This window comes from Lampetra fluviatilis, chromosome 24, assembly GCF_964198595.1.
Source record: "Lampetra fluviatilis chromosome 24, kcLamFluv1.1, whole genome shotgun sequence".
NCBI classification, from domain to species: domain Eukaryota; kingdom Metazoa; phylum Chordata; class Hyperoartia; order Petromyzontiformes; family Petromyzontidae; genus Lampetra; species Lampetra fluviatilis.
In genome coordinates, this window is record NC_136298.1 from 6,618,089 (window position 1) to 6,762,267 (window position 144,179).

At 47.8% G+C, this 144,179-nt stretch overlaps 2 protein-coding genes across 5 annotated transcripts; both read left to right on the forward strand.

Moving 5' to 3' along the window:
* The first annotated feature begins 22,208 nt into the window (after positions 1 to 22,208).
* On the forward strand, positions 22,209 to 64,152 carry LOC144941097 (beta-1,4-galactosyltransferase 2-like). Of its 4 annotated transcripts, none has more exons than XM_078867576.1 (7): positions 22,209 to 22,802; positions 40,181 to 40,416; positions 44,227 to 44,304; positions 44,489 to 44,676; positions 45,198 to 45,320; positions 58,940 to 59,075; positions 61,719 to 64,152. In XM_078867576.1, exons 1-7 carry the CDS (start codon positions 22,499 to 22,501, stop codon positions 61,905 to 61,907), a joined length of 1,254 nt encoding a protein of 417 aa, XP_078723702.1. In that variant the 5' UTR covers positions 22,209 to 22,498; the 3' UTR covers positions 61,908 to 64,152. The 4 variants fall into 4 exon arrangements, with proteins under 4 accessions (XP_078723702.1, XP_078723704.1, XP_078723703.1 ...); XM_078867578.1 differs by having other exon boundaries at positions 58,940 to 59,044; positions 61,719 to 61,885; XM_078867577.1 differs by lacking the exon at positions 44,227 to 44,304.
* Positions 64,153 to 81,939: 17,787 nt separating this feature from the next.
* LOC144941047 (beta-1,4-galactosyltransferase 2-like) lies at positions 81,940 to 97,595 on the forward strand. The gene is made up of 7 exons (XM_078867471.1): positions 81,940 to 82,000; positions 85,849 to 86,193; positions 88,317 to 88,555; positions 89,494 to 89,681; positions 94,057 to 94,179; positions 95,924 to 96,028; positions 97,418 to 97,595. The coding sequence occupies exons 1-7, from the start codon at positions 81,940 to 81,942 to the stop codon at positions 97,593 to 97,595; spliced, it is 1,239 nt and encodes a 412-aa protein (XP_078723597.1).
* The last annotated feature ends 46,584 nt before the right edge of the window (positions 97,596 to 144,179 follow it).

Consider the following 144,179-nt stretch of genomic DNA (forward strand, 5'->3'; position numbering starts at 1 on the left):
ATTATCATGTATTCAGCCTGCTTACCCTTTGCTGTCCGAGAGTTGGTTACTGTGCACCAGTCCAATTAACCTGACCGTTATTAATGTTGCAATAAGTAGACCCAGTAGCGATGAGGATGTGTTGAGTGATTTGCAATACGTTAACATATTATATACAGTACACCTTCCATTTAGTATCAGCTGGGATTTGCAAAGAGTGTGTGTGGGGGGTCCCATTGTTGAGAGTATTTGTTTGTGGTAAATTATTCACAGGCATAAAGACGTCAGGCATTGTCAACAATAATACGAATTACTTGACATTTAAATGAAAGCACGCTCGTGTCCAAGCAGTAGTGCATTGTATATACTTTTTTTACTAATTATGCTTTGTTGTTGAAATGCCAAGTACTTATAATTAGGGGCGAAAGATAGCCTGCACCAATAAAACGGGTATCCAACTCAGTTCTGTAATTATACATAGTACCGCCACCAACGAGATACCACAATTATATTCAGCTCTTACTTGTCAGAGGCAGTGACCCCAAAGGAGGAATGAAATCTGCAATGACTTTGTTTTACTATGTTTCATATGACCTCATAGAAGTTTTTTTCACTTAGACTACTTGGCGTTTGGGAGTGAACACGTGTTTTACCACCTGGAAGAGCATGTGTATAAATCTTTTATGATGGGGCTTTATTGATATTTGTCCACTACAAATAACGTGAGCTGTCGGGAAGATGAATCACTTGTGCTTTGTTATCACAACCCTAGAGACGTGCAGGTTTGTGCATAGAGTGTAAAAATCTGTTAAAACTGCTAATATTGTTATTCTATAATAGTAAATGTACGAAGCCATTTATATCGGTGTGAAGTTCTTCTTACATTTTTGTCGGGCTTTAAAATTACTTGTGTAACCCACCCATGACGTAACCTTTCAACCTGGTGTGTATTTTTAAATGAATGCCGGAATAATCTGTTTCCTCACCTGTTGTATGTATATGTAAATGTCTCTATTCAAATCAGGTACTGGTTGACATTGCCATCTTAGATAGGTAAAATCCCTGAAGCTTTTTCGATTTAAAGCTTTCGTGACTGCAGGGATTCATCTTCTTGGTTCTTTCGGTAAAGTCACGTAGAATTGAAATAATAAAATTATAAAAATAAAACATAATAAAATAATTCTCACGACGTTTCGGCCACAACGCAAGTAGCCGTTCTCAGGTGGAGAACAGGTCTGTCAGACTGTCTCCTCGACAGACCTGTTCTCCACCTGAGGACGGCTACTACGTGACTTTACCGAAAGAACCAAGAAGATGAATCCCTGAAGCTGTATGACTTTGGGTTACTGGCATTCATGTGTTTCACCGCAATTTGCATGCCTTCAACCGATCCACACTGGATCAAGTATCCAAATTAGTTACAGTACATGCAACTGAATCGCTTACATGTGGATGCCTTTGAAACCAGTTGCAATAAGTTGCACAACCAGTTTCTCGAAGTACATTAGTCTACTTTGAGTATACTTTAAAGCAATCTGCTCACTGATTTGTTTCAAAGTTTTCCATCATGTGAGCATTGACGAACTGTGCTTGGTTAAAATCCTGAATGTCCTGTTTAACTTTACACGCTGCGAAACTTCTCACTCGGATGTGGATAAAGCAGCTGCGGGCCGATTTGGTTTCGCAGATGATCACCGAGGTGTGGACGCGGCTTGGTGCTCACACCAGAGCCAATTCACACGTGGCACAATTTACGAAGTTCCCAGCAGCGCGTCTTAACACGTGTGGGCATATTTAATAGTCTTAGGGGGCTTTGTCATCCACTGTGGGAATGTGCCCGTTGCCATAGCGATGTAGCGCTAAACATTCAAAAACGTAGAGTGGCGAGGAAAAACGTGCACCCAAGAGCTTAAACCACTTTTGCGTGTGTGGCCCATTTCCAATGCAAATCTTAAACGAAATTTAACTGAAAGAATGTCTTGATTTGAAGCTTTCGTGACAGCAGGAATCCATACTCTTTGGTTCTTTCGGTAAAGTCACGTAGGTGTTATTTTTATTTTGTTAAATTTTTCTACCTCTGTGACTTTACCGAAAGAACTAAAGAGTATGAAAGAATGTGTTTAGCGATTGGGTATTTGACCATGCACAGTCTGCACGGGCGCCCAGACGCGTATAGATTCGGTTCTGTTCCTCAGTAAAAACTCAAAGAGGGGCGGGCGGGGGAGTTGTAATGGTCTGGGTCTAATTGTCACCTTTACAAAATTACTACGAGTAATTAGTTAAAGCTGATTAGGTACAATCTATTATATGGCCCTAATTGATGCAGAGTTGTGCGTTCATTTTTATTTTTGTAAAGCGTAGAGCACCCGCAAGCGGTTGGCGATGTTCACTGCACAAAGGGTCGGGTTACATAGTGGAGGGTTCATTGTGCATGTATTATTCATGCACAAATTGCAGGACGCACACTCGAGCTTGGCGCCTTCGTTTCGGCAGTCACAGGGTCAGGAAATCAAGACTTTGACGCGTTGCAGGCTCCTTCTGCAAACGCATTCGCAGCGATATTCCACCACGCAGTTTTTTTTGTTTGCGAGATTCTGCACAGGGTTGGCCGAGTTCAAACCCTAATTCACGCATGGGGTGAGAAAAAGAAATCGCTCCCACCGGCGCCAGTCGCGATCAATTTGCGGCCACAGTACATACGGTTGGCCAGAGCGCCCCACATCGGTTAGATAAAAAAAACTTTCGTCATTTATTTTCGGGGGGGGGGGGGGCTCTCGTAGCTTGGCGGTCTCTGTAAAGTTGTACAGTACCCCCCCCCAACCCCCTTCTCGTAAGACCTGGATTACCACCCGAGTTGGCAAACGTTTAGCAGTACCGATTTCTTTAGACCTCCAGTGGTTCTCTTTGCACGTCAGGCACGGTTATAGCTCTTCAAAAACAACGACAAAGCTTTTCCACCTCGTGTTGTACGACCCGGAGACCTTTGTCGTGCTCCAATGAAGCCCTGTCCAGCTTCGCAACCCCGACGCAAATTTCCACACATCCATTGTCCCTCCTCTCTCTGAAAGCGATGACTACAAGTCATGTTTCACCTCCTGGTCTATCAGCAACCTGGAAAATATTAAATGAAAAATGAATCTTGAGTAAGAAGAGTATTCGACTCCAGAGAGTTTTACTTCGAAACTGGGTCAACTGTCCTGTCATGTGCCGCCACACTGCCGTACGGTCTCCACCAAGCAGTGCCTTGTGTGTCAACAGTATTTTTACACTGGGGCAAGTGTTTTTTTTCATAGTACAATAAAATTACAGCTGTGTTACAATATTCACCGCGGCAACTGTCTGTGTCATTTAATGATGGACGCAGATAACGTATCATTCATTTCGAAATAAATGCACCTTTGTGTGGTTATTCCAGGGTTTTTTTCTTTATTTATATTATTATTCACGTGTGACGATAGTAGTTGGCCGTACATTTTCATATATTCACTTGCACCATTTAGTTGAGTTATAGGTAACCTATGGCTTGCGGTGCGTTTAATTTCGTATGGTGCACGGCCACATGAGATCTCCCACTCCTGAACGGCCCCCAAACCAAATACAGAAAAAGCTCTGTTATCCGACATTTCAACATCCGGAATGCTTTATTAACCGGCATCTCTCTCAGGCGGCGATAAAATCCCCCTTCACGTATCCGGACTAAAATCCGACAGCAATCAGTAATCTTGCCGTGCGCATTATCACAGATCTGTTGTTGACACGATCTTTCAGGATTCTGCCGAGCGGTGGCGCTAGTGGAAGTCTGTACATACTCTAAACGGGCACCATTGTGCAAAGCCGTGAGCCGAAAGGTTAATCCGTGAGACTTTACAGGCAGAGAGTATGTATTCACGACCAGGGGTGTGCACAGCACAAACCCGCCGAGAAGGATATTTGCATGACTACTCTTTCCACTTTTCATTCATTGCTCCCACGCAGAATGCTGACTTTTAAACTTCAGGTACCCTATTCATGTAAATCACAAACCGAAGGAAACATGAGATTTAGCTACCCAAAACGCAGTTCCTTTCACGATCAGTCATCATTGACATGAATACAGCTGCTGGTGGGGGTGGCAAAAACCTGGCCACTTTAGCAAATAAGAACCCAGTCTACGATGACATGACGCAAGACTGACAATTCCACATGTCCATCTATCACCGTTAACCATGCCATTGTTATCCATGGTGAAACAATGAATGTGCAATCTCATCTGACCTGTCACGGAATGGCTGTATTACTACTCTGAGGATGACGGCATCAACGAAGCGTGGGCTTTCAATTAAATGCCAAAGCTTCAACTCCGAACAATTATGACTACTGTTGTGAATCTGGAGTGGAAGCATCGGGTACATACCTCACCGCACTGGATAACATTCAACGTAAATCAGTCGGGGCAATTTCTGGCCCAGCGCTCACCGATTCAATCCAGCCACGCTGACCGGATGCCCGTCGCCACCTCATCACTTCTCTTGCGACACCCACGGCTCCTGGCTCGTTAACTTTCACTAATTTCATGACTCATCCACCGCGCCGACCGCTTCATTCTCATCCGTACTACGCTCAACCCACCAGCCACAATTGCGAGTCAAACAGCTTCTCGTTTCGGCTTCTTTCCCTCGCGCTGACTGGCTCGACTGGAATTCCTTCCCCCTCGTCTCCAATTCGCAAGCTGTTGTTTCACTTCGCTCAGTCCAAGAAGCGTGTCAGCTCAACTTTGACAGTGCTGCTTGTTGCTGTTCGCTTGACGCTTTGAGCCTGTGCTCAGGAAATGTTATTAAAAGAACAATAAATATTCGGGATAGCATATATATACAATAATGACGCGAGCGCAGGGCTCTTATGACGCACATTCAGTTTGCGGTGACTCCGGTGGTGATAGAAAAAGGAATTGAATTCGTAACCTGTATCATTTTGTTCGGTGTATTATTTGGAATTATTTTTGCATGTGAAGCTGTAGACCTTGAGGTGGGCCATCAATTCAGTGCTGCACACATGTATCCGATGTTGGGGCCTAAAGGCATCGGTTCGGGTGATCAGACATACACAAGCAGCATCGTCTGCGTCACGCTAAAATAAACAAACGGCCTAGTCACGTGGCCACACTTGCCATTCGAGTTGACTTTGTGCCAGTGATTGATATTTTCCGCTGTCGTCCGCTGTGCCTTGCTTCATCTGCGGCAACGCATCGCTTGGCAACATTTCCTATGGGCTACGCAGAGTCGTTTATATCATACATTTACAGACAATATAGATCTCACGACAGTTCATTGTACATGGACAATGCATCAATTTGATAGATTGATGATCTTACGCTCATGATACACTGCACAAATGTGTGGTGCGTGGGTGACCATTTACACGTGTAGTGACATCGAGGATGTCACTGTATGGTGCCGGCCCAAGAGGGCCGTGGCGTGCGATGTCCCTACATCGCGGACAGCACCGGGTCGGTTGTTGTGTGAGGCCGGCTCGAGCACAGCACGGCGTGCTATGCACCGTCATCGCGTACACCCCATAGGCGGGTGTAGTTCCAGCGCTGGCGGAGCTTGGTGAGCGTTGGGATAGCGCGGGCACCACGCATAGCGTGTAGGCACGTGATCCGGAGTGTCCACAGAGAGGGCCCCAGGTGGGGGGCTAGGGGGCGAGCACGTGTCCAGGGAGAGCGCTCGAGAGGGATCGAGAGGGAGCTAGAACGCTCGAGAAGGCGGGCGGGGCCGAGGGCGGAGCGGCCCCGACCCGGGAGGATATAAGGTGAGAGGGACCGGGGTCGCTTCGTTCTACTGCTGGAAGCTCCACGTCTACAAGCTGGAAGTTTTACGTCCTACGAGGCATCAACACATGGTCTGGGACCCGAGTGAGGGTCTGACCCTTCGTAGCTGTAACTGCTACGTATAGAGAGTAGTTAGCTGGGTGCTCACCACCCTAGGCTGTATCTGGTGAAGGGCAGTTACCCCTTTGGGTTAACGGGTTGATGTTACAATAAAAGTGTTGCTTCTAAAGAACAACGTCTGCGACTCAGTTGGACTCACTACACAAGGAATGCAAATTATGAGCAAATGCTATGCAAATATGACATCTAGGCTAACGAATTCAAAACAGAACAAACACGTGAGAAGCAATACAAACAAGACATTGCAAATGAGACAAACAATGCACTGTTTCAATGGAATCACAAGCCGATTTGTCACAATTGAATTTCTATGGAATTAACACAAGTACAGCAGGAGAATGTTGTGGACAATGTGGAATAAATAAAAGCTGGAGATGTAACAAGTTAAGTTGTGTCTATTATATTGTTTTACGTTGTATTTTCTCCAATTGAATCACGATTGTGCTGACGGCATCATGTCAGTTCAAAAGCCCTTTGTGTTAGAGAATGGTCCTTGGAAGCGGATATCACGGACATACTTCTGAGATCTCTGCTCGGGACTGGGTCCGCACCGTTGAGGTGATCACTTTCCCTCCCAACCAGCCACATGAGAGTAAAACAAACATTTTTTTGTTGGAATTTGGGAAAACTAAGTGCCATCCCAGTGTCTTTTTGCCTAATTGTGATTGTGCTATCGGTAACGTATGATGATATAAAAAAAACTCAGATTGTTTTTTCACTAAATGACATGACATCAATGATGGAGTCTTTTATTTGTCTGCAGTCATAAACTCACGACGCTCAATTGAACCTTATGGCGGGACCCCGGGGTCCCATAAGGCCCCGGCACTCGCATAAACTGTGTTGCGATGTCATTTTATGTCTGTTGAAGGCGAACGATACGGCAATCTTCCATCGACGAACTCTACACGATGCGCTAATCAAAGTTTTGTTCACAAAGTTTTGTTCAATTTTGGCAACGACGGGTGCTTGGTGAAGAGCCAGAGGATTAATAACAGGTGGCTGAAAATGATACCCAGGATCTTGGAGATACCAGCTCAGCACTCTGACCATGTAACCACGCTTCCGCTTCTAGCAATATTATTCTTATTCGAGTAATGTGGTGGCAGGGGCTGTGTAACCCAGCACTTTGGAGAAACGTTTGCCATGTCATGTGCAGATGTGTTCAGTAAATGATGGTGGGTATTTTTGAGTATTAACTTAACATGCAAGTTTACACATCTAACATTATTCTGTGGTTTTTGGGAGATAGACAGATAAACCTGTTCCATTACCCAAACATCAACAATTAACATCAAGCAGCTATTTTGCTGGATGTAAATGGGAAGGCGAGGGCTTTCCCACACTTCCAAATAGTACGGTTGGCTACGTATTGCACGAAATAAGTTCAACATACAGTACATAGCGCTTGTATTTCGCAGACGTCTGTCTTAAAACAATTCCCGCTCCCTGTAGAGAATGCTGGTGAATTACAATTATAGAGCACTACACACTTTTGGTAATGCTGCCATAGGGTATAATGTTTGGCACACTGGTTGGCACACTAGACTTTCAATCCAGAGGCTCCCAGTTCGATTATATTAGATCTCCCAGAAAGGCAGTTGAAACGATGGTAGAAGTTCCTTAACCCCCCCCCACCACCACTATCCACCCTGTCCCTTCCAAAGGTCATTGTAGAAGAGTAAGCCAAAATACCCTCTCATAGGAGACCTCTAGAGTTTCCTTCTGGTGGAGGCCCTTCCACAAGCAATGGTGTGAGCAAGACATTGCGGAGCCGCACCTTTGTGGTGGGGGGAGGGGGGGTTATTCCGTTGTAATGTGCACTCATGCCCACTTTATTGAGGGCGATATCGACACAGAAAATAAAGATTAGTTGATTACGTAATAATGTGAGGCTGCTACACAGTGTGGCGGAGCTGCTGTTAGAAGTTCTGTGGGTTTTTTTTTCTCTCTGAGGATATTTACTGTAGGTGTGCTGTGTCATGATTGCATCACATATAACGTACGATCCGTTTCTAAAAGAAGCAGTGGCTTCCTTTATCTTCGTGATGACAATGTGCAACTGACGCAAACTTTAATACACTGTCAATAGTAACTTCAATAATGTAGTTGCCACACAGCTGGTACATTTCACTTTACAGCTGATACACTTGACATTACAGCTTATTAGAGAAATCCGAACTGTAAATAGAAGGATTATGGTGACAATGCGATATAATGCGCATTACCAACATATACTTTTGGACTTAGGGAGTTTGAAACTTTTCTTTTGTGGGTGCAAACACGTTTTAGTAATCTTATTATATTCGATACGCTATTTACAATACTTTCTGGGAATTATACACTGAAACATCAAACAGTAGAAATACATGTGTAGTTACATAAATGGGGTCTCTATGGCGGTTAGCGCCTGCTACCGTCACAAGAGTGAAGCTGTTGGTCTTGGGCCTCTTTCGGGCACCCGAGTGGGTATGCCATGAAAACAGGCCCTAGAGGGCTTAGTTCTGGTGATATTGAGAGAGAGATCGAATGAGGACATGACAGTCTGGGTGACCCTGAGAGGGCACGTGACCGGTTGAGGTGGCAAGAGGGGCCCAAAAGGGGGAGAGAGCGAACATGATGTAGGGGCCAGAGTCTTCGGGAAGGATCAGGAAGGGTGCGTGGCTAAGGGCGGAGCCCAGCCACGGCCGATAAAGGCCGGGTCCCGAGCCCCGATCAGGGCTGTTCTCTGGAATCAACCCTCGGCGCTACGTCTCTCCCATCTTCGGTCTTCGCCTGGCATCGTGGGTCAGTCAGAATATTACTGACTGAACCGATGATGTAGTTGCCCCGTTGTGGCTTAGTTAATACTTCAAGTGGCTATCACCTATGTTGTTATTCCGTACGTTTATGTTGTTACCCGGTTGGGGTGTTGAAATAAACGTGTTGCCTCCAAGTCAAGTGTGTGCCTCCGTGAATAACACTACACATGGGCTAGATATATATGCTAGTTTCTTTGCAGAGAAAATAATAGTATTACTTCTTGACTTAATCTATATTTACACGTTCTCAGTTTTGTCTGTTATGGTTCATTTGTATACATATTTAAAGCCTTTAAATCGCTCACTCTTCAGGAGGGTCTGAGCAGACAATACACCTCCTTTAAATATTCCTCTCTCCGCATATAAAAAATCAAGTGCAGTCTATTTTTTTTACACTTCCCATCGGGCACACGACCGCCTGGTATCATTTTTTTAGGCAGCATTGGCTTAATCCAAGCAAACGCTGGATCTGTTCCAACATTGTCTCATTCGGCTTGCTTAAACCAATGTTGGTAAACTACCAGATGTTTATAAGCAGAGGTGGGACAAAGTCATTGTTATGCAAGTCCAAGTCGAGTCGCAAGTCATCAAATTCATGACTCGAGTCTGACTCGAGTCCAAGTCACATGACTCGAGTCCACATCTCATAGGTGGGACAAAGTCATTGTTATGCAAGTCCAAGTCGAGTCGCAAGTCATCAAATTCATGACTCGAGTCTGACTCGAGTCCAAGTCACATGACTCGAGTCCACACCTCTGTTTATAAGCCATCACCCTCTCCAGTGTTTGCCATTGCAAACATGCTCTACGTGACTAAAATAAGTCTTATGAATCGGTGAAGCTTTGCTGGACGTGGGACATTATACATAGAAAGGGCATGATATATTTATTATTGCATGAGAGTGGCCAAGATGTTCAATGCACAGTGCATGCACCTTTTGGAACTGATGTCATCTTTGCGTTAAGATCAAACCAGGCAAGCCACCGGAGTGAAGATCCCCCACGAACTCCGAGCACTGCAGTTTTAAAATCGCTACCGCAGCTCCGTTCGTACCAAAGAACCGAGCACCCACAAATCGCGTCATCTGCTCTGCGAATTTCCAAATGCAGTACAAAGTTAAATACCAGACCGTCACGTATACGCATTGACCACTTACCTGACCACACAGTGTGGTATTTGTTTATGACATAATGGTAATTTATTTATAGAAATCCTAAATTTAAAAAATAAGAATAGATTTTACCCTTTCTCGCAATACAACAGGTGTTAAGATTTTCCAACACCAAATGGAAACATTTTACAAAAAACCATGTCTGCATTAACCACACGTGCTTGTGGTGATCATGGAAAAAAATGCTCGAGTAATATATGCATTGTCTTGGAAACGGGTTGGTCTACACCATATACAGCCTTCTTTAGGGCCTAGTCTCACCAGTGTCAGACCAGCGAACGCCAAAAGGCGAACAGAATTAGAATATTTTCACAAAAAGTAATGTGTGTGTTCAACATGACATGCCTTCACTTACTTCTAATGTAAACTAAAAATAATTATTCATTTTTACCAGGTAAGGCTACCTGGTCACAAATGATAACGAAGCAGCTTATCACGTGTAAATTGATAGCAACAGCCACATTCTCGAAACGCACGTTGATTCTAAATGTGGAGGGAAAACTGGAGGACCCGTAAAAAAAAATCCACGCGACCACGGGGAGAGCATGAAAACTTCAAATATACAGGAGGCGTCAGCGTCGGGATCGAAATCACCACCTACATACCAAGCGAGGTAGTTAACGTCTCGCCACCGTGGCGCAGAATCAATAATTTCCCCGTGTTTAAACAAGTGTCTTGCTTTAGTTGTGTCCGTTAACCTATTTGTGCATAACCATAATCTTTGAAATGCGTTCACAACTACGGCCATTTCGCCTGTTTATATCTCTGTCTCCAGCGAGTCTGACATGCAATATTGTACTGCATAGTCTGTAATGCGACGATGCATTCCTAGATGACCTTCTGGGCTTAATGGTTCGGCGTTGAAATGATAAAACCGGTCTCAAATATAAACGATATGTTGTACAACCAGATCGCTCTCCACATCGCGTGACTCAGTCACCACCTGAGGCTGCTTTCTCCACACATCTGAGAGAGTTACTGCACAATGGGAAATGAAACGGCGCGTTCAGGATTGTAACATTTAATTGTAGGTTACAAAGCGCACGCTATGAAAGGAAAACAAAACTACTTCGCTGTCTCTCTGGTCTGTAAGTAACCGGTCCCACAACTGCTGGCAACTGATTGCAGCGACGTCCATAAATAAGGAAATTAGTTGATTGCAAGCAAAGGTGTGCAACTGATTGGTGTGAACCTGGGTTAATTCACCAACCAACTGTTGCGAACACGCGGATTAAATACAAAGCACATTTCGAATCACAAATCTGTATATGCCCCAAAGACATCTCGTACTATTGGGCAGCAGTTGCCAAATAATTCCCTGTGATTTCCATTTCTTTAATATTTAACTCAGCAGTTTATTTCATGTTATCGGCAATGATCAATCCACTGCTGGATGAAGGTTTTTCCAGTGATTGCCATCTCGCACCTGAACACGAGCTTATTTTCGTGGCAGAAAGTGCTTATAGTCCATGTGCCTTACATTGGATGAGTCTGGGACAGAATTTCGAAATATTATGATTATATTTGGTGCTATGACCAATATACACTATGAACAAATTAAACTGTGTTGGTAAATGTGTAATGACATGATAACACCTGCTGGCTGGGAAAGGAAAGCACTGGTACGGGCAACACTAAGACGACATACAATCTGAAAGGGAGAGGTATCTGGGGAAAAAGTAATAGGCGCTGTTGGCCGAGATGCTCCGGGAACCTGCTCGAAGGTTCCACAATAGGGCATGGCCGGAGGTGGAGCCTAGCCGCGCCTGGGAAGATATAAGCGCGGGTGGACCGGGGCTCGGGGTTCGTGTGTGGATTCTTGGGTCCGGACTGCATCGCTGCTCGCCGTCATCTCTCTCCGTTGTCCGGCCACGTGTAAGATCTCCTGTGGGGTTTCCATCCCATCCTCGTCACGCCGTCAACCAGCGGCGTAGGCGAGTGAAGGCGGTAGGACTACGCCGAGTGATCGCCTGTGTGTCGCTAGTAGAGACGTTAAAATCTAAGTGTTGTACTTAGAATAAGACGAATAAGGTGGCCTGTGTTATGCCCGTGTGAGAAATAAAAGAAGATGTACCCTCTACATGACGTGTCACAGAAGTCGCTCATTACTTTGGAGTCAGAAGTGGTTGGAAAAAAAAATAACTTGTGTTAAACAGCGAAGAAAACAATAAGTTCAAACATCAGAAGAAACGGAACCCACCTGTGGCGTCTTCCGATGACAATGAAAATGCGACCCAAGACCTCCTGCCGACCCCGGGAACCATGGTCCCAGTTATTGAAGCCACGGCGGTGGAGTTGGCTGCGCCGGAGGCGGTGGATCCAGATGCAGCATCTCCGCACCAGCAGCCCAAAGACGGCTGGAAGAAGGTGTCGGAGCAGCTAAACCTGTTGCAGGCGGTTGTCGTTCAGCCAGTATCACTCGTCACGGAGACTATGGTGGCGGGGCGCTCAGCGCTGACATCGCTGGGGAGGAACGACCAGGAGTCCGGAGTTGACATCCTGGCGAGAGCGTCCACAAGCGCGACGGCCACCATTACACGTGGAGAGGAGGATGCGCAGCCGGACGCCGCCATTTCGGGCGGCACGGGAGAGGCACGGACGGAGTCCGCCATTTTACGAAGCAAGCGTAATTCGCAAGATGTGGCACCCGCCACTAGGAACGTGGAGAGTGGAAGCGATCATACTCGCATATTACCATCAGTACATAGGACGGAAGAGGAGGCGCTGATCGCTCTACCGACTGTTTTGGACGACGATGCTCTTGCTGTCTTCAGAGCTATTCCTACTGCTAAAAAAGCAAAAAGGTGCTTCTGCTTAGATGGCGGACGTGTACGAGCCGCCTTCCAACACGTGCAGGAAATTTCTTCAGCGTAGGCGAGGGGAGGCCGAGACGCCTACCGCAGCGCGCTGTTGGCGTTGGCGGGAGTAGCTTACCCTGGGGTGAATCTGGAGGCCCTCGACTCGCTCATCATGGAAAGAATGTTGGGACTGGCTAGAGAAATTGGTGTGGTCTTCCCTGTGTGTGACGAAGACATACAGACATCCCGGTGGGCTGCCAGGTGTCTTCAGGCCCACGAGAATCTGCAGCCATCAACTCAAATGGCGGCGTGGACAGGGGACCCCGGCCGAGATGGGGAGCTGAAGGGGTGGTCGCCACGGAAAGTCGTGGTGATTCTGCCTGATGATGCGACTTCGGAGGAGGATGTCGCTGCTGTGCTCCCGGCATGGAACCAGAGAAGAGGGGACACTGCGAGGCGTCAGTGGAGCTGGAGACCGCATCAGCAGGAAGATTGGGTGCGGTCAACCGGGGCACTTCGCGCGAGGATGCCAGAACCGTCCTCGGATACCGACCACAACTTCGGCGCCCGCTGTTCCTCCGATGGCTCAATCTCAACCCCAACAGGCAAGACGAGACACATCAGATACCCGGACCATTTTGCAATCTCAGACATTTAATGATTCAGGGTTCATCCACACTCAGCATGACACACACATTGACACTGGGCAACTAAATCTGGTTATGCATGGGTGGTCTAGCTTGGGGACGCAGTGGAGGAAATTGGCGCGTTGGGTGATCGCAGCGGCTGCGGGTTACTCGGCGATATCTGGCTCTATTCAGGGTATTGAGGTACGTGTCTTGGTAGATACGGGAGCCTCGGCCACCATTATTTCCGATGTTATTTTTCAATTGTTGTCGATTTCTGCTCGGCAAGTATGACCAGTCTTTAATACTTGTGTTGTGGCGAATGGTAAGAGCATGGGCATCGTTGGAGAGGTGGATGCCCGCATCGAAATTCGCGAGGTCGCTGTGGTCGGGCCCGTACTAATCTAAAAAACGCTGGCAGTATCCTGCCTTTTGGGTACCGATTTTCTAAATTGGATGCCTATTTAAAATCCTGGTTGATCAGGGTTGTGTGGAAATGCCGTCGGGTCGCCAATTTTTTTTTGCCATCTTCGCATGTGCGCACGACAGCGTATGTCACGGTCCAAGCTCTTGTTAGGGACTCAGTGGAGATCCCGCCGGGCTCACAGATGCTTGTACCATTACGCTATCACAAAGAGTTGAGAAATGTTGATCCAATGGCTGGAGTCCTTCTGACTCCGTCGAATATGGCCACTTGTGGATTGGCGCTAGTTGGCACACAGACGGTCCTTCGCCCCGACCAAGCTCCGTTCTTACAAGTACTTAACGTGGTCCGGGTACGGTTGCGGTGTTTAGGCGGGTTCGGTATTGGCTCACGCCATGATCGCATTTTGTGAAAATGATGCCGTTGCGTCGGGAAGTGTGGTTGGTGCAGTAGAGCAAACTGAATTCATGAACGGGATGTGGGCAGAAGCGCTGTGTCAGGAGAATTTGCAGTTGTCTTCGGAGCAGTGACGTGATTTGTGATTGCTCCTGTGCAAGTTCTTCGACGTGTTCAGCAAAAGTGAATTTGATATTGGTCGTACCTCCCTGTTGCAACATCGTATCGACATAGGGGAGGCCTGCCCTATTCATCAGAACTCGTACCGATTGAGTCTAGTAGAAAAGGAACGTGTGCAACGGGCGGTCGACGACATGTTGACCGCCGATATTATTTCTCCATCTACTAGCCCTTGGGGAGCGCCCGTCGTGCTTGTTAAGAAAAAAGATGGCAGTCTTAGGTTTTGTGTTGACTTCCGTAAGTTGAACAAGGTTTCCGTGGCCTTGTCCGTTGCATGCTTTTTTTCTACTCTCGACTTGTCATCAGCAGTTGATGACAGCGGTTGTGTGAGCAAGAAATTGCAGGGCTGCACCTGCACCTTTTACAAAATACTTTGTGTGGTTCCATCATAATGTGAGGCTGTTACACCGTGTGGTCGTGCTGCTGTTATACGTTCGGTGGGGAGGGAGTGTGTTCTGACGATATGTCTCGGCCTCGCTGTGCGCTGCGTTGCACCGCTAGCTGAGTAGTTAACCTCGCGTCCAATAAACCCTCGGAGCCAGGATGAACGTCCGACTCCAAATGTCATTTATTGAGTTTAACGAGGTAAAACTGGTAAGAAAACAGCACAGATACAGCATATGTTAATACCTGGAAACACCAACACAATGAATGAACACCACAGCATCATAACATTGTCTTAGATAACATGTTTTTAAACAATAGATCCTGGATAGACCAGGCCCCTACATTACCACTGAATAACTATACAAGAGCATAAGCTGCTGTGTTACATAAAGGCACATCGTGTATTCATCACACTGCACCCCAAATGTACAGTATTACACATAACACTAAATTGTGGATGAGATATTTTGTCATCCTTGCTCTCAGGATCGCAATATAGTTACTTGGGTACAAGTTTGACTCGACTTATTAAATTACAAGTAACATTCACAATAAGGCCTCGTATTTATCATAACAATTTAACAGCATTATAAAGGCATTTACATAATTATAACGGTCATTCTAACATTATAGCAGCATTGCCAATATTATAAGAACATAAAAGAACTTACAGACAATGCTTCTTAAAGTCCCACAATGAACAATTGCGGCTGGCTTCACTGGGACGCGATGTGTGCCGCCATCTTGAATAATGTGTGTAATGGTCGACGCCCGCGTGGTTGAGCAGGAATCTTAAATCGCAACTTCCTGGTCACGTGACCAAAATTAGCATCAAAAACAGGAAATTCCTGTGTACATACGCCCCCCCAATCTGCCGTGAGGCAAAACCCCTGCCGTGAAACACGATATTTGCTGGACATGCACTGTGTCATGATAGAACCTCATTGGAACATCCTGAAACTGAAGTTATTACAAACATAATATCTTTCAAAAATAAGCAGTGGTTTAATATTAGACAATGTTAGCCACTCTCATCATCTCTGTGAGGACACTGTGTAAACATATTTCAACTTTAAAACATTTTCACACTTAACTTGGATAAGTTCCCGTACATTTTGTACATTTGACATTACAAATAAATAAATCAGAAAAGTACATGGGGCATAACTATGGTGACAGTGAGCTATAATAACAACAACCGCCATTCGCCACTAAGTGGCGGTGACGTCACCACGACGCTTGTGCCAGGCCATTACCAAACATGCAAACGGGGCTTATGGAGTTTGAAACTTTTATTTTGTGGGTCGTAACAAATGTTGGCAAGCTTATCGTACGTGATACAGTATGCTATTTCCAATATTTATAGAGAATTATGCGCTGCAACATCAAACAGTAGAAATACGTGGGCTATACATATTGGTTTCTTTACAGAGCAAATAATATGTGTAAGTCATTAATTAATTATTATATTTACGCATGGTCTCAGCTTTGTTTCCAATACTTCATTCGTCTATATTTTAAAGGCTTTCAATCGCTCTGCCAAGGACATCCGACGAGCGCGGTTGGCTACCTACGATGCGAAAGAAGTTCAACGTACATTCGTACAAGCAGGTTAGCAGGTTTCTGAGCCTATTTGAGGAACCGAAGCGGACATTATGCTGCGCCCCCGCCACCTCGGTTTGCATCATTTAAATTGATGAACGCCTCTTGAAATGAGAGAAGAGATTCAGACAAGAGATAGCGATGTAGCACGATGGGAGACGTATAAAAAAAATGTAGAGGTGCAGTAGTGGGACGCGAGAAGAGAGATAGATATACACAGGAGACAGAAATATAGTGAAATGAGAGAGATGTTGACAAAGATGCTACATTTCAAGCAACAAAATATGTGAAAACAGCACTCAGCCTTTGTGCAAGATACACAATACAGATGGAGTGAGACTGGTCAAGTCAGCTGCAGAGAAGATGGAGATGAGCCACATTCATTAGCATTTACGCTGATTTATTTTCGTGTGAATTTGATGTTTTTTTTGTTCAATGCATGTGTAATGACGACTTGACACACTTCTCTTGAGATGGCACTTCATTGAAGACACGTTCACTTGACATCCGGAGGAGATCCCACCGCAACAGCCCCGAGTCTCCCACGAATCTTCCTTATATGTCAACACAAGGCCACGCCCCCCTTCTCGATCATTCTCGCTGACTCTGGACGCTCGCGCCACCGGCAGACTCCACCATCCTCTTCCATCACCTGACCACGCTCCCTTCTCGAACATTCCCGTAGCCACCAGTCCCTTCGCACTCAAAACTGATACCCATGTCATTACCTCCCGTGGCCACTAGTCCCCTCAGACCACATGCAGGCTCGATTGTCATTACACATGGAAGCCTTCGAATGGTTTCCACATTAAGCGTCCCATCGTGTTTATTTAAAGCTATGCTGGTGAACTGCCAGATGTCTAATAATAAACAACACTTATCAGGCACTTTTCTACAAGGTACTCACTACACAGTGCAAAGTTGCCGTACATCGTTGGCCAAGGGGAGGAACAACGGAGACAGTATCGGCGCTAATTTAGAGAACCGCTGTTGTTTCGGAATCACGAGCAACAGCGAGGCCAGGCGGAAGGTAACAATAAAGCGGATCGATACGCGAATTGATCTTTAGAGCTCTCGCTACTGGAGGCCCATTCCACCAGCAGTGGTGTGATGAAGACATTGCAGGGCTGCACCTTTACAATTAACCTGATGTCAAACTCGTGTTGAGCATCCTGGGTGGCATGGCCAATGTTGTGTCGCTCCAAAACAAGATGTGTGTGTGTTTAACACGTAGGCTTTCGCGACCAATATTATTCATAATATAGGTTTTTTGTGTCAGATCGCGTTATTTATAAATGTGTCATAACCCTCCACCACCCGACACGGCCAAACAGTAAAAAATGTGTCACGTTTTTCAAAGGACAAAATAATTCACTTTTTTAGCCCACCGGTGTGCTGAAGAGAGAACCAACAGCATTTTAAAATTTGAGTACGACGTTTCGCTGATAATTACAATCAGCTTCATCGGGCAAGAATGCTGAAGCTCTCCTGTTGCTTCCGGTCTTAATAGAGCAGCATCAGGGTGACGTCATCATTTAATTCAATTCAATCTGGTGCAATGATTCGAGGCAGAGAGGGGGAGGATAATGTAATTATATAGATTGGTAATCATTCAATTGTTATTTATTGGTATTTGTTTCCCTTATAAGGAATTCAGATTCACATCATCACCCAGCTCAGAAATCATCCCTTATTAAAACACTCATACATCGGGCTAAACAGTGTCAGATGGTGAGAGTCTAGTGAGAGAGATGAAACATGTTAAAGAAGCACTAAGACAGAATGGCTACAATAATGCTCAAATTAATAGAGCACTGAAGGCCAAATCACGAACGCAAAGCAACACTGCTGAAAGCAACAAGATTGTTCAAACAATCAAAATACCATACATCTCAGGAGTAACTGACAAATTAGCACGGGTTTTGCAAAAGCAAAACATTAAAGTAAGATTTGGTACAGTGCACAAAATTCAAAAACTGGTATCTGGCACTAAAGACGAATTGCCTAAATTATCAACAGAAGGTGTATATCAGGTTCATTGTTTATGTGGCAAATGCTATATTGGACAGACGGGACGTAACATCAGCGTAAGATTAAAAGAACACTAAAGAAACATTAAATTATCTCAAACACTACTGTCAGCAGTGGCAGAGCATGCTTGTCAACAAAGACAGTCAATTGATTTTGATAACGTTGAAGTGGTATGTAAAACTAATTATTACTGGCCAAGACTAATTAGAGAATCCATTGAAATTGAAAGAAACAGAAATAACTTCAATCGCTCTGACAGCTACAGGCTTAGTGCGGCCTGGAAGCGTATTATTAAATAAATACAATTACAATTCCTTATAAGGGAAACAAATACCAATGAATAACAATTGAATGATTACCAATCTATATAATTACAATACCCTCCCCCTCTCTGCCTGGAATCACTGCACCAGATTGAATTGAATGATGAGGTCACCCTGATGCTGCTCTATTTAAGACCGGAAGCAATAGGAGAGCTTAACCATTCTTGCCCGATGAAGCTGATTGTAATTATCATCGAAACGTCGTACTCAAATTTTAAAATGCTGTTGATTCTCTCTTCAGCACACCGGTGGGCTAAAGAAGTTAATTATTTTGTCCTTTGAAAAACGTGACACATTTTTTACTGTTTGGCCGTGTCGGGTGGTGGAGGGTTACGACACATTTATAAATAACGCGATCTGACCCAAAAACCTAGATGATGAATATCTGTGTGTGTTTAGGTTGTGCCTCAATCAATCAATCACACTTCATTTGACGTGGTAATATCGCCCTCAATAAAGTCGGCACCAGCGCACAAATACATCGCAGTGCCCGCCTTTTTGTCCGTGTACATTCTGGTTCCACTGAAAGTTGTTTGCAAAAAAATAACTGTAAACAGGTGATGTACTTTCATCTAGCGAGCAACGTCGTTAAACCCAAACTAAGTGCAATCCTTACCTCGGCAAAAAACACAAGGGGCAAACGTTATAAATGTTGTTTCAAATGTATCCCGAGAAAATGATGCTGCAAAGGTCAACGAGTGAATGCGGCGACGCGGGTGCAGTTGATCCCCGGGCCACGGCTCACTGACTCGACACGTTGCCAAAGCGCATGTTTACCAGGTGTGGCAAAATACTTAACACCCCACCCCCCTCTCCATAACGAACAGGACGTGGCGAGGCGAACATTGTTGTCGTTGTTGCAATTCTACACGTGATTTCACCTCCCGACGTGTTGATGGAGTGGTGAGTGCATTTCTCTATTCTTGTGCATGATGGCAGCGATATGTTCAGGAGCTAAATGTGAGTGTATGTACTGTTGAACTTCTTTCGCACCGTACGTAGCCAACCGTACTAATCAGAGGTGCCAATGTCGTGGCCTGCTCGCCACGAGAGGGCTTCAGCAGAGAGAGTACGTGTTGTTCTGTTATTCCTCCGTTGAAGGAGCGCATGCTACAGCGGGTTACTTCTTTGGTCCAAAGTTTGGGTTGCATGGTCACAGGTCGCGCTTTGGCTTGTGTCCTTAACTTTCCATTTTTGAAGGAGATGTCTGCAGCGGCCTGTTGATGTTTTGGTGCGGTTGATGGTCACACAGGTTTCGATTTAAAGCTTTCGTGACTACAGGGATTCATATTCTTTGTTCGTTCGGTAAAGTCACGTCGAAGGGAATAAATAAAATAAAATAAAAAATCATAATAAAATAAAATTCTCACGACGTTTCGGCCACAACGCAAGCAGCCGTCCTCGGGTGAAGAACAGAGCTGTCGGAAAGACAGCTGTTTTATTTTTATTATTTTATTATTTCCCTTTACCGAAAGAACCAAGAATATGGGTCACACAAGTGTCTCTCGATGAATGTCCAAGCCAGGAGGTGCGAAGTGTTTATTCTGGACTGAGTTTGACTCCCGGTCATGTCTTACTTGAATGACGACTGATGTCTGAAATCGGTCCTGACATGTCCCCCCACCTCCACCCTCTTCACCAACTCACATTGACAAACGTTGTGAAGTATGGCCAAATAACCCCCCACGACTGATACGGCGTGGGGAGACTTTCATCCAGCAGTAGATTGACCAAGGACTGATAAATAATCATCACTATATAATGTATATTGCGGGCAACTCAAACAAATGACCTGCGATATTTTTACGTCAACATTTTACGTAAACAAAAATATATAATCCTTGTAAAATTTCCCCATTTATTAACAATTAACTAAATTGCACCACTTCCATTGCCCCCAATTCTGCCTTTAAAAAATGCTATACAGTATGTATTGAAAGATAACACATACAGCCAGGGGCGGTGGCGCAGTGGTTAACGCACCACGCAATGACACGATAACTAACCACGGCTAGCATCGATGGCGAGTGATGAACCAGTCCTGAGTTCCCTGCTCCACCTTCACCAAACCTCACTGACTGGCGTTGGGAAGTATGATCAAACCTCCCTCCAGCAGTGGTTAAACAAATAACTGTGAATTATCTATATTCCTTTTTTGCCAGTATCCAGATGATGTAAACAAGAATAAGCTCTTTACCCTTTCAAGGTGTAGGCTAATCACTTTCAAGGACAATCCATGCATAATGAAAGCCTGTTTGTTTGCATGGTTTACAAGCATGTGTGTGGTTAATGTAGATTTTGATGACTTGTGACAGACGTCTGCTTGGTGTTTGAACATATTATCGCATGTATTATTTCCGGAAAGGGTGAAGCTTATGTTTTTTTTACCGACTCTATTAACTGTTTAATCACGCATGTGCAGAGGGAGCGGTCCTGAATCCGTCCACTTCACTGTCCAGCACTGGCCAGAGTGGAGAAGTATGGTACAACAAACAATCGTGACCGACATGGCATGGGGACGATATCATCTCGCAATGGATTCACAATGGGCTGCAATAAAAAAAATCACAAATAATAATGTACATCTTTGGTCAATCCGCTGCTTGATCAAAGCCTCTCCAAGCTACGTCGGCCATCGGAGTTTCTAACCATACTTCATCACGCTGGTCAACACGAGTTAGTGATTGGTGGAGGGGGGGACACGCATAGATCATAAACCCCTTAGCACTGACGTTCACCCGCGTTTATATCGCACTTAGCAAACCATTGCGCCACCGGTTCCACATCAATTATTAAGTGCTGTACAGTTCGTACGTATTATTTATTTAGCTAGCGATTATAAAATAATAATGTGACCTGGATACTTTCTCAAGATGGAACATCTCGTTTGCAAAGGAAGGGATGTCCGGTGCAGCATATTAATAGGACGATAAACAGTTTTAAACACATGCGTAAATATATAAATGTGTCGTTAAAACTCGCCACCACCCGACACAGCCAACTAGTAAGGGTTGTCACGTAAACAGAACGTGATAATTCGTCACTAGTCCAGCGATGTGCTGTACTCCTATGAAATGGCCTCAGACGATACACCTGAGACCATTTCATAGCATTACTTAATTAACATCCTCGGGGCAATGGCGTAGTGACTACATTATCAGCTCAGAGGGTGTGACAATCAGTCAGACGTGGGGGCCCAATGTTTGATTTGCGCCCTTTACGGAAGCCAAAAGTCGCTGCTGCTCTAACGAAATGAAAACAAAACGTGAAACGTGAATTGAAAGCGATCAACATACATATGCGCTCACTCTCCTGAGCTAAACGTTCTAACGAATATACCGCTCCATACGGATGGAGACCCTCTTCCGTGGTGACACCACACCCTCGCCGTTGGATGCATTCCACAGATACGTGTCGCTCACGACACCTGGACACCTCCCACCATCTGTATGCGCGTCGGACTCTCTCCGCATTATGGAACACCATCAGTCCCCACCCCTATAAACCCCTCCCCCACCGCCCCACACACACTTTGTGAAGAAATAACGCACAAAGGTGGGAACCGCGCAAGCAGCGGTGTCTGTCGAGAGGTTCTTTCTGAGTTGCAGCGCCGATCAATCCCCACAGTTTGTCGTCAGATGTCACCTCCGTGACTTTAATCCGCCGTTTTGCCTCTTCCTACCGTAATAGATTACAAATTATTTTGTGCAGCGAGCGAGCTTGCCAGCCAGCCAGCCGCAGCGGTTACTAATTACTCGTTAACCCAACGTAGAAAGAGAGCATCATCGGCATCAGCAGCAGCATCAAGAGGAAGGGATCAATCGGAGCGGGTGACGCAAAAACGTCTTGAGATGTCGTTGTCAAAACCGCTGGAGACCGTGTGCGTGTCGCTGGTGATCCTGTGCTCGGTCCACTTCTTCGTGGTCTTGGTCGTGTACTCCGAGGTACCCGCGAAGGCCATTTCGTTCCTGCGCCAAAGAAATCTGACGGACCGATTGGACGCCGACGCCGTGTGGCCCCCTCCGCCGATGAGGAAGACGCACCGGGCGGACCTCGCAAGCGCCACGCTCGGGGTGCAGGAGAACGTCGACGTTTCGGGCCAGAGTCCTCCCCGGGAACCCACGGAGCCGTGTTCCGACGACCCCGCAGGCCTTGGTGAGTAACATCCCGCCCGGCTCGATAACGACAAAAGCAGTAATCATATTTACTTCTCCGACTCCTCTTCGCTTGTTAACTATACTCGTAACGACCTACAACGATATTGTAACAATACTTTACTCGCGTTTATATTGCGCCCATGAAGTTCATGGGTGGAAAAAAACCCGATTTTTCCAGCGGCAGGCATCGTTTTTTTTTAGAGCCAATTAAACCGTATTTCTCCCAATCTCAGATGACCGGGTTTAATATAAAAAGACAATTAAACCCGATTGTAAAAAAACAGACTGTGCCACCCTTGATGAGGTTACAATGCGTCTGTGAACTTTACCTCGTCTTGGACGAGGTGAGAGGGGCACACAAAAGATAAGTACACGATACGGTACGACGCAGTCATTGGTAAAACTGTAATCAAATGTTGAACGCTAAACAATGAGTTATAATAACACGATGTGCTCGCCTGTGTGTGTTTGACGCGTTATGATAAAGCTCGGTGTGGTTATTATTGAAGCAACGTTTTTTACTCAACTTTAGAGCATTTCTACGGGGAGGAGGGGCTGAGTGGATATTGTTAGTGCGGATGGCTCTGTATCATACACGGGAGAGTGCAATCATATTTATACGCGATTTCTCCCTGTTTATTTTATTTTGGGGGGGGGGGCTATCTATAAATGGACCGCCGTATATAACATCCACGCAAATCCTCCTTTGAATCTCGGTGGTACGAGACCTCACCACGGTGAAAAGACCCCCACGCGTACAGCACAATCCTAGTCCGCCATGATCGATTCACTGCTGGATGAAGGACCTCCCCCAAGCCGTCATTTCGCACGCGAGCTGATTTAATCGCTTCCTGTGGGTGACCTCTAAGACGCGTTCCGTACCTTGGCTGTCACTACCTCATTATCATTCACCATTGGCCATATTTTCTTCTAGCAGCGTCATTTTCTCAAGTTAATATTTAACTTAACATGTTTTTGTCTGTCATTTCTACACGCGGTTAATAAAGGGAATACAATCAAATACCCCCCCCCCCATAACCTTGAACAGACTACGACGATCACTCATGCCAGCAACGGAGCATGAGGAAGTGATTGTACACAGCATTATAATATGCATTTACGGCCGAGTCGACTTAGGGGAAGCCCAGAACCGCTTCCGATATTCGTCATCGCTGCTGGACGTGAGCGGCAATGGAACGCGAGTCGCTGCGACATGATATGATATCTCAATATCAACTTCTTGGTTCTTTCGGTAAAGTCACGTAGAAGGGAAGTAATAAAATAGTAAAAATAAAACATAATAAAACAATTCTCACGACGTTTCGGCCACAACGCAAACAGCCGTCCTCGGGTGAAAACCAGATCTGTCGAGGCGACAGCGTCTGAATGAAACAGCACACGTGCTGTTTCATTCAGACATACTTCCCTTCTACGTGACTTTACCGAAAGAACCAAGAAGATGAATCCCTGCAGTCACGAAAGCTTTAAATCGAAAAATATCTCAATATCAAGTTTCCCAAATGTTTGTAATTGTATTTTACAATTGTATTGTCTTGCATTCCCCCCCCCCCCTCATGTAATCCCAGCCAGAATAAGGATGACTTAAGTCCTTCAATTGTAATTCACTAAACACGATCCTGCCACGCGTATTTATAATCACTGCAGTTTATCGTGCCGATTATTGACTTGCTATCAAGTTACACCGAGTAAATCACACAATGACGTGCCACAATAGCGACGTCATGATTAGACGTGCATTAGAGACTTCGAGAGGCGCAACTTTGGCGAACTGTTAACGCCTCGCCTGGTATGGAGGATGCGGTGGGTTCGATCCCGACCCTGACGCCTGCTGTATATTTGGAGTTTGTGTGCCACTCTCTTGCCCCGCGGTCGCGTGCATTTTTCTCCGGGTCCTCAGGGTTTTCCCCTCCACGTTTAGAATCAACATCACGCGTTTCGATTATTTGTCTGCTATACATTTCCACGTGATAATCCACTTCGTTGAGCTATCATTTGTGGCCAGATCGCTTCTGAAAAAGTGCTATATAGCTCGGTGGGCCTGATCAGCTAAATAAGAGTTTCGTTTGTAGTTTAGTGAAATAACTTTGAGGAAAATGGCAGTTATTTATTAATTAAATTTTAAGTACCTAGTTGTACCTGTTTGCAACGTCAATTATTGTTGGGGGGGGAGTCCTCAACATTCCATCCATTGCCAACCCCCATGCTAATACCCCCCCCCCCATGCTAACTGAACTACAGCCGTTTGGCCGAGGGCCAGGAGTTGGTTTGACAAGGCAACGTAAGTGAAAAACAACCTCCCTTTGTGCGTATTCAAGTCAAGCGTAGGGGGCAACTTTCAATTTACTAAGTAAGCAGCCACAGGTGAGTAAGAACTTTGTGTGCACTTGTGGATTTTGACGACAGGAGGATTTAAGAATTCGTTAAACAGTTTGACTGGAGAGTTCCAGAGCGCATTTATTATATTACTGTTTTATATCGTTTCTGAGGTATACATTGTATATACATATCGTCCTTGCACTTATATATTACATGTAATAAGAATTGCCGTATTTTCCACTGTAGACCCAACCTGAACATTTCTCGGCCTCGGTCTATCAAAACTCCGCAGTGTACTGCAATGAAATTCAACACAATCTCAACACAGATCTTTATACACATCAATTCATGCTATTCGAACACCTATATATTCATAGCAGCGTTGCCAAGTCTCATGAGAAAAAAACTAGTGGCACTGCCTTTCAAAACAAGCTTAAAATAAGCCGAACAACCCATTTTTAAGAGATAATAGATAATGTATTTATCCAGCAAAGCTACGCTGAGACATAAGACTCGTTTTAATGAGGGTCCTGCCAATTAATGATGAGTGTTCAAACAAATGGGAAGAAAACCGGAGGAACTGCGGAGAAACCCCACGCGTGCAAGGGAGCAACACTATCCCCAGGGTATGGCACCTTGACGTGCACGGGAAGGGAGTTACACCACATTTTTGTGATCCACCAACACTCACTGCCTCAACAACGCTGGATTCCTCCAGGCGTGTGCATAGCCAACCACGGCTGGGCTTGAGAGAGGGTGGAATGTGAAGGTGTTTATAATAACGAAATAAAAATAATATTTTTTTTACTGTTGTAGTTTTGCTGCCTACAACATTAAGTTGCACGCAAAATATTTGTAAAATAAATGTGTGTGTAATTAGGTTCATTTTAAAAGAGGCCATCCTCATGCTCTCCACCCTCCCGTGGCCCCTGTTGCCTCAATGGGGCACAGATTGCAGAACATGTCGGACGTGGAACGTAGGATGTTTTATTTAATTGGACACGCCAGAAAATTCACAACTCGTGGGTGTTTTCTGATATGAATGGCGGAGTTATGTATTTATCCAGCCAGTCCTCGACTTACAAATGCACGAATTACGAACACCCGTACTTATAAAACAGCTTCCATGGAAACAAATAGTAATACATTTTATTTAAAAAATCGAACTCGCACTTGTTCAGATGAGCGAACCCTCCCCCCCCCCCCCTTTTTCGTTGAACCGTAACACGTTTCACAACACTGACCGTATGGGCATTTAAATGTAGTGCATTATTGTGTTCCGACTTACAAACCGTTCGACTTACAAACGAACGTAAGCCGAGAACTACCCGTATGTTTTGAACTTCTTTCGCACCGTACGTAGCCAACCATGTCAGTCGGAGAGTGTGGATACGAGGATTCTCAATCTCTTAATTACGTGCATAATTAATTAACACCTGTCAATTGCCTAAACCGGTCCTACAACCATTATTATCACCTGTAACACAAAAAGATTCCAAATAAAACGACCTCCAAATAAAACGACCTCCAACTAAAACGAACCCCCGCAAAAAAACCCATGTAAGCTACTTCTAAAAAAGTTTTATTCCGCTTTTATAAAGCGGGCTTGGCAAAACTGGTGCCAATTGTCGGAGTTACGGAATATCTGGCTCAAACACCCCAGGCATTTGGCCACTCGACATTTGATTGACTAACACAGATGTACTACTGTGCTTTATATACACAGTGCTGTTTTTATGCCTATGGTTGGTGCGGGTCTTTTTTTACGTGGGCACTCAGGACCAGTTCAGAAATTATTTGGCACAAACTCAGGCCACCAGGCTCATAGTCCGAGTGTGCCAAGGCTAAGCACTGTGGCAGGACAATAAATTGCAATACTATCTTATGTAAAGTCGTGTAGAATGCTTGGAGCGCGGTTCGGCAACCTGCGACTTTGGAGAAGCATGCGGCTTTTTAAGGACAACTACTTTTATTAAGGACCCCACCGTCTCCTATTCCCGTGCTTTGCGGCTCTTGAAATATCGAGTTGCTTTACCGAATCCGACAAAATGGCTGCTCTTGTTATTTTATTTGCCGACTCCCTGGCCTCGGGTGTCTGCAATAAGTACACGATATAATATGTCATCTTTGACTGGCAGTCAAAATAATGCATTGCCAAAAATGCAATAAACGCAATTATCGAATGAATGTAAGCGTTACGCAAGCATCTGCCCCATCGGGAATTATTGTCAGGCGTAGTGTCCTTTTATACTGTGAAAAACATCCGGAAGTTAAAGAGATCATCATTCTGACTCTTCAGAAAAGTAAGGGTGCTTGGCCACGACACGTTGCGAGAAGGGATTATGGCCTATTGCCGAGACATGCGACGAGGAGATGGAGTGATGAGAATTCGGCTTGTGTGCAGGTGCTCGGTGGATCATTACAGCGCAGAATCGTGAGAGATGGTGACGGCTTTTGGAGGCCTTCATCCAGCAGTGGATAGATCATGACCGATGCTGTTGCTGAAAAAGCACCCTCGGACATATAACTCATGCTAAAAAAATGTGTTGAAAATAGTCGACCGGTTATTGTGAATTAATTTGCTATTATATTTTTTTTACTTTTAAGGCAGTGTCATTGGCAAATGTAATTTATTTGTGCTGATTTTGATTTTAAGGGTGGTAAAACAAATACTTGCTCCCGACAAGTGCATCGCTTGTATTGTAATTCGGCCACAACCTCGGGTGAGCAAGTGCAGTAATAATTCAGGTTTTTCCAGCCCATATGAAATTGTGCCACCTCAACCAGCATTAGAACAGGACTATTAAATAAAAAATACATGGTTTGTCAGCAAACAGGGATGTTGTTTGTGATATTTGTTGTAAGGCATTCTGAAAACATAATGTGCCTAATATTAGTCCACCTGAATTCTTCCACCACTCAGACCTGTAGCATTTTTATACTCCATAACCAGTTTACGATTCTCTCTCAACCTCTTCACCCGTGGGTAACATCTATGTGGACTCAGAAAGCGATCACTGTACAAATATAACCCATAATGAACAGGGGGCGATGGTAATTGTCCACATTTATGTATTACGAAGAAGCACGCTCGCCTGAAAAATCACCGGTGTTTTTTTCTTTGAAGGTAGTGTTATTGGCGAATGAGAGTTTTTCATTATTCTCATTGCGATTCATCATCATCATCAGCCATGATGAATACACTGCTTGAGGACGGCCTCCCAAAGCCATTGCATCTCACGATTCCGCGATGAAAAAATCCACCGAGTTACCTACACGCAAGCCAAGTTCATCGCTCAATCTCCCAAGATCATGTACATTTCTTGACAGTTTGAAACACATTAAACTGGTGTACGTTCTCCAATCCATGTCTCTCTACGTAATTCCAAGCGTGCATCTCCATGCTTCTTGGCACACTTAGTTTACAGTTAACATGGTAAATATGTATTATCATAATCATAATCAAACATTGGCTATCCAGTGCAGAATAAAGGCCTCTCCATGCTCTGTTCGCCATTGGTTTTGCTTGACTATACTTCACCATGCAGGTCGTGCAGGTTTGTGATGAAGTTGCACAGAACCGGTTAGGATATCCCTCAACTTAGGCTCGGAATCAAACGTTTTTGTTTTCTGTAATGAGCTAAATGCCAAGTCATAATCAGCTGATTAATCCACTGCTGGATGAAGGACTCCCCAAGCCACCACCATGTCTCCCTATCCTGCCATACAACAATCCACCTAGTGCACCTGCCCAGGAGCTAATTTCAACACTCCACCTCCTTTGTAGATGTGCTATACTGAATGTTAATTGGACACAGGTTCAAATAATTATTTTTCCTTCGTATGGTATTGTCATAGCTGCTGGTGACAATCTAAATGTGGTTCTTTTTTGCCGCATTACTCTTATACAGACCGCATTCAATTGTGTGGCTTGCTTTTTGTACTTCTGTAATGTGAGGATATATCCGGCTCACTGACGTACTTCTGTTGGTAATATACCACACACAGTGCAATGCTGTACACCACAGGAACAAACGGATTAAAGCATACTCGTGCCTTATTTGTTACAAAGAGGACTACACCCTATGAAACAGTGTGCATTCAGCAGCTTTCCCCCTCTTTCCTCCTGATGACGGTCGCTTGTGTTGTGATATCGTTTTTTGTTTATTTTATATTTAATATTCTTATTAATTTGTACCTATCTACGTGATTTTCCCGAAAAACCCAAAGAAAATATAGCCCTTTATCAGAAAGCGACCTGGCCAGCAAATGATAGCTCAACGAAGAGACTTATCATTACGTGGACATTTATAGTAGCCAAATACTCTAAAATGTGTGTGTTTATTCTAAATGTGGAGGGGAAAAATCGGTGGACACGGACAAAAACTTCAGGTGACCAATGGTGAAAGAGACGTGCAAACTCCAAATATTCAGGTGTCAAGGTCAGGATGGAACTCAAGGCCTCCTGTTTACCAAGGCAGTTAACATCTCGCCACCGTGGCGCCCTTGCCATCGATTTCAGCAAGGGCTGACATCGATGGCAATGTTGGCAATGGGCCGGTATGTTAGACATGGGTAGCCGGCAGGGCTGGTTCAGATATCGATGGCGAGTGATGTCTGAACCGGCCCTGCTGACACCCATCTCCTTCACCAAGCCGCATTGACCAGCGTGATGATGCATGGTCAAACAACTGCCATCACCGAAACGTTCGTGGAGGCTTTCATCCAGCAGTGGATTGATAAAAGGCTGTGCTTGATTATTGTTCATCCACATCCACTAAATACACTCTTCACGAGACGGAGTAATCGGAGAACATGTACAATAAACTGCGAACACACAGAGTAGTAGACTTTCGTTGAATAACATTTAATAGCAATTTAAAAGTGGCTCTTTTAGAAGGTTGACTACACACCTCAAGGACATTAGGAGCGGTACCATTGACAGGAAATCCAGGCTTGTGATGTGAAAATGAAAGAAAAAAAATGTCTAAACATTATCCAGGCTTGTGTGTAATACAGTACGTGTCAGGCGGTGAGGCAGTCTTTATTGAGGTTAGGTTTTTTTGCTGCTGACAAACACGTTTTCTCAAAGAACGACAGCCCCACGGCAAACGCAGGAGGCAACAGGCCCTTCCCTATAATCCTACCGCTCTAATTCGGCACAAGGAATGCTGCCGTGGCGGTGTTGTAGTGGCCAACAAATTTGACTAGCATTCCAGCTGTCGCTGGTTCCATCTCCCGGTTTCTTTAACCCGTACAGAACAAGGGGGAACGTACAAACTCGACACAGGCGCATGGGTCTGAAATCGAACCTAAGCTCTACTACATTATGCATGCGCATTATGCGAGCCGATTGATCGTGTCCTTCCTGTTAATTGTGTGTGTGGTAATCCCTATTGAAGTATGGTGGCCTGTATAGGCATGCATTTAAACAATGTATTATTTTATGATTCGCTTCAACGCAGCACTATCCGAACAGTTACAATTATTTGTATTCCTTTCAATTTCGATAGATTCTCTAATTAGTCTTGGCCAGTCGTAACTAGTTTTGCACAGAACTTCAACATTATCAAAATTAATTGTGTCCTTTTTGGCACGCGTGTTCTGCTACTTTTGACAGTTTGGAAGTATCTAATATTTATTTGGTCTTCTTTTAGTCTCGTGCTGATCATTCGTCCTGTTTGCCCAACATGGCATTTGTCACAAGTGTACATGCAATGGACAGGAAGGACAAGATCAATGGTCTCGCATAATGTGCGTTGACTCATTAATCCCCCCCCCCCACGCTTTGCGCAAGAAGAGCACACAAGTGTGGTCACCACATCTACGCCTCTATATATAAAGAACGAAACAGGTGGACTTCTCTACAAATCGGGCTGTCGCCTGATGAAGCTAGTTGTAAATACTGGCAAAACGTTGTGCTCCGATTGTAAATGTTATGGATTGGCTCTCCAACACATTGGTGTGCTGTACTCGTGACGAATTGGCACGTTCTATTTACGTGACAACCCTTACTAGTTGGATGTGTCAGGTGGTGGCGGGTTTAACGACACATATTTACGCGATCTAACCCAAAAAAACCCTCTTATGGATGATATTGGTCGCGAAAGCCCACGTGTTAAACCAATCTCAAGATGATTGACCACCCTAGTTCAGTAAAGTCATGGCCCTGGGCCAGAAGTGGAAATTCCACATTCAAATGGCAAGGATAATTTCTCATAGGTTAACCACTGTTTATTGTTTCCATCCATGAAGGGGTACTCATTTTATGAACCCCAGAGAATGATGTGCTGAATCGACTGAACTCGCACGCCTCTATTTGTGACTTGAGGACCACCACGCTGTCTGACTGCAAAATGGATATCCATCAACATTTACTCTGTCATGGCTTGGGCAGAGGCCTTCATCCATCAGTGGAATGATCATGGCTGGTGATGAGTATTTATGATAGGCACAATGTATGGAGCAATAATGCAATAGTCAGTGCCTTGTGCTCTGAACCCAGAATACGGGAAAATCTTTAAAATGCATTCATAAATGATTCATCTTTATGTTACCTGGAGTGTTTGTAAAAGGTCATGCTTGTTTACTTCACGTTTATTTAATAACAAGTACATTGTCAAAGAACAACGGTTAGCAGCTTCCACATTCTGTAAAAACAACTTTTATCTCACCCCTCAGCATTACAATGCAAATGTAAGTCGATTGAAATAGAATTAGGTTTGATACTGGTGACAATTACTGTATTCAGTAATCAACTACTTTATTGTGATTAATTACTCGTGCCTTTGAAGGCGAAAAACTCCCTTTGAGCAACACCCAATATGAAGCGGCTGATGACGCCGATGATATCACCATTTGACTCTGGGAAATCAGCTTTTTGGGACTGGTGCAATTAGTTACCGCTTTGTGGGGAATTAAACAGTGGTTGTCCTATGGATAGACTCAACCTCGTCATAGGAATGTGGAATCTCCACCACTGGCTCAGAACTGTAACAAGATATGAGCACTGCCTTCAATGCTCATTTGAATAGGAAATCACTTAGGCTTGTTGTTATAGCAACCGATCTGAATGAAATCTGATCGTGTTGTGGTTCACATTGGATTATAAGGTGTGTTTTGCCAATGAGTGATTGCCCTTGGGCACATCCTGTATTTGGATCTCCCACACACACACACTGGTAAACACAAAATAACAATTGCGGGTCATTGTGGAGAATAAAAGTAACATGCCATCATCAGCAGGACAAATGCCTCTTTCACAAATCTGCCTTTCCACATACAAATGTACATTTACACACAGCCTTCTGGTACGGTACTTTTCAACTTCAGTGTATCATCAGCAGAGTCAGATGCTAATTATTGTTTTGTGTCACGTATTATATGAGGGTGCCACAGTGGCGATGTTAACTATTTTGCCTGGTATACAGGAGGTCGTGGGTTCAATCGCGACGCTGACGCCCGTATATTTGAAGTTCGCATGTTTTCCCCATGGTCGCGTGGATTTTTCTCCACGTCCCCTGGTTTTTCCCCTCCACATTTAGAATGAACATGCGTTTTTAAATGTTTAGCTGCTATAAATTTCCACACAATAAGCCACTTCGTTGAGCGATCGATTGTGGCCAGGTCGCTTCTCAAAAAGAGCTATATAGCTCAGTGGGTCTTTTCTGGTAAAATGTAAATAGTTTCGTTCATATAGTTTTACATCACAAGCACCCATATTTAACAGAGAGGAAGGCTTCCTTGTCTTGTGATATCTGTTAGGTTACCAGCACCAGTTCCAGCAAGCCGTGGGACGAGGACTTGACCACATTTGGCCGCCTCTTCTCCTTTGGCTTTTAATTCGCCTTTGTTTAAACTGAATCCATTCGTTATTTTTGTTGCCGATGAAACACTGAATGTTGAAACCAGTTGATGGTTTTCTTGTAATTGAACCCAAATGTTCTTGGATCTTTCGGTAAAGTCACGTAGAAGGTACACAACACAAGCAGCCGTCCTCGGGTCACCTGAGGATGGTTGCAGGTCACCTGAGGACGGCTGCTTGTGTTGTGGCCGAAACGTCGTGAGAATTTAATTGTTTTATTTTTATTATTTTATTATTTCCCTTTTACGTGACTTTAAGGAAAGATTCAAGAATATGAATCCCTGCAGTCACGAAAGCCTTAAATCGAAATTGAACTGAAATGCTGCTGAACAAGTTCACTCCCATAAGGTTGTGTGGCTGATCAGATACAGACAGTCCCTGGGTTATGGAAGGGTTGCGTTCCCATGAACGATCTGTAGCCCAAATTTTCCATGTCGGAAACTGAACAATTTTACCCAAAAATCAAGAAATTCCATTTACCGTAATTCTGGTGAAGCTCGAGTGAGACGTAAGACGGCTGCCCGCCTTACACCTCCTCGCTCCGCGGTATTCATCCACAACCTTTCCGCACTGCACTACTTGTACTTAACGTAACTAATGCAAACATTTCCGCGTATTTTTTTTTTTACATGATTTATAGGGAGCATTTCCGTAAAATCGGATTTCCATAAGTCGGGTCTTCCACAACCCGTTGACTGTATATATAAAAAGAAATGTTTTTACGTGGAACAACATATTTTGGAAGGTGTATTATTTGCTTACTTATATTTGTTACTGAAGTAAAAGTTCGGTACAATCGACCATTGCAGTTTGAGAGGATTCTCAGCTGCAAGCAACAGGAATTTTACGTAATGTTAACTCCATGTAGTGTAAAACGAACTTAATTTGTATTCTCACAACACTCGTTCTCCTTGGAGCTAATCGGATTTCTAGTTTCTACAAAAAAAAGGAATGCATTCCAATGCAGCAATTGCACAAACAAAACCAATGACCTCGTCATTTTGAAGTGGTTCACACAGTGCCATATGAAATTACCAAATTCCTCGCAGCTGCTCACGCCATGGCCGATTTGATATGCTAAGGGTCCAACTTCACCTTAACCCGCATTGACCAGCATGATGAAGTATGCTCAAACCATTGGGAGAGGCTTTCACTATGTATCAGATTGACAACGTGTTTTATTTTTATTACATGTTTAAACCCATTTAATCACATAGGTCACAATAGTGAGCGTAAAAAACTTTTTCAGTTATAAGGCTCTAAAATATTTATTGACTTATGTATCAATGCATTTTCAGCAAATATTGAAATAATAAAGGGTCTCAATGAAATATGTGCAGTGTCACATGTTTAGTGTAAATTGTCACATAATCAGAGCTGTTTACTGCCTGGGTGCACCATGAGAAGAGGATGGCTGCATCAAAGCTCCCAAACAAAAGGTTACTAAAGTATGTTAACATAAAGATAGGACAAATATTTTTGGTACACATCATTTTTAAGGTGTCTAGTATTGATATATGTGTAGTGCTTGAGACACGCGTCACGCGCTGGGTCGGTATGCGTGCACGTGGCGGACAGTGAGGGCAAACGAGGACACAGGGCGCTGATTGGCTAACCGTTGTTGTTGTACAAATTAAGGTGGTGTGATAGTTAAGGGGGCCGCAGGTGGCCGGGGGTAATTGAGGACGCAGGACGTTGATTGGACGAGAGGGGTTGTTGTCTGAGATTGGCGCCGGCGTGTCTGGAATAACAATGCCACGTGGCACCGAGGGCTGGGGGCGAATGGCGTCGCGGGGGATGACCTAATTAATTAGGGGTAATTGGTTCGGGGATGAAGGGTGAGATGGTGGAGTGAAACGGGAGTTGGTGCCTGGGACGAGAGACGAACGGATGGAGAGACGGAGCAGCGGATAGTGAGTACAGCATAGGGTAGCAGTGGATAGAGAGATTACAGCATAGGGTAGCAGTGGATAGAGAGTGCAGCATAGGGTAGTAGCGGAGTAACGGAAACATCAATGGAGAGAGAGACGACGGAGTGAGATGACGGAGAGTTACGACGGAGTGGGACGACGGAGTTGATAAAGAGCAGCCGAGCTGGAGAGAGAGAAAGAGAGTGGAGAGGAGAGTCGCCGGAGGAGCAAAGGGGAGCGAGCGAGGCCAGCGGAGCGCAGCGAGCGAGCGGAGGAACATTGAATGATGTTGCCGGAGAGTTGTGGGTTGGAGTGTACGGAGGAACATTGAGCAGTGTTGACGGGTGAAATGTGGAACTATATAATTAAATAACTATCCGAGGAAAGACAAGAAGCTGTTGTGTCGGTACGAGCACTACATATGAATTTGCAATTACCATATTTTCCCACATATAGCCCTCATACGCATATAATCCGCAGACGCATATACCCCGCAAAAATAGCGTTTTGTGTAAAACAAATTTCAGATAGCCCGCACCTCCATATACCCCGCATGCATTCATATATTTAACGTCGTTACCGAGCTTAATTCCATCATATTAATACGAAATTTACATTTGTAATACATTCCACTATCAATTGTTAACATTCAAATCATAACGTGCACAAAGAAAACAAACTAACCGGAAACGAGTGAACTTAAAACATTAAATAAGTAACAAAGTACATATCCAATAAATAAGTAACACATAACTGGTAGATAAGTACAGTTTTAGCACTGGTAGATTGCGCACGGCGCAGACAATAGCGGCACTACGGTAACGCCATTGCCTCACCCCCCCACCTCTCTCCTTCCAGCTCTCCCGTCGCCGGTAAACTGTGCGCACTTCAAACATTGTTGTTTAATTGTACAAACAATTCATTTCAAACGTGATAATATGTGCAATTTTAGTGTGAGTGGTTTATTCAGCAGTGCTTTAGTCAAAGGTAAGTATTACATAGTGGATAGTCCTACCATGAAAAAATTGAACGAGTTATGACATGTCACACGTGTAAACATTTTTTGGGATAGCCCGCACCTCCATATACACCGCAGGGGCTTGTTTTGTTTGTAAAAAGTGGTATACCCCGCGGGTTATATGCGGAAAAATACGGTACTCAAATTTGTTCAGTGTTGTCATAGAATGAGTAAACATGTTGACGACAACAATAGTGACCGGTGGGATAACACAGTGCATCTAGGTATACAACAACAACCGCCATTCGTCACTAAGTAGCGGTGATGTCACCACGACGCTAGTGCCAGGCTATGTGCACCTTGAGGCCACGTAAAGTGTCGAACGCCCGCTGGCAGGTCACGGGGCAGACCCAGGTGCCATGGGTCGACTGACTGTGCCAATTTGCTGTGCTTTAGGCACCTGGCGCTCTAGGTATACACATACTTATACACATACATAGTTCTTGTTCTACCTAACTTTCTACTGTTCTTTTAGTTTCACTTGAGTCAAGTTCTGGATATGTTGGCTCTAGATGACCGCCCAGACAAGGCATGCAACATTGCAGTTATCCCTCAAAATTAGAAAGATGCTGTCCTCAGTGATTGTGATAGCGATGGGTCAGATATGGACTATGAGGGGGAGACAGGCCATTTGCCAGCCAATCTGTTGAATGCATATGCTGAACTTATGTAAACAAATCATGACAGGAACAACGTTATCAGTGATGATGACCTACCCCTCACCCCCCACTCCCCCACCCCCCTCCACTGTTGATAATAAAGAGCCAAGGGCCTCTATAAGCCATATTGGGCAGCCAGAAGAGCCAAGGGCAAAGCTGCAGTTGGTCAAAAATAAAGATCGAGTGTTCAAACGATCGAAGAGGCCTGCCACCGCTGTGATTCCAAACCACATAGTATACAGCCCAAATGCTGCAGAATGTGTAAAACAAAGCTGCCCCAACCCAATGGATGTTTTCTTACTAATGTATCCACCCATCCGAAGAGAGATCACCATTGAAATGTCCAACCTCTACAACCACCCAGACCAAGGACAAGCAACTGTATCTGAGTATGGATGAGCTCCTTACATTATATGGCATCATTATCACATCTGGGTACAGCTTTATTCCAAGAAGACATGTACTGGTCACTTGACAGTGATGTACACGATAATAGCATTTCAGATGCAATGGCGGAGAAATCGCTTTGATGAAATAATGGCCTCAGTTCATGTGGTTAACAACACAAAGTTCACTGACGACCCGTTTTTTTAAGGCTAGGCTATTCTTCTCCGAGCTCAATCAGTCATACAAAGTCATTCCATTTCAGGAATGGCTGTCAGTGGATGAGATCATGATCTGATACTATGGCTGACATGGATGTAAGCAATTCATAAGAGGTAAACCAATCCGTTTTGGTTACAAGCTATGGAACCTTGCCTCATCCAGTGGTTACATGTATCACATTGAGCCATATGGTGGATCCCACACTTTCCTCCCTGAGACTGGGTTGGGTCAGGGACCCAGTGTCGTTCTCGGTCTTGCAGAACAATCTCAGGTGCCTCAAGGTTGCAAGTTCCTTAATGACAACCTCTCCAGTTCGCCTGCACTCCTTGATGAAATGACGATAAGAAGATATGGGAGCTCTGGAACGATGAGGAAAAATCGTATTTTTGACGTTTTATTATTCAAACCACAGAAGGACTTCATGAAGTTACCTCGGGGAACCTTTTGAGGTTCTGACCCAAGGAGACAAGTTGCTGGTTCGTTGGAAAGACAATAACATTGTCACAGTGGCAAACAAACAAGGAGGAGAAATACAGTGAGACCCCTCTGTCAAGAGATGGAACAAGGAGCGACGTGCCTTTGACAAAGTCCCACAACCAAAATGCATCAACCGATACAATGAGCACATTGCTGATGTTGACCTTCACGACCTACAGGTTTCAATATACCATATCTCGATCAGGTCTAAGAAGTGGTGGTGGCCCATCTTTGCATGGTCACTCAACAGTGCACTCGTAAACAGCCATTTCCTTTCACAGAGACGTTATGGGAGGGACCATCGACCTGCTCACCTTCTCATGGATAGTGGCACAGTCTCTTATGCAAATGTTTGGGACGAAACCACTGAGCCAGTGATCTGCCACTGTTGACGATTGGGCAAGATATGACAGCTTCCCACAGGCCAATTAACACGATGCACCGGTTCCAGAGATGTCGTCATTGTGACAAACGCATACCTATGCATGTGAGAAATGCAAAGCGCCACTGCACATTGAGTGCTTCAAGATATACCATGGACAGTAGCAAAGGAGATAATTGAATGTTACACGGCTGAAAAATCCAATGGAAGAAAAATAGAAAAGTCAATAAAGGGTGAGGAGAAGCAGTACAACGGACTCTATGAAGAAAAGAAAAGTCGATGAAAAAGGGAAAAAGACAATCAAAATGACTGAAATGTTTTTGGAAAAGGTCAATTGATTCAAGACATACTGTATGAGAGTAGGTCTGACTGATCGTGGTTCAAAATAGTGATGGACAAACTAATCGTGCACTTGGTTCTAAAGCCTACTGCCAGTGACAGAGTTAAATGTGTTAATAACTGGGCTGGGATATATAATAATTTTGATGACTGGATAGGAGAAATTTGTTAATTCAGTATACATCACGTTATTCCACCGGTCACAATTGTGACCGACCATAAAACACACTTTTTCCACATACTTTTCCATAAAAATTTCAAAAAATAATGATTGATTATTTCAAAGGGTTACTATTGACGCATGATTTAGATATTTTCATGTCTGGGAAAAATTCGGGATTGAATGGGTTAAAGCTCTGAAGTCTCCTGCTCTTCGCGTGCAGTGAGGATTCCCACAGTCTAATGCTAGCGAAGTGAAATTTCGCACAAATCTAGTACCAGTAAATATCTCCACAGCACCTCGTAACGTAGCCATGTAATGATTCGCCCTCCCTTGGCGATTTAATTTAGTTGCAATTCAATTCAAGATTGTATTCTTTTATTCGTCTCATTTCACCTAATTTATTTGGAGTTTTATCCTTTTTACTTCTCTCATTTGCTTAAGTGTTACCCCGTGAGTTGAAATGTTAACCCTGCAATTATTTACTCATCCTTTGGTCATGGTAGGGCCTCCACTGATCCCCTCTAAAAAAATCTAACATTAGCTTGAAAAAATAAACATTTACATATCAATTACATTCTTGTGCGCGTGATATTTGGCTATGCACAATTCATGCAAATGATATGCAAATCTTCTTGGTTCTTTCGGTAAAGTCGCGTAGAAGGGAAAGAACCAAGAAGATTTGCATATCATTTGCATCAATTGTGCATAGCCAAATATCACGCGCACAAGAATGTAATTTCATTGGTGGATAATTTTTATAATTTTTAAATATAATTTCACCCTTTGACATTCCACTTCTAGGGTTGTTTGACCATGCTGCAGTGCACCGAGGAAGACCAAACATGGTAACTGTCTGCACAGTGAATGTATACCCATTAAGATTGGTGGGAGGTGGAAGGCAAAGATGTTACACCCTCACACCAGGATTTAGTAACTGAGACACAACATTTCAACTGCTTTAGAGAGCGAATATTTTTGTCTGCTTTCGAGGGTGACTTGAAAATTCCAAAGGCTAAAATGTGACCGTAATTCCACCGCTTGTTGTCGAACACACTGAGACTGTGACAAAATTTTCAAAAATTCAGACTAAATTAACATTGAATGCCCCCTTCAGAACCATGCCAGCCTGGGACCATTGTTTTCCAAGTTGAGTCGGGCCCAAACTGTAAAACTGGCCTCATCAGAAGGGGGCAAGGGACAGCGTCAATTATTTCTATAACGTTTTACCAGTCGATTGTGTAAATCAGCCATTCCACATTCATTGCACGCGACGTCAGCAGAAACCTAGCACCTCCTGAGCGGCACGGAGCTAGCTTGGCATGGCCCCGCCGCGCGGCTCTGTTGTACAGTGGAAAAGCAGTATCAGTCTCATAACGAGCTAGCTGAGTGTGACCTGCTTAACACATATTACATTATCATGATAACACAGCTGATGTATAGATTTTGAAGGCGTGTAAATTTGAGAAAGGAAACAAGATAAAAAAAATATATTTTTCCTGTTTCCAATCCACTGTGTAGTCGTTTTCATAATCGATTACTGGTTCTCAAAGTCAGGAAGCGGTCATTGGTTTCAGTGGAATTTTAGTAATGAATGCACTGTTTGTCACACGCATTTATGCAGTGGGGCCCCTTCTGGTGGAATTCAACATTCCCGTGACCTTGGAGGAGACAAAGACCATGAACCCAAAGGTGCAAGAAGGTGGCCGGTTCCGTCCCGCAAATTGCGTCTCCAAACAGAAGGTGGCCATCATCATCCCCTTCCGGCACCGGGATGAGCACCTCAAGTACTGGCTCTACTACCTGCACCCGATACTCCAGCGGCAGACCATCGAGTATGGCATCTACGTCATCAACCAGGTAGGAACGGCACACCACCCACATCCGTGGCTGCCTCCTGGTTAAACAACGCAGGAATTTTAGCCGCAAAGTAAATGGGCGGCCGTCCAATTTCAAAGTGGATGTTAAACGTACCGTGGCGTTATATATACAAAAAAGAGGAAACCACACATGCTGGTGTCACGGTCAGTGTCTGGAAAGTTCCCCCGCAAGGTGCCTAATCACACGCACGGCGATCGTCGCGACCCCCCTCTCTCCTGCGAAGCAACTGCGGACTGCATCAGTGAAACAAGGTGCCTTCGTGGTGGCCTCGGACAGTAGAAGTTTGGGTGTGTTCACGATTACATTTTTTAAAATAGATAAAGTAAAATAATAAATAAACACTGAAATCACTAAATACATAATAAACGCACCGATCTATTGAACTATATACATACGAATAAAATATTTTTATTTATTTATGGAAGTTTATTTAATACTGTACATTATAATGTGTAATATGTTTAATATAAGTTGTTCATAATAAAGGTTTTTGGGTTAGATCGCGTTATTATCAATGTGTCGCAACCCTCCACCACCCGACATCGCTAATCAGTAAAAAATGTGTCACGTTGACAAAGACAAATAGTTCACTACTTTAGCCCACCGGTGTGTTGAAGAGTGGATCCATAAGATTTACAATTTGAGTACGCCATTTCGCTGAAAATTACATCCAGCTTCTTCGGGCGATTTTCCAGAATAGTGGAGCCATCCACCTGCTTCCGGTCTTAAATAGTGCAGGATGATGTCATCATTGTTGAATCCCATCATGATTCGAGATCAGGGGTGGGGGTGTATGCAATTATGTAATAGATAATTTTATTATTATTTAGATTTGAACATCATAAAATGCGTATTTTTTCGTTCAAAACCACTTGAATCCGACATATCTCAAAAAGAATAATATAGAACAATGGTTTTCGTTTAATTTTAGTTGCCGTTTAATGCTGATCCAAGAAAAAAAGCAATCTTGTATTTTGAACGGTTTCTGAATGACACACAAACATGTTTATGGGGCGTTTAAAATCTAGATTTGGGGACCTTAAAATAAAAAATGTTGGATTTTCAGATTTTTCCTGAAAGCTACCGATGTACCAAATTTCATCTTTCTACCTTGTCGGGAGGTACCCGAGAGGCTTTCGAGACATACATGTTTAGGTCTTTATTGAAATACATAAAAGCACGTTCCGTGAATGTGTATCCTGCACATGTGCGAAATGCTTGTTAGAGCAGTATCCATTATCCAAGACCCAAAACCCATTACTGGGTAACTAAGGTTACCCATGCAAACTCAGTGACCAATCTTAATGTACTATCATTTAGTAAAATAACAGGGAGTAAATGATATTCTAAAAATAACTTCTGCATTGCCCTTTTCCATAATATAAAGATATCAGTAAAAAATGTGCATTTTAAAGATGTTTGTGTTTTCAGATTTTTTTAGAGTGCAGTGCACAGACGACTGCATTACTGCTCTGTAATTGATTATATTAATCATCAGCCCTGCTCAATCCACTGCAGGATGAAGGCCTCCCAAATGCCCCACCATCTCTCGCGAGCCCACGATATAAATTATCCATGTAGCACCTGCCCCATCGCTCCATATCCCCGGTGGATGTATGCTCGAGTGCATTCCACGCCTTGACTGCCACTATAATTATTCTTGACCATCGGCCATCTAACTAAAACTTTTTTTTTTACCAGGTAAGGCCCACTGAGCTATGTAGGTCATTTTCAGATGCGACCTGGCCATAAATGATTATTCAACGAAGGGGCATATCACCTGGAAATGTATTTCAGCCAAACACAGTACTCGAAACATCATGTCTTCTAGCCACCACGTGTCCTGCCTAATCCCACTAACTTTTCTGACCATTTTAAAGTATGTTATTGGCATGTGTGTGTGTTCTCTAATCCATGCGTTCACATTCCGGTCCCACAATGTAATTCAAAGCATGCACCCGACCGTTTTCTTCTTTGAGCATTTCATTTTTTGTTGTAATAACAACTAATTAATGCACACCATGATCCTAATATTAAGTCTTGACAATTCGTAGAAGCCTCTCGAGCATAGGCGGAGTTTGACTTCTATATTTGGGGGGGGTTCGCTTTGTCCCTCACGTTATGAATGGCGGGTGCATATAATTAATTTATTTTTGTTAATCTTGATTGTAAACTCCTGAAAATAAATTAATAAAGGTGCCCAGTTTGGGCGGGGCATTGACCCCCACGAGACTCTCATGTTCGGGAGCAAGTTACACGTTCATTAAGTCTGACCTTGTTGTTACAGTGCCACCTGCTGCTTACAAAGCGAGTTTTACCAAATATCCCCTCAATTGATTTCTTAATGTCTATTGAAAACAAGTAGTACACTTCCACTGATTTAATATGCATCAAATCATGCATATTTTTTTTATTGCCCACTGAATGGCAAATTGCCTGGGATTTAAATGGGGTTCTCAATTATTGTGAATTGGTTATCTCAGTCGCCAATAATTGCACAGAGAAGGTTTTGTTCAATTTGAGCTTACGGCAATGTGGAATGATATGGTTTGCGGTTGATTGCTACGCAATGACCAACTCAAAAGCAGGCCATAGAAGAATGTCCTCCCCCTGCCCAATGTGGATTAGTGGGAATTGAAGGGACCCTGAGATGTGGTTCTATGATGCCATTCTCCACAGGCCATTCTCTCACAGGGGATAAAAGGTGATTAACATTGATCTCCGTTAGGCTTCTGTGCATTTCCTTGTCTCATAACATAGAAATTACCCCCCCTCAATCATTGTAAGCTGAGTTTGTTTTATAAGGTCCCTCTGATGAGTTTCAACAGCACGTCTGTGTACACTGGCGATCAATGTCGATTACGGCTAGTGGGTGACAGGTGGGGGCTCTTAAGTACTGTAGTCGTGTACTATCCACCCCAACCACGTGTCTCGTGGAGGCCTGTATGTCGACCTGCTGAGTGTGAGAATACATATTGTGGCATTTTACAGATATTCAAAATAAATGTGTTCCCGTCGATCTGGAGGCCCCTCGTCTCTTCAAATCGAGCGTGCAACAAATAATAGTCTGTTATAGTTCATTATTATTCCACTGCTAGGGGGTTGTTTGACCATACTTCACCACGGAGGTCAATGCGGGTTGGTAATTGGCAGGGGCCTCTGACCAGTTTAGATTTCCACTCGCCACTGATGTTAGCTGTGGCCGGGAATCAGACTCCGGTTCCCGAATTCATAACACCATGAGTCAACCACTACATGTCACTACTGTCCCAAATGCTAATGGAGTAAAAAAAAAAATTCTGGACTCGAATCACACGGTTTGAAGCCTAGCATGTAGAAGATGCCAGATTTTTTATGAGAGCTACTCAGGGTGTGCATATTCCAAGCTACAATCATCTACTCATTGTACTAAAGTGGAGGATGAGCCAAACAGAACAAGCAGGTCCCTTGCTGAATGAATCGTGAGACTCAGTGAGGCATCCCTGTGTATGAACTGGACATGCGTGTAATTATAATTGTTAACATTCGGAGCAGTCAGTGCTGTAGCATTGAGGCTGGTGAGCCGAGTTTGATTCATGACCAAAGCAAACGTCGGTGACCAGTGTGGTTATACATGGGTAAACCACCCATTAACTGACAGTGTGGGAAGTGATTGACTGACAAAGGGGGGATGGACAATATTAGCATTTTCTATCATCAATGTCACTTTGTGGGCAGAAGATGGCAGCACATCAATTCCATTGTTATATTATTCTTTGCTTCCCACAACCACAAATCCACACTGACTAGGTCGATGATGCATTATCAGATAAGCCCCATGACCGACACGGCGTGGGGAAGCGCTCACCAAGCAGTGGAGTGACTAAGGTCTGTAAAACGTTATTGCAAATTATTTCATGGTCGTTAATATGAATGTCGGCGCGTAGTTAACGTGCATTTCTCACGGTCACACACACGCTACGTTCGGGTGATCAACTAAACACTCGCTTTGGCATAACCTATTACCTCCTAATGTCTGGCAAACTGGACCATGCGCATGCGGTGGCTGCAGTTTGGAGAGGGGGTGTTCAACCGAGCCAAGCTCATGAACATCGGCTACGTGGAGGCCCTCAAGGACGCCCCCTACGACTGTTTCATCTTCAGCGACGTCGACCTGGTGCCCATGGACGACCGCAACCTCTACCGCTGCTACGACAATCCCCGGCACTTCTCCGTCGCCATGGACAAGTTCGGATTCCAGTAAGGGTCAACACCAGCCATGTAGTGTCGGGAGGGGGAAGGGGCTGAAGGGGGATAAGCCCACCCTGATGAAGGCCCAACTAGTCTAAATTGCTCTTCATCATCGTCGTCATTATCAACCATGGTCAGTCCACTGCTGGTTGAAGGCTTTCCCCAAACCGTCACCACCACTTGGGATCCCGCGATGCAAAAATCCAACTTCGCATCCCCTCGCACAAACCGATGTAATCGCTCAATTTTATTGGCGGACGTCCTCTTGGATGCGTTCCATTCCTTGGCTGCCACTCCGTTATTGTTCCTGACAATTGGCCATCATTTGTGTACAGGTCCTCATGTGTATAATTGCACGCAATGTTGTGTACGTCTTGTCAACATTGCAGGTGCATAGGCTTACCAAAGCATGTATGTGAACACCCACACCAAACAATTTATTACTAAGATTCTATATCAAGTGTAAAAGTAGCGAACCGAAGAATGCCGCAACATTTTTTTATCGCATTCGTGCCAATGTTTATTTTCAGCCTCCCGTACAACTCGTACTTTGGCGGAGTGTCGGGCCTCTCCAAGGCTCAGTTTGAGAAGATAAACGGCTTCCCCAACAACTACTGGGGCTGGGGCGGCGAAGACGATGACATCTATACCAGGTGAGAAGCCGGGCGGCCGAGCTGCAAGAATGCCCCTTGGTGCTGCCCTGGCTGCCCTGCATTGTCGTTGTTGATTCCGGTCCCTGGTGGTCTTGTCCCAGGTCATGCCCTGGTGGTTTTGTCCCGGGTCATGCCCATGGTGTTGCTCACTCTGCTTCTCTTCCGTGTTTCCCTGCCCCTGACTCGGGAGTGCTGATAAAACACAAACAAAAAACGTCCACCAGGCATGAACTTGTCAGAAAAAGTAATGCAATAATACGTTAAAAGCAATGTATTGTTATGTGAAACACCTTTGTGCATTATAATAAACGGACAAGAAGCCCCCTTCCAATATCTGCCACTCCATTATTTTTTTCTTACATTACCCACCAGCAACATGACCTTCTGGGAGTCATTTTTGTCAGCGGCTTTGGTGTCATACAAGAAAACCCTGGACTAATTTTAACATTCATTATCTAAAGAGCTTTCTTGAACCATCGCTGATGTACTGCCATGGTTGACTGCGTAAGGTGCAAAATAGGTTCAACATACGTATAGGCAAGGACCCTCTCTTTTCAATATGGGTCCTAGTTCAACGCAAAACTATATAATACATCACACAAAATAACCATGAGCATTATTGTGGGGAATTATGAATGACAAAATAAGTAAAAGTACAAAAGCTTGTGGAATTGAGTACATCCATTTAATTTGTGACAAATGGCATGTGGAGTTGTACGTAATAAGCTGTTCATATTTTTTGGTGTTGAAATGAAGGAACGCGATTATCTGGTTCCCCTGTACGGACACATTCATGTCAATAGTAGCAAGGCTGGGTTCTGATGTGTACTGAAAATTTGTGGCTAGCAGACCTTGGCATTAGAATTTAGCGACTGAAGGTATTGCCACGAAAGAATGCAACTGTAAATTATAGTGAGGGGCGACAGTGCATTATTACATCAATGAATGTGCAGAGGACATCCTTGGTGAGGAATATGGTTCTGTTTATTTCTTTTTTTTCTTACGCAATCGTCACTGCAGCTCTTGTAGAGTTCACCTTTGACGTCCACATATCAAAATAATTGTTCTTCCACAGCAAAAATATTAACAAAACCTGAGACCTATCTATATCTCCATAGCAATGGCATTGACCTGTTGGTAAAACAGTCCATTAAACTTGAGCATTCCACGATTAAGACTGGCCAAACAAATCGGCGAGTGGCTGTAAGTACGTTTGCTCAACGATCCTATTGACAGTTGTTACTCAAAGTATTTAATCTGCATAATCCTTTGAGATGGGACGGCTCTTTTTCAGTGGGGTCCCAAGTCCTTAAAGCTTGCAAGACCGTCTCTGTGGAGTTGTCTTAAAAGGGAAAATATAAAATAGGCAATGTTTTGGGAAATGTCCCAGAACACCACCTGTTGTGTATTTTATTTTACTTTTTTTAAGGCCACAGTGTTTTAAAAAAAATGTGTGTTTTTGGTTTTTCTGTTTGTGCACCACTGCCAACTCAACATCGCCAAATTATTCGAGCCAAACTAAGCATAATTTTGTCATGTCCGTTGTGATTTGCGCACTAGTACCGACAATCATATTCGCATGCGGATGCAGCACACGATTGGTTTCAAACAATATGCACAAATGCGTAAATTGTAGTTTCATAAAAATAAGTATTACGCATTGCGTACATCACGTTAGTGTACATAATCTATGTAATTGATGTCATACATGAGACTAATGTACATAATGTATCTAATGCATTATGCATATTGGGCGAATGTCCACGGCTTGGGCCTTATTATGTACATTAGCTTAACTTTAGCCTGATGAACACATACCTGTCAACCCCTTATCAGTGCCTACTTTATGACAGACCAATTCAGACCTCATTGGCCACACCGTGCCCTTATAAATCTCAACGTTTATCCCACAAAGCCCTATTGAAACGGCTGTACGCCGTATTAACCTAAACATTTCCCAGGACAAGAATACGGGTAAACCGTATGGGTTGACAGGTATGTGAACATAAGGACCAAGCTGTGGATGCCAGCCATTTTGTACATGTGCAAAAATACATCCACTTTTCCTGAAGAAGTGCATTGTGGTCCTCTTGTGTTATAAGGTTTTACATCCCACGCTGTTATTTTGTTATCTTGGGGTTTTTTTTAATCACCATCTATAGTTTTGATGTGTGAGTAGGTTTTATTATGAATCCAGGCAGCATTGCAACTTAGGGCTGCATGACTCATGGCGAAAAGATAGCTGAAATATGAGCTGTGGAAAATGACCACGCGAGCTCAATAGAATGTCTGGGGGATGGGGGGTTATGTGAATTTGAGGAAGTGGGTACATTTTGCTTATCTGCCACCGTGCAAAAACACATGCAGTTATTATTACGGTATTATTTATTGTAGATGTGGTAAGAGACAGGAATGACAAGAACCACCTATGTTTACAGCAGCTAAAGCAGAGTTTTTAAACACACTCAGGACTGGTACTTGCACTGTTGCACATAAGCTCAGTGATAAACGACATAGATTGTAACAACAATACTGTAAATAGGGCATAATGAATAGCGGTCACATTGTAAACTGTCCTGTGTAACCTTCACAGGCTGTTGGGGCAAGTGCTGTTAGCGAGTAGTGCCTATGAAGGCCGGCATGGCACACAAGGGGGTGGGTGGCTCGCACCACGACCGGCCACCTTTAACTCCCCAGTGGTGATGTTTGCACGCCACACCAGGTAATCATTTGAGGCTGAGTTGACCTAGGGCAGGGGTCTGCAACCTTTAAGACATAAAGAGCCACTTGGACCCGTTTCCGAAGGAAAAAATAAACTGGGAGCCGCAAAACCATTGCAACATTTAAAACAAATATAACACTGCATATATTGTTTCTTACCTTATTGCTATATACAGGATCGTGCAGTCAGCTGTCAATCTGAATAAAAAAAGGACTTTTTCACTTAACAATGTAAAATATATTTTTGCAAATTAATAGCTCAATTACCTGGTTAATGGGATTTTTGCTCCTGAACCTCAGTGCACAGTGTCTGCACATCAGGGCTGTAAGACGTCACCTTCATTTTCACACAGGCTTGCAAGCTGTCATCTGTGAGGCGTGATCGATGTTTGTTTTTAATATAGTTCATGTTGGAGAAGACCTGCTCACATACATATGTGGAGCCGAAGATCGACAGGACTCCAAATGCATACTTTTTCATGTTTATATAAGTGTTGGGGATGGCATTCCATGTTTCGAATACAAGTTTGTCCTGTTTGGGAAGGTTTTCAATTCTAGATTTGAAGCTTTCGTGACTGCAATGATTCATACTCTCAGGTTTTTTCGGTAAAGTCACGTAGGTAAAACATTAAAAGTAATGAAAGTAAAATAAAACAAAACAAAAATAAAAATAAAATTCACGACGTTTCGGAGGCAACACAAGTCTCCGTCATCAGGTGGGACCGTCACAGCCAGATTAGCTGCATCAAGTGAAGCAATGATTCAAGATGTAATCCCTTATAAGCAAGTTGAAGGGGGGGAGGAGAGGGGGGGGGAGTTCATCAGAATGTGGTAGCCAATGAATGGAACGTATCGGGAGGGAGGGGGGTGGGAGGGGGAGGGAGCCAACAAAACATTTGGCGACGGCTTGAACGCGGCTGCTGCGCACGCCAACACAATGGGCAGAGAGGGGGGAGGGGAGGTCTGATACACATGATAGAACAAAGGAACGAAAATGCCCATGTTTATACCAATGCAGGCTGAAAAATGAAGAGAGTACTGTTAAAAATAACTGGGGATGTTAACACTCGGTGAAGTAAATTAAAATAGTGCCTGTCAGATAAGATGGTCCAAAAAGTGTAATTAAGTCTTTTTTGCGTGGTTAATAACATCTTTCCAGTGATTACTGAGTTTGTACCCATCATCACGGTTGAAATTATGTCTGTACATCGGGCCCTCAGGATGAACGGATACTCTGACCGTACTATCCGCCAAGCTGTCTCTCCCACCAGACAGAAACAACCACATGAAACTCCGACCAAAACTATCACGTTACCATACATAGCAGGCGTGACCAAAAAGATCTCCAAAATTCTAAACAAACATAAGATCCAAGTCCGATTCAGCACAGTGCATAAAATCCGTGATCTGATTCCATCTGTGAAGGATGTCGTTCCTGACTTACAGTATCCTGGAGTCTACAAATTGAGTTGCATTTGTGGTGATTGCTACATTGGAGAAACAAAACGTCATGTTGCTGATCGTGTCCGCGAGCACAAGTCAGATCTGAAACACGGCAGAACTGATTCTTCGGCCGTTGCCGATCATTGCTACAACTCGGCGGGCTCTCATGAAATTGTCTTTTCCAAGACCAAGGTTCTCTGCAAGCCTCCTGGCTACCATCAAAGGTTTGTACACGAAGCCATACAAATATACAAACACAGACATAATTTCAACCGTGATGATGGGTACAAACTCAGTAATCACTGGAAAGATGTTATTAACCACGCAAAAAAGACTTAATTACACTTTTTGGACCATCTTATCTGACAGGCACTATTTTAATTTACTTCACCGAGTGTTAACATCCCCAGTTATTTTTAACAGTACTCTCTTCATTTTTCAGCCTGCATTGGTATAAACATGGGCATTTTCGTTCCTTTGTTCTATCATGTGTATCAGACCTCCCCTCCCCCCTCTCTGCCCATTGTGTTGGCGTGCGCAGCAGCCGCGTCCAAGCCGTCGCCAAATGTTTTGTTGGCTCCCTCCCCCTCCCACCCCCCTCCCTCCCGATACGTTCCATTCATTGGCTACCACATTCTGATGAACTCCCCCCCCCCTCTCCTCCCCCCCTTCAACTTGCTTATAAGGGATTACATCTTGAATCATTGCTTCACTTGATGCAGCTAATCTGGCTGTGACGGTCCCACCTGATGACGGAGACTTGTGTTGCCTCCGAAACGTCGTGAATTTTATTTTTATTTTTGTTTTGTTTTATTTTACTTTCATTACTTTTAATGTTTTACCTACGTGACTTTACCGAAAAAACCTGAGAGTATGAAGGTTTTCAATATCACTCAATTTATGATTCTGAGCCAGAATGGCCTTCTGACGGGCAACATCCTCAAGAGTAGCGGTCAAGCATTTGAACTTGGACACCCATATATCTTTGTCGGCTATATCGGCCAGTTCCATCTCAAGATCAGGTTGACTTACACCTGCAAATGCAGTCATATTCAATAGGGATGGATCGATCGCCAGGGGAGTGACAGGGAAGGATAATGTCGTTTTTTCCTCTCTGAACTCACAGAATCGTTTCCCAAACGAACTTTGCATTGTGGTGATTGCAGACTTGAAATATTCCAAATTTATCGTATCATGACTTTGTTTGAACTCTCTCAAAGAGGGAAAGTGAGACAGTGTACCTCTCTGTAAATCTTTGACAAACACTGTCAACTTGCGCTCGAATGCCAAAACCTCCTCCAGCATGTGCAGGGCTGTGCCTCCTTTCCCCTGAAGGGTTGTATTTAGCGTGTTTAGATGTGCTGTCATGTCTACCATAAAATGTAATTTTTCCAGCCACTCTGGCTGTTCCAGCTCAGCAAAGGTGAGCTCTTTGCTGCCCAGGAAGGTTTTTACTTCTTCCAAACATGTGACAAAGCAACGGCAACGTTATTGCCTGTCACCGGGCGGGCAGTGTGGAGCGGAGCGGCGACCTGTCAGCAGCGGCAACGCCAGAGCAGGTGTCACAGTGCGCCTCCTCCCCTCGCTAGCATCCGCCCCGGAGCCGCGGTCAAGGTTCAAAAGAGCCGCATGCGGCTCCGGAGCCGCAGGTTGCCGACCCCTGACCTAGGGGAAGCCCAGAATACATTCAGATAATCGTCACTGGTGTTGGTCATGAGCTAGAATCGATCGCGGGTAGCCGGGTTGGCAGCACAGAGCGCTAACCATTGCACTACTTCTCCCGACAAACACACACAAGGGCACGCACGCACACAACAACAACCGCCATTCGCCACTAATTGGTGGTGATGCAACCACGACGCTTGTGCCAGGCTGTGTGCACGTTGAAGCTACGTGAAGTGTCGAACGCCCGCTGGCACGAGGTCACAGGGCAGAACCAGGTGCCACGGGTCGACTGACTGAAATGACTGACTGCACCACCTGTGCCCCCTACTGTGACAACTTGCTGTGCTCTAGCCACCTGGCACTCCGCTCGTTGTTGTGAGTGTCGCTCCTCCACTCTCCATTGTTGTTGGAGGGTGACTGCCTCCAACTAACCAGTAGCGTCCTGCACGAGCATCCTCCACAGAGGCCGATCTTGACACCGCTGGTACCAGTCATCGGCAAGTCCACTCAGCTCCACATCCTCCTGTACCACATCACCCCATCTCTTCTCTAGCCCGTGCCGTGCCCGTTTAGCCCCCTCGATCCGGCCAAACAAAAGCTGTTTATGCATGTGGTAGCTTGGCATGCGGGCTACATGACCCAGCCTGCCGGAGGAGCTCACTGATGGTACTTTGTCCAGATCTTTCAAGGATTTGTGAGCTCCTCACACAATCCAGCCTAGTTATAACCCAGGATGGATTATAGGCAGGCCAGCCTAAATGTTTCTAACCAGCGAAAATGTTCCATTAGGGGTGGGGTCCACATTTCGCAAGCGTAAAGAAGGGAGGGAATGACTGTGGCTGAGAAGATCTGAAGCTTCGTGGGGAGTGACAGACCAGGTAGCTTCCACACAGCGTTATGCAACCGATGAAAAGATAATGCCGCTCGACTGATTCGGAGTGAGACCACTGCTGTCAAACCAGAGCTGATCATGAGCACTGCCCAGGTATGGGAAACTCTCCACTCTCGCCACAACTGCCCCATCACCAATTGGGAGTTGTGGGGTGGAGTGTCCGATGGTACAAAATACCCAGGCAGGTGCTTAGTTTTGGTGGGGCTGATGGTAAGTGGAAAGCTCCAGGTTTAGCAGCAGTGCCTCTAACTCCTCCTATGAGTGAGCAGCAATTACTAGATCATCGGCATACATAACATGGTTGACCGCACCCGGGCATCGATCAGCCTCCCATTATATCTGTACCAGATGTAAATTCCTCCAGTACAGCTATTGAAGGCTTCACGAACTAAGTGGTCAAAATAGATGTTAAATAATGTGGGAGCCAGAGGACATCCCTGTCACACCCCAAGGTGAATAGGGAATGGCTCCGACTCCTGGCCACGTAGTTTTACCCGGGCCCATTCATCATCATGAAGGTCCTTAATGATCACGAGCAGAGGGTCAGGGACCCCGAAAGTACGAAGAACAACCCAGAGCTCAGGCCTACTGATGGTATCATATGCCTTGACCAGGTCAATAAAGCAGATATGTAGGACTTGTTAGAATTCCCTACACCTCTGCTGTAGCAGACGGACAGAAAATATAGCATATGTGCAGGACCGCCCTTTCCTAAAACCGCATTGGGGCTCCGCAAGCCTCTCCTCAGCATGCCTGGCAAGGCGATGTTGAATAATCCTTGCTAGGACCTTTCCCGGCACACTGGGGAGTGAGATGCCCCTGTAGTTGTTACAGTCTGTGCGGTCCCGCTTCTTAAAGAGGGGGACCACCAAGGCATCCTTCCAATCCTGCGGAACCTGTCCAGTGGTCCAGACTGCTGTTATGATGTCATGTAGGGCAATTTGTGCACAAACGCCACCCTCCCTCAGCATTTCCCTTGGGAGATCATCTCTGCCCAGTGCCTTTCCTAGTCTCAGACTCCGGATCGCCTTCAGTACTTCCTCAACAGATAGCACCTTAGCCAGCAACTCACAGGGGGTGACTTCTTCCAATATTTGAGGCACTACAGCCTCAGCAGGGTCATCCCCACTTTGTCCCATGATGTTTTCCAGGCTGAGGGATTTCCCCTGCTCCAGGAACTCACAGAAATGCTCCGCAAATCTGCAAACCTGTTCCTGGGGGTCAGAGATTGAATCATTGTTCTTTCCCATAATGATGGTAATAGGTGTGGCGCTGCAGGTTACTTTTTGATGGAATTTAAGAGCGATTTATGATCACGGGCCATTGCGGCAGACTCCATCTCCTCAGCAACCCGCGACCACCACCCATCCTTGCAGCGCCTGACGGCTCTCCGAACCTCCGAGTGAAGGCTGCGGTAAGCCTCCTCATTCTCTGACATGGGATGCTGTAGACGATGAGAATGGGCCTGTCACTTTTTCTCAGCCAGCCTGAACACCTCCTCTGTCAGCCAGGGTCTCTGGAGAGGTCTGTACTGTGTACCCAAAGCAGCCATTGCAGCTGCATGAGCCACAGTCCTAAACCTTACCCATTTCCCCTCGACATCAGGAGTGGGGGATGATGCCAACCCCAGCCACAAATGATGATGAAAATCTCGCTTACAACTTTCATAAGCTATCTGAGACCAATCCCACTGTGTTTGAATGGGGTTCTGGGTGTACACCCACCACTGGAGTGGAAGAATGGCAGGCGCATCTTACAGATGACAAGTCGATGGTCAGTGGGCAGATCAGTTCCACGGAAGGTCCTGATGTCAAGGACATGGGCCTGCAGCCGCTGTTCCGCCACTATGTAGTCCAGCAAATGTTCTTGCTTAGACCCAGCATGCATCCATGATGTGTGGATGTGCCGATGCCAGAAAAGCGTGTTGGTAATTACAAGCCCATGGGCTGCACAAAAATCAAGCAGCTTCCTGCCGTTGTTATTGAGCTGATCTGGCCCATTCCTTCCAATCACTCCAGACCAGGTGCCAGCATCATGACCAACTCGGGCATTGAAGTCACCCAACAAGATCACTCTATCCCGAGGGGCCACTTTAGCTAGCACCTGTGACAGGAGGTAATATAAGGCATCTGACTCATCGGCCTTGCCTGCATTCCTCCACGGATATTCGTCTTCGGTGGGGGCATAAGTAACCACGACCACCACTCTTCGCCTCTGGTTGATGGGAAGACGAGGCCAAAGTAGCCTGGGGCTTACAGCTTCCCACAACTCGCCGCCACGCTCCCACGCCCCCTTCATTCTTTTGTTCAGAAGAAGAGCCACTCCCTGTTGTTTGGCAGTCTCCTGCCCCGAGTAGAGGACTGCCCACCCCTCATGGCGGCAGTAGCCAGAGCTGGTCCACCGGACCTCCTGAATACCATAGAGATCCAGGCGGTACCAGTTCAGCTCCCGACAAAGGAGTGGCAGCCTCTCCTCCGCAGTGAGCGTTCGAACATTCCACGTGGCCACCCGTAGTGTTTTTTTGTTTTTTTCTGGAGGAGACTCCAGGGTAAGGATTCAGTCTCCTGGCTCTGCCAAATGGAGTTTGGCTGGGAGACGTCATAGACGCCTGTCCCCCCAGGGACTCCAGCACAAGCTTAATGAAATGTTTTCATCGTGGTTTTGTGGTAATTATATGAAGGTGGAGTGGTTACCAGCCCCTCGCACCTGTACAGAGCCCCCATTTGGCTGCTGTGTTGGTTACAAATGCCATGAGGGGAATGGCCAATATAAATTGGCCCTCCCCCCACGACACTGCCCACCACAGCGTTGCCGTCCAGCACCAACGAGAAGGTAGAGGGTTGTTTTTACCAGACGTGCATACACACGTGCACACACATGCGTGCACATACACACTCGCAGCGCGAGGCTAACTCATTACATCTTGCGGAGGATCGCTCCGCTTAACAAAATAGTTCCACAGTTCACGTGAGAGTTCGCGTTTTAAGTCTATGTTAAAAAATATATATATCTCGTGGAACCTGGTTCGTAAATGCGGATGTGCATAAGTCAAGGACTGCTAGGATAGCCGATAATGCTGACCTTGAATTCTGGGTTAAAACAAGTGTTTATGGCTGAAGAAACTGGTTGTGACTGGAGAAGCTGGTTATGACAGGGCACTGACTGTGAGTTAAGAAACTGGATCAGACTGGAGAAGCATAATCTGGACAATCTGGCCATTTCTAAAAAAGTATATACTGCAAAAAAAGAACTCGTTTTTTATTAATTTAGCGAATGCTCTTTGACGCGACTTACCACAATCAAAGCACTAGATACATTTACAATATTTCTAGATAAACATATGTTATTTGAGCGAACGTCAGCCCAAATAGCCACAGAGCCATTTTGCAGCCTCCTCCGGCACGTGCAGGACAATCAGCTCGCCCGGCATACCCTGAATAACGCGATCTAAACCCAAAAATCGTTGATTATGATACCCTGACACGTTTCCACCTGGCCGAGTGGAAGGTGCCATGCTGTTTAGGGTCGTGTACCAAGTGAAAATCGTACTGTGATGCTCACTCCACAAGCGCCTCGCCATTGTCATCAGACACTGCATATTGCCACTCTGTATGGTGGCTGTTAAAACTCCAACGTATATCGCAGAATGCTGAAACCTGGGTAGACTGACTGGTATACCCCATGAGTAATTTTGGGGTTTGTATACAGTGCAGACAGTATAAGAGGCAATGCGCACAGCACCACAGATAACAGAGGGCGGCAGCAGTTCGACGTCAACCAGTTCACATTTTACATACATTGCACAGCCATATTGTGGGTGCACTGAGCAACAGACAAGGTCATATTCAGCTATCTCGAAACTCTCTGCTTGGTCGTCAGAAACATGTGTCTCTTGTAAGCAGACTATGTCGATATTGTGTGAAGTGGCTACTTCATGAATGACATCACGTTTAGCCTCTGATATTCCTTCCACATTAAGCTGAAGAACACGGAGTGCTGGCCCCACAGCCCTGGAGCCTAAGCCCTGGGCAGGAGGTGTAACTGGTGTGACTATCATCACGTATTGGCCAGGATCATGACGATTCGGCCAGCTAGCTGCAGCTTTGGTTTCCCCAGACATAGCTCACATGACTGGGTACTTGCGGAGGACACGACGAGGACATAGCTGCATATGAACCTTATGGTGGTACCCCGGCTCTCGCAAAATGTCCGTGATGCGGCAAATGACTCATCTCGAAGAGCTGTACACGATGCACTATTCAAAGTAGATTTTTTTTATATAACGGATTTTTTATGCTAAAGTTTGGCATTTCGACATCGCGGAGTAGCACTGATCTCGAATTGATGGTACCCCAGTCGCGGAGTTAAGTACACCCCTGGAAAAAAAGTGTCCCAGAAATCTAATATTTAATTGCCTCGACCATTTTGTATTATTTGGTACCCCGAGGTACTGTGATATGAAATGAAAGTTCGTTTTATAATGCCAAGGCAGCTTAACTTTTATTTTTTATACATCATGCTACATTAGAAAAAAAGTTTTGTTGACTGGCTGCCCTCTTGGCTGGATTCCTGACTGGCTACTACTAAAGTGTGCGTGCACAGTAATGACATTACCGCGCATATCTGCGCGACACCGTCATCTCGCAACATTGATCCGGGTCCATGTGTAATGTAGCTTTGAGACTATATACACTTGGGTAACTTAGATAACTCTATTCTGAGACAACATAACTCTCGCCTTCCAAGACTACAAGGTGTCCACTTCAGGATGATGAAAACGACCTGCTCCAAGGTAACGACGGCGACGGCAGTTCCCCCACAACAGCAGCCCAGAGCCCCGGTTCACGGCGGCTTTTCTCCCCCTCACGACCTGGCCACACCCCTTTTCCCCAAGCCCTCTCTCATAGCACCTGGCCCTGTCTGTCTCTCTCCTTATTATAATTTACGACTGTTAGGCCCCGTGCTTCCCCTCACACGACCCTGTCAAAGCTTGTCACATCAATCATTATTAGCGACCACTTAGGTTCCACGTGATCCTGTCTGTTCCCTACGTTAATTAGTAACCATGGCTACGGGAAGCCGTACTGTCCCTACATCATCCCGTACTGCCCTTACACATGTACAGACAGTACGGAGCGATAGAGGGACAGTGTGGTTCACCGGGACCATGGTTACTAATGGATGTGCTAATGATGATTGATGGGACAAGCGTTGACAGGGTCACGTGAGGGGGAGCACGGGATCCAATGGCGGGAAAGTGTAATAAGGGTGGAGATTGACAGAGGCAGATGCGGTGAGGAGAATTCAAGAATAGGTGCGTGGCCGGATCGGGCGAGGCACAAACCGGACCTGGGGGCTGTTGGTGTGGGGAATCGCCTTCGTCGCCGTCACCTTGGAATGGGTCCTCTCTATCGTCTTCGTTATCTTGAGACTAGAAGCTATGCTATCCCAGAATAGAGTCGTCTAATTTTCCAAGTGTATATAGTCACTCGTGGTTACTCGTTGAGTTGTCAGTGGACTTTATTCATAATAAATATACAGAAAGACAAGACGGTGTCTCTGAGAGCTAAATTACACGTGCATAGTACAGACATCACGCCTACCCACCCTCCACCCCGGCCATGGATCCCGTGCAAATGCGCGACCAGTGCTATGGTATCTAAAATTAAAAAAAAGGTTGTGTGCAAATATTACACTAAGGATCGTGAAAATAAGAAGGAAACAATAAGAGTTAATACTACCAGCCACAAAGACCATACCACGTGGTGTTTATGCCATCTATGCCCCGAGTCTTGATGCCGAGTGTACCGAGCTACTTCGACAATATGAGCAGTCTGGCTACCTGGAGGTAACGACTCATCTGATTGGTAACCTCGACATCATGCGGCGTTCTCGCTGGAAGGAACTCGTCACCAATGCAGACTTCTGTAAATGAAGCAGGAAGGGCCTGAGCAACTTGTCCGCAAGCTCGGTGCTGCCCAGTGACCACCAGGGCGCAATCGACCACCGGTTACACCAAATCAAGTCGCGAGTCACTGGGTGCAGGTTGCCAAAACCAGCTGGACCAAGGCACATGAGCTTGATGTATGCCACGAGTGGCGGAAATACCTGCATCTTAGCTTGTTAAACAGCCTCGACATAGCACGGTGGGCTCGCTGGGAAGAATTTGAAAACTTTTTTTCTGGTTGGCAGGACGCTATGTCCGGAGGCAGACAGTCATATCCAAAGGAGATTTGGGCTGCTCGTTAGAAATACATCTAAAGGGGAAATGTACGTCTTTTACTGATTAATGTATAATATAGTTACAATTCTAGTTTGTTTGTTGAACCAGGTGAGAACTCAAGATATCTGGACCCCTCTCACTTGCAAGTGGCCTAGATCACCAACACGAAAACATAAAGTACAGTGATTGGGTGTATTCACCGGTATGTTAAAAATATAAAATATGGGATTTATTCTTCGGTCCCTTTCTATCACTTCTTGATGTAGGTGAAGACGACATGTCTTGGAGTGTTGGCTTGCACAGAGTGCATAAACAAGGTCAATTCCGAAGCAACAGGTCTGCACTAACGCTCACCGCACGCGCCGCCACCAGACTGAGTCGTTGTTTTGGTCATGGTGCACAGCGTCGCTCTACGTGTATGCCGAAATTGGACCATTCGGTATGGCAATTCGGCTCATGGTGAATTACTCGTACTGTATATATGCAGAAAGTGCAGCCGTGCCGAATTATCCCCAATTACGAATGATCAAATACCGAAATAACGAAGTTTTACTGTATTGTGATATCTTAACAATGAATGTTGTTTGTACCTCCTAAAGGGTGCAACCCAAGTTGTGATGTTGCAGGCAGGATGGAGTTGCATTTTCCACTTGTCTTCCCCCACCACCCCCACAGAGTGTCTCTGGCTGGAATGCACATCTCTCGACCATCGGGCGAGATTGGCCAATACCGAATGATAAAGCACACAAATGACAAGAACAACGAGCCGAACCCACAAAGGCGAGTTGGACCAGCATCGGCTCAGCGCGTGGTGTGTGTTGCGTGAACACAGTTCATATGCGTGAACACAGTTCCGTTGCATGAGCAGAAACGAGAGGCAAATAAATGGCATTGTATGGAGTCCTATGATCCTTGTGAAGTAACACAATCGTATTGCTTTTAGACCAGGAAGCCATGATATATACCGATCAGAAATGGCAAACAGCAAGCTTTAAATGGGGTGATCTGGTGTTCCCCATGCTCCAATAATGAGCAGTAAATGTAAAGGTGCAGCCCATTAAATTACTGTCTCATGTCACTGCTGGTGGATGGCCCTCCACTAGAGTGACTTCTATCGAGAGGGTCGATGTCTTCAATGCTGGACGGATGTCTTGGAAAAGGTGGGAGTACATATAGTTTACTCTATCACATGCGATCTGCAGCAGATCGACTAACTGTGGTGAATGCCTTTTCACTGCTGGGAGCAGAGAGGCGGGCAAACAAACAAAAGCATTCCCATTGTTTTAACTGCTGCACTGGAAGATGGAACTTGTGACCTGTGGATTGCAAGTCCGGTGTCACGGCAGCAGAATCCCCCCACTGAACAGCAGGGTCCCACCCTCACCCTTCAGATGCCTCGAAGTGGCTGGAGAGGCACTCCCGAGGGCAAGTTCGACATCGTGAAAGCAAAGCCGTTGATGCTATCACAGTACACATCATCACCCTTGCTTCCTTCCTTCTGCCAGATTCCTCAGCAATTGCACATTTGGCGTCTGACCTAACAAGTCTGCTCTTATAGCATCCCAATTTTCTGTTGAAGATGTTAAATATTCCCTCTCCGCCCTTCACCCATGTTAGCTGATACCCTAGTACAGGCTGTCATCGACTTGTGAACACAATTTGTTCCTGAGACCCGTTCGTAAGACAGAACAAAAAAATGTATCGTATATTTAAATGCCCACGCACACAAACACTTACAGCACGAGGTTAACTCATTACATATCGCGAAACAAAATAGTGCCGCTGTTCAATCGGCAAGCTTTAAGTCGATGTGAAAAAAAGATATATTTCATGGAAGTTGGGTCGTAAGTCGAGGACTGTATGTCGTTCTAAGTGGCATCAACACTTGACCAGTGGCAGTCTATAGGATTGAGCGCAAGCCAGCAATATTTTAAACACTCCTTTTGTTAGCCCTGAAAGTTTTCAGTAGAGGGCAGTAGATTTGCAGAAGAATGCAATGCCACAATTGCCTGATGTGTTTTGGTGTCCCTCGTCAAAGATTTTCTTGAAGCATAGACGTACATACAGTACAATGGATTTTGATACTTTCATTTGCTGCCCACAACGCAACCTATAACGCTTGTTAATCACTATTCGAGCTCAAGCATGCTTTGCTTCTGAGGTCTGATTAAATCAGGAGCATGCATTCTTGGTAGAGGCTGACCGAAACTGATTTTCTGGTTTCGGCCGAAACCGAAAGTAAACCGAAAGTTAACTTTTTGGCTTCAGCCGAAACAGAAACTATGCCGAAAGAGGCCATTTGCCAACTTTCGGCGCCAAAACCGAATTTCGGTCAGCCTCTAGACGCGTCACAGACTCGCACGCATGCACACCCAAGCCCCCTCCTGCTGTGTTGAACCCATGTGGAGGAGGAGGAGGTGGGATGGGGTGGTGGGAGGGTTGAATTGGATCATTGGAAGGGTGGTGGGTAGGTTGGTGTGTGTGTGACTGGTGGGCGGATGAGTGTGTACGTGCATGTATGCACACTGTTGACATCAGCACGCTGCTATAATCTGCTCAGTGCATGCGCGTGTCTGTTTGCTGTGCGTGCGCCCGTGTGTGTGTTGTGCGTGCCTCGAGCTGCCTGTGAGAGTCCAGCCTCTGAGCCGCTCAAACAAAAGTGCTCCTGGTGGACGGCTGCTGCTGCGAGTGCTGGCTACGCGTGTGCTGCTTGCTGCTGCTGCTCGCTAGTTTGGTGGTTTTGTGGGGGAAGTAATGTTTTTCTTATTCTTCTCCGTCGTCTGTCTTATCCCCCCCACCACCACCACCACACCCCTCTCTCCCCCATCCTTGCTTGAGTGTGCGTGTGTGCGTCTGCCATCAACCACCGCCGCCGCCGCTGCCCGGAGTCGCATGCGCGCGTGTAGTTTAGAGGCCGACCAAAACTGAATTTCTGGTTTCAGCCGAAAATTAAACCAGACCGAAAGTTAAAAATTTACTTTCGGCCAAAACCGAAAGTAAACCGAAAGTAAAAAAAATTTCTTTTGGCTGAAACTATGCCAAAAGAGGCCATTTGACAACTTTCAGCACCGAAACCAAAACCAAATTTCGGTCGGCCTCTAATTCTTGGTCATGCGGTCGTAGGCACCGTATTTAGTGGACTGCGTTGTAAACCCAGTCACCCGGGTTCAACACCAAACTATGTCTAACAGTGGTGATGATTATGCTGACTGGTCATGAACCTCCACTCGGTTTATTTAGTCCTAAATGAGTATCTAATGCATTGTGTATACACCAGCACTCGAGAGACAAAGGTGGCCGGGGCGAGGTTCTGGCCACACCCACATGCTCATGTGCCATTCCGGCCCTCATAGGTGCTTGCAGCACTTTCCACAACCACCTTTGTAAGTTACATGTCGAATCTTTGTCTTTGCGTGTGCTGTGCGTGTGCTGTGCGTGTGCTGCGTGTGTGTAGGTTCAACTTGATTCAGTCAACCAGCAACACGATGTGGAAAGACGGCATCAACTCACTTCAGTACTCGCTGGTGGAAAAAAAACTCGACCCACTCTATACGAACGTCACAGTGAACGTCGGCAACCCTTAGGAGTAGAGACCCAGTGTGTCCACCTTTCCAGGTTTGACTCCGGTATGACCTGGGTTTGACCCAGAGAGTCCGGGAAATTGGTATCTGTTGTCAGGTGGCAGGAATTGAATTTTACCGAGATCTGGTGGCGTCGTGTTAAACTTTCTAACAGCATACCTGTCAACCCCTTATCAGTGCCTACTTTATTACAGACCAATTTAGACCTTATTGGTCACGCCATGCCCTTATACATCTCATCGTTCATCCTAGAAAGTCCCATCACAAGGGAGAAACACAAATATAAAAAGATGTTGCCCGTATTGAAACAGCTGTACGCCGTATGGGCATGAAAACTCTTATTCCCTGTACAAGAATATGGGTTGACTGGTATGTAACAGTGCACTGCACAGTCTTGAGTAACCTCGGCTGACTGAAAATGTCTGAGTTTCGTCTTTGGAAAGTAAAAAGGGTGACAATCTTCTCTACAGGGACCTCGCTATATATCCGTGGTCATTTATTCCACAGATATATAGTGAGTTGTGTTTATATTGTAAATTAAGTATTCTAAATTCAGTGGCATAGCCTGGTTGGCATGAGGCCCCCTCCATTTTTCTTGTAACCCAGAATCTGGGCCCCACTGACATGTAAGCAACGGTGCAGTTTCACCGCCTGCACACTTGATAGCTGCGCAATTGATTGGATTTACATGCAAGGTGTGAGTGCATTGTATGAATTACGGTTCGTTTTTGTTTTTGACCTGGGCTGAGAGGCTCTGTATTTGGGGTCAATCGTGGGGATCATAAATGCCCGAAAAATAATAATAGGTTCTACCCTTTCTGGCAATACTACAGGTGTTAAGATGTTCAAACACCAAATAGAAACCTTTTGCAAGGAAATAAAGTCTGTATTAACCACACATACTTATGTTGAACATGCAAACAAACTCTGATAATATATGCATTATCTTTGAAACTGATTGGCCTACACCAGAGACAGCCTTCTTTATTGCCTAGTCTCACCGGGGTCAGACCAGAGAACGCCAAAAGGCGAACAGCACAAAGGCAGTGCAGGGTGAGCAGCAGACTATACCGAGGGTGAGCATATAAATGCTGTGATACGTGCATTGTCTTTGTACTGTTTGTATGTTCACCACAATCACGTGGTGAATGCAGACTTGATTCCTTGCAAAAGGAATCAAGTTTTTTACCGAATTCGAAAAAAATGGCTGCTTTTGTTATTTTGGTTGCCGACCACTGCCCAAACCCACATGTGCAGAGTCGATATCGAGCCAGTGGTGCTGCCACTGGGAGTGTCGTGGGTGTCCCCAACCCTCTCAGCATTTTTAGATAAGGCCAAGAGACTCCCAAAACATTATTGGGTACAAGTTCAGTGTTTTTCAGTTTCCATGTTTTTTCCTGCCTTTAACAATGTGACGTCATTGATAATGATGACAGAAACTTTAAATGCATAAGGAATCGTTGGCTTCGGAGTCAGAAGCCAATAGTCGCATATATTTAGTATAATCAAAGCATAAAATGCCTCGTTGATCAAGTGGGGCTTGAAACTCCCAGATCCCATCTGCAATCTAACTTCCACAGAGTGTCTGGACCCCTGACTAGCATCACTGTCCTGTGCAGTGTTGATGGGGTAGCTCTTGCACAGTTGCACGCGCGCACACACACAAGTAAATGATCGTGCTGTTCTACAAGGACTAGAGAGCTGGCCTCTGTAAACTTGCTCTTGCAGTCTATGGATTTACGTTTAAATTACTTAATACATGTGAAAAGCGGTGGTGCAGTGGTGAGTACAATGATCTACGAACCTGGTGACCTGTGGTTGATTCCCCGCCCCGGCTAACGTCATTAGCGAGTTATATCCGAACTAGTCGTGGCCTCCCCTCTTCAATAATTATCGCTACTAATAATCAGTGTGGGGAAGTATGATCACACAACCCCCGTGACAGACATAGCTTCATCCAGCAGTGGATTAACAAGAGACTGGAAATTATCACTTGTTTTCAAACACATAAATGATAATCACTGACATGGATTCTCATGAAGTTCGAGAAAGACAAGAGAGCTGAAATTTGGCACAAGTAATGCTTAGATCAAAAAAAATGTGAAAATCTAATTTATTTGAATTTAGCCTCCAAGATAATAGCCGAAAAGTTAATTCGTTTCACGCAAACGGAAAGAACCAGACTATCGTTCTGAATTTATTTAAGTCTCATACTGAACAGTTAAAAATAAACCATCACCATTGCGAGTTAACTAAACAGATAATCTTTAGTGGGAGTTTGACACTCAAGTCAAGAGAAAGCACGGAAAGTCCACAGCCACTAACTAATATTGCGCTCAACATAGTACCCTTCTAAAAAAAATATAGCCAAATGTATATTTTTGCAAAAGCTTTCTCAGTGTTTAAATGTATGCGTCAACAAATATGAAAATATAATATACATGCCAATTGATGTACCGATCATATTCTTAACAATGAACCTCACCGGTGGCTTACAATTGTTCGTGGCTGAATTTAACATCGACGTTTCGCTCAAACTGCTTTGAGCTTCATCAGGGGTAGTCTTCTCGGGAATCGGGTTGGTGTACGGGATTGGTTTTTTATTTTTTTAATACACGTTGGTATCTAGGCCATGTTTCACAAAAATATATATTTTTTAAACATTTAAGCACATGTTGCTGTGGTGCAAGCTGTTCTTGTTGAACAGGGTGAATAAACAACATAGCTAAGACATTTAATATTTGTTGGGAAAAATGTAACTTTAATAGACAAAACTGAACAAGTAACTGTAAAATTACGCTCCTATGCACATACTTGTGACTATATGTATTATGGTGTTGTGTTTTAAATGTATTTATATGTATAATTTAATCATTGTCAAAAGGTAGAAATAATTCATTATAACATCGTGTTCTACTCCCTTGGTGTTTTGGCCTATTGGGGCATGACCATTCCTTCACCAATTTCTTGCAGCAATCATTCCACTACCCGTACTCACAATCCATTCGATCTGGTTATTCTCTCACGAGCCCTGGCAGATAATACGGTACTTTGTGTTAAATGAAAATAATGTGTTTTTTATCTTTTGAACAATTTCCTTAGAATACATGAACATGCGGTATGGATACTTTAACTGATTTGCACTGTGTGGTGTGATGTGAGCCGTTTAATATTATTTTGTTTATTTGTATTTCTTATTGAAAAGATGATTCAGAATGTTTAACCATTCTCTCCGGGTAATCTTTATGATTGTGGAATAACGTGGGCAATAGTGCGTGGCACATTCACAATAAAATTTGATATGGTGATCTCATGTTTGGACGAGAGCAGTTTAATATAATTTCTTACAGGTGTTCATCAGAGGTGCATCTTTGTCGCTGCCACTTTGTGCTGTCGCCGTTTACCGATTGACGAGAAGAGCAACTGCAGTGTCAAGGTCCCAGATTTGCCCAGTTCAAATATCTACAAATTGCTCAATTGGGATTACACACGGCAATCATCACCTCTTACTGGCACCTGCAATTTCCCCCGCACCACTGATCGGCACGGTTGGCTTCGTACGGCGAGAAATAAGTTCATAATACATACAAATGCAAGTTTTTAGGCCAGGTGTTGAGTCACGGTGGGGGGGGGGGGATACATTTTCACATATTTGAGATGCGATTTAAAGCTTTCTCAGACGCCCTGGGATATAGGGCGCTATATCAAAAAACAATTAATATCAGCAATAGCCCATGAATCACGAAACTAATGAAGGTGCAGCCCTGTAATTTCTTGCTCACGCCACTGCTGGCAGAATGGCCTCTGCTAAAGAGATCTCCGTGACCCTCGTGATATAACGGGATAGGTGAATTAATGGATATCAAAAGTGAGTTTTTTTTATACCAAAAGGCAAACTGCAATAGCAAATGTTTGTGGTTTAAAAAAAAATACTCTCAAAGTATGTGAAGAAAGGACAATACACATACATTCACTCTTTTTCCTCCTGATGACGATCGTTTGTGTTGTGATCGAAACGTCGTAGTTTTTTTGTTTATTTTTTTTTATTTGAACCTATCTACGTGACTTTACCGAAAGACCCAAAGAATACGAATTCCTGCAGTCACGAAAAGTCAAGATGGAATAAATGTTATTAATTAACCTCAATTGTAAATACGTATTCATAAAAGTACTGTATATCAAAGGAGGCTTTGCTGGAAAACGCCCTTTTGTATTTCTAAGAATTCCATCTTCAGAAAAGATTATGCGAGTATGTCAGGAGTGGGAAAAAACTTATTTTTTCAGATCCGAATTTGAGGTTTAACGTTCAAACCTTAATAAACCTAACAAACCTCGTGGTTTTATTCGCAATACTCCCAGATCAGTACTAGTCCTCTGACGAGTCCATGTCGTCGCCCTCGGACATAGAACTACATTCGGCGAACGCCGCAAGTTGCTCTTGAGGCAGACCAACTTCTCCACGGAACTGGGCGCCAAGCTGTGCCTGAGCTTGCTGTGTATGAAGCCCATTTTTGAGAAGTTGCGCTCCGAGGCTGCAGAGGATATCGCCATCGTGAACAGCTTGATGCCGATCTTCTGAAGATCGGGCCAGGCCACGCCGTCAGACTGCCAATACTGCAAAGGTGTCTTACGTCCCTTGAACAGCATAATTAATCTAAACCCGCCGGCATCCTCCTGCTGCGCCGAAATGACGTACTCGGTAAGCTGCATAAAGAGCGCCTCTCGTCATTAACTGCTGTCTCATCATCGATCGGTGTCTCCAGTAAAATGTTCTCCAGCTCTTTTCGATTAGCCAGGCTCAAGCCCTCTCCAATGAAGCAAGGATCTAACAGATACGCCAGTCCATGGGCCTTTCCATACATGAACTGAAAGCGACTTGCTGCCAACTTGATCAAGTAATTGGTCTCTTCAGTGCTCGTATGACCGCCTTCGTGCAGCTTGGCAACCTCAGCAGGGAGGGCGTGAAAATCCAGCAAGACTTCAGAGACTGGTACGGAATCGGATTGATATTTGACAATCAATGCGTCGATGGTCGTGAGAATGACGAGGGACATCTGCAACAGAGAGACAAAGTTGTCGCTCGTAATGATGGTCTTGATTCGCATGCGCTCGGATTTTTGAGCTGCCATCCCCTTGATGAAGTCGCGAGCTGTGACAATGGAATGCAGAATCCTCTTCGACGACAACAGCGTCTCGCAACAGCCTTTTATCGTTCTCCAACGTGTAAGAGCCGGCCGGACCAATGCTCGAACGCCAGCGATCTTCTGTTCAGCCTGCAGCTGTGCCTTCAGAACATGACTTGTGAAACAATTTGACCGTGTCCTTGCACCCCACTATGAACTCAAGCAGGTATTCGAACGGATAGTCGATCAGGTATGTGTGTTCTGATTGGCCGGCTTTCATCGTCTTCGTGGCAGACAATATGTCTTTGACAAGCAAATGCAGAACATGCGACGTACAGCCTTGGACATTGGATGGGTGAGCATTCGAGAGCTGTTCCCACATTCTTGTTGGTGGATGTGTTGTCAGTGACCGTGCCAGTGAATATAGTCTTCGGATGGGACGCCATCACATGTTGAAGATCCGAGGCGATCCAGTCAGCGTTGTCGCCCTGCTCTCCAGTGGACACCGACTCGAGAAACAACGGTGTGGACGGCGATGTGACCATGTACTTCACAATCGGATCATTCTTGATGTTTGACCACGCATCAGATGTCAGGAAAACGGACTTATTGTCCAGGACGTTGTCAACCTTCTTCATGTCGAAGTACGCCCTGTCGAGCAATGGTCCGGCCAGCCTCTTCCTGTTCGGCAGCACTGCATCTGGGCGAAGGGCCTTCACAGCGATCACCAGGTTCTCCTCCTCGACCCGCTGGAACGACGTGCATCGAGATAAAGTAATGCATTGCTATGGCCTGCTCGAACTTCTCTTTCGTTCGCTTTTCGAGCTTGGGTATGAGGTGATCTTTGATCGATCCTTGCTTATCTCGGCCTCGCCGTGCGCTGTGTTGCACCGCTAGTCGATTAGATAACATGTGTTCAATAAACCCTCGGAGCCAGGATGACCGTCCAACTCCGATCGTCATTTATTGATTGTAACAAGTAAAACTGGTGAGAAAACACAGATACAGCATCTGTTATAATTCGGAAACACCCACACAATGAACACCACAGCATCAGAACATTGTCTTAGATAACAATAGATCCTAGAAGGACCAGGCCCCCACATTACCCCTGAACAACTAGACAAAGGCACAAGCTGGTGCGTTGCATACAGGCACATAGTGTATTCATCCCACTGCACCCCAAATGTACAGCATTACACTTAACACTAAACTGTGGATGAGATACTTCATCACTCTCAGGATCGCAACATAGGCACAAGTCTGACTCGACCTACTAAATCACAAGTAACATCCACAATAAGGAAAGTCACAGGCCTCGTATTTACTACAACAACTTAACGGCACCATAAAGGCATTTACATTGCTATAACGGTCATTCCAACATTACAACAGCATTTCCAATATTATAGGAATATAAACAACTTACAGATAATGCTTCTTAAGCTCCCACAATGGACAAGTGTGGCTGTGGTCTCACTGAGATGCGATGCGTGCCACCATCTTGACTTATCTGTGTAATGGCCGACGCCCCCGTGGTACAGTGGAAATCTAACATCGTCACTTCCTGGTCACGTGACCAACATTAGCATCCAAAAACAGGAACTTCCTGTGAACGTACGCTCCCCATCTGCCGTGAGGCAAGACATTGCTTCATCGACGAGGCATTCGATGTAGATGGAGTTGAGCTGCCGCTTGCCTTCAATGGCTTCGCCCACTTCTTGTTAGATGCATACTACTCAGGAAAATCATCTATCTCGGTGCCATTCATTGCCCTCCGAAAAGTGGCGCATGCATTCAGGTGCCTCCACCTGCTCACTCTTCTTGTGATGGTTGAATCTGGTGCGACAATGTTTGCAGATGGCGCTCTTCAACTTGTGCGGTTCCAGATCATCACTGAAGTAGTGCCAAAACTGGCCCATCGAGTGTCCTCTGGCCTTCCCTGCGTTCGCCGACACCTCGTCGGCCACTCCATCTTTCTCCTCGCCAGCCACTCCATTCTTCTCCATCACATATATGACATCACTATCACATTCTTCGGAATCGAGTGAATCCTCATCAAGGTCCTGATCCATGATCCTGCTCGTGGTGGAAATTGGGTTCGTTTGATGACACTAGTAACTCGGGTAATGGCAAGATTTCTGATTTCCAGGCTCCGGCCTTCCGCAGTCTGTGACTTCAGTCAGACTTCCTGCAAACCAAAATGGCGTCTTTTTATAATAAACCTCAAAACCTCACCCTAACTGGCCCTTCTGGATATTATCAAACCTAATTGTTTTAAACCTCACCTTGCCACCAATGGTATTTGTGCCTTTGTGGTGCCACAGCGACGGGGCCGCTCGGCCGAGCCAGGGAGCCGCCCGGCTTCCACCGCCGCACTGCCCCCCATCACCCCCCCCACATAAACACGCACCCGCACCCACGTAGGGCCTCGTGGTCGGGTCACCTACCCTGAGTTTTCACCCGAGGGCCCCCTAGGGGGGTTACCCCACGGTTTCTCAGGGCCAGGGAATTGGACAGGACCCTTCCCAGGCCAAGTAACACTGCGGCGCCGTGGGCGGATTTGAGATCGCACGACCACGGCGAGCTCAGAGAGCCCCGCAGTTAGAAACGCATACAAACACAAACACGGGTCAGCAAGGCAGATAGCTGGGATCAGGACCCGGGACGACTGATTGGTCGAAAGTTCAAAGGCCGGCGGGATCGCAGGGGAGCGGGAAATCCTGGGCTCAGGATTGGTCGAGAGACCAAGGCGGTCGGGACGGGGGCGCCTAGCCTTTGATGTAAATAGTTTAAAAGAAAACGCAGGGGCAGTAGGGAACTCTCTTCTTCTGGAGTTTGGACACGGGGTCAGCGACGAAGGAGTCATCGGGCGAGCCGCTAGATTGTCTGCAGGACGATCTGAGCGCCGCAAGGTCACCAAGGACTACAGACGGTATCGTGTTGCGCGCCTTACAACACCTCAGAGCGGAGAGTAGGATCCGTGGGAGAGGGTTAGTTCGGGGTAAGGACGAGTAGGAAAGCGGTTTGGCAGAGAGCGCAGCATAGAATAGGGCTACACGGCACCAGAGTGTGGGTTAGAAGCGCCTTGCTGGCTCGCACACACACACGGGTGGCTCGGTTGGTTAGCAAGGGCTAATAAAATCTCGAGCGTAGTAACAAAACCGTGTTGTTGGGTGTTTTTGGAACGTGGTATTAGCGTGCACTGCATTCGCGAGTGTGTGGTCGTTCTATGCATAAAGGCCGTGGTCTCTGTACGATTGTGCGGGTACGGAGGTGTGTGCGTTAACGCCCGGGGGGAGCACTTTTGTGTGTTGGCGTGACTACGCAGCCGTGTGAGAGGAGAATCGTCCTTGTACGATATTTGTGTTGACGTGCACGCGCGAGTGGGGGAGGGGACGAGTCGTCGTGTCGGCGTGTGCCCCGCTTGCGTGTGCTCGTTACTTGCGTAAAGTGCGGCGCGGTGGTGGACCCCTGACCCCCGACCCCGCCGCTCGAGCGCGTAATCGGCTGCGCATTGTTGTACGGTTTGTCTCGCGCGCACGGCGGCGGCGGCTTGAGTCGTTGTGTCGGCGTGTGCCCCGCCCGTGTGTGCTCGTTACTTGCGTAAGCTCTCGGCGTGCGTAATCGGCGTACCCCAGGTGCGCGATCGTAACGTGAGCGGCCAGCGTTGGGTGAGTGCCGTGCAGAGCTGTGTGTGGGTGTGCGCGTACGTGGTTAACCATGCCTGCTACGCGGACCCGCGGTGGAGGGGAATCCTCGGGTGACGGCTCCCACACCATGGGTGAGGAGCCTAGCGGCGGTTCGCTTAGCAGCGGGGGGGCGATTGATGATGTTAGTCCGGCCGTTAGTATTATCGAGGGAGGGATCTCGGGGGCTAGCGACCCCCACAAATTGGTGTCGGAAGCGGTACGGACCCCCGCGTTACCTCACGCTAAAATAAGACTGATATTTACCGGCCGGGGGGCCCCTTCGTGGAAGGCATTCGCCCGCAATCTCTTAGGGGCCAAGGAAATTAATGGATGGACGGACGCGCAGGCAGTACGTCAACTTAATATGAATCTTGATGGGCGGGCAGCCGATTTTGTAGAAGCGTTACCCGCGAGCGCACAGACACAGCTAGAGGAGCTGATGCGCCGACTCGATCAGCGTTTTGGCACGCGTGACGAGGAGGAAGCAAAATCGGCCTTAGAGGCGCGCCGTCGCCAACCTGGCGAAGATCTCCGTGATTACGCCGAGGATGTGCGCGAGTTAACAAAGATCGCACGCCCGGGGTACGCAACTGAGGTTATTGAGGAACTGGCTGCCGAGAAAATCCAGCGGTACCTGTCTCGCACGGCGTGGTGGCAGCCAGACATGAGCTGCCCACGTCTTCCCTTTAACACCCTTGTCGAGCGCGCACGTAAGTGTGAAAGAATTCACAGCGAACGCGCGCAGCTCCGGGGGCTGGGACGAGAGCGCGCCATTGCGAGCCTGCTCTCGGAAGACGAGGAGGAGGAACAGGAGCTCGCGAGGACGGTAAGGGGCCGGGAAAGAGAACCTCCAGTGTCCCGCGAGACAACCCCGGGATGGGTTGCCGGTATACAAACGGGTATAAAGGATGTCTCCGGCCAGGTAACCCAGGTACGCGAGGAAACGAACAAAAATATGACCCAATTGCAATCCTCCGTTGAGACCATCCGATCTGAAATGGGGGACCTACGCGCCACGGTGGGAGGGTTATCTGGGAGGGTAGCCCGACTAGAGGCGGAGGGTGGACAGCGGCGTAATGGGGGGGGAGGGAGTGGGCGGGGGGCCCACTACGGAGCCGCCCCCCCTCCCCGGGCATGTTATATGTGCGATCGCCGAGGGCATCTAGTGAGAGACTGTCCTGAAATCACCCGAGCTAGGCAGGCGCGGGGGTTAAACTCCAACGCCTCCTAGTGAGCGGACCAACTAGGGGTGCAATCGACGCGGTCCCGATACAAATAGACGGTAATGGTAATAATGGCGAGCGAGTGATCTCCACACAGGTTCCAACAACAACGCCCACGGAAACGGTGACTCCTGGCGACTGGCTACGGGAGCTGGTGGCGGGGATCACGGGGGCCACGTCGCTGGTGGAAGGGGAGGTACACGGAGTGCGTACCCGAATTCTGCTGGACACGGGGGCGGTGGCCTCGCTCGTGAGCGCAGCGCACTGCAGCGTGATCGGGGTCGACGTGCGTCACCTGCAGGCACCGGACCGCGCGCTGCACACGGCGAGCGGAGCCGGAATGGGGCTGCTGGGGAGAGCCACCCTAGAGGTCCGCATAGGAAACCAGGTGTGCACACAGGAATTCTACGTTTCGAGTGTGTTGTGCCACGAGTGCATTGCAGGAACGGACCTCCTGGAAAAGTTGGGACTTAACGTACAGCCCCGGCAACGATGCGCTACGGTGGAGGGCAGCGGGGAGCGGATTCCGTTCCTAGGACAGGAGCCGAATCGCCCACGCTTCACACCCGTGGCCGCTACGCTGGTGTCGGCCGTCACCATCGGGCCTCTCGCCGAGATGCTGGTGCCAGTGGCAACCCTCTCCACCGACCCAACCCACCGACCATCGGGCGAGGTAATGCTGACTCCTCACCCGGAGTTGGCATCGCGATATGGGGTGGTAGGGTCAGCCACACTGGTAAACGCAGATGGGGGCCGGCTGTTTATACGTGTGTTTAACCCACACAGTACCCCGGCAATGATACGACGACGCACCCCGGTAGCCACCGTACACCCCCTGCACGCTCGCCACTCGAACGACTCGGTGTTCGCACTCTGGGCGGAGGACCCTGGCCGCCCCGAGGACAGCCAGGATCTGGCCTGGCGGGTCGGCCCGACCCCCCGAGCCGAGATTGTTCCCCTGCAGGATGCGTTACATGTGCCTTGGGCAGCCTTACCTAAGGGGGAGGCCGATCAGCTGCGCGGGTTATTGCGGGAGTACGCCGACGTGTTCAGTGAGCACGATTCGGACGTGGGCCGGACCGACCTGGTCAAGCACCAAATTGACACAGGTGCAGCCCGACCCATCAAACTCCCCGCATACCGAGTGGGCGCGCCTGAACGGACCCAGATCAAAGAGGCAGTCACGGATATGCTACGCGATAACATAATCCAGCCCTCCGCGAGCCCTTGGTCTGCCCCGGTGGTACTGGTAACGAAAAAGGATGGGTCAACCCGGTTCTGTGTCGATTACCGTAAACTAAATGCAGTCACGCTCGGCGATGCCTTCCCCATACCCCGCATCGACGACACCTTCGACAGTCTCGCAGGAGCGCGGTATTTTTCCACCCTCGATCTGGCGTCCGGTTACTGGCAGGTGGAGATGACGGAGGAAGATCGGCCGAAAACCGCATTCACCACCCCGATGGGACTATTCGAGTTTCGAGTACTCCCGTTCGGACTCACCAATGCGCCTGCGACGTTCCAGCGGCTGATGGAGTTGGTGATGCGGGGCTTGCAATGGGAACAGTGCCTGATTTACTTGGACGATGTGATAGTGTTCAGTAGATCTTTGTCTGAGCATTGGTCCAGGCTTCGAGAGGTGTTCCAGCGACTGCGAGCGGCTCATCTCAAGCTCAAGCCACGTAAGTGTTACATCGCACAACGCGAGGTGGGGTACCTCGGGCATCGCGTCAGCGAGGCAGGTGTGCACACCGATCCGGAGAAGGTACGCGCCGTAGTGGAGTGGCCACGGCCAAGGAATCTGACGGAGATCAGATCATTTTTGGGGCTCGCCACCTATTATCGTCGATTTGTAAAGGGATTCAGCGAGATTGCACGCCCCCTCACCCAACTCACCTCCCCTAAGCACCCCTACCAGTGGACGGGGGCCTGCCAGACGGCCTTCACCACTCTCAAAGATCACCTCACCCACGCCCCCACCCTCGCTTTCCCCGATTTTACCACCGATTTTATTTTGGACACCGACGCCTGCAGCAGCGGGCTGGGCGCGGTGTTGTCACAGGTACAGGAGGGGACGGAACGAGTCATCGCGTACGCCAGCCGGACCTTGAGTGGGGCCGAGCTGAACTATTGCGTGACCCGCCAAGAGTTGTACGCCGTAATTTTCGCATGCAAACAGTTCCGGCCGTATTTGTACGGCAGGAGATGTCGCGTACGCACCGACCATTATGCTCTGCAGTTCCTTCTTACATTCAAGGAGCCGCGGGGGCAGATGGCCCGGTGGTTGGCGCAGTTGCAGGAATACAACCTGCAAATCGAGTATCGGGCTGGCCGGACGCATGCAAACGCGGACGCCTTGTCGAGGCGACCCACGGTGTTCGCCGAGACGAGGGCGGAGGAGGCCTGCCCGTGTTTCACGGGGGGACGCTGCCGGCAGGCAACGGACCCCCGAGCGGCCGCGGCCACTGACCCCCCCCCAGCGAGAGAGAGTGCAGTGTGCGCCACAGAGACCCTCGCAGGTGGCACCGAGAATCCCGTCGACCGCCCGGCAAGCGCGGGACCCGCAGCTCGGGACCCGATCGGACGGATCCAGGAGGACGTCGGCTGCGCCTTCCCGGGCCTGAACGACGAGCAGCTGAGACAGACCCAGCAGCGAGATCCGGATCTGGCGGCGGTGGAGGCGGCACTGCGAGAGAAGGAGGATGCACTACCAGGGCCCTGGAGCGGTTTGTATGCCCGGTTGTGTGTGGAAAACGGGGTGGTGAGGGAACTGGCCGACGCTGGGCAGCCTGGGTGCATCTGCGTTCCCGCCCATGTGCGACCCCAACTACTACAACTGGTACACGACCACCCGCTCGGGGGCCATGATGGGGAACGGCGCACCCGGGAGACTCTGCGTCGCCAGTATCTCTGGCCTAAATTGGCGCAAGATGTGGCCGCCTGGGTGCAGGGCTGCCGGGCCTGTCAGCAGTGTGGGCAAAAGCCGGCGAGGTACCAGGTACCACTGAGGCCGTTCCGAGTCAGTCGGACGAATCAGTTGGTCGGAATCGACCTGCAGGGGCCCTTTCCACGATCCCACCGGGGCAACCGATATATTCTTGTAGCGGTGGAGTACTTCACCCGCTACCCCGTGGCGGTGGCTATCCCGGATAAAACAGCCCTCGTAGTGGCCCGGGCCTTCGTGGAAAACTACGTACTTAAGTGCGGGATCCCCGAACGAGTCATTACCGACCAGGGTAGTGAATTCGAGGCCGAACTATTCCAGGCGCTGTGCCGAGAGTTCTGGATCCAGAAGGACCGAACCACGGCATATCACCCCCAGGCGAACGGGATGGTAGAGAGGATGAACCAGACTCTGGCCGGGAAGCTTAAACGCATGGCGGCCGCGAATCAACAGGACTGGGACGAACACCTCCCCTATGCCCTGTTCGCCTACACCACCGCCGTTCACACATCTACAGGACAGACCCCGTTCCTAATGATGTTTGGTCGCGAGTCTCGCCTGCCCGCAGATCTGCTGTTCGGTGTCCCTCCGCCGCAACGGGAGGAAGGGAGCCACCCCGTGGAGCACTTGCTGGAGACCCTGCGAGGGGCCAGGGGCCGAGCCTACCCGAACGGAGAGGCCGCGCACCAGCGGCAAGAGCAGGGCGCCCGACCCCGTATGGAGCCCCCCTTCTACACTGCGGGCTCCGAGGTGTGGCTGTACACTCCCCGCGTCGGTGCCGGACAGGTGGGGAAGCTGACCACCTACTGGCGAGGACCCTGGATTGTGAGACGGCAGATCTCACCATGGACGGTGCTGATTCAGGGAGGAGAGAGGGGCCGGGAGATGGTGGTCAACATCCGCCGACTGAAGCCGTGGCGAGCAGCCCCCGAGGGGGGGAGCCCCGCCGTCCAAGTACCCCGAAACCCCGGGGTCCCCCCACCCCCCGTGCCCGGGGGCCTCGCGCAGTATATGGGCCCCACGGAGCCCCGGGCTCCGAGGGGCCCCGGGCGGGGCCGGGGGCGACGAGGACGGCGACCCTTAAACCCCACCGCCTCTGAGTTTGTTCCCCAGCCCGCAAGTGCCAGAGACTGAGGGGAGCCGTTGGAATGGAGGAGGAGACCACCGCCGGAGCCCCAGGAGACGGAGCCGCCACCCCCGAGGCCAGCCACAAGGGCCGGGCAAATCCCGCGGATCCCACGGCGATACCTCGTGGGGGCAACCCAGGCGAGGTGCTCCAGTCAACCCGGGACGGGGACTGGCACCCCGGGGGGCTATGTGGTGCCACAGCGACGGGGCCGCTCGGCCGAGCCAGGGAGCCGCCCGGCTTCCACCGCCGCACTGCCCCCCATCACCCCCCCCACATAAACACGCACCCGCACCCACGTAGGGCCTCGTGGTCGGGTCACCTACCCTGAGTTTTCACCCGAGGGCCCCCTAGGGGGGTTACCCCACGGTTTCTCAGGGCCAGGGAATTGGACAGGACCCTTCCCAGGCCAAGTAACACTGCGGCGCCGTGGGCGGATTTGAGATCGCACGACCACGGCGAGCTCAGAGAGCCCCGCAGTTAGAAACGCATACAAACACAAACACGGGTCAGCAAGGCAGATAGCTGGGATCAGGACCCGGGACGACTGATTGGTCGAAAGTTCAAAGGCCGGCGGGATCGCAGGGGAGCGGGAAATCCTGGGCTCAGGATTGGTCGAGAGACCAAGGCGGTCGGGACGGGGGCGCCTAGCCTTTGATGTAAATAGTTTAAAAGAAAACGCAGGGGCAGTAGGGAACTCTCTTCTTCTGGAGTTTGGACACGGGGTCAGCGACGAAGGAGTCATCGGGCGAGCCGCTAGATTGTCTGCAGGACGATCTGAGCGCCGCAAGGTCACCAAGGACTACAGACGGTATCGTGTTGCGCGCCTTACAACACCTCAGAGCGGAGAGTAGGATCCGTGGGAGAGGGTTAGTTCGGGGTAAGGACGAGTAGGAAAGCGGTTTGGCAGAGAGCGCAGCATAGAATAGGGCTACACGGCACCAGAGTGTGGGTTAGAAGCGCCTTGCTGGCTCGCACACACACACGGGTGGCTCGGTTGGTTAGCAAGGGCTAATAAAATCTCGAGCGTAGTAACAAAACCGTGTTGTTGGGTGTTTTTGGAACGTGGTATTAGCGTGCACTGCATTCGCGAGTGTGTGGTCGTTCTATGCATAAAGGCCGTGGTCTCTGTACGATTGTGCGGGTACGGAGGTGTGTGCGTTAACGCCCGGGGGGAGCACTTTTGTGTGTTGGCGTGACTACGCAGCCGTGTGAGAGGAGAATCGTCCTTGTACGATATTTGTGTTGACGTGCACGCGCGAGTGGGGGAGGGGACGAGTCGTCGTGTCGGCGTGTGCCCCGCTTGCGTGTGCTCGTTACTTGCGTAAAGTGCGGCGCGGTGGTGGACCCCTGACCCCCGACCCCGCCGCTCGAGCGCGTAATCGGCTGCGCATTGTTGTACGGTTTGTCTCGCGCGCACGGCGGCGGCGGCTTGAGTCGTTGTGTCGGCGTGTGCCCCGCCCGCGTGTGCTCGTTACTTGCGTAAGCTCTCGGCGTGCGTAATCGGCGTACCCCAGGTGCGCGATCGTAACGTGAGCGGCCAGCGTTGGGTGAGTGCCGTGCAGAGCTGTGTGTGGGTGTGCGCGTACGTGGTTAACCATGCCTGCTACGCGGACCCGCGGTGGAGGGGAATCCTCGGGTGACGGCTCCCACACCATGGGTGAGGAGCCTAGCGGCGGTTCGCTTAGCAGCGGGGGGGCGATTGATGATGTTAGTCCGGCCGTTAGTATTATCGAGGGAGGGATCTCGGGGGCTAGCGACCCCCACACCTTCCATGCAAAGCAAGCTATCGTAAATTGTCAGCTTTTCAACCTCTAAGCAGTTCCCCTTGCTTGCAGGTGTGCGGTGTATGCAAAGCCACAATGGTGGTGGAACCGTCTGCCATTAGGCATTCACTTCTTGTTGCTAAAGTTCACGGTTCAGTTCCATTCGCCGCCCCTGTTAATAAACTGCGGGTGTAAATAACCATAAAAATCCGCTTTAGGCCCCACCCCCTTTCTCTTGAGGTTCCAGCCCCTCCCGCTTAGGCCCCACCCTGTAGTGGGGGGGCTGTAGGAGGACAAGGGTCTGTAGGGAGGGCGGGGACAGTAGTGGGGGGGGGCTGTAGGGGGATATGTAGCGGGGCGGGGACAGAGTGGGGGGGCTGAAGGGGGGGCTGAAGGGGGGGCTGAAGGGGGGGCTGAAGGGGGGGCTGTAGGGGGGCGGGGACTGTAGGGGGGCGGGGACTGTAGGGGGGCGGGGACTGTAGGGGGGCGGGGACTGTAGGGGGGCGGGGACTGTAGGGGGGCGGGGACTGTAGGGGGGCGGGGACTGTAGGGGGGCGGGGACTGTAGGGGGGCGGGGACTGTAGGGGGGCGGGGACTGTAGGGGGGCGGGGACTGTAGGGGGGGCGGGGACTGTAGGGGGGCGGGGACTGTAGGGGGGCGGGGACTGTAGGGGGGCGGGGACTGTAGGGGGGCGGGGACTGTAGGGGGGCGGGGACTGTAGGGGGGCGGGGACTGTAGGGGGGCGGGGACTGTAGGGGGGCGGGGACTGTAGGGGGGCGGGGACTGTAGGGGGGCGGGGACTGTAGGGGGGCGGGGACTGTAGGGGCGGGGACTGAGGGGGACTGTAGGGGGGCGGGGACTGTAGGGGGGGCGGGGACTGTAGGGGGGCGGGGACTGTAGGGGGGCGGGGACTGTAGGGGGGCGGGGACTGTAGGGGGGCGGGGACTGTAGGGGGGCGGGGACTGTAGGGGGGCGGGGACTGTAGGGGGGCGGGGACTGTAGGGGGGCGGGGACTGTAGGGGGGCGGGGACTGTAGGGGGGCGGGGACTGTAGGGGGGCGGGGACTGTAGGGGGGCGGGGACTGTAGGGGGGCGGGGACTGTAGGGGGGCGGGGACTGTAGGGGGGCGGGGACTGTAGGGGGGCGGGGACTGTAGGGGGGCGGGGACTGTAGGGGGGCGGGGACTGTAGGGGGGCGGGGACTGTAGGGGGGCGGGGACTGTAGGGGGGCGGGGACTGTAGGGGGGCGGGGACTGTAGGGGGCGGGGACTGTAGGGGGGCGGGGACTGTAGGGGGGCGGGGACTGTAGGGGGGCGGGGACTGTAGGGGGCGGGGACTGTAGGGGGGGCGGGGACTGTAGGGGGGCGGGGACTGTAGGGGGGCGGGGACTGTAGGGGGGCGGGGACTGTAGGGGGGCGGGACTGTAGGGGGGCGGGGACTGTAGGGGGGCGGGGACTGTAGGGGGGCGGGGACTGTAGGGGGCGGGGACTGTAGGGGGGCGGGGACTGTAGGGGGGCGGGGGGCAGGGGGGGACTGTAGGGGGGCGGGGACTGTAGGGGGGCGGGGACTGTAGGGGGGCGGGACTGTAGGGGGGCGGGGACTGTAGGGGGGCGGGGACTGTAGGGGGGCGGGGATGTAGGGGGGCGGGGACTGTAGGGGGGCGGGGACTGTAGGGGGGCGGGGACTGTAGGGGGGCGGGGACTGTAGGGGGGCGGGGACTGTAGGGGGGCGGGGACTGTAGGGGGGCGGGGACTGTAGGGGGGCGGGGACTGTAGGGGGGCGGGGACTGTAGGGGGCGGGGACTGTAGGGGGGCGGGGACTGTAGGGGGGCGGGGACTGTAGGGGGGCGGGGACTGTAGGGGGGCGGGGACTGTAGGGGGGCGGGGACTGTAGGGGGGCGGGGACTGTAGGGGGGCGGGGACTGTAGGGGGGCGGGGACTGTAGGGGGGCGGGGACTGTAGGGGGGCGGGGACTGTGGGGGGCGGGGACTGTAGGGGGGCGGGGACTGTAGGGGGGCGGGGACTGTAGGGGGCGGGGACTGTAGGGGGGCGGGGACTGTAGGGGGGGCGGGGACTGTAGGGGGGCGGGGACTGTAGGGGGGCGGGGACTGTAGGGGGGCGGGGACTGTAGCGGGGGCGGGGACTGTAGGGGGGCGGGGACTGTAGGGGGGCGGGGACTGTAGGGGGGCGGGGACTGTAGGGGGGCGGGGACTGTAGGGGGGCGGGGACTGTAGGGGGGCGGGGACTGTAGGGGGGCGGGGACTGTAGGGGGGCGGGGACTGTAGGGGGGCGGGGACTGTAGGGGGCGGGGACTGTAGGGGGCGGGGACTGTAGGGGGCGGGGACTGTAGGGGGGCGGGGACTGTAGGGGGGCGGGGACTGTAGGGGGGCGGGGACTGTAGGGGGGCGGGGACTGTAGGGGGGCGGGGACTGTAGGGGGGCGGGGACTGTAGGGGGGCGGGGACTGTAGGGGGGCGGGGACTGTAGGGGGGCGGGGACTGTAGGGGGCGGGGACTGTAGGGGGGCGGGGACTGTAGGGGGGCGGGGACTGTAGGGGGGCGGGGACTGTAGGGGGGCGGGGACTGTAGGGGGGCGGGGACTGTAGGGGGGCGGGGACTGTAGGGGGGCGGGACTGTAGGGGGGCGGGGACTGTAGGGGGGCGGGGACTGTAGGGGGGCGGGGACTGTAGGGGGGCGGGGACTGTAGGGGGGGCGGGGACTGTAGGGGGGCGGGGACTGTAGGGGGGCGGGGACTGTAGGGGGCGGGGACTGTAGGGGGGCGGGGACTGTAGGGGGGCGGGGACTGTAGGGGGGCGGGGACTGTAGGGGGGCGGGGACTGTAGGGGGGCGGGGACTGTAGGGGGGCGGGGACTGTAGGGGGGCGGGGACTGTAGGGGGGCGGGGACTGTAGGGGGGCGGGGACTGTAGGGGGGCGGGGACTGTAGGGGGGCGGGGACTGTAGGGGGGCGGGGACTGTAGGGGGGCGGGGACTGTAGGGGGGCGGGGACTGTAGGAGGGCGGGGACTGTAGGAGGGCGGGGACTGTAGGAGGGCGGGGACTGTAGGAGGGCGGGGACTGTAGGAGGGCGGGGACTGTAGGAGGGCGGGGACTGTAGGAGGGCGGGGACTGTAGGAGGGCGGGGACTGTAGGAGGGCGGGGACTGTAGGAGGGCGGGGACTGTAGGAGGGCGGGGACTGTAGGAGGGCGGGGACTGTAGGAGGGCGGGGACTGTAGGAGGGCGGGGACTGTAGGAGGGCGGGGACTGTAGGAGGGCGGGGACTGTAGGAGGGCGGGGACTGTAGGAGGGCGGGGACTGTAGGAGGGCGGGGACTGTAGGAGGGCGGGGACTGTAGGAGGGCGGGGACTGTAGGAGGGCGGGGACTGTAGGAGGGCGGGGACTGTAGGAGGGCGGGGACTGTAGGAGGGCGGGGACTGTAGGAGGGCGGGGACTGTAGGAGGGCGGGGACTGTAGGAGGGCGGGGACTGTAGGCGGGCGGGGACTGTAGGAGGGCGGGGACTGTAGGAGGGCGGGGACTGTAGGAGGGCGGGGACTGTAGGAGGGCGGGGACTGTAGGAGGGCGGGGACTGTAGGAGGGCGGGGACTGTAGGAGGGCGGGGACTGTAGGAGGGCGGGGACTGTAGGAGGGCGGGGACTGTAGGAGGGCGGGGACTGTAGGAGGGCGGGGACTGTAGGAGGGCGGGGACTGTAGGAGGGCGGGGACTGTAGGAGGGCGGGGACTGTAGGAGGGCGGGGACTGTAGGAGGGCGGGGACTGTAGGAGGGCGGGGACTGTATGGGGGGGGGGGGGTGGGGATAGTAGTGGGGGGATGGGGGGGGGACTGTATGGGGGGGGGGGGACTGTATGGGGGGGGGGGGACTGTATGGGGGGGGGGACTGTATGGGGGGGCGGGGAAAGTAGTGGGGGGGACTTCACGACCTAACAACAATCGCCACCATGGCGCGTGTGCCAGTCCAGGTAAACTGCGAGGCCACGTGAAGTGTCGAAGGGCTCGCTGACAAGAGGGATCATGGCACAGACCCAGGTGCCATGGGTTGACTGACAGATGCACCACATTTTTTTCAGTTTTATTTATTTGGTATAGCCCTGTGAGCCATTCGGCTCTTGAATCAGGTGCAACCGTAACAAAAAAAACATGAAACAAAAACATGAACAAGAAAACATCTTAAAGTGACTATGTGACTACTATGTTGTTGGGGGGCGCCTATGGCGCCTATGGCGCCCCCCAACAACCACCGCGTGCGGCGGCCCCCAACATACTGGTCAAGTAAACCCTTACGATCCACTCGTACAGCGTGCGGTGGGCCTTCATCCAGCAGTGGATTTAAGCACCCCAAAAACTACAGTACTAATGTAGAACCGTGTGCATTGTTTGTCAGGTTTAATTTTCAAAGAACTTACCTTCAACTACTTTTTAAGCTAATGGCTTGAGAGACGATCAGATGTACGGCTGATAGTGAATTACGATTAAAAAACTATAAAACAATGTTAACAGCTTCGCTGTACTTGAGGACTTTTAATAAGTCGAATAAGAGCAGCTTTACGCGGCTTTCACTTAAAACTTTCACTCTACATACCTTTTTGACGATCCCGCGATGTCACTTTAATGTGAATGAATGAAAATGTATGTAAACTTTAGTTGTGATATTGACATTCACTTCTAAGAGCTATCACTTATTAATCAGTGAAAAAACTGTTAGGATTTTTTGGAAGCTCTTAAGGGGTCTTAGGTTTCAAGTTTCATTGATTAGGTATAGCCCTGTAAGCCATGCGGCTCTTGAATCGGGTGCAATCGCAACAAACAAAATATGAACACAGAACATCTTAAAGCGACGGAGCTCACCCCGGGAGCGCGAGCCTCAGGCGGCCATCAGTGGAGAGCATGGGGCTCCCTCAGGGCAGCAGTGGACGGAGCATGGCTCTGCTTCAGGGCAGCAGCGGACGGAGCACGGCTCTCCCCCAGGCCAAAAGTGGAGAGAGCACGGCACTCCCTCAGGGCAGCAGCGGACGGAACATGCCTCTCCCTCAGGGCAGCAGCGGAGAGAGCGCGGCTCTGCCCCAGGGCAGCAGTGGACAGAGCACGGCTCTGCCTCAGGGCAGCAGTGGAGAGAGCGCGGCTCTCCCTCAGGGCAGCAGCGGACCGAGTACGGCTCTGCCTCAGGGCAGCAGTGGAGAGAGCGCGTCTGGCTCCCTCACGGCAGCAGTGGAGATAGCGTGGCTCTCCCTCAGGGCAGCAGTGGACAGAGCAAGGCTCTCCCTCAGGGCAGCAGTGGAGAGAGCGCGTCTGGCTCCCTCACGGCAGCAGTGGAGATAGCGTGGCTCTCCCTCAGGGCAGCAGTGGACAGAGCAAGGCTCTCCCTCAGGGCAGCAGTGGAGAGAGCGCGTCTGGCTCCCTCACGGCAGCAGTGGAGATAGCGTGGCTCTCTCCCAGGCCAGGAGTGGACAGAGCATGGCTCTGTCTCACTTTCACTCACCCGTCTCTTGCTCGCGGTCAGGTGACGCACTTCAAACAATCCGGGGGCGTACATGTTTGGGAGGGGTGCACCTCTGGTTGGCTGCTTGCTCGCGGTCACGTGACACACTTCAACCAATCCGTGCCGCATTAGTCACAGAGTCACAGAATGACAGACATGGGTGTTTCTACGTGTTGTGTATGTCCAGAAATATCCTGGCTTGCTCGATCAATTTCAATGAATGAGGAGCAGTTTGCCACTTAGTTCACCAGTCTTGTCCTTTCAGTCCATCATCGCGATGTGTCTGCCCTGTCCAGGTCAAAATCCCTTTACAGGATATATGATTTATGCTCGTTTTCTTATACACGTGTTTGTCTTCTTGTCGGTGTCAAAGCATGCGTCTCTCCATGCTTCTTTACGCGTGTCATCTCCATATTGTAGGTGTCGCAGACGTGGTTTTTGCAGAAACACTGGAGAGGAAATGCTTAAAATGTTATCTTTAAAAATTATCAGACAAGGACTTTATTTCAACTGGTAAGGCCCCCGTAGAGCTAGGCAACTATGTGACCATGACAACCACCTCGCAGTGGTGGCAATTGCAGGATGAGATTGTGCAAAATAACAATAGCAAAAACGTCAAAATAATTACATGAAACCCACGCCAATAACTCACTGCAAACAGGATAAACAAGAGTGCTGAAACACAAATTCAAAACGGTGTTTAAAAATAGTAGATCACGAACATATGTAAATTAAACGTTTATACAGCCTCAGCCATAATGGACCTTAGTCATAGCATTCATAGCAATTATATCAGTGGTAAAGTCACGTGCAAATCACCGTTCACTTTATTAAGCACATTTCTTATATTAGCCAATTAGTGGACATTTGTGGCCAGGTTGCTTCTTAAAAAGAGCTATATAGCTCAGCGGGCCTTACCTTGTAAAATAAAATAAAATCGTTTAGTTTATTTGTAGAGGGCTCCCCTTTCGATCTATAAAATCCGAGTGAGATGACAGAAGAGATTGAGACAAAAAGAACATACAAGTTTAGTGAGTAATAGTAGGTTTTTACCCTTTTAAACTGGTACAAAACTGACACCTTTATTCAAGGCATCATGTTTGCAATAACCACAACACAAGTAGTCAAAAAAGCAAACAAAAAGAAGCAACTCTGATAATGATAATAATATGCACTGTCCTTGAAGTTGATTGGTCCACACCCGAGACGGCTTTCTTTAGAGCCTAGTCCCCATTGGTGTTGGACCAGATGACACCAGAAGGCGTACAACTCAAACACAGTGCAATATCAGAGTATTGAGAGCTCGGGGTAAGCATTTACACTATGAGATCTCTTTTACCAGTGGCAAAATATAATAGTAGGTTTTAACCCTTTTAAACTGGTACAAAAATGACACCTTTATTCAAGGCATCATGTTTGCAATAACCACAACACAAGTAGTCAAAAAAGCAAACAAAAAGAATCAACTCTGATAATTATTATATTATTATCATTATCAGAGTTGCTTCTTTTTATTTGCTTTTTTGACTACTTGTGTTGTGGTTATTGCAAACATGATGCCTTGAATAAAGGTGTCAGTTTTGTACCAGTTTAAAGGGGTAAAAAATTACTATTATATTTTGCCACTGGTAAAAGAGATCTCATAGTGTAAATGCTTACCCCGAGCTCTCAATACTCTGATATTGCACTGTGTTTGAGTTGTACGCCTTCTGGTGTCATCTGGTCCAACACCAATGGGGACTAGGCTCTAAAGAAAACCGTCTCGGGTGTGGACCAATCAACTTCAAGGACAGTGCATATTATTATCATTATCAGAGTTGCTTCTTTTTGTTTGCTTTTTTGACTACTTGTGTTGTGGTAATTGCAAACATGATGCCTTGAATAAAGGTGTCAGTTTTGTACCAGTTTAAAAGGGTTAAAACCTACTATTATATTTTGCCACTGGTAAAAGAGATCTCATAGTGTAAAAGTTTAGTGAGATTATCGAAATGCTGACACGAATAGAGATGCAGCGAGATGAGTACAAAGATGCAGACAAGACTAAGACGAGGTAACACTTCGCATTCTAAACGTTAATTTGCTGGTTACGTTTCTAAACATTTGACATTCAGCTAATCATTTGTCCACTACTATTTTTTCATGAATCCGAAGCCCCTTTGAGTTTCTTCTCTTTTGCTTGCTTTGCTCACCGCCTTTAAACGCCGCCTCTGACTAAACTGGGAACGCCCATTGCAAAATCAGGAGGCGAAATTGTTATACGCACAGCCACTGCGACCAACATGCCCCACAAGTTGCCACAATCATCATAATCAGGTCGCTACAGCAGAAAACTCGTGTCACAAGCGCGTGGGCGGACAACTCCAATAGAGAAAGGTGTGTGCGCGTTTATATATGTCTCGGACACATGAGCCGACATTAACAATTTGGTTAGAATACACCGACGGGCGGGGTTCGGTTACCCAAGCCGCTTTGTATCGCCGACAACAAACCCGTGTTCACCTGCGCGTCCAAATCGGCGAGAATTTCAGGAGGCTTTTGGCGCTGCGTTTTCGCCGGCAGCAAATCGCTATCCGAGTCATTTGCCTCCGGCCGATGAGCCCGGTCGTAATGCACATCGGATGAGTCGGTGAAGTCGGTTAAGCTACTTGCTTGGCTGTCTCGCAAGCCCCGTCGCGGTACATGAACCCGTGTGCAAGGGTGTGGAAGAAGAAGTTGGCCGCTGCGATGTACAGCGCAACGAAGAAGCGACTCGCCAGCATGATTATCGTGGCGTTTGGAGCCAATTGCTTCTTCGTGTTGGTGCTCTACACGAAGGCGCACGAGCAGGTGATGACGTTCATTCGGGCTCAGACTCATCAGCAGCAGCAGCTGGAACATGCTTCTCAAGGTCTCACGGAGCAACACGCCATTCCCGGATTTCGACAGTTCCCGACCCCTCTCCAAGCGCCAAGACAGGTTCCCTGCCCGGACAGACCCGCACACCTGTGTGAGTGTATATGTGGGGAGCCGTGGTGGAAAGATGACGGGTGTTGAAATTCGTTTGCGCCGTGCGTAAAGCAGCCGTGCTAGTCGGAGGTGCGGGATTCGCGTGCCGCGCTGCGAACCCCCGGTGAGCAGAATTCGATTCCTGGCTCACGGCCGACACAGGTGACGATAATCTGAACCGGTCCTGAGCCACCCCTAGGTTGACTCGGCCTCAAATGAGTACCTGGTTGCGGGGTGTAAAGATCGCCACTAGGGAGACAAAGGCGACCGGGCGTGGTGCTGGCCACCCCACCCCCTCGTGTGCCGTGCCTTTCAAAGGTGCTCACTAAACATAACTTTGCCCTACAGTCTGGTGCAGGCTATATGGGGTATCCTCGTCTTGCGTATACGAGACATCCTCTGATTGTGTCGGTATGTGTATAGGTCGACGCGACCATAAAATCATTACCCAGTACGGTATGTAAACATCAGCTTTGGGGCGACGAAGGCGGCCGGGCGTGGTACCGGCCACCCACCCCCGAGTTCGCCCTATGGGCCCTGAACAGGTACTCGCTAACAGGACACTCGTCCCAATAGCAGGGGATGTTTATATCTTGTTTTTTCTTGTGTGGGGAGCGGTGGCGCAATGGTGAGCGCACAGAATTAGATAGATACTGCACATCACATTGACTATGAAGGAAAGACAGTGGGCTTGGACCGGGACACATAGCTAGAAGCGATGATGGCCAAATTTGAGGCTCGTGACGGATTGGTACCCAAAGAGTCGGAATGTGTATTTATACCGGAGGAATCCGATGAGCTTTGAAGCTCTTTCACAAACGCGCCCAACAGGACGATCCACCTCGGAGACGGAGTCATAAGATCATATCACGCACAGGAGCGAGATTGACTATGTTAACATGGATGTTAAGAATCTTTCTTTTGTTAAGATCCATATGTGTGAGAGTCCTAACATTTGAATGTGAATACAAAGTCATTTGTCGCTTGTAACGCAAGACCCTGTAACAATAAGCACAACATATTCGTTAATGGGTACATCACAGTTAGTTGATCAGAAGGTCACGTGTGGTGGGGTAAAGTGTGAGTGCTCACACCTCTTCCAAGACGTCTGTCCAGTGTAGTATATAGTGAGTCAAGATGCTCTCCATAGACTAAAACATAAACAAAATGTTGTATTTTATCAGGTAAAGCCCACTGCGCTGCATAGTAGGGTTGAACGATTAATCGATTTCAAATCGAAATCGCAATTTCAAACAATGCGTGATTTTAAGCTTTCGTGATTACAGGAATCATACTCTTTGGTTCTTTGAAATTTTTAAATTATTTTATTTTATACCTACGTGACTTTACCGAATGAACCAAAGAGTATTGAAACAATGCGATTAGCAAATCGCAAAGGCTGCGATTTTTTCCGATTTGAAAATTCCTATTACTTTCCTATTGGAATTGTTTTATTTTTAATTATTAAAACTTTATTTATTTAATTGAACAATTGTTCTATGTTTGATTGTTCTATTTCAATTAAAACATTTAAATAAATACATTTGGGAGCAATTATTATCTTTTAAGTTCTCATCCTTGCATTAGAATATATAGAGCAGTTCATATTTTGATGGTATAATGTGGCAATGCTCCATCACAGTGAATATTGAACTGAAGCTTGACTTTTAAAAACATATTCGCAAATCAAATCGCAATATCTGTCAGAAAAATCGCAATTATTTATTTTCCCCAAATCGTTCAGCCCTGCTGTATAGTTGTTTTTTTAGAAGCGACCAAGGCACAAATAATAGTTCAACTAAATGGCTTATCATATGGAAATTTACAGCAGCCAAATACTCTAAACGCATGTTGCTACATGTGGAGGGGAAAACCGGAGGACCTGGAGAAAATCCACACGGCCACAGGGAGAACACACAAGCTCCAAATATACACCAGGCGAGGTAGTTAACATCTCGCCACCGATTTGTTAATTCCAGAGCACTGGAGCTTCCTCGATTGGAGGCTCTTCTGCCAGCAGTAGTATAAGCAAATAATTACAGGGCAGCACCTTTACCGTTGTTTAAATCTTTTTACATAGGTACAGACCAATACATCTGTGTGTTTGTCTTTCTCTCCTGACAGTGGGGGCGATGAATGTTTCATTTGTGAAGACGCCGCAGAGTCTGGAAGCGATAGAGAAATCAAATCCGAATGTGGAGCTGGGCGGCCAGTTCCGCCCTTCGAACTGCATCCCTAGCCAGAAGGTGGCCATCATCGTCCCCTTCCGGCACCGGGATGACCACCTCAAGCACTGGCTTTACTACCTGCACCCAATACTCCAGCGGCAGCGCGTAGAGTATGGTGTCTACATCATCAACCAGGTACACGAGATGTAGTCAACATTCAATTGCCCCCTCTCCTCCGTCCAGCTGATTCAATTGCTCACTCTGCTTTTAGTTGAGTCACTTGGTCACTGTTAGAAAAAAAACAATTGCCCTCTTCACAGACCGGTGTTAGAGAACGGTTCCTAGAAGGACATATCGCAGTATCTCTGTAACGGATCTCTTTGACATTGAGGACAGCACTTTGTCACCCACCTTGATACATAGAGACATGGTAATCACATTTTAGTCAAGCCACGACATTTCATGATCAGAGCTGGAATCTAATCAATTTTATATGACCGTGCTAAGATGATCAATTCCATCAACTTGTTACTCTCGAAAATCCGTTTTAAATCATGGGTGGCTGATACCTAGATTCAAATCCAGCGTCTCAGTGGTGCAACCTCAGACCTCTGACCTCTGAGCACTGAGCTTATAAATTGGTCATTCTAATGTGGAGGTGTTTCACTAAAATAAAATATAATCAAGGAAGACAATCATTCATATGCATGGATTATGCAATACTTTCCAACGAAATGGGTTTGTCCTTTTAAGCATTTCATTCGCAGGAGGGAGGTTGACAGGTAGTGGTCAGGACAAAATTAATTTGCATATTTGCAAATGGTCCTTTTGGTTTGTGTCTCCGAGTTTGGGAAACCCTTTGATCACTTTGGCCAGTTTTCAATCGGGCAAGTCTCTAACACAACACAACTTCATACTAAAGTCTTGCTCCTATTGGATCATAGTTACGAGCACTGTTTTGACCACACATTACAGACTGACGTGCAGACAGACAAAGCTCATGAATTTACGCTTTAAACCTCGGTTCTAGAGCTGCAGTCTTAAACCACAAATTGTAAAGCTATAGTCGTAAAGCTTAGTTGCAAGGCATGCATTTTCTGGAAAACTGGATTATTGGCATGCGATGGCTGCAGTTTGGAGAGGGGGTGTTCAACCGAGCCAAGCTCATGAACATCGGCTACGTGGAGGCCCTCAAGGACGCCCCCTACGACTGTTTCATCTTCAGCGACGTCGACCTGGTGCCCATGGACGACCGCAACCTCTACCGCTGCTACGACAACCCCCGGCACTTCTCCGTCGCTGTCGATAAGTTCAACTTCAGGTACGCGTGCCGCACGAGCCTCCAGGCTTGTGCCAATCATAGCCTTTCTCGACCAGAACTTTTGCACAACAGTTTATCTCAATCCATTGCAGTCCGACTCCAGTCCTTCGTGACCCACTTCGGGCCGGCTGAGCCACGTGTCAAGCATTCACAGATATTGGCGTGAAAATGTACAGAGTTTATTCGACTGTGTAGGGCAAGCAATTAAGTAAGCTTTGCTTCTTGTGTTGGGGTTTGCATTTATGGTGGTCTCAGACTTGATGGATTGCGTAGGCCACCATATTTTAGAGAGGTTTTTGTGGTTTTGCTGAATAGCTCTAAATCGTGCTGGATAGTTCTCCAAAGAAGTTCCTAGCACGTGGAGAAAAACGTCGAATATCGTGCCGAACAACACACTGTAGTACGACCCGAAGACACATGGGAGAAGAGCTTTATACGGGGGTTTCTTCAACGCTTGTTAGCTAAGATCAGGCACGTTGGCACAAATCTGTGGTCCTCCGTTGTTGGGTCATGCTCAGATGGAGTCATTGTGCATAAGAGACACTTAATCATGGCACCGAAAGAATTGGGAGAAGCGTGAGAAAGCCCTTCGTTGTTTTGACTCATTTGTTTTAAAATCTGTTGTGAAACGAAATTAAAACAGATTTTTCTATTATTTTCTGACAGCCATCTCTGCACATGTGTACATTAACCTTGTCGTTTTCATTTTAAAGAGTAGCGTCTTCGCATATTTAACCATCATAATCATACACAATTAAAGGATTTAACGAAAATAATTTGGTGGGAATGGACATGAGTCCCAGTGCCTGACACCCTAACAATAATTGAAGACTTGGTCCAACATGGATTGAATTCGGATGTACCTGCGCTGGTTAAGCATTGCCTCACCAACACTCATTTTACCTGGAATGGCACCTTCTACAAACAGAATGAGGGTACCCCTATGGGCTCCCCCTTGTCACCAGTGATAGCCAATGTGTTCATGGAAAAGTTTGAATCAAACGCCATCCAGACGTCCACCCTATGTCCTTCCCTGTGGAAGAGGTATTTGGATGACACTTTCGTCATTTGGCCACATGGCCTCCCAGCATTGAACCAATTCCTGGACCACATCAATTCCAGACACCCATCCATCAGATTCACCATGGAAGTGGAGAAAGATGGCAAACTACCATTTTTAGATGTTCTATTTGAGAGGAGACCTGATGGATCATTGGGACATTCTGTCTACAGGAAAACCACCCACACAGATTCCCACTTGAAACCTGATTCCCACCACCACCCGGCTCAAAATAATTATCTCATCAAAACACTATACCACAGAGCTCATGGCATATTTGACCAACACCACCTGGCCAGTGAATTAAAACATGTACATCGGGCCCTCAAGATGAACGGATACTCTGACCGCACTATCTGCCAAGCTGTTTCTCCCACCATACAGAAACAACCACTTGAAACTGCTGCTGCTGCAGCTCCTTACTATTAAAATTCCTTCCCTTTATTACTGCTAACCCTACTCCCTCCCTTTGATGCTGCTAATCCTGCATAATGCACGGGAATAATATGACTTTGAAACCCCCCCTCCACCTCCTACGCATTCCACAAGTAGTGACTAATCCCATATCTGCATTTCCCATAATTATGCTAAATTCCTCTTGATATGCAAATGCCTTTGTCAAGGCGCCCTTCCCCCTCCAACCCAGCTTAAATATACGCTGCCAAGCCTGGTGGTGCTCATTCAGACGCTGTCTTTCCGACAGACCTGTTCTTCACCTGAGGACGGCTGCTTGCGTTGTGGCCGAAATATCGTGAGAATTATTTTATCATGTTTTATTTTTATTATTTTATTATTTCCCTTCGACGTGACTTTACCAAAAGAACCAAGAAGATGAATCCCTGCAGTCACGAAAACTTTAAATCGAAATTTAAGTGGGCATTGACAAAGACACCTCACATTGAAAGAATGATGGCCAATGGACAACACCTGGAATGGAATAACAGCCGAAGGAGAGAACGCACACGCGAGGTTAACCACCGACGAAGTGGATTAATGAGATCGGTCCCTTTGCAGGAGTGGGGATAGATTGTCGCATTGCATCACCTTGAAGGATGGTGGCAGTCTGAGAGGTATTTATCCAGCGGTGCATTTACACTGGCTGAGGGTGATAAGAGTGATAAATTGTTCATCTCAGGAATTTGTTTCCTGTACGAGAGGCAAGTTTGGTTTGAAATAGGTCCTTTCTGCAATGATATTCTGAATGAATGTTCCCAATAAACGTTGATGTTAACTTTTACCCAAATTAAACAGTAACAAATATCTTACATGTATATGAAATAATGACCACAATATATATTAAAAAATTGACTAATTAATGCATCAATACATGCAGGCTATGCATGCTCATCATGTTCTTCAGCTATGCGTCGTATCCACTGCTAGATAAAGGCTTCCCTATGCCATGACCATTCCTCAGGGTCCAATGCCGCTACCGCCCATCTCACTTCCGCCCACCGACTGATCTTATCGCTCCGTCTCTGCTGTGGTCGTCGTCTTCAATGTGTTCTCTCCTTTGGCCGTGCGTCTTCGACTCGTTTATCTCACGAGCCCTCGTGGGTGTTAAGGCTGATTGCACGTGGTTTAAATTGACTGTTATTTTCGAATGTATATTTTTACGCAGGCACATTGTGAGCACACTTGCGCACACATACACTTGAATTGTGCACCTACTTTGTAAATGTCTATAGACCTTGAGTTTAGATTTCTGGCCACAGCTAACATCAGTGGTGATTGGGATCTGAAACGGGTCATGAGCCACTTCTTCACCAACTCATGTTGACCAGCGCGGTGAAGTATGGTCAAAATGACCGACACGTTGCAGCAGATTCACAAAGGACTAGTTAATGTCACATAAGAAATACAGTATATACCATTAATAACTTTGTTGCAAGCTTTAAATGTGCTACATAATGCTTTTCCAAAATCACCCAGAATGCACCCAACCCTAAATGACTTTTGGAGCGAAGCAGGCTTTGTGCCTGGATAGTGTTTGGATGGGCGACCACCAACTACAAAACACAGACATAGTAGGCCATGTGGGCATTTGAGGGCAGTACAGCAAATCCACTATTGTTCTGCACTCCCCCCCCCCCCCCCGACTTTTAACCAACCCTCACTGACCAGTGTGGTGAAGTATGGTCAATTTGCCTCCCCCTCCTGCATGGTGGATCGACAAGTGGGCCTGTAGTTGGACATGCATGATACTTAATGCTACGTTTCTGCAAAGTATGAGACCCAACCCAAAAACGTCACAAACTCAACTTCAAAAGAAAAAAACAGAGGTAGAAAAAAATCCTGTTCTACGGCAGTCTGTGTTCAGAATAGCCAAAGGCTTGACAACACGGCAGAGTAAATGTCCCTCTCTAATTGCGTCTGTCGACAAGGCACAATCCGGTCATTTTCTGTTGCTAAAACACGGAGCCCTGTGAAAGTAACCACGAAGCTAACATCTCGGCAGTTAACGAAATAACGTTCATCAAACAGCCCTGTTGTCAATCCACCGTGTTGTAGATGTGATCCAAGTAATATAGTGTGGCAATGCACTCGCAATTGAGAACGCACGCATGTTTGCGAAGGAACCATGGGGGAAATGTAAAGATGTGAGACCGACACCCCGAAAACCTTTAATCCCAGCTCTCCTTTCAAAGAGGCCCCTGGTCTCAATGGACGAACGTGTGCATTTTGAGCCTTTTGTCAATCCACTGTTGGATGATGGTCTCCTCTCACCGTGCGGGTCAAGGAGGAGTAATTTGACCACACTTCACCACGCTGCGGCAGTGCGAGTTGGTGCCAGTGGGAAACATGAACACAGGAACATAGAAGCACAGTACAGTACAACAATGGATATTGCTACATTGCCATCTGCTTCCCACAGTGTTGCCCCGCAGCAGACTATAGGACCTGCTATGCATGGTGGTCTCCCGTCAAAGCACGATCAAAGCTCAACCCTGCTGAGATTCTGCGATCTCACTGCTGATTTAGTCATAAGCATAACTGGTAAATATGGAGCTTAAAAACTTAAATGGCATTATTTATATTCTTGTTCTTTTAAAAAAGGAATTTAGGATTTAGGGATAACAATATTAAGCAATGTTGTGCATGATGAAATATGTTGGGGGTGGAGTTGTGGCACATTGGTTAGCACAGTGTGCTTTATGCTCTGCGACCTGAGTTTGATTCCTGGCAACGGTTAACATGAGTGGCGAGTGATCCCTGAATAATTTCTGCCTTGCTTCACCAACGTGAACTGACCAACATTGTTGTTTCATTACGAGCCACATTTCAAGGAATGTAATGATTGTGTTTTGCGTGCAGTCTTCCGTACAAAGAGTGCTTTGGCGGAGTGTCTGGCCTCACTAAAAAACAATTTGAGAAGATAAATGGCTTTCCCAATAATTACTGGGGCTGGGGAGGAGAGGATGACGACATCTATAATAGGTGAGAGTGGACGCACCGGAGTTCTGAAACACCACACTTGTGTCTCATTCACACGTCACAATGCTAAAACTCTTTCCTTTCAAGTTAGACCATGGGCTCAACATTTACATAATTATAATGTATAAGAGCATTCGTACAAACATTCACTTCAAATTCATAGTTATTAGGATAACAAATTGTACATATATAAAGTCGTTTTCCCTAAGAACCACTCACTGCAAGGTGGCTTTTAATGCTATAAGCAACTTTTCCATATATCATCACAGCCTGCTCGACAAATTATTGTGCAGGGATCAACGACACACCATACTTCCCCCTCTCATTAGCCGTGCCAGTTTAGAACATTGCTTAACAAAGAGACATTCTGAGGCCTGACTTAAAACAAAAGAAGGTCATGGCCAAAGTTTTAATGTAAAATGGCTCAATGATGTTTGAGATAATTGATCAAAAGTTCTCTCTCAGCAGAGTTTTCTGCCATTTATGTACTGGTTAGTCCACTCGATTTCAACGCAGATGTCGCTGGCTCTATTTGTTCTCCTGGCACAGCAGTTGAACCGATGGTGCAAGTTATCCTAAATCCCCCAAACTCTGTCCACCCAGCAGTACGCATGGGTGCACCAATTTTTTCCGATCAGAAGGTCGCCTGTAGTGGTGGTGGTTTAAAGTGTGGGTACTCCTGCCTCTTCCAAGACGTCTGTCCGATGTGTAAAGAGTGGGTCGATTTCACTCCATCGAGGCTCTCTGGAGCTCCACATAGTGGAGGCCCTTTTGCAGCAGCAGCGGCATGAGCCAACAAATGCAGGGCTGCACCTTTAACTTTTACCTCTATCGATGGCACCAGCCTTACAACTTGGCAGGGTTTCCAAGAGATGTACGCACCACAATGCACAATACGGGTTCAGAATCAGAATATTTATTTAGACTGCAGGAGGAATCCGATGAGCTATAAAGCTCTTTTTCACAGATGTCCAGTAGGGGCGGGTGAGAACGTGACAACCACAAACAATGCAAATACACGATGGGAGTGGACAGTATAGGAAAGGTAAACAAATCACTGAAACAAAAATATACAAATAAACTAAACTATTTTTATTTCAGAGTAATGTCCACTGGGCTATTCACTTATTTTTTAGAAACAACCTGGCCACGAATGATAGCTCAACAAAGTGGCCTATCACGTGGATATTAATAGTCGCATAAATAATTTAAATATTCTAAATTTAATCCAAATTTATATTATTTAAATTATTTTGTTCGTGTCATGGACTCCCTGTGAAAAGCAGGTGCGCATTCCACGTATTTTGTGAAACATCAGCATGGAGAAATTGGTAACATTGACAATGGACTTTTACTAACACTAGATGCAATTATACCAAGCGTTTGGTGTTTTATTAAATACCGGTCGCTGTATAAGAAATTGTTCATGGTTGATCATAATGATGAGAATTCGATCCTTTTAAGGGCAGGTGTATTTTTTGGCTATGAATTCAGGTGAGTCTGTAGTGAGATGCGTGTGTTTAGACTGTTAAACACCAATTCGATTCATGGACCATCAATATTTCATATTCATTTCGTGCCAGTACGTGGGAATACTGTGAGAGAATGGCTTGGCAAAGGGAATTTATTACGGACGAAATTGCGATATTCAAAAACAATTCTGCAAAGACGATATACACAGCAATGTGAGGGATGTTATTGTGTGTAATGCTGACATGTAAAGCTGTGAAGCTGCGTTGTGTGCTAGGATCAGAAAAGTGGGAATGAACATCTCACGTCCTGACATGACGATTGGGAGGTACAGAATGATTCGACACGATCGAGACGCTCACAATGAAAACAACCCATTCCGGTGAGCCTCCCTTTACATGACGCACAATATCTGCATGCAAGGCAATAATCATTCGGGCATTTGTGTCAGAGCTTTTTGGTCAAAAGTGGGGTGAGGACAAGTTTAAATCTGTGCGTTCCCATCGGGCAAATTCCAGATCTCACACGGACACACGTTGAACACATTTTTGCAGCAACACTCTGGGAGTGTCTTGAATACATCTAAAGCAGTTTGAGCAGTACCAGAGTGCGCACTTTGCTAAACAGGAATGTGTGCGTATGTATGTTGAACTTCTTTTCGCACCGTACGTAGCCAACCGTGTTAATCGGCGGTGTGCGCACGGACATACAGCTTGTTTGGAAATCCACCACTGGATGAAAGGAAATTGGTATCCCTTAAAGTTCAACATCTCCAGTGAAACCGAAGTCTACTGTGGCCCATGTGCCATGTGCTGGGATGCAGAAACGATTTGTGCCACTGATGAAAATGGCCACCTCTTCACGTATGTACATGTAAAGTCCTATGTCAATCCGCTGCTTCGATGAGGGGCTATCCATGCCCATGTGGAACGGGAGAGCAATTTTACTCTATCTGGTAAAGGTAAGAAGCATAGACGTTGGAGCCATAATACGGTACAACAACCCACGCGTCCGCTGAACGTCTGGAAAACATCACGATAACAAATATTGTTTGGGTCTTTCGGTAGAGTCACGTAGATAGGTACAAATTAATAAACATAAATATTAAATAAACAAAAAACTTGGACGCTTCGATCACAACACAAGCGATCGTGATCAGGAAGAAAGAGGGGAAAGCTGCTGAATACAGACGGTATTATTGGTTTATAATGGGTGTAGTCCTAGAGTCATGATAACAAAATATACCGCAAACAGTGAAGGTGCTCGTCATTGCATCGGATTACATTTTAAACGTTTCACGTCCGCAAGGCCGATTCGAATTGGAAGACGCTCTCTCAAAAGCATGGCCGTTTCAACAGAGTAACTTTTTGCCACTTCCATTTCTCATACGTGGCCATGAAACACATTGCTTGGTGCTGACCTCATAATGCCTAAGGCCGCCGCTGAGGTCATGTTGATCGATGCCGTAGCAGCTGTGGGGTTGGTTGGGCAGACGGGGGTGTGGTGGGTGGGAGTGGGGTCAGGGTGGGGCGGCAGCCCTGGTCACCCCTCCGGGGGGGGGTGGCGTCGTTGAAATGTTTCGGTGAATCGATGAAGGCAAACAGCAACGACTGGTGGCTCATGTTTTTGATGGGGGTGGTGTCCTCACTGCTGTAGCAGTTGCGGGGGGGGGGGGGGTGCAAGGATGGCACCATGCTTTGCTCTCGCACCATGCGCCAAAAAACGTCTGGCTGCTCCCCTGATGTTATCTGCCCCTGACCCCTGCACTCAGGAGCTGGCAAATCACTAAGACGGCCTTTACCATGTGGAGGGACGGCATCAACACCTTGGAGTACAAGCTCATTAAGGCGGAGCGATGGCCCCTGTACACCAAGGTGATCGTGGAGGTGGGCAAGCGGTCGCCGGGCAATCAAGTGTGGGGGCACCGCAACAAGCGACAAGGCCACTGAGCGTCCAAGCCATTCTGTGTCGGAGGGCACAGCTTCCTCCTGGGGGCAAACAGAGGGTGGCAGTGTGGGTGGTCCTTTAATCGACGACCGACTGTTCTGTAATTCACGGTGATGCGTTTTTTAAAACTGGTGCTTTTTTACAAATGAACGATACGCTGCACTGCGCCAACACTTGAATTCATGACCACTGACAAGCATAGCGACAGTGAGGGACAGAGATTCATGAATTAGTGAGCACACATCCAGGGCTCAGAGCACCATCGCCTGTTCTATCTCCCAGTGCAGCAGTTGAAACAATAGGCACATTTTTTAAAAATCCCCCTCCCCCCCCAGCCCGCCGCCCTTCCCCCACCGGGCGTGTGTGGTGGGCTAAAGTGCGGGTACTTCTACCTCTTCCAAGACACGTCGTCAGAAATGACGAGGTCGAACCGTTTCTGGATGGCACCTTTACATCTAGCTTTATCCAGGGGTGATTAAATTGCTTGCACTTAGTCAAACTGTTCAAAATATCCTGCCTATATTATGCTATGGACTGCAATAAACTTACTAAGTGTAGTTGGAAATTATTAGTAAATCATCCGAACGTAAAATTAATTCACATGAATCCTGTACTTTTGCGAACGTGCAACTCTTATAACCTAGGTTATCATGAGTGTGAATTTTTTTATGCATTGTAAGCACTATGAAATTGTTAAGTCTTGCATTTTATACTGAACTCGTTAAATGTTTGCAAACAATTTTTAACGTGCAGCGGTAGCGAGTTCCAGGTTTATGGAATCACTGACAGCGACGCTGCGTGGTCTAAATCTCACCGTCCAAGTGCATGGAACAATCAAGTCACCGTGGTACTGGCAAACGAAGATGACGACTTACGATTGTGTGCATTGTCATGCACACGTCCGTCGGGTAATGCAGAGAAGATTGATGCAAATTCTTGTGGACCTTTGCACTTTTAAATCTAGATTGAAAACTAAATACTTTAGAACTGCTTTTTGTGTTTAGCTTGGATTCTTCTCCCTGCACCTACGAAGAGGACGGTTGGCTACTTACGGTGCTAAAGAAGTTCATCATACATACATACAAAGAACGAGCAGGGCGTGTAGTCGACCCTTGCTTTAATTGGCAGCCAGTGCACTTTGTCACAATGTTCGTCGAATTGAGGACAGCCCAGAGTGGATGCAGATGGACGGCACCGCGCTTAGCTGAAGACATTGTAACATGAGTACACAAGGTTGGTGATGGACGCGTGGACTGGTATCTTGGCTGCATCGAAAGTCAATGAACGACGTGCCGTGAGCAGCCGCCGAAGTTGGTAACAGCACCTGCCAGCCAAATGTTGCATGTGTGCAGCGAATGTCGGTTCAGGAACAAGATCGACTCCCAGGCGCTTGACGGCAGTAGACATTGGGATGGCTGTGCCTCTCTGGGTGATAATCCGCGGCAGATCTTTAACAAGTTGCTACCTGATACTAAGCCGGATGAATTGGCTTTTCTCAGCATTTAACTTTAGCCGATGTAATGACATCAACTGGTTCGATGTTCTCAATGCACGAGCTAAGGTGAGGTAACGACGCGACACATGAAGCGGCTTTATCATGAAATGTAAAGCTACCTGATGTCAGCATTTCGAGTGGAATACCAAGACCGTCTCACTGAGCGACTAGAGATGTCAGCCTTGCAAAGTATAAACAGTGCTGGACCTGCAACACTTCGTTGCAGTGTTCCACAATGGAGGACTGAAATTGGTTGACTGCTGACCAGCAAAGCCTGCAGTCCGGGTCTGCTGCCAGAGGAAAATAATCGATCCACGATGCGTGAAGACAAGTTGAAGAACAATTTTGAGGTCGACCGCGTGAAAAGCAGCGGACATATCTAAACTATTGAACTAAACAATTTTTTTTACCGGGTTAAGCCCACTCGGCTATATAGCTGTTTTTCAGAAGCGACCTGGCTATCACAAATGATAGCTCAACTTAGTGGGTTATCGCGTGGAAATTTGTAGCAGCCAAATACTCCAAACGCACGTTGATTCTAAATGGGGAGGGAAAAGCTGGAGGACCCGGAGAAAATCCATGCGACCACGGGGAGAACATGCAATCTCCAAATATACAGGCATCAGGGTGGGGATCAAATCCACGGCCTCCTGTATACCAGGCAAGGAAGTTTACATCTCGCAACCGCAGCGCCCACAAGTCGACCAAGTCAATTGGCTAACAGAGCATCTGAGACTCGAGTAGTCTCTGTTGAGTGATGCTCCTTGTAGGCAGATTTTGAAGCTGTAAACAGGTTGTGTTGTTCAAGGAATGTGACGATCTGATGGGATACCAACTTCTCAACAACCCCAGACGTGAACGTGAGGTTGGAGATCGGTCTGCAGTTTCTGGATGTCGGCTGGACCAGCATTTGCCTTTTACTCTTTGGTTCTTTTGGTAAAGTCACGTAGAAAATAAAATCAAATAATAATATTTTCTACGTGACTTTATCAAAAGAACCAAAGAGTATTCCTGCAGTCACAAAAGCTTCGAATCTCATTTGCCTTTTGTGACGTGGTGTAACGACGGCGTGGCGTTGATTCTGTGGCAGGGAGCCATGCTTGGGTTACGCGGCGCACATGTCCACTTAAATGCGAGAATCTTGGGGAGAAACTCTTGGGCTATTTGTGGGGAATAGAAGTATAATGATAAATCCCTGAAAGTTCAATGTTTTAGTTACTTTTAAAATGCTGTAGTAGTAGTAGTAAAATAAAAAAAATTACTACCGCCATCGTACACTTTTTAATTAATACACCCTGGTTTTTAGTGGGGGTGAGTGTTGGCCTGGAGGTCATGAACGCAGCAACCTTAGTTGGATCTCACGTCATGCCTGACATCAATGACAAGTGATATCTGAAGAGGTCCTGAGGTGTCCTCACCCTGCCCTTCCTCTTTCACCCACCCATCATGACCGGTGTGATAAAGTATGGCCAAACAAAATTGCCACAAATTATTATTTTAAGTACAGGCGTGTCTCACTTAACGAGCATTCGAAGATAATTACCCGGTAGGGTAAAGGTAGCGCGAATAATTACCCGGTAAATACAGTACATTGTTTACAGCTAAAAGCTCCGTGGCACAGTCCGTGGCCTCCATTATAAATTGCGATAATTGATGTCGGACTAGATGGAGACGGACCACGTTCTTGGGGTAGAGGATGAGATCGAGGATGCCAGCAAAGGCATTTTTGAGGTTGCTGCGAACAGCAATCGAAAGAGGCAGCGGCATGCGTTCCCGTGGGAGCACACACACGATTGGATGGAGGGTGACCCCCATGTACAGCAAGGGAAGCGGCAGTGCATGCACTGCCGCAAGTGGTTTTCCACCCACACGAACGCGTCGGGGTGGAAAGCCCACCTCAAGAAGCACAACGCGCTCGCCCCAGGCAGCGAAGTCAGGACGTCGGCTGCCTGAAGGTTCCGTCTAACTGGGCCGGAGCGGCGCAGGATCTTATTGCCTGTCGTTCGTCCGAGGACGATGTCAATGACGAACTTGATCAGGTTGTTGATGAGATCGCCATCAACCAAGACGACTGGGACGAGGAGGTTATAGAGGACGGTGTCGTCGATAGCCTCAACGCCCGATTCGAGAGTATTCTATATGTATAAAGCGCTCTACCTAGCATTTATCGTTATAAACCTTTTTCATGTGTTGTACCCCAGTAATTTCCCTGTAATCGGGAAATTTGTATGGGATAAGGGTAAAAGGTAGGGTAAAGGTAGGCTCGTTGCTTTTTACCTTACCTGCTAAAGGGTACAAGGTAGGGTAGAGCGATTGTATTGTGGTAAGGTAAAAGGTAGGGTAAAGGTAGTCTTGTTTTTTTACCGTTTAACTTTTACCTTACCTTGCCGAGGGCTACGTGGCGGCAAGGGGGCATTACTGCAGCCCGCAGCTATTTGTTTACCTGCTGTGTTGTGCTTTTTGCACGCGTGATTCGTCGTGTGGGGGAGGGGGCCGCGTGGTAGCACTGCAATGGTTGGGTGGAGGAGCTAATTCATTGGAGACACTGAGCACAGACACACCTGCAAGCACTATGGTTATTAATGTTTGGTAAGTGTTAGATTTGTTGGTTTTATTTCTTTACTTAAAAATTGTAATTAGTATTTCTCACGTTTAAAATGTGTTCGAAAGTGGAACATTTTGAGGCTGAAATGTAACTCATCTTTTAACACGGGAGTCAATGGGAAAACGATGATCGTTTAACGAGCTTTCTCTTAACGGGCAATTTTCTCTGAACGTAGCTCCCTATTCTGATGTAAGATTGGAAATTCAAATACAGCTATCATTTCTGTTATTCTATTAAACGTTTTCATTATGTATGGCCTTGGAATGCATTGCATTAATTGAGAAAGCTCTTCGTGTTTTGCATGTTGGTATATTACTAGCTTGTGAAAGCAAGATAATTAGTTTTATTTCACTTTGTTTACATGATTTTTAAATGACAGTAACAATAACATAGAAATCATCAGCTCATGTTCGTATCATTTTGGGGAAAAAACAACATTATATTAACTGGAAAAAAGCTTTTCAAAGGATTTTATTCTTCGACGGTTAAGTTGCTCACATCTTGTTAATGACAACGCGGTACTACACAAGCAATACATTTGCACGTGTAAACTTCTGCAAATGCCAGGTTTACATGAATATTGTGTATAGATTGATAAGCAGATAAATCAATGTAAAAATATTTTGACAATACAGTGTAAGGTGACCAGGTATCCTTGCAATTTATTGACAGGTTTTACAATTGGACGTGCACTATGTCAAAGTAAAAAAAAGGAATAAATAAGATGAACTAATATTAAAACCATATGCTGCTCTATTGATTAATTATGTACACACGATCTGCTGTGCCACATCACAGCAAAACCTATACGTGTGTTCTTAAAATACATTCTGTGTAACCTTAGACACGTAAAAATAAACATTACACGGTTGACAGTTAACGTTTTTGCCCAGACATTTCTGGGCACAACTTTTTTAACTTCTGGCCAGTGTGAGATTTATCAAAGCCCATTTTTCATTATTTTTTTATCACCATATGTAGGGCTTAATCCTTATTTTTTTTTTACTTGTTGAATGCCAAACTAAAAACAAACGTTGTGTTATAAACTGTGCTTTTGGGTTGTACAAAGTGTAGTTCGGCATTGTCGGACGTTTCGCTGCACTGAATTTAAAGCAATACGTGTAGAAGCTTCTGGAACGTGGAGTGAAACGTCGGACCACATACCAAAGAACACGCGGTAACAACCCAGAATACTTTAGAGAGCTACCCTGCCCAGCTGCGACCTGCGCCGGACTTCATATCTAAAATTGCCCTTCTGTTCAACCAATGGAGTTAATTTATAGAAAGTAAATTATAATAATTTAACTGTCACTGTATAGTAGGTTCAAAGAGACTTGGACGACGTAGTCGGAGGAACACTTATTTATTGAATGTTCCACTATATACAGGCCAAGATATACAACACTCGAAGGGGTATCGGCCCCTTCACCCGTCTAACAGGGAACCCCACAATCTATATCCCGGCTAGCCTACTCCCAGGTCCTCCACTACAGAGCTAGGGGAGGCTAGCTGACCCAGCTCTGGCCAAGCTGGGATTATGGCACCCTGAGTCCCCAGACCGGCTCTTACAAGAGCATCGGTTCTGTGCTCTCGGGGCCACGCCACTGGCTTGCCCTGGTCGGTCCTTAGAAGGACGGCGATCCAGGGGAGTCCCAGGGCCTATCTAGCTGGTCTTCCTTCTTCGCTGGTTTAAGCTAAACACTGAAACCCGAGCCCTCCGGCTCACCGCCTTATATAGCAACTCCCCCACCGAGGGGTGGGGCCGTGGGGGATCACAGCGCCGTTTTAGCCCCCCAGGCTAAACGGTGCGGACGTGGATGTAAGCATCCTTCCGCGTGCGGGCACAACCACCCCTGGTGTGTTTGTTCGCCCTCCCCTAACACCTCTACAACTGCAAGAGCAAAAAAAGACAAGAAGTAATTATCTGAGCTCTGCATCAGAGCTGCGTTTAGAGTTTATGTTGCAGGCATTCTATTACAGTTAAGTTTGTCGGCAATTTGAAAACAAAAAGTTAAGTATTTATGCAAAGCATACTTTACCGTGACACAATCATTACAAAATGTGCCGTTTAATAAGGGCTGCGATCGCGTATAGTATGAAGAGTCGTCTTAAACTCACGCTTTCACGGGTGAAAACGATTGCGTGTGTGTAAAAGCACAGAAAATAAACTTTTTGCGGATTCCCGAAGGTATGCCAAGTGGCTCGTACGTTTTTGGGGATCCTTGTCTGATGCCAAGCAACGCTTCAAGGGGCACGTGAAACGATGATGAAGATGATGGCAATAATATAATATTGTCTAATACTGTTAATTAAATCTCTAAAATCGTAATATTACAGCACTGAGGAATGTGGAGTGTGCCCGGGTATTCATCATAAATACTACCATGGCATTTCTTTTTCAAGAGTTTAGTTTCACGTAATAACATTTTGCCCATTAGTGGTAACACAGGAGCACGTTGTCATCATTGTCATCATAGTAGTAATGTTCTATACAAAATAATATTGCGCTTGTGGAACGAATTGCCTCAAACTCCCTGCATTCTAAAAGTCATCGTTGAGAAACTCAAAAGTCATTTCGTGTCGGCCCTTGAACCATTAACTCATTTCGAAAACTGAATCTTGCTGGCTACTTGTTCGACTACAAGATGGTCAGGTGATATAATTAATACAGGTAGGAACAACAGTTCCACACTGCCCACTAGGGATTATTTGTCTGTCGTGCATAGCCACGCCCTCGATTTGTATTTCATAGAACGCTTCGGGCGGGCTCAGCACCACGTGACGCGCCGCCTCACGCAGCTTGCGCCGCGTGACACGGATCGCACGAATGTGCTGTCCAACCAAGTTCCTACCTGCCCACTCCGAAGGAGCGTTTTGCTAATAGATTATTAAATCCATCTGTGCAGAGCTTGTGTGTGGGAGTTTTTTCCTGGTACTCTCATTTCCTCGCACATGCCTCTCAATAATGGAATTCCCAAACTTCCCAAAATGGGATTTTAATAAACTATCAGAATTTATTTGCAATAGGCAGATTGGGTCAGTCTCACAGTTAAATTTAATTGTGGCATTGCTGCTGTCCCTGAAATGTAGTGTACCATGCGAAGAAAGGGTGCGCGTTTATGCATTTGCCTCACGGTTGGCAACCCTGCCTCTGGAACAGATGCACATTTATAAAGTGTGGTTGACACAAAAATATCGCAACCTCATGGGACACAGATGCATGCATACACATACACAAAGATGCACACGAACACTGGGCGACATAAGTAATTAATACGACGAAATAGCGACGTCTTCCACAGTCGTTCTACTTATATGACTCGGGTTGCCATCTCTGAGGGACAAACCACTTAAACATATCTTGAGAATAATACGTTGTATAAGCTGAAGATGGGAGAACCATGCACGTGTTAATGCATCATCTCGTGTGGTTGCACTCTAACATAACTGACAAAAAAACTAGACTTTTCACTATCCCCGGGGGGAACAGTTTACTGTATTCCCAGCACAGCTACGATTATGGGGGGAAACCAGGACAAGGTGGCAACGCTATAGCAACAATAATAACAATAATAATAATATAACCCAGACGTCGGTGTTGACGTCGTAGGGTCGCTTATGTCTGCAGCCGCACCAGTCGGGCAAATGGTTGCAACGCCGTGCGATGTAGGGAAAGGCGCCACCGTACGAACGCAACCCCTCGTGGCACACTTCAGAGGACTCCCTGCTGCTGCTGCCGTTCCGTCTCCGCTGCCGCCTCGGCCGCTTCCTCCTCCTCCCCCTGCTGGCTGGACGCGCACTTGCAGAGGCGTTCGCAACGCGCCACGCGGTTGCCCTCCCAGTAGCCGGTCTCGAGACCGTCGTGGCAACGGCAGCGCGTGCACTCGTCCAGCCACACGTGGCTCCCGCCGGGGATCACGCGCCGCTCGCCCGCGTCCGCATAGCAGTTGGGACCTGGCGGGGCAGGGCGGGGAGAAGGTGCCGCAGTGAAAGGTCAAGAGGTCATCGTGACCCAGGCGATGAGCGGTGGCGCGGGCGCCACTCGTTGTAGAGGTTTCGTAAGGTCAGAGCGCAGCGACCGCCCTGGTTGATACTGCAGGCATGTGGGCGCCACGGTGGCGAGATGTTAACTAGGCCTCGGAAAGGTAAGGTAAAAGTTAAAAAGTAAAAACAACGAGCCTACCTTTACCCTACCTTTTACCTTACCACAATACAATCACTCTACCCTACCTTTTACCCTTCAGCAGGTAAGGTAAAAGGTAAAAAGCAACGAGCCTACCTTTTACCCTACCTTTTACCCTTACCCCATACAAATTACACGATTACAGGGTAATTACTAGGGAACTACACATGAACAAGGTTTATAACGGTAAATGCGAGGTAGAGCGCTTTATTAATGTAGAATACTCTCGATTCCAATTTTACACGCTTTCTATTAACTCCCTGTCTGTTATCGTTGTTGTCGTCGTTGTATCCTCAAATCTTGCAACTCAATTTTTACCCACTTCCTAATGTGGTATCGACTGAAAACTTCGTATACTTATATCATACTGATGACAATACTATATTCTATCATTAAACAAACATATATTTCTTAACATTCTTTTGTACATGTTATGTTTCGGCTTGGGTCTAATTGTCCACGCTCAACTGACGTTGGCTGTAATTGGCCACGGTCCCTTACGTTATGGCAAGCTTCGGGGGCACTTCCTGGAGTCGTGGAGTTCTGCCATTACTAGTACATTTCATAAAAGCGTGTTTTTTAAAAAGTAAAAAAAAAATATTACTTGTTAAATGGAGGCCACGGACTGCGCCACGGAGCTTCTAGCGGTAAACAAGGCACCGTATTTACCGGGTAATACTTCGCGCTACCTTTACCCTACCGGGTAATTCTTCCAAGCTACCTTTACCCTACCCTTTACCTTACCCCTTGACATTTCGACACCTTTACTCTTTACCTTTACCCTTTTACGCGGAAAAAAGGGTAAATTACCTTACCTTGCCGAGGCCTAATGTTAACTACCCTCATCTAGTATACAGGAGGTGGTGGGTGCGATCCTGATGCCTGTTGTATATTTGGAGTGGATTTTTTTCAGGTCCTCCAGTTTTTTCCTCCATATTTAGAATCAACGTGGATTCAGATAATTGAGCTGCTATACGTGACCACGTGATAAGTCACTTCATTTAGCTATAATTTGTGGCCAGGTCGCTTTCGGAAAGAAAAAACTGCATTGCTCAGTGGGCCTTATCTGGTAAAATAAAAATTACGTATATATATTAATTATTGTAATGAGAGCCTATGTCCGGCTCACGTGGTGATTGGCTCTGCCGGTCCTGCTCTACAGCCAATGGGGGGAGAGCCTGGGAGCATGGCCCTGGCGTGATCGAGGGATGTCAGCTAGGATGATTGGTTCTGCTGCTCTTGGCCTCAGCCAATGGGAAGACAAGTCAGGGGCGTGGTTCCGGGAGTTGATGGAGGAATCTGTAACATTCAGCGCAGACTATTAAGGATTGGCTGGAGCGTACCACGTGACCCAGGCATTAAATAAGGGAAGAGCCGAGGGACAAGTGGTCAGACAAGGAACGAAGAGAGAGAGGGGCCACGCGCGAGCGGGGCTCCGAGTGCCACGTGGCGGTGCGTCTCTTGCAATCTGTCTACCCACTTCCTGTTGCCTGCCAGCTACGGGGAGTGCTTGTGAACTGAGAAAAGTAAATAAAAGGACCGATTCCACAAGCCGTCTCCAGAGTGTTATTACATTATCATTATTACGATTGTTTACCGAGGAAAACATCACTGAGTATCATTACTCTTTTTTTATGAGAGTCCTGCCGAGTTCAATGCAATGTACGCGCCGTCTGCTTCACGGTGGACATTAAATATCTCGCGGCATTTTTCGAAAAAGACGAGGAGTTCCAACGGGTGCCTGCGTCATAGTCCAAAATCTACACATCGGACGTAGCGACAAGTTATTTAATTGGCGGGGGGGGGCGGAATCTCGCATAAACATCGCAACCTGCTGGCAGACTCACGTCCAGATGAAGACAGCTGCCACTGAGGGGCAATCCCCTTTATCTAGACTGCAGCGGGGCAATGGAACAGTTGAGATGAGATGTGATTAAAAAAAGCACTTTGACTCACGGAGGAATTTAAGTGCTCTACATAATGCACATCCTTATCCTTAATCCGGTTCATGCCATCACATCTGGCTTTCGCTTTTTTTCCGCTAGAGCTGTTGCACAGTCGACACGTCTATCTGTCCGCACATTTATAATTTACAAGGATAAGAATGCAAATGAGCTAACAGCCTTCACCTGTCTCTATCTCTGCAACCTATTTCACCAAATGCTGTATTACCCCTTACCGGAAACGGTAGGGTTTTGACAATAAAATGGCTGGGGAAATATCACGTTTCGCGGCCGAGTGAGAAATAAGTGAATGCACTCTGATTATGGGGAGCGGGCAGTTTTATGCAGTATGCTATATCACCTCGGGCGCTGTCAATAACAAGAGTGGGACGTGCATTGAATGGGAAATTATCAATAATTCAGTCGCTGGCAGGAGGTGTTTCCCACACCAGTGAGGTTCATGTTGTCAGGAACGACCAGCGAGCTCATCGTGGGTGTGCGCTAATGAGCGATTAATTTACACATCATTTCATTGTACACGCATTTTGCTTACGCGATGACGCCCACGATTAAACTGTTTCTCCCACCATTTAAAGATATACATGTAACTGTTCTTAATTGTCTTAAATTAATTTTGTTTTGCTATATTTTAACTTTCTAAGGATACATTACGTATGAGTACTGTGCCGCTTTGTGAGGAAAGTCAACAGTAGTTTGATATACTGGGCCCCTCCATATGAATGTGTAGCTTCCACTGCTGGCTCAGGGGCTGTAAACTGGAGATAAGCACCATCTCACTGCTGCCATCTCACTGCTGATTTGAGCAAGAAATTACTTTGACCTGACTTCACGTACATGACACGTGGCTTATTTATATACTTGTTCATAAAGCTGCACATTCTTTACCTTGCTGTCCTGACAACATAACAATGTGACGTCAGTCCTTCAGTCTACATTCAATGAGTATTCCTGCGGCGTAGGTTTTCGGGTGGGTCCGTGCACTGCTTGTCATCACGTCCGACATTTCAGCTCCCACGTGCTGGGAGCTTCTTCAGGGACCGAATAGCTCGCAGCACGTGGTGCAAAACTTCGGGCATCGTGCCGACCAACGCGCGATACACATCGGAGAGCTGTGTAGTTTGTATAAATGCATATATTTTAACTTCTTTCACACCGTACGCAGCAAACCGTGCCTCATCGGCGGTGCAGGGTGAGGGACAACAACATCGCTTGTCGATGCCAGGTCCATGTGCATATTGCTCATATGCTGAACAGTCACAAGAGGGCGCAGTTGCGTTACCCCAACAGGACAGGTCTCCCTTGCTTTGATGTCTCAGTATGTGGCCTCTGGCCTGCCTATACTATGCATATCCATTCATGAAATCCAATTAGGAACATTTCTCCCCCACTTCATTTCATTAAACAATGCCAGACATTAATTTTAAAATAGATATTGCCTTTCAACCATCTCTCACTTTATATGCAATTTGAGTGATGTAAATATTAATGGGCACCAACCCAGAGGCGAAAACCACACAAAATCACACACACACATGCAACAAATCCATCTATTATTTTGAACTAGCGGCAAGTACCCGGCGTTGCCCGGGCGAAAAAGGCAGACACACACATGGACTTACACACAGACATCGACCCACACACATAGAAACACATCGACTGAGACACACACACACATATGGTTAAACCCAGGATGGATCGTTAGCAGGCCAGCCTAAATGTTTGTAACCGGCGAAGATCTTCCATTAGGGGGGTGCACGTTTCGCAAGTGTAAAGAAGGGAGGGATTTACCGTGGCCGAGAAGACCTGGAGCTTCATGCGGAGCGAGAGATCAGGTAGCTTCCACACAGTGTAACGCAGCCGATGAAAAGATAATGGCACTCGACTGATTTGGAGTGAGACCTCTGATGTTAAACCGGAGCCGGTCATGAGCACACTGGCCAGGTATGGGAATCTCTCCAATCTCTCCACAACTACCCCTTCACCGATTGTGAGTTGTGGGGGTGAATTGTCCGATGGTACAAAATACCCAGGCAGATGCTTAGTTTTGGTGGGGCTGATGGTAAGGCCCCACCTCTTAGTGGCAAGCTCGAATTTAAGCAGCAGTGAGCAGCAATCACCAGAGCATCGGCATACATAACATGGTTGAGCAATAGGGCGGCATCCCTTGACCGCACCCGGGCATCGATCAGCCTTCCATTGTATCTGTACCATATGGTTATTCCTCAGGTACAGCCATTGAAGGCTTCACGAACTACGTGGTCAAAAGATATGTTAAATAATGTGGAGCCAGAGGACATCCCTGTCACACCCCAAGGTGTAGAGGGAATGGCTCTGACTGATGGTCACGTCGTTTGACGTGGGGCCGCTCACCATCATGAAGGTCCTTAAGGATCGTGAGCAAAGTTTGAGGGACTCCGAAAGCATGAAGAACAACCCAGAGGCCAGGCCTACTGATGGTATCATAGGCCTTGAGCAGGTCAATAAAGCACATACATTCACTCACACGCACACATGGACCTACAGACACGCAAAGAAATGGACTTACACTGACTGACATGGAGTCACGCACACAAAGCGACTAACACAGACGCCCATCGACTGACACACACAGACATATGGACTCACACACACAAACACATGGACTTACACACACACACATATGGACTCACACAAGCATAGACATACACTTTAGATACACACACATGGAGTTACACACACATATATCGACGTACACACATACAGCGACTCACACACACACATCGACTCACACACAGACATACGTGGACTCACACACACATTGACGTAAACACACATTTACTTACACACACACACATATGGACTAAGACACACACACATGGACTTACACACACACACATCTACTGACACACATAGACACACAAACGCACATTGACTTACACACTCAGATGGAGCCATGCACACACATCGACTCATACACACGCATTCACTTAGACACACACACATCGAGTGAAACACACACGTATGGACTTACACACACATGTGGACTAACACACACACAGCGAGTGATACGCACACAAATGGACTGACACACAAACACTTGTACGTACACACACACACATGGGGCGTTGTCCGTTTGAAAAAGACAGACACACACATGGACCCACACACATAGAAACCCATCGACTTACACGCACACAAACACATATGGACTCACACACACAGACATCGACTTTAGGGACACACATGTAGTTTCTGCACACGAACATTATAATTGTAATATTAGGCAACTTATTAGTTTTCATAATAGTAAACAAACAAGCAGAGTTGTTATGTGCACACAAACATCATTGTAATATTTGTAAACTGATTTGTTTAATAACAGTAAACAATAAACCTCAGTTGCTAGGGAAAGATGCAATAAAATTGTACGTTATATTGGCGTGGTGACGCCTCGTCCCGTGCAGAGCCCGCGGCCTCGCCTAGATTGGCAAGCCGGAGGAGGTGAAACATTGCCAGGCTGCGGGCTGGGCCGCTACCCCCCCCCCCCACCATCCCCCCGGCCGAGGCAGAATAATACTATGTAAGCGCTTTAATAATATTAAATTAATATGTAAGGACTTGATAGCAGTAACTGCACGCATTGGGGTGGGGGGGGAAGAGGACATCACACTGTGAAGAGCCCTAGCTAAAGCAGCTTTTCCACGCATGGGCTGCGAAGGCATCGATGCCATGGTGACGGAGAAGCTTTTAGCGCTGGCACAAGAGCTGGGCATCGTAGTCCTTGCTGTAGACGAAGCTGACATATGCTTCCTGCGCATCGCAAGGAATATTCATGCGCATGTGGTCCTGAAATGGAAGCCACCCCTCATCGCCAGCGCTTCGTCTTCGGTGTCCAGCGGAACATCAGATGCCCAACCATCAGAGGAGGTCTTCGCCGCGGGTCGACCCGGGGAGTAGAGGTCGGGTGGCCGATCGCCTCAGCACCCGGCGCGCAAGCAGGAGCAGCCGAGGACTGCCGCAGCCCTCGTTACCTGCTAAAACTGTGGCCTCTGGGGCCATGCTGCTTCAGGATGCCGAGCCCCATGACAGCGCGCGTCGGGACCTCGGACGGACGACGCCCAAGCTCCAAAGTCAACACAGCATTCTCCGTCAAGGTGCGGCACCACACATGCTTGGCCCCCACACACACCGCACACGACTCACCGCGCTGCGCTGAATGGTTGTCGTGATTCGGGCGTCGGATCGTCGGGGGTTGTCGAGTTCGAACGGGCGCTCGGACCAGGTCAGTGGTCTGAGCTGGCCCATAGGATGGTTGCTACATCGGCCGGTTCGTCTGTGGTTACGGGATCCATCGTGATGTGTCGAGGTTCGCGTACTAGTTGATACACGGGCGTCGGCAATGATCATCTCTGACCTTATTTATAATATTCTTCCCGTCCAATGTCGGCCATTGCAACTGGTTGACGTCCCATGCTATGCGGCAAACGGAGGATCGTTGGGGATCATTGGTCAAATCCGGGCGAAAATTTGCATTGGTGACATTACATTTTCTGGTCCAATCTTGGTTTCATCTTCTCTCGCAGTCCTATGTTTGTTGAGAACAGACTTTTTGGCTAAGATGCCGATTAAAATCCTCATCGAGGATGCATCGAGCTTCCTTCAGGCCGACGCATGGCGTTTTTGACCTCCTCTACCAGCTTTCGTCCGGCCTGCTCGACGGTGTAAGCGGTGGTTACCCAGACGGTACGCGTACCGCCGGGGTCGCAAATGTTGGTGCCTCTCCAGTTGCGAAAACCTCTCGGCGCGGGTATGACAGATCACGGTGTCCTACTGGGTCCATCCAATGCTGCGGTAAAAGAGTTGGACCTGGCGTTTGCGCAAACATTAATGTGGGGTGACAGGGACCCCTTCATCATGATTCTCAATGCTGGATTGTGGATGACTGTGGTTCCCCAAGGGGCCATGCTTGCTCACGCGGTGCTGGCGCCCTTGGAGAAACCAGTGGTAGGGCATGTGGGTACTGGTCCTGCTTCACATCACTATTCGGGCCATGATGAAGGGTGGCTCGACTCGCTTTATTCCGGATCCAGTGACCTATCCGAGCCATAACATGCCGCGCTGCGCAATCTTCTACTTGAATTTTCGGACGTCTTCAACAAACATAAGTATGACATTGGATGTACTAACTTACTGCATCACCACATTGACACGGGTGACGCCGCCCCTATTCGCCAAAATCTGTTTCGGTTGAGTCCCGCCGAAAAGAATCATGTCAAATTGGCCGTTAATGACATGTTATCTACAGACATCATCTCCCCTTCCACCAGTCCATGGGAGGCTCCCTTCATACTCGTGAAGAAGCACAATGGATCCCTGAGATTTTGTGTAGACTTTTGCCGCCTTAACAAGATCTCTGTGCCGACGCCTACACAACTTCCTAGGATGGATGAATCACTGGATGCTTTAGCAGGAGCACGGTATTTTTCCACATTGGACCTGCTATCGGGATTCTGGCAACTCCCTCTTGACGATGAGTCGAAACCCAAGGCGGCTTTTCGGACACCACAGGGCCTATTCCAGTTCAACCGGTTACCCATGGGACTTCACTCAGCTCCAGCGATTAATGGAATTGGTTTTAGCCGGGCTCCAATGGGACACCTGTTTAATTTATCTGGACGATGTAATAGTCTTCAGCAAGACGTTCGTGGAACACCTCGAATGTCTGAGGGCTGTATTCGTGAAGATGAGGTCAGCTAATTTGAAGTTTAAGCCACAAAAGTGCCACCTCCTCCGGGAGTCCGTGCGGTACTTGGGACACATAGTGAGTCAGTCAGGTATCTCCACGGATCCTGCTAAGACGCAGTGCGTCAGTTCATGGCCTACACCTACTTCGGTCAGTGAAGTCCGTAGTTTCATCGGGTTTGCCTTGTACAATTGACGATTCGTCACCACCATTGCAAACCCCTTACACGCTTTGACGGCAAAGGGTTTGAAATTCTGTTGGGGTCAGGAGGAGGAGACCGCTTTCCGCTCCCTTCGCGATACCCTGGTGAGTGCTCCGCCTCTAAGTTACCCTGATTTCACTAAGCCTTTTCTGCTCGACACAGATGCCAGTAACACCGCCATTAGCGGAGTACTCTCACAGGTCATTGGGCGAGTCGAACGCGTCGTCGCCTACGGCAGTACGGTACTGTCATCAGCGGAACAGCACTACTGCGTCACCCATCGCGAGCTGTTAGCTATCGTTTTTTTTGTACAACAATATCGGCCGTATCTCTACGGACGGCACTTCACCGTCCGCATTGACCATGTGGCACTGCAATATGCCCTTCGTGTTGACCAACCATCGAGACAATTGTCTCGGTGGCTGGAAGTTCTCCAAGACTACAATTTGACGACCACCTACCATAAGGGTATACGTCACACCAACGCGGACGCTCTGTCGCAATTGACACCCAGCACTGAGTGTGCCTGTTTTCTTGGGTCGGGACGTTGCAAACCACAGAGTGATGTCCCGTCCACAGTTCTGGCTGCTGCTGCGGATGTGCCGGTACCTGATATCCCTCTCTCAACGGAAGGCACGGATTCATTGCTCAATTTGACCCTTACCGATTGGAGCCGCTCCAAATGGAGGACGTATCCCTAATTACATTGCGTCATCGGGCACGTGGATCCGCTAAGGGCGTGGTCGGGGTTGACTCTTGGGTAGTGCGAGGTGGTCTTCTCATGCAATGGGACGGTAGGTCCCTTCGCTATAGGATTGTTGTGCCATCCGCTCTGGGGGTCTCACAAAACCCTTGCCATGCTCCAGCTTCATTTCTTTTGGCTGGGCATGGCAAGGGATGTGTACAGGTGGGACGTTGACCCTCCCATGGAGGCCCAGCTGCGGGTTTCCACAACCCACGCAAAGTCTAAATTGGCTGACCACATTAAATTCAACGTTTTGAAATTGGCTGAGGCACGAGAGGCTGCCGCCCAAAACTCAAACTCTCGCCAGAAGGCGAATGAACACACACGTACGAGTGGAAGCCGGGTGACAAGGCCTGGCTACATTGTCCCCAGGTGCCATTAGTGACATCGCCCAAACTGCTGCGGTCGTGGTGGGGGCCTGTCGAAATTGTACAGGTCGCACGTCCGCAATGTGTCCGGATCAGGTGGGGAAAACGTTGTTGGTATGTTCACCCCACACGTCTACAACCGTTCATCACGCCGCATACCTCCCCTACACGTCAGAAGGGCTGAGCATGTGATGTGTCCGTCGACTCTGAAAATGTGGTACCGCTGCCTGATCCTCACCTGCCACTAATTGTTCCTCTTTCAGATGCCCCGAAATTTACGGCTTCCCGAGCGAATCCACCACCCAATCCCGGTGGCGAGTGTGCAACCGGGCAGCCCACTTCGTTCCCTCAGGGGCTACCCGCCACAGCCACCGGACGACCCAGCCCTGCCCCTTATGACAGACCAGCCACTCGGACTCGTGCTAGATTGCACCGTTTTTCTTGATATTGGGCTGGATCCATCACGCCCACACGCGCGTCGCGGCGACCACTTACCTGTTCACGTGTTCCTTCTCTCGCCACAGATTGTGCCTCGATTTATGGCGGATTGCGTCGTCTGGCCGGGTGGGGGGATGGTGTGTATAATTGTTGATAGTGTTTATTTGTACAGGTGGGCTGGGGTAAATTATTGCGGGTGTTACTGTTGTAATAAAGGACTCTCTCTCAGATGTCGATCTCCGTTGTCCTTTATTGGGTTCGTAGAATCTCTGTACCACAGCATCTCGCTCAGGCCCGCGTCCCGCTCGACGACCTCTCCACAGCCCTCGGCTGCTCCAGTGTGCTGTCTCCCTGCTGCTCCAATATGCAGTCTCACTGCTGCCCCGTCAGGCAATCCTTGCAGCCACACCGCTGCCCCGCTATCTAGTATCACTGCTGCCCCTTTCACAGCTAGCCACTCACTGCCCCGTTAGCTCTCTTCGTCTGACACCGATGGCTGTCGGTGTCGACGTCTCCCACTGCGTGGCGACCACGCCACACTCTCCGTCTTGCCCAGCGTGGCCTCCTCGTATTTCACTCTGTCTCAACTCCCCCTTCCCCTTCTGGTTCTCTCCCTAAATCCTCTCCCCCACGTGACCCTAACTCCACCCACTCCCCACGTAACCCAGACTCCGCCCCCCCTCAATCCTTGCTCGCATTACACGACCCCCCCCCTAATGAAAACCCAGCCATCCCCGGCTGCAACAATTACAAAAAAAATAATGCGAGCAATATTGGAACCATCTGGCATCACTGGACAATGGAGAGTATAAAACGATAACAAGAACAGGAACAATAACAATCAATGAAAGGAAAGGGATTTCGAACGCGTGCGGGTCGCCGGCCCATCCCAAACGGGCGGCGGTACCCCCACGGACCGAGAACGCGACGGGGTCTTAAGATCGACGGGAGTAGAACCGCCCGCCGCTGTTGGAGGCCCGTCAACGCCAAGGTCCCGTCCCCCAGGGAGACCCAAGTCCGGGGTCTCCGGCAACCGTGTCTGTGGTGGGGTTGGAAGGGCAGCGGGGCCAAGTGGCCCCGTCGCCGTGGTAGGCCCACCCAGAGCAGGATTCGCCACATCCGCCTGCGTCACGGCTGGTTTGTCTGTACTGATGGGTCTTTTCGTGCGGCGTCCGTGGTCGAGGCCTCCTGCTGGGGCGGCCCCGGGATGCGAGCCCAGCAGTCCCTTGGGAAGTGGCCCTTACGGCAGCAGCGGAAGCACTTCACGTCGTTCCGACGCGCGGCACCCCCCCTGTCCCGACGCTCTCGCGCCGGCGGCGCGGACCTCGGCCCCGTCCCCCCCCGAGCAGGCCACTGGGCGGAGGCGGCCGTCAACTCCTGCGGACCCTTGTCGTCAGGCACGTAGATCGCCTTCGTAGGATCCCACCCCATAGCACCGCCTTCAACGACGGGCCCCCCCGTCCAAGCCGACACCTGCTTCCAGCGCCGGAGATTAAATTGAGCGTCCAAGCACTTAGCCACAGCACAGGACGTCAATTTATCATGACTGCACACTGGCATGGGGATCCCAAGGTCTCTAGATAATTCGAGCATCTTGCCCAACACGAGGGGCTCCAACAAATCGGGCTCCGTCTCGGGGTATGCCGCCATCGCCAGTTCCAGAACTGCGCCTCTGTAGGCCACCGGCGATTCATCAGGCGCCCGTTGGCGCTGAACAAATCTCCGATGGGCGTCGTCCGGAGGCTCGTACGCATCCGCCATCTCCTCGAAGACACCCTGCAGCGTCTTCTTCTTGTCGGCCTTGATGGAGCGGAAGAACCGGACGGACTCATCAACGAGAAGTGTTGGTAAGACTTCCAGGGCCAACGCGTCCGTCCACATGGCGGAGCGTACGGCTGCTTGAAAACGGCAGGCGAATGTTCTCCAATCGCCGCCGATTGAGAATTCTTTGACCGTTGTTAAATGACGGCTGCGGGTTCTTGCTCCTCCGTCCTCCTCAGATGGCGGCTTCCCGCGGCGGAGGGCGCAAGATGGCGGCTTCCCGCCGTTCTTCCTTGGCCACGCCCAAGATGGCGTCTTCGTGCCGCGTGGTCGAGAGGGCTGACGGCGACGGCAAGGCCCCGGCCCGTTGTTCCTCGCCGGGCCTCCCCGAAGTCGTCGCCGGCGTGACGAGAACGCACAATTGCGCCAGTACCGTCTTCAGCGCCTCCAGTTGTCGCCATCCCTCGTCAGCGTCCAGTCGCGCGGGTGGGCCCACCGAGGCGGCCACGTCCTGCACGGCTGGAACCCTGCTCGTCCCCGCTCCGCTTTCCTCCTCCATCGTGGGTAGCGCCACCGCTGGAGGGAGGTCGTCATCGGAAGATGTTGCCGAAGATGGTGCAGGGACGGTCTTCTTCCTGAGCTGTTTTGACATGCCGTTTCACTTCTGACACCAATGTAATAAAGGACTCTCTCTCAGATGTCGATCTCTGTTGTCCTTTATTGGGTTCGTAGAATCTCCGTACCACGGCGTCTCGCTCAGGCCCGCGTCCCGCTCGACGACCTCTCCACAGCCCTCGGCTGCTCCGTTGTGCAGTCTCCCTGCTGCTCCAATATGCAGTCTCCCTGCTGCCCCGTCAGGCAATCCTTGCAGCCACACCGCTGCCCCGCTATCTAGCGTCACTGCTACCCCTTTCACAGCTAGCCTCTCACTGCCCCGTTAGCTCTCTTCGTCTGACACCGATGGCTGTCGGTGTCGACGTCTCCCACCGTGTGGCGACCGCGCCACACTCTCCGTCTTGCCCAGCGTGGCCTCCTCGTATTTCACTCCATCTCAACTCCCCCTTCCCCTTCCGGTTCTCTCCCTAAATCCTCTCCCCCACGTGCCCCTAACTCCACCCACTCCCCACGTGACCCAGACTCCGCCCCCCCTCAATCCTTGCTCGCATTACACTGTTGTTGTTCTTCTTCTTGTTAATGAGGCACACCGAAGTCGGTTCATATTAAGATATTTTATTGTTATAATTGTTGTTGCAGCCGGGATGGCTGCGGGCTGTACAGGGGGGGGGGGGGGGTGATGTGGTGGTGGTATTGAAACGTGCGCACACCAGCTCCGGTTAACTGCCATTACTTACCTGTGCGGGGCGGTTGTGATATCCCTAGCCGGGGCCCCTCTCGGGGGATGGGGCTGGGGGATGTGTGTGATCCCACAGAACCCCGCCCCTCAGTGGGGAATTGTATAAAAGGCAAGACCCTGAGAGAGAGAAGTCAGTTGGGACAAGCCGAAGACGAAGAACCAGCTGTTGACTGAAGTCCAGCTCGCTAGACCCTGGGACTCCTCTGAACCGCTGTCCTTCTAAGCGCTGGGCAGAGCAAGCAAGTGGTGCGACCCAGAGCCTCAGAGCCGATGTCCTTGTAAGTGCCGGCTTCGTGTGGCTGGTGGTCGAGACCTGTGCCTTGGCTGGGCCAGGTCAGGTAGTCCCTTGAGAGTAGGCGAGTCAGAGTGGGAATACCTCCCTTGAGAGTAGCAGGTGTAGAGGCCGTTACCCTCTTTTATTGTGAAGCTGTAATAAATACGTGTTGCCCTACTCAAATGCGTCTGTCGTCACGGTGCCCACTACACATGTATCTGATGCGGGGCATACAGGGATCGGTTCGGTTGATCAGACAGACACAAGCAGCATCGTGTGCATCACGTTAAAATAAATAAACAACCTAGTAACGTGGACACACTTGCCATTCGAGTTGACTTTGTGCCAGTGATTGATATTATACGCTTCATAAGTGGCAACGCATCACTTGGCAATATTTCCGATGGGCTATGCAGAGTCGTTTATATCGTACATTTACAGATAATATAGTTCTCACTACAGTTTATTGTACATGGACAATGCATACATTTTATAGATTGATTCTTACGCTCACGCTACACTGTACAAATGTGTGGTGCGTGCGTGACCATTTACAAGTAATGCCAATTATCAGAAAATCCTATGCGGATATGACATCTTGGCTAACGGATTCAAAACAGAGCAAACACGTGAGAAGCAATACAAACAAGACATTGCAAATGAGACAATGCATTGTTTCAATGGAATCACAAGCCGATTTGTCACAATTGAATTCTATGGAATGAACACAAGTACAGAATTCATTGTCGTTGGAGAATGTTGTGGACAGTGTGGAATAAAATTAAAGCTGGAGGTGTAACAAGTGAATTTGTAACTATTTTATATTTCATATATTTAATATTGTTTTACGTTGTCTTTTCTCCAATTTAATCCCGATTGTGCTGTCGGCATCGTGTCACTTCTAAAGCCCTCTGTATTAGAGAACGGCCTTTGGAAGCGGATATCACGGACATACTTCTGAGATCTCTGCTCATGACTGGGACCGCACCATTGATCACTTTCCCTCCCACCCAGCCACATGAGAGTAACACAAATATTTTTTTGTTATTCTCAGAGCTGGAATTTGTGAAAACTAAGTGCCATTCCAGTGTCTTTCTTGCCTAATTGTGATTGTGCTATCAGTAGCGTATGATGATATTAAAAACTCAGATAGTTTTTTCTGCAGTCTTTGGTGACCGGGCTGAGAACATAAACTCACGACGCAAAATTGAACCTTATGGCGGGACCCAGGGGTCCCATAAGCCCCCGGCGCTCGCATAAACTGCGTTGCGACATCATTTTATATCTGTTGAAGGTGAACGATACGGCAATCTATTCCTATCGATGAGCTCTAGACAATCCGCTAATCAAAGTTTTGTTCATGACTACGGCAATTTTGGCAACGACGGGTGCTTGGTAAAGAACGAGAGGATTGATTTCTGGTGGGTGGCGGCATTTATGTGCGCGGTGGGATGGAGTGGCCAAATTTTTTAATTAATGAAGATTTTGACTTCCATTTATTCGGGACACCGGGGTCCCGCCATAATGTTCAATTCAAACAGTAGAAATACATGTGTAATGACATAAATAGGGTCACTATGGCGGTTAGCGCCAGCTACCATCACAAGAGTGAAATTGTGGGTCTTGGGCCTCTCGGGCATCAGAGTGGGTATGCCATGGAAGCAGACCCCCGGGGGCATAGTTCTGGTGACAGTGAAAGAGAGGTCGAGTGAGGATATGACAGTTTGAGTGACCCCGAGAGGGCACGTGAAGGACGAGGTGGCAAGGGAGGTCCAAAAGGGGGAGAGAGGGACACGTGATGTAGGGGCCAGAGTCTTCGGGAAGGATCTGGAAAGGTGCGTGGCTAAGGGCGGAGCCTGGTGCCACGGCTGATAAAGGCTGAGTCCCGAGCCCCGATCGGGGCTGTTCTTTGGAATAAACCCTCGGCGCTACGTCTCTCTGATCTTAAGTCTTCGCTCGTCCTCGTGGGTCAGTCAGAATGTTACTGACTAACCCGGTTATGTAGTTGCCCCGTTGTGGCTTAGTTAATAACAGGTGGCTGAGAACTGGATTTATTCCCAGGATTGCAGGGATACGAGCTCAGAACTCTGACCATGTAACCACGCGGCCGCTTTTAGCAAAATTATTCTTATATTCTTTGGGTCTTTCAGTAAAGTCACGTAGATAGGTTCAAAGAAAATAACAAAATAACAAAAAACTACGACGTTTCGATCGCAACACAAGCGGTCGTCATCAGGAATCTATCTACGGGACTTTACCGAAAGACCCAAAGAATATGAATTCCTGCAGTCACGAAAGCTTTAAGTCAAAATTATTCTTATTCGAGTAATGTGGTGGCAGGGGCTGTGTAACCCACCACTTTGGAGAAACGTTTGCCATGTCATGTGCAGATTGTCCAGTAAATGACAGTGGATATTTTTTAGTATTAACTTAACATGCAGGTTTACACACCCAACATTATTCTGTGGTTTTTGGGAGGTAGACAGATAAACCTGTTCCATTATCCAAGCATCGTCGATTAACAGCAAGCAGCTATTTTGCTGGATGTCAATGAGAAGGGTGAGGGCTTTCCCGCACTTCCAATTAGTACGGTTGGCTACGTATGGCACGAAATAAGTTCAACATACAGTACATAGCGCTTGTATTTCGCAGACGTCTGTCTTAAAACAATTCCCGCTCCCTGTAGAGAATGCTGGTGAATTACAATTATACAGCAGCACACACTTTTACTAATGCTGCCATAGGGTATAATGTTTTGAACACTGGACTTTCAATCCAGAGGGCCCCAGTTCGATTATATTAGATCTCCCAGAAAGGTAGTTGAAACGATGGTCGATGTTCCTTAACTCCACCTCTTCCCCCCACCACCACCACTATCCACCCAATCCCTTCCAAAGGCATGGTCATTGTAGAAGAGTTAGCCAAAGTACCCTCTAATAGTAGACCTCTCGAGGTTCCTTCTGGTGAAGGCCCTTCCACAAGCAATGGTGTGAGCAAGACATTGTGGAGCCGCACCCTTGTAATTTGCACTCATTATTGGGGGCGATATTGACACACAAAATAAAGATTTATTGATTACCTCATAACGTGAGGCTGCTACACCGTGTGGCGGAGCTACTGTTAGAAGTTCTGTGGGGTTTTTTTATTCTCTCTGAGGCTATTTACTGTAGATGTGCTGCGTCATGATCGAATGACATGTAAAAGTACGATAAGTTTCTAAAAGAAGCAGTGGCTTCCTTTATCTTCGTGAGGACAATGTACAACTGATGCAAACTTTTAAACACTGTCAATAGTAACTTCAATAATGTCATTGCCACACAGCTGGTACATTTAACTTTACAGCTGTAAGACTTGACATTACAGCTTAATAGAGAAATCCGAAATGTTAATAGAAGGATTATGGTGACAATGCGATATAATGCGCATTACCAACATATACTTTGGGACTTGGGTAGCTTTAAACTTTAATTTTGTGGGTGCAAACACATTTCAGTAATATTATATTCGATACGCTATTTACAATCCTTTTTGAGAATTATACACTGGAACATCAAACAGTAGAAATACATGTGTAGTGACATGAATGGGGTCACTATGGCGGTTAGCGCCAGATACCGTCACGAGAGTGGAGCTGTGTGTCTTGGGCCTCTCGGGCACCAGAGTGGGTATGCCATGGAAGCGGGCCCTAGGGGGCATAGTTTTGTGGACAGTGAGAGAGAGGTCGAGTGAGGACATGACAGTCTGGGTGACCCCGAGAGGGCACGTGACCGGACGAGGTGGCAACAAAAGGGGGAGAGAGGGACACGTGATGTAGGGACCAGAGTCTTCGGGAAGGATCTGGAAGGGTGCGTGTCTAAGGGCGGAGCCGGGCGCCACGGTCGATAAAGGCCGAGTCCCGAGCCACGATCGCGGCTGTTCTCTGGAATCAACCCTCGGCGCTACGTCTCTCCCATCTTCGATCGTCGCTGGGCATCGTGGGTCAGTCAGAATGTTACTGACTGAACCGGTGATGTAGTTGCCCCGTTGTGGCTTAGTTAATACTTCAAGTGGCTATCACCTATGTTGCTATTGCGTACGTTTATGGAGTTACCCGGTTGGGTTGTTGAAATAAACGTGTTTCCTCCAAGTCAAGTGTGTGCCTCCGTCAAGAACACTACACAGGGGCTAGATATATATGCTGGTTTCTTTGCAGAGAAAATCAAAGTTTTGCTCATTGGCTTAATCTATATTTACACGTTCTCAGTTTTGTCTGTTATGGTTCATTTCTATACGTATTTTAAAGTTTTAAAATCGCTCACTTATCAGGAGGGTCTGAGCAGACAATACATCTCCTTTAAATATTCCTCTCTCCACGTTAAAAAATCAGGTGCAGTCTATCTTTTTTACACTTCCCATCGAGCACACGACCGCCTGGAATCAAAATTATAAGCAGCATTGGCTTAATCGAAGCAAACACTGCACCTGTTTGAAAATTTCCTCATTCGGCTTGCTGAAACCAATGCTGGTAAACTACCAGATGTTTATAAGCCATCACCGTCTCCAGTGTTTGCCATTGCAAACATGCTCTACGTGACTAAAATAAGTCTTATGAATCGGTGAAGCTTTGCTGGACATGGGACATAAATAAAAAAAGGCGTGGCTGTTATATTATTGCATGAGAGTGACCAAGATGTTCAATTTACAGTGCATGCACCTTTTGGAACTGATGTCATGTTTGCATTAAGGTTAAACCAGGAAAGCCACCGGAGTGAAGATCCCTCATGCACTCCGAGCGCTGTAGTTTTACAATCGCTACCGCAGCTCCGTTCGTACCAAAGAACCGAGCACCCACAACTCGCGTCATCTGCTCTGCGAATTTACAAATGCAGTACAAAGTTACATACCATACCGTCACGTATATGGCATAATGGTAATTCATTTACAATTCCAAAATTAAAAAAATAAGAAAAGGTTTCACCATTTCTGACAATACAACAGTTGTTAAGATTTTCAAACACCAAATAGAAACCTTTTACAAAAAAAACATGTCTGCATTAACCACACGCACTTGTGGTGAACATGGAAACAAAAAAAAACTCCAGTAATATATGGATTGTCTTTTAAACGGATTGGTCTACACCATAGACAGACTTTTTTAGGGCCTAGTCTCACCAGTGTCAGACCAGCGAATGCCAAAAGGCTAACAGAAATACAATATATTCACAAAGAACAATGTGTGTTCAATATGACATGCCTTCAATTCTAATGTAAACGAAATATATTTATTTTTACCAGGTAAAGCTACCTGGTCACAAATGATAACGAAGCGGCTTATCTTGTGCAAATGTATAGCAACAGCCAAATTCTAGAAACCCACGTTGATTCTTAATGTGGAGAGAAAACTGGAGGACCCGGAGAAAAATCCACGTGACCACGGGGAGAGCATGAAAACTTCAAATATACAGGAGGCATCAGCGTCGGGATCGAACTCACCAACTACATACCAAGCAAGGTCGTTAACGTCTTGCCACCGTGGCGCAGAATCAATAATTTCCCCGTGTTTAAACAAGTTTCTTACTTTATTTGCGTCCGTTAACCTATTTGTGCATAACCATAATCTTTGAAATGCGTTCACAACTACGGCCATTTCGCCTGTTTATATCTCTGTCTCCAGCGAGTCTGACATGCAATATTGTACTGCATAGTCTGTAATGCGATGATGCATTCCTAGATGACCTTCTGGGCTTATAGGTTCGCCGTTGAAATGCTAAAACGGGTCTCAAATCTAAACGATATGTTCTACAACCAGTTCGCTCTCGACATCGCGCGACTCAGTCATCACCCGAGGCTGCTTTCTCCACACATCTGAGAGAGTTACTGCACAATGAGAAATGAAACGGCGCGTTTAGGATTGTAACATCCAATTGTAGTTTACAAAAGCGCACGTGATGAAAGGAAAACAAAACTACTTCGCGACAAATCGCCGAATAGATCGATGCTTGATGGATGAGTTCTGTCTCTCTGGTCTGTAAGTAACCGGTTCCACAACTGCTGGCAACTGATTGCAGCGACGTCCACAAATGAACGAATTAGGTGATTGCAAGCAAAGGTGTGCAACTGATTGGTGTGGACCTGGGTTAATAAAATACAAAGCACATTTAGAATCACCCATCTGTATATGCCCTAAAGACATCACGTACTATTGGGCAGCAGTTGTTAAATAATTCCCTGTGATTCCCATTTATTTAATATTTAACTCAGCAGTTTATTTCATGTTATCAGCAATGATCAATCCACTGCTGGATGAAGGCTTTCCCAGCGATTGCCATCTCTCATGATCATGCGATCTAATAATCCACCTGGCACCTGAACACGAGCTTATTTCCGTGGCAGAAATTGCCTATAGTCATGTGCCTTACATTGGATGAGTCTGTGACAGAATTTGGAAATGTTATGATTATATTTGGTGCTATGACTAATATACACTATGAACAAATTAAAACTGCGTTGGTAAATGTGTAATGACATTAAGACACCTGTTGGCTTGGAAAGGGAAGCACGGGTACGGGCACCGCTAAGACAACATCCAATCTGAAAGGGAGAGGTATCTGGGGCAAAGGTGGTGGGGTTGGCCGAGATGCTCCGGGAACCTGCTTGAAGGTTCCATGATAGGGCGTGGCCGGAGGTGGAGTCTAGCCGCGCCTGGGAAAATATAAGCGCGAGTGAACCGGGGCTCGGGGTTCGTGTGTGGATTCTTGGGTCCGGACTGCATCGCTGCTCGCCGTCATCTCTCTCCATTGTCCGGCCACGTGGAAGATATCCTGCGGGGTTTCCATCGCCATCCTTGTCACGCCGTCAACCAGAGGTGTAGTCGAGTGAGGGCGGTGGGACCACGCCAAGTGATCGGCTATGTGTCGCTGTAGAGACGTTACTATGTAATTGTACTCAGTGTAAGATGGATAAAGTTGGCCTGTGTTATGTCTGTTTGAGAAATAAAGAAGTACCCTCTATATGACGTGTTGCGGATGTTGCTCATTACATTGGAGTCAGAAGTGGTTGGAAAGAAAAATAACTTGTGTTAAACAGCGAAGAAAACAGTATGTCCAAACATCAGAAGAAACGGAACCCACCTGTGGTGTCTTCCGACGACGATGAAAATGGGGCCCAAGACCTCCTGCCGACCCCGGGAACCGTGGTCCCAGTTATTGAAGCCACGGCGGTGGAGTTAACTGCGCCAGAGGCAGTGGATCCAGATGCAGCATCTCCGCACCAGCAGCCCAAGGATGGCTGGAGGAAGGTGTCGAAGCAGGTGGACCAGTTGCTGGCCATTGTCGTTCAGCCGGTATGGCTCATCACGGAGACTATGGTGGCGGGGCGCTCAGCGCTGACATCGCCGGGGAGGAACGACCAGGAGTCCGGAGTCGACATCCTGGCGGGAGCGTCCGCAAGTGCAACAGCCGCCATTACATGTGGCGAGGAGGATGCGCAGCAGGACGCCGCCATTTCGGACGGCACGGGAGAGGCGCGGATGGAGTCCGCCATTTTACGAAGCAAGCGTGATAAGCAAGACGTGGTACCCGCCGCTAGGAACATGGAAAGTGGAACCGATCCTACTCGCAGATTAACTCAGATTAAATAATTCGTTGCGGCAGGTGATTGGAGCTCCTTCACTTGGCGGTTTGAAGTGGATTTCTGATCAGTACATTGGACGGAAGAGGAGGCGCTGATCGCTCTGCAGACTGTTTTGGATGACGACGCTCTTGCTGTCTTCAGAGCTATTCTTGCTGCTAAAAAAGCAAAAAGGTGCTTATGCTGAGATGGCAGACGTGTACGAGCCGCCTTCCAACACGTGCAGGAAATTTCTTGAGCTTAGGCGAGGGGAGGCCGAGACGCCTCTCGCCTACTGCAGCGCGCTGTTGGCATTGGCGGGAGCAGATTACCCTGGGGTGAATCTGGAGGCCCTCGACTCGCTCGTCATGGAAAGAATGTTGGGACTGGCTAGAGAAATTGGTGTGGTCTTGCCTGTGTGTGACGAAGACAAACAGACATCCTGGTGGGCCACCAGGTGTCTTCAGGCCGACGAGAATCTGCAGCGATGGGCTCAAATGGCGGCGTGGACAGGGGACCCCGGCCGAGACGGGGAGCCGAAGGGGTGGTCGCCACGGAAAGTAAAGTAATGGTGATTCCGCCTGATGATGCTGCTGCGCTCCCGGTGTGGAACTAGAGAAGAGAGGACGCTGTGCGGCATCAGTGGAGCTGGAGACCGTGTCAGCAGGAAGATTGGGTGCGGTCAACCGGGGCACTTCGCGCGAGGATGCCAGAACCGTCCTTGGACACCGACCACGACTCCGGCACCCACTGCTCCTCCAAGGGCTCAATCTCAACCCCAACAGGCGAGTTGAGACACATCAGACACCCGGCCCATTTTGCAATCTCAGACATCTAATGATTCAGGGTTCATCCGCACTCAGCATGACACACACACTGACACCGGGCAACAAAATACGGTTACGCATGGGTGGCCTAGCTTTTATGACGCAGTGGTGGAAATTGGCGCGTCGGGTGACCGCGGCGGCTGTGGCTTACTCGGCGATATCTGGCTCTATTCAGGGTATTGAGGTACGTGTCTTGGTGGACATGGGAGCCACGGCCACCATTATTTCCGATGTTATTTTTCAATTGTTGTCGATTTCTGCTCGACAAGTGCGACCTGTCTTTAATACTTGTGTCGCGGCAAATGGTGGGAGCATGGGCATTGTTGGACAGGTGGATGCCCGCATCAAAATTCGCGAGGTCGCTGTGGTCGGGCCCGTACTAATCTAAAAAACGCTGGCAGTACCCTGCCTTTAGGGTACCGATTTTCTAAATTGGATGCCTAATAATAAATATAAAATTATGGTTGATCAGGGTTGTGTGGAAATGCCGTCGGGTCGCAAATAGTTTTTTTTGCCATCTTCGCATGTGCGTACGACAGCGTGTGTCACTGTCCAAGCTCTTTCTTAAATTTGGAGCTTTCGTGACTGCAGGAATTACTTTTAGGTTATTTCGGTAAAGTCACGTATAAGGATAAAAGAAAAAACTATTTAGGTTATTATTTATTTATTTTATTATTTTACCCTTATACGTGACTTTACCGAAAGAACCAAAAAGTAATTCCTGCAGTCACGAAAGCTCCAAATTTAAAAGTATGTCCAAGCTCTTTTTAGGGACTCAGTGCAGATCCTGCCAGGCTCACAGATGCTTGTACCATTACACTATCGCAAAAAGTTGAGAAATGTTGATCCGACGGCTGGAGTGCTTCTGACTCTGTCGACTTGCGGATTGGTGCTAGTTGGCGCACAGACGGTCCTTCGCACCTACTAAGCTCCATTCTTACAAGTGCTTAACGTGGGTCTGGGTACGGTTGCAGTTCAGGCAGGTACGGTTTTGGCTCACGCCATGACCGCATTCTGTGAGAATGATGCCGTTGCGTCAAGAGGTGTGGTTGGTGCAGTAGAGCAACCTGGATTTGTAAACGGGATATGGGCAGAAGCGCTGTGTCGGGAAAATTTGCAGTTGTCTTCGGAGCAGCGAAGTGATTTGTAATCGCTCCTGTGCAAGTTCTTCGACGTGTTCAACACAAGTGAATTTTCTATTGGTCGTACCTCCCTGTTGCAACATCGTATCAACACAGGGGAGGCCTGCCCTATTCATCAGAACTTGTAGCGATTTAGTCGAGTAGAAAAGGAACATGTGCAACGGGCGGTCGACGACATGTTGGCCGCCGATATTATTTCTACTAGCCCTTGGGAAGCGCCCGTCATGCTTGTTAAGAAAAAGAACAATAGTCTTAGGTTTTGTGTTGCCTTCCGTGAGTTGAACAAGGTTTCTGTGGCCGACGCATACCCACTTCCGCACATGGACTACTCTCTAGATGCCTTGTCCGGTGCACGTTTTTTTTCTACTCTCGATTGGTCATCGGGGTTTTGGCAGCTTCCCCTTCACGAGTCGTCGAAGCCAAAAACCGCGTTCTGCACATCTCAGGGACTCTTCTAATTTCATTGCCTTTCGATGGGCTTGAATTCGGCTCCGGGATTGAGAAATTGGTCGCGTACGGCTGCCGTGTCCTGGCTCCGCAGAACGGCGTAATTGTGTTACTCAAAGGGAACTGTTAGCCATGGCCTATTTCATTCAACAGTTTTACTGAAGGATCAGGCGGCCCTTCAGTACTCCTTGAAGGTTGAATAACCTTTTGGCCAACTTTCACGTTAGCTCAAAATTCTACAGGAATTCTCGCTCCGCGTGATATATCGGAAAAGTGTTTGGCATTACAAAGCGGACGCCTTGTCCCGGTTGCCTCAATCGTCTAGTTGTTCATGTTCGTCGGGTGTGGGCCATTGTAAACCCTTGACGGCGAGTTCGGCTACCGCCATGGCTGCGTCGAATGACAGAGAGCCCGCTTGAGCGGTTGCACCTGCTGATAGAGTTTTGCACCTTACACGCTCTGAATGAGTTCGCGAGCAGTCGGAAGATGATTTCCTGAAGGTCTTGTGGCGTCACGCGGAATTGGAACAAAAAACTTCTGCGCCTGTTGATGGGCTGCGATTGGTTCTTCATAATGACCTATTGATGTGGACGTTGGACTGTTGTCATGTTGTCGTCCCCACTGCTCTTCGAGGTGAATTGATTTGTGTGGTGCACGAGGATAAATTGTTACATCTCGGTGTACAAAAGACCTTGCTGACACTGCAGCGTGATTATTATTGGCCGGGTATGACCAGTGATGTGTAGCAATTGGTCCAAGGGTGTAAGAATGTGCACGTAGGAAACCGCTGCAGAGAAAGTCCCAGCCTCCGCTGCAATCCATTTTGGTTTCACGGATCAACGAATTGGTGGTGCTCGATATCCTTGGGCCCTTTCCTGCCCCTCCAAGAAGGAATACATTTCTCCTGATGGCTATGGCTTGGCCGCTGCCTGACCAGGAGGCTTAAATTGCTAAGGCATTTTTGCACGGTTACGTAATGAACAAAGGGACCCCTGAACAGCTGCTCACTGACCAGGGGCGCAATTTCTCGTCAAAGCTGCTGCGCGAGGTTTGCAATGCTTTGGGCACTAAGAAAATTAGAACATCACCATACCATCCTTAGAAAGATGGGATGGTGGAGCTCCTATAGAACTCTGACCTTCATGCTTTGTCAGGCAGTTGAAGCAGTGCAAACGGATTGGGATTTGCATGTTCTGAGTGTACTAGCTGCGCATAAGATGGCCCCTCATGCTTCCATGGGATTTTCACCATTTTTTCTCATTTATGGAAGGGAACATTTGCCTAAATGCATTTCCTCGGCTCGGGAAGCGGCCAAAGTTAACGCCACCAAAGCGCAGGCGACCAATGATCGCAATGCGGGGGAACAGGCTCACGTGCTACCGTGGTCCATTGGTGACAGGGCATGGTTGCATTGCCCGTAGGTACAGTATATGCATTGTCTTTGAAACTGATTGGTCCACACCAGAGACAGCTTTCTTTAGAGCCTAGTCTCAAACAATGTTAGACCAGAGGACGCCAAATGGCGAATAGCACAAAGACAACGTACTATCAGGACATTGAGAGCTCGGGGTGAGCAGCTACATCACGAGACCTCCTTTGCCAGTATTAAATTATGATAATAGGATTTTCCCCTTTCTGGCAATAAAATGCATAAGCCCTGGCAAGGTCCCGTGGAAGTGGTCGAGATCAAACGGCCAGTGTGTGCGTATACTGGTGGGCCGTCACCGTTGGTTTATCCATCTATCTCGGTTGAAGCTGTTTGTTCCTCCGCGGGTTGCCTCTCCATCTCCAAAAATTGTTCTGCCGGTGTCTGGTGTGTACGACGAGCCGGGGATAGTGGGGGCGGAGGGCATGCGTCAGAAGGATTGTGTCGTGCCACCCACAGCGTCCGAGCCTGTGACCGTGGACAGACTTCGAAACCTCGCTAGAAGCGAGGAATTGCCTGCTGCTACCGAACCTGCTGCACCTGTGCCACCGATGTTGCAACCCGCTTCTCCGGGGGTTCCGGTGGTGTGCACACCGCCCGAGCAGGAGAGGAAAACCATCCCCATCGACAGACCGGCGTCACGAACCCGGTCTAACAGCTTGCGATTCCGTTGATTTCATTATTCTGGGTATTGCTCAATAATGGGAGAGGGGAATGTGGTTGGTTGTTGAGTTGTGTTCTCTTCCCTCCATCTTGTTCATTTTGCACAGGTTTCCTCATTAGGTGTTCTAATTGTTCCTGCGGATTGTTCCGCCTTCTCAGAAAATACCCGAGTCTTGTTTTGATAGCTCTGTTATTGTCGTACTTTAACCTGTGCATGGGTGCACTTACCTGTATATCTTTAGTATTAGCCGGGACGTTTATCTTTTTTATTATGGGGGGTGATGTAATGACATCGTGACACCTGCTGGCTCGGAAAGAGAAGCATGGGTATGGGCACCGCTAAGACAACATCCAATTTGAAAGGGAGAGGTATCTGGGGCAAAGGTAATAGGCGGGGTTGGTCGAGATGCTCCGGGAACCTGCTCGAAGGTTCCACAATTGGGCATGGCCGGAGGCAGAGCCTAGTCGCGCCTGGGGAGATATAAGCGTGGACGGACTGGGGCTCAGCGTTCGTGTGTGGATTCTTGGGTCCGGACTGTGTCGCTGCTCGCCGTTATCTCTCTCCGTCGTCCGGCGACGTGGAAGATCTCCTGCAGGGTTTTCATCGCCATCTTCGTGACGCCATCAACCAGCGGCGTAGTCGAGTGAGGGCGGTGGGACCACACCGAGTGATTGGCTGTGTGGAGCTAGTAGAGACGTTAATATCTAAGTGTTGTACTCAGAGTAAGACGGATAAGGTTGGCCTGTGTTATGCCCGTGTGAGAAATAAAAGAAGTACCCTCTATACAACATGTCGCGGAAGTTTCTCATTACAAATGTAAGCCCAGATTTATGCCACTGTAGTTTTGAAATAACATAGTCCATTATCTTTGCCAGGTTTTAACTGTTCCAACCTGTTCCTGCAACAGTGTACAAAATTGGTTCACCACAGTCGATATGCATGTGGCAGGGTAAAGTGTGTGTATCCCCACCTCTTCAAAGACGAACATGAAAAAGTAAGCCAAAAATCAACTAAAGGAGACTTCTAGAGCTCACGTTGGTGGAGGCCCGTCCACCAGCAGTGGTGTGAGCAAGAAATGCAGGGCTGTACCTTTGACAGAATACTTGTAGTGGTTCCATCAGAATGTGAGGCTGTTACACCGTGTGGTCGTGCTGCTGTTATACGTTCCGTGGGGAGGGAGTGCGTCCTGACGAAATTTGCTGGACATGCATTGTGTCATGATAGAACCTCATTGGAACATCCTGGAACTGAAGTTATTAAAAACATGATCTCTTTCAAAAATAAGCAATGGGTCAATATTAGACAATGTTAGCCACTCCCATCATCTCTATGAGGACACTGTGTAAACATATTTCAACTTAAAAATAATTTCAAGATTAACTTACATTTAACATTACAAATACATATATCAGAAAAGCAAATATGGCATAACTATAGTGACAGTGAGCTATAATGTGCATTACCGAACATGCAAACAGGGCTTACGGAGTTTGAAACTTTTCTTTTGTGGGTTGTAACAAATGTTGGCAACCTTATTGAACGTGATACAGTCTGCTATTTACAATACGTATTGAGTATTATGCGCTGGAACATCAAACAGTAGAAATACGTGGGCTATACATATTGGTTTCTTTACAGAGCAAATAATGTGTAAGTCATTAATTAATTATTATATTTACACATGGTCTCAGCTTTGTCTCCAATATTTCATTCGTCTATATTTGAAAGGCTTTGAATTGCTCAGCCAAGCACATCCGACGAGCGCGGTTGGCTACCTACGATGCGAAAGAAGTTCAACGTACATTCGTACAAGCAGGTTAGTAGGTTTCTGAGCCTATTTGAGGAACCGAAGCGGACATTATGCTGCGCCCCCGCCACCTCGGTCCGCATCATTTAAATTGATGAACTCCTCTTTAAACGAGAGAAGAGATTCAGACGAGAGATAGCGATGTAGCACGACGGGAGACGTAGAAAAATGTAGAGGTGCAGTAGTGGGACGAGAGAAGAGGAAGAGAGATATACAGAGGAGACAAAGATGATACATTTCAAACAACAGACAAATATGTGAAAAGAGATACACGATACAGATCGAGTGACACTGGTCAAGTCAGCTGCAGAGAAGATGGAGATGAGCCACATTTATTAGCATTTACGCTTATTTATGTTAGTGTGAATTTGATGTTTTTTTTGTTCAATGCATGCGCAATGACGACTTGACACACTTCTCTTGAGATGGAACTTCATTGAAGATACGTTCACTTGACATCCAGAGGAGATCCCACCGCAACAGCCCCGAGTCTGCCACGAATCTCCCTTGTATATTAACACGAGGACACGCCACCCTTCTCGATCATTCTCACTGACTCTGGACGCTCGCTCCACCGGCAGACTCTACCGTCCTCCTCCGTCACCTGACCACGCTCCCTTCTCGAACATTCCCGTCGCCACCAGTTCCTTCGCACTCACAACTGATACACCTGTCATTACGTCCCGTGGCCACTAGTCCCCTCAGACCGCATGCAGGCTCGATTGTCATTACACATGGAAGCCCTTGAATGGCTTCCCCATTAAGCGTCCCATTGTGTTTACTTAAAGCAATGCTGGTGAACTGCCAGATGTCTAATATTAATGATAAACAACACTTATCAGGCACTTTTCTACACGGTATTCACTATACAATGCAAAGTTATACGTACATCGTTGGCCAAGGGGAGAAACAACGAAGACAGTATCGGCGCTAATTTAGAGAACTTCTGTTGTTTCAGAATCACGAGCAACTGAAATTGAGAGAAATAGAAATAACTTTAATCGTTTTGACAGCTACAGGCTTAGTGCAGCCTGGAAGCGTATTATCAAATAATACATATTACAATTCCTTATGGTATGGAAAGAACCATCTGAGGACCCAATCAAAACCATAAACTTGCCATACATAGCAGGGGTCACAAAAAAGATTTCCAAAATCATGAGCAAACACAAGATCCAGGTACAATTCAACAGTACGTAAAATTCGTGATTTGATCCCATCTGTGAAGGATGTGATCCCTGACATGCAATACCCTGGTGTCTACAAACTATGCTGTGTCTGCGACAGCAGTTACATTGGGGAAACTAAGCGACATGTCTTGGTATCGGGTTTGTGAACAAAAGGCAGATCTGAAACACGGTAGGACCAATACCTCAGCTGTGGCTGATAAATATTTTAACGCTGTGGGCACACAAGAAATGTTTTTTGCCAAGATAAAGGTATTCTGCAAATCCACTGGCTATCAGCAAAGATTCGTCCATGAAGCCATCCAGATATATAAATACCGACACAAATTCAACCGAGAAGATGGGTACAAACTGAGCAATCATTGGAAGGACGTTATTAACCAGTTTAGGTCATAACTGGCTGTGTTGTTCCCTTCCTACCTACCTATGCTAGCAGTTATTTTAGACTCTGAGTTACATTCACTAACACAGCCACCGTTAGCTGTGTTAGTAAATGGCGGCTTGCCATCCTTTTCCACCTCCATGTGGCGATGTTCCTTTCCGAGCTCTCTCTAGCTTACATTTACAAGAAAATTTCTTACATTGACGTGTTAATCTCTTACAACACAATGACCACCCCCACAGCTTCGTTTATCAAGATTTCTCCTATCTTACATTTACATGCAAATTTAATCTCTAGCCCCGCCCACTGACCCTTGGGCTACACCGATATCAAACCTTTATAACTCCCTGCCTTAGCAGCGCTCACGCCATATAGTTTTTTTTATTATTTTTCTATCTACGTGGCGTTACCACGGGGTGACCAGTCCCTCCCCATCCAGCCCCACCCCTCCCACCCTCCACCCAGCCCCTCCCCACCGTGCCCACCCAGCCCCTCCCCTCCCCACCCAGCCCCACCCTCCCCACCCAGCCCCTACCCACCCTCCCCTCCCCACCCATCCCCTCCCTCCCCACCCAGCCCCACCCTGCACGACGGACACAATAATCCCTTGTGGGCTGGTGTAACCAGGAGGTTCCTACCAGTATTAATCCTTAATCTCTGCCATTGCATACAATGATACAATGCAATACAATACACTATTAGACATTATTGTAAAAAATAAAAAAGTGCATCCCATGTGTTAGTGAATGTTTTAATATTTTAGGTAGGAAATTAGTTTTCAAATTTATATATATATTTTATGGGGGGGGGGGGAGACCCCCGGACCCCCTGAAAGATTTGGTCCCCCCCAATATTCACTCCATGGCTCCAGCCTTGCATCATACATAAGCGCTCTCCTGAGCAACAGTTCTTCCTTTACCGCTCCTTACCGAGACCTCCTCTTTCGTGGTGATACCACGCCTTAGCCCTTGGATGCATTCACACCAAGACGTACTCTCCTCCGCATCATGAAACACCATCGTCACCACCCCCACACACTATGGAAATAAATAATACAATAAGGTGGGAACCGCGCAGGCTGGGTCTAAAGAGAGGTTAGTTCAGAGTTACACTGCCTATCAATCCTCACTTTGTCGTGAGATATCACGTCCGTGACTTCAAACCGCTGTCTGCCGATAACAGATTCGTCATTATTCGTGTAGCGAGCGAGTTAGCGAGCCAGCCACAGTGATTACTAATTACTCGACCGAACGTAGAAAGAGAGCATCAGCAGCATCAAAAGGAAGGGATTAAGAGGAGCGTGTGACGAAACAAATCTGAGATGCCGATGTCAATACCGTTGGAGACCAGGTGCGTGTCGCTGGTGATCCTGTGCTCGGTCCACCTCTTCGTGGTCTTGGTCGTGTACTCCGAGGTGCCCGCAAAGGCCATTTCGTTCCTGCGCCAAAGAAACCTGACGGACCGATCGGACGCAGACGCCGTGTGGCCTCCTCCACCGATGAGGAAGAGGCACCAGGCAGACCTCTTACGCGCCACGCTCGGGGTGCAGGAGAACGTCGACGTTCCAGGCCAGAGTCCTCGCCAGGAACCCACGGAGCCGTGTACGGACGACCCCGCAGGCCTTGGTGAGTAACATCCCGTCCGGCTTGAGAGGGTCCGTAATGACAATAGCAGTAATCCTATTGACTTGTAACTACACTCGCACCTCAAAACATATTGTAACAATACTCGCATGTATATTGCGCTCATGACGTTACAATACGTGTGTGAGCTTTACCTCGTCTTAGACAAGGTTGAGAGGGGCATATAAAATATAAGTACACGATACGGTACGACGTAGTCATGTTAAACGCTAAAAATTAGTAATAATGATACGATGTGCTCGTCTGTGTGTGTTTGATGCGTTATGATAAAGCTTGCTTCTGTGTGGTTATTGTTGAACCAACGTTTTTTACTCGACTTTAGAGCATTTATACGGGGAGGGGCTGAGTGGATATTGTTAGAGCGAATGGCTCCTTACCCTACACGGGAGAGTACAATAATTTAATGCGATTTCTCCATGTTTATTTTATTTTGGGGGGTAGGCTATCTATAAATGGACTGCCGTATATAACATCCACGCAAATCCTCCTTTCAATCTCGGTGGTACGAGACCTCCCCACGGTGCAAAACCCCCACGCGTACAGCACAATCCTTGTCTGCCATGATCGATCCACTGCTGGATGAAGGACCTCCCCCAAGTCGTCATTTCGCACGCGAGCTGATTTAATCGCTTCCATCTCCTGCCTGTGGGTGACCTCTAGGACGCGTTCCGTACCTTGGCTGCCACTCTGTCATTATCCTTCACCATTGGCCATCGTTCCTTCTAGCAGCGTCATTTCCACAAGTTAATATTTAACTTAACATTTTGAGTCGTAAAACTTGATTTGGAGCTTTCGTGACTGCAGGAATTACTTATTGGTTCTTTCGGTAAAGTCACGTAGAAAGAAAAAATAATTAAATAATAGCATACGACGTTTCCATTTCAACACAAGCAATCATCAGCAGGTACAAATGAAAGCGAAAACAAAGCTAGTAAACTTAGAAATATAATGCAATACAACAGAGAGTCGGCTGACATAACAGTCAACACCCTACCTGGTTGATTACGTTCTTCCAAATATTGCTTAATTTGAGTCGTGTCATTTCTACACGCGGCAATTAAAGGGAATACAAATCAAATACCTTGAACAGACTATGACGAGCACTCATGCAGGCCAGCAACGGAGCATGAGGAAGTGGTTTTACCAGCACCATGCCTGACCGCCTTAGTCTCTTGTGCCCATGATTGTACACAGCATCAGATATACAATTACGGCTGAGCCGACTTAGGGGAAGCCAATAACCGCTTCCGAAATTTGTCACCGCTGCTGGACGTGAGCGGCAGTCGAACTCGAGTCGCCGCGACATGATATAATATCTTAATATCAAGTTTCCCAAATGTTTGTAATCGTATTTTACGATCTTATTGCCATGCATTTCCTCCCCTTCCTCTAATCTCAGAAACAATAAGGACGACTTAAGTCCTTCAATTGTAATTCACTGAACACGATCCTGCCACGTGTATTTTTATCACTGCAGTTTATCATGCTGACTATGCACATACTATCAAGTTACACCCATTAAATCACACAATGACATGCATCAATAGCGTAGTCATAATTATCACCTGAGTTAGAGGCGCCATGTTGGCGAGATGTTAACAACCTCGCCTGGTATGCAAGAGGTCGTGGGTTTCGATCCTGACCCCGACACCTGCTGTGTAGTTGGAGTTTGCGTGTCTCTCTCGATCCCCGCAGTCTCGTGTATTTTTCTCAAGGTCCTCCGGTGTTTCCCCTCCATATTTATAATCAACATCACTCGTTTCGATTATTTGGCTGCTATAAATGTCAAAGAGATAAGCCACTTCGTTGAGCTATCATTTGTGGCCGGGTCGCTTCTGAAAAAGTGCTATATAGCTCAGTGGGCCTGACCTGGTAAAAAAATTGCTTAGATTGGGGGGGGGGCCTCAACATTACATCCCTTGCCAACCCCCATGCTAATACCCCCCCCCCCATGCCAACCGCACGATAGCCGTTTGGCTGAGGGCCAGTAGTTGGTTTGACAAGGCAACATAAGTCGAAAACAACCTCCCTTAGTGCGTATTCTAAGTCAAGCGTAGGGGGAAACTTTTGGTTTATTAAGTAAGCAGCCACAGGTCAATAAGAACTTTGCATGTGCTTATGTGGAGTTTGAAGACAGGAGGGTATAAGAATTCGTTAAACAGTTTGACTTGAGAGTTACAGAGCATTTATCATATTACTGTTTAATATCGTTTCTGAGCTATACATTGTATATACATATTGTCCTCGCACTTAATTTGACTTTACATATTAAATATAATGTGAATTGCCATATGCTCCAATGTAGTCCATACCTGAATATTTATCGGCCTCGGTCTATCACAACTCTGCAGTATACTGTAATTAAGTTCAACACAATCTCAACACAGATCTTTATACAAATCCATTCATGCTACCCAAACACATTCAAATCAGCATTGCCAAGTCTCTTGAGAAAAAAAACGAGTGGCACTGCCTTTCAAAACAAACTTAATATAAGCTGAACAAACCATTTTTTAAAAATGCCAAATGATGATGAGTGAAACAAATGGGAAAAAACCGGAGGAACTGCGGAAAAAAACCCACGCGTGCAAGGGAGCAACACTTTATCCAAGTATATGGCACCTTGACGCACACGGGAAGGAAGTTTTACAAAAAATGTGTGATCCACCAACCCTCACTGCCTTCAAAAAGCTGGATTCCAGGCGTGCATAGCCAACCACCGCTGGGCTAGATAGAGGATTGAATGTGAAGGTGAAAGAAAAATAAATCAGTTTTTTAACTGTTGTAGTTTTGCAGCATACAACATTAAGTTGTGTCTATGGTTGGTTCATTCTCCCGGCCATACATAAGAAAAAACGGGGAGGATCCCATAGAGGCATGTGGGGCTATATAGTATGTTGCGAGAACTCTAGGAACATGCGAGTCCCAATCTGTTTGTGCCTCATTCACCACTTAGCAGAGCATAGATGTTAGAGTTCTGTGCAAGCGTTCCACCATCCCATCCGTTTGAGGATGGTCGGGTGATGTTTTTATATTTTTAGTGCCTAGTGCCTCACACACTTTGTGCAGCAGTTTGGATGAAAAATTTCGCCCCTGATCAGTGAGAAGCTGCTCAGGGGCACCCTTGTCCAGTTGTTGATAAGATTGGACCTCGTCCAATCTTATCAACAACTCTTCTTGGAGCACAACTCGCGAGACTCCCTTAGAAGTGGGGTTGTGGCGATTTGCTTCAGTGTGGCGCCGCAAAGTTAACAGACAGCTGTCCCCCATTTGGAGTTGCCCCCTTTCCAGCAGCGTGAGCCCCAAAGTATCATCCGTGGATGAAACCACCCTGGCAGGTTCTGTCTCACTAAGCGCAGCCACTACCTTTGGCAAGTCGGCTCCGGGAGGTCTGCAGCGTCCCGCACCCAACGCACACCGTTCTTCCAGCGGCAACCGAGAAAATGCATCCGTGTTGCAGTGCCAACAGTTCTTGGCGGGTGACACAATACTGCTGTTCCGCTGGTGTGAGGACCCGACTTCCATAAGCAATAACCCTCTCAACACTGCCTTTAACTTGAGAGAGAACAGCCCCTATGCCTAGGTCACTGGCATCCATGTCCAAGATAAATGGCAAGGAGAAATCTGGATAATTGAGGGGGGGTGCATTAGCGAGGCGACTTTGCAGCTCAACAAACACAGCCTCTTCATCCTCCCCCCATTGAAACCTATGGTTTTTGGCCATCAGGGCATGTAATAGTTTTGCAACTGTCGCGAACTGTGGATCAAACCGGTGGTAGTAAGAGGCAAATCCAACGAAATTGCGCACCTCCCCTACCGTCTTAGGGGTTGGCCAGTCACGTACGCATGCCTGGATCTGTCACTATGCCAGAAGTGCTAACAATGTGGCCCAAATAACGTACTGAGGTTTGTAAAAGATTACATTTTGCAGGTTTCAATTTTAGATTAGCCAACCGTATTTTAGAGAATACTGCTCGCAACCGTTGCAAGTGCTCCTCGAACGTGCGACCGAATAAAATCCCATCATCCAAATAAATGAGGCACCAATCCCATTGCAGTCCTGCTAGGACTAACTCCATGAGCCTCTGAAATGTGGCCGGTGCCGAATGTAATCCCATGGGAAGACAATTGAAATGGTACAGCCCTCGAGGTTTTCTACCTGCAGTTTTTGGTTTTGATTATTCGTCCAAGGGCAGCTGCCAGAACCCCGAAAGTAAATCCCATGTGGAAAAAAAACGGGCGCCCGATAATGCATCAAGGGAGTCGTCCATCTGTAGAAGTGGATATGCATCTGCCAATGAGACTTTGTTAAATTTTTGGAAATCAACACAAAATCTCAGGCTTCTGTCTTTCTTTTTAACCAATACCACCGGTGCTCCCCAGGGGCTTGTTAACAAAAATATTATATTCACCTCCAACATTTCCTCCACTGCCAACTGTACATTTTCCTTTTCGTCAGGACTCAGCCGATATGAGTTCTGTCGAATAGGAGCAGCATCACCCGTATCAATGTGATGCTGTAGCAGCGAGGTACGACCAATGTCGAATTTGCTCTTGCTAAAAATGTCAGAAAATTGTATCAACAACCGCAAATCGTTGCGTTGTGCCTCGGATAGATTTTGGTTTTCCCCACACAATTCTTCTGCCCATTTTTCATTAACCTCGGCCCTTTCATCCACTGTGCCTATGATGTCCCCCCCAGGGGACCAAGCAGCCTCGCAACCTGCAGCCGTCGCATGAGCCAGCACCGTACCTGCCTGGACCACCGCGGGTCTCACTCCTCCATTTAGGACCTGGAAAAATGGCTCCCGGTTCACCCGTAAAATCATCTGCACACCCACCAGCGGTGAGGCCGCGGATCACTATGTTTGAAGGAATAAGGAGCACTCCCGCCTCAGGGTCAGTCAATTTAAAGTGGTTGCAGTATCGTAGAGGGACTAACATTTGCGTGCCTGGCGGAATCTCTATTGATTCGTTTACCAAGGCAACAATGGAACCATTCGCACCCTGACTTTTAGCCGGAAAGTTCAGAAAAAATAATCACTGTCCTGACGGCATTTCGATACATCCTAAATCTCTCAGAATTTTTAGGGGCATTTTACTAAAAAAATCAGTACCCAAAAGACATGGTACTGCCAGAGCTTTGGAAATCAATACAGGTCCCTTAATTTCCAATTCCCCAATTTTTACACGAGCTTCTACCTGGCCCACGATTTCCATGCTCCCTCCGTTAGCCGCAGTACACCCATTTCTTACTGGCATAACTTAACGGTTCCCTGATGGCAACGTGTCAAAAAAATGTTGTGAGATGATAGTGGCCGAGGCCCCTGTGTCTATTAACATGCGTACCTCCACCCCCTCGATGTAGCCAGCCACTGCCGATGTGCCGGATGTGCCGGCCGACACCGCCACAACCCGGCGAGCCAACTTCATCCATTGGGTGCTCGAATGTGGCCAGCCGCCTAGAGTGGGAACCTGCTGTACCTTGTTGATGGCTAAGGGATGAGGGATGTAATTGACGTTCAAACTCTTCGACGTAGATGCGTGAGGTGGTTCGGGCCGGGTGTCTGGTGTGTCACGACTTGCCTGCTTGGGCTGTGTAGCGGACGTCGGCGGAAGGTTGGATATAGGTGACGCCGCAGTTGGTTGGGCGTCGCTCCCGCATCCTTGGGCGATGTGTCCAGGCTGACCACATCTGAAGCAGGTGATGGCAAGTCTTTGCTGGGGGAGGGGGGGTTCGCCTCCCTCCTAGGCCTCCAATCTCGAGGTCTCCCCCTGTCGCTGAACCCAGGCTTGTACTGCCGTAGTCCCTTCCCTCTCCAGCTCCAGATCCTGCTGCGCCGTCGTGTGGTTGCTCCTTGCCGATCGGGTGGTCGAGGCACCGCTCAACTGGGGCTCACCTGCCCAGGCTACTACCCGAGGCCGCCGGTTCATGCTGTCATGAGATTGCAGGCACCTGGCCACCCATAGGGATGTCTGCGCTTCTTCATCAACGACAGGCAGCACAATCCCCGTCTCCTGCGCCAACATCAGCAATTTCTCCATCGCTAACGAGTCCAGTGTAGCCAGATCCATACGCGGATAGGCCACCTGCCCAAGCGCCATCAAAGCGCTGTGGTAAGCGAGGGGCGTTTCAGCCTCCCCCTGCCTCCGTTGCAATAACTTCTGCTGCGTGTTGGATGGTGGCTCAAAGACGGCCGCCATCTCCCTGTAGGCCCATTGAATTGTGGCCCTCGTCTCGACTGGAATGGCTCGGAATGCTGCAAGAGCGTCGTCCTCGAGGGCCGTTAGCAGGACCCACAGAGCCTCCTCTTCCGTCAACCCTACGGACTGGTAGGCTGCCTCAAAACGGCGAGGAAAAGCAGCCCAGTCCCTGCCCACAGCGATGATGGGGGGCAGCCGTCACGGCCGATCTGATGCTCTTTCTTGTATCCTTGGAGCCGACTCGGTCGCTCCCCCGGACGCTGTTGCCATTGCGGCCGGTTGCCGCATCGCATCAGCTGCGGTAGTAATGGCGGCCGGTTGCTGCGTCGCGTCGGTCGCATGTAAAATGGCCGCTGGTACCTGCGTCGCGGCAGAAATGGTGGCCGCTTCCTGCATCGCATATGCCGCGGTCGCGGCGGCATTTGTGGTCGGTGATCGCAATTGCTCTGCCGCAGCAAGCAGTGGCTGGCGATCGCGTGGGCTCTTCAGTCACGTCTCGTCCCGCGCTCTCTATGGCCCCCCGGCTTGCCACCGTAGCGGCCAGCTGCAGTGAGAGCTGCGCAATGGCTGTGAGGAGCAGGTCGAGCCATCCTGCAACCTCCTGCCACCCCTCCGTGGCTTGCGTCTGCAGTTGCTGGGGTCCGGTTACGTCTTCTCCTGCCATTCCCGATCGTTCAAGGGTTTCGTTGACCATGGATCCCTGTTCCAGGGCTGCTTTGAGGGAGGGGGGGGGGCTTCTTCAACTTCTTCTCCTTCGTCCGAAGTTGCACCCGGTGGGTTCTTTCTTCTGCCGTATCTTAACATTTAATTATTGCTACTTCTGACACCAGTTGTAAGGACTCTGGACTCAAACTTTGTATAGTAGTATATATTAACTCTATAGTCGTATCTTTTGACAATAGTATAATCTGCTGACTATAGTAGTATCTACTCACTCTACATTAGCATCTACCGACTATAACAGAAACGACTATAGAGTTAGTAGTTACTAAACTCTAGAGTAGTATCTGCTGATGATATAGTAGTATCCACTGAATATAGTAGGAACTATTGACTGTATAGTATTATCGACTGACTATAGTAGTATCTACTGATTCTATTGTAGTGGTTTTACTGGAGGCACACACTTCACTGGGAGGCAACACGTTTATTTCTCGACCCCAACAGGGCACTTACATAAACCACAATGGGTTAACTGGACCCCAACGGGGTAACTAGACTACAATGGGGTAACTAGATTGCAACGGGGTACTAGACCACCACGAGGTCACTACATAACTGGATCGATCAGTTCTCATACTGCCTGACCCACAATGCCGAACATGACAAGCGAAGACCCAAGATTGAAGAGTGGAGAAGTGTACATCGGGCCCTCAAGATGAACGGATACTCTGACCGCACGATCCGCCAAGCTGTTTCTCCCACCATACAGAAACAACCACTTGAAACTCCGATCAAAACTATCACGTTGCCATATGAAGCAGGCGTGACAAAAAAGATCAACAAAATTCTAAACAAACATAAGATCCAAGTCCGTTTCAGTACAGTACATAAAATCCGTGATCTAATCCCATCTGTAAAGGATGTCATTCCTGACTTGCAAGACCCTGGAGTCTATAAACTGAGTTGCAGTTGTGGTGATTGTTACATTGGGGAAACGAAACGTCATGTCTCCGATCGTGTCTGCGAGCACAAGTCAGATCTGAAACACGGCACAATTGAGTCTTCCGCCATTGCCGAACATTGGTGCAATGCTGTGGGCTCTCATGATATTGTCTTTTCCGAGACCAAGGTGCTCTGCAAACCTTCTGGCTACCATCAAAGGTTTGTACACGAAGCCATCCAGATATACAAACACAGATATAACTTCAACCGTGATGATGGGTACAAACTATGTAATCATTGGAAAGATGTTATTAACCATGTAAAAAAGATTTAACTACGCATATTTGTACCATCTTATTTGACAGGTACTATTCTATTTTACAGAGTGTTGACATCCCCAGCGTTTCACTGGCTACCACATTCAGAGAACCCCTCCCCCCCTCTCCCCCTTAACTTGTATTTAAGAGCTTGTCTCTTGGAATTTTGCCTCACTTGATACAGTAAATTTAGCTGTGACGGTCCCACCTAATGACAGAGATGTGTGTTGCCTCCGA

Coding starts and splice junctions, on each gene's coding strand:
- LOC144941097 (XM_078867576.1), top strand. CDS start 22,499: ATGTCGTTGTCAAAACCGCTGGAGACCGTGTGCGTGTCGCTGGTGATC. Junction 40,417..44,226: donor GCATCTACGTCATCAACCAG/GTAGGAACGGCA, acceptor CACACTGACTAG/GTCGATGATGCATTATCAGA. Junction 44,677..45,197: donor ATGGACAAGTTCGGATTCCA/GTAAGGGTCAAC, acceptor GTTTATTTTCAG/CCTCCCGTACAACTCGTACT.
- LOC144941047 (XM_078867471.1), top strand. CDS start 81,940: ATGGCGCCTATGGCGCCCCCCAACAACCACCGCGTGCGGCGGCCCCCA. Junction 88,556..89,493: donor GTGTCTACATCATCAACCAG/GTACACGAGATG, acceptor CGATGGCTGCAG/TTTGGAGAGGGGGTGTTCAA. Junction 96,029..97,417: donor AATGAAAACAACCCATTCCG/GTGAGCCTCCCT, acceptor CCCTGCACTCAG/GAGCTGGCAAATCACTAAGA.